This window comes from Brachyhypopomus gauderio, chromosome 9, assembly GCF_052324685.1.
Source record: "Brachyhypopomus gauderio isolate BG-103 chromosome 9, BGAUD_0.2, whole genome shotgun sequence".
NCBI classification, from domain to species: domain Eukaryota; kingdom Metazoa; phylum Chordata; class Actinopteri; order Gymnotiformes; family Hypopomidae; genus Brachyhypopomus; species Brachyhypopomus gauderio.
The window spans coordinates 25,689,398-25,833,576 of NC_135219.1; the positions used below are offsets into that span (position 1 = coordinate 25,689,398).

General features: G+C 40.6%; 3 protein-coding genes across 10 annotated transcripts; 1 reads left to right on the plus strand and 2 right to left on the minus strand.

The window, feature by feature from the left end:
• Nucleotides 1–17,077: 17,077 nt before the first annotated feature.
• Nucleotides 17,078–81,139, minus strand: ylpm1 (YLP motif containing 1). 2 transcript variants are annotated; one of them, XM_077018125.1, is made up of 21 exons: nucleotides 80,355–81,138; nucleotides 79,990–80,190; nucleotides 67,262–67,459; nucleotides 66,281–66,819; nucleotides 63,886–66,144; nucleotides 63,669–63,795; nucleotides 63,393–63,549; nucleotides 63,223–63,312; nucleotides 62,978–63,140; nucleotides 62,696–62,865; nucleotides 61,376–61,500; nucleotides 61,215–61,277; nucleotides 60,798–60,917; nucleotides 60,497–60,673; nucleotides 60,308–60,391; nucleotides 59,708–59,791; nucleotides 59,501–59,581; nucleotides 36,503–36,554; nucleotides 36,011–36,135; nucleotides 35,679–35,854; nucleotides 34,784–35,195 (listed from the first exon to the last, which is right to left on the minus strand). In XM_077018125.1, exons 1-20 carry the CDS (start codon nucleotides 80,865–80,867, stop codon nucleotides 35,708–35,710), a joined length of 5,475 nt encoding a protein of 1,824 aa, XP_076874240.1. In that variant the 5' UTR covers nucleotides 80,868–81,138; the 3' UTR covers nucleotides 34,784–35,195; nucleotides 35,679–35,707. The 2 variants fall into 2 exon arrangements, with proteins under 2 accessions (XP_076874241.1, XP_076874240.1); XM_077018126.1 differs by lacking the exons at nucleotides 34,784–35,195; nucleotides 35,679–35,854; nucleotides 36,011–36,135; nucleotides 36,503–36,554 and adding an exon at nucleotides 17,078–17,514 and having other exon boundaries at nucleotides 80,355–81,139.
• A 5,161-nt stretch (nucleotides 81,140–86,300) lies between these two features.
• kcnk5b (potassium channel, subfamily K, member 5b) lies at nucleotides 86,301–102,565 on the plus strand. The gene is made up of 5 exons (XM_077018139.1): nucleotides 86,301–86,995; nucleotides 88,168–88,279; nucleotides 88,494–88,660; nucleotides 97,584–97,752; nucleotides 100,072–102,565. Exons 1-5 carry the CDS (start codon nucleotides 86,810–86,812, stop codon nucleotides 100,806–100,808), a joined length of 1,371 nt encoding a protein of 456 aa, XP_076874254.1. The 5' UTR covers nucleotides 86,301–86,809; the 3' UTR covers nucleotides 100,809–102,565.
• Nucleotides 102,566–103,187: 622 nt separating this feature from the next.
• On the minus strand, nucleotides 103,188–115,177 carry syt14b (synaptotagmin XIVb). Of its 7 annotated transcripts, XM_077018131.1 has the most exons (11): nucleotides 114,746–115,065; nucleotides 113,513–113,560; nucleotides 110,392–110,453; nucleotides 109,537–110,240; nucleotides 109,230–109,337; nucleotides 108,392–108,594; nucleotides 107,132–107,569; nucleotides 106,413–106,593; nucleotides 106,212–106,268; nucleotides 105,608–105,720; nucleotides 104,261–104,391 (listed from the first exon to the last, which is right to left on the minus strand). In XM_077018131.1, the coding sequence occupies exons 4-11, from the start codon at nucleotides 110,207–110,209 to the stop codon at nucleotides 104,380–104,382; spliced, it is 1,785 nt and encodes a 594-aa protein (XP_076874246.1). In that variant the 5' UTR covers nucleotides 110,210–110,240; nucleotides 110,392–110,453; nucleotides 113,513–113,560; nucleotides 114,746–115,065; the 3' UTR covers nucleotides 104,261–104,379. The 7 variants fall into 7 exon arrangements, with proteins under 7 accessions (XP_076874242.1, XP_076874244.1, XP_076874247.1 ...); XM_077018127.1 differs by lacking the exon at nucleotides 105,608–105,720 and having other exon boundaries at nucleotides 103,188–104,391; nucleotides 114,746–115,067; XM_077018129.1 differs by lacking the exon at nucleotides 105,608–105,720 and having other exon boundaries at nucleotides 103,188–104,391; nucleotides 113,492–113,560; nucleotides 114,746–115,067.
• Between the last annotated feature and the right edge of the window lie 29,002 nt (nucleotides 115,178–144,179).

The window sequence follows — 144,179 nt, forward strand, 5'->3', positions numbered from 1 at the left end:
AGTATTTACACCTTAATTTCACAATTTTCTTCATATTGTCTTTCTTGTTGCATGGTGTCGAGCTTAACATGTCCACCCTATCATGGAGAAATATTTAAAAATATTATTTTTCAAAAATTTTTAATATTGTCACATTTATTTTGAGGTCACCTTCACTACTGCTAACTCTGCTAGCTGAGGGTCCCCCATGTGCTTAGCAATTGCAAATTTTAGCTGAAAATGTCCACACTATTGTTGTCCACCCTGTCATTAATACTTCCCTGATAGGGTGGACATGATGCATGACAGGGGGGACAGGTGGATAGTTTTTTGACAATAATGACAATAATAACATAATAAAATAACATTATACACACCTCTTGTTAACAATAACAATTAAAGTCAGACTGCTGGTTTAAGGGTGTCCTGCATCTGTTTTAGTTATGAGTGAAAGAGGAGCTGAAATAGCAAAATGCTACCGGGAGCGCCGTGATGCTGACCCTGACAGAAGAAGACAGTATCTTGAAAAAGAGAGGGCCAGGTGGAAGAAGGACAGAGACACTAGAAAGAAAAAGGGGATTGATGAGCTGAGTGAGCAAGAGAAGAGGGCAAAAAGAAGGAAGAGAAGAGAGGCAAAAAAAGCAGCCAGAGCAAAGTCCAGGGCCATAGTTTTGCTTTTGTCAGAGACACCACCCAGCACTCCTGAAACTCAGCCCGAGCCAGGGCCCTCCAGGTTAGAAGTTGTTAAGTTAGTAAGAGTGTGACGGGCAGGGGTGAGCAACTAAAAGGAAGCGATCACGCCAAGTCTCAGGGAAAAAGGATGGTTTAATAGAAAGTGTGCAAATCAAAAACCCGTGCAATATCTCCAAATTAAGGATATAATGACCAGCGGTCAACTGGTACAAAGACAAGACATATATAGGCAAACAAACGACCCTCAGGTGAGACGGATCACGGGCTCCGCCCACCTGAGGGACGCACATGACATCACCAAACAACAACAACAACAGCCGCTGTGGACGGAGGCAGCCGGTAGGGGGCCGCCTCACCGTGACAAAGAGATTAAGGATTTTTCATTACATCTCAAATATAATGAGAGGAAGGTGGGAGGGGAGAGTACAGAAGGGAACAGGTGCAGAGATGGAAACCTGGCTCCTTGGCCAATGCTGCGTGCGGGCAACTTGTGTGAACATTTGGGTGTAAGGCACATTAACTCTTAGTTCTCTCTAGTTTTGTGCCCCCTATGTTTTACAGCACATACACATTTAAAGCCCAATACCTCATGCTCTCACATACAGGTCATACATCCTCCAGGTATACCTCCTCCCCACCATACACATAGTTTATATTGCCCAACACGTGGTACATTTCTGCCGACATTTTCTTTCGGAAAGTTTTAGCAATTCTGCAGTTTAACCACTATAGCACTTTAAATAAAAAAAAGACTGAAAGGTAATGAAATGAGAACAGGAGAGGAGGGAGAAAGGTGTGTACAGAAAGGTAAAGTCATGATATAAAAAATGTATATGTTTAAAGAAAATCATTATAATTATCTTTTTGTTTTCCAGACAAAGACGCAGAGGGGAAAGTATGCGAAGGAGTGCAAAGAATAAACTGGAAATTAAGATTGCTGAATTGGAGGCAATCCTGTTGTGTAGGCCTACGCTAGATGTTTTTTGATGTTCTGTTTTGATGTTCTGTTGAGAAGCATATGTGTTCTGATGTTGGTGTATGAATTAACTGAGTACAGTTTATACCTAACTCATCCTTTTTAATGTTTTTCTGTACTTAATGAATTGCATTTGTCCACCCTGTCTTGTAATTTTCCACCCTATCGTGCTGGTGTCCACCCTGTCAAATTTAAGTTTAATGAAAAAAAACTAAATATGTATTGAATATAAAGTAACCCTGTGTGTGATTTCCTGATGTCCAAATGATGACCAAACAAAACCATTAAAAAGTTTTGCTAGTTACATTTGTTTTTGTCATTTTATTTTAAAAACAATGAAGACCTATGGCCATCGCTGTAGATGAGCTGTAATTTTATTCTAATTTTAGTATTTCCCAAAGAATTTTCCCATTATCTGAAATGTATTAACTAGAAGGGGACACAAGACCTTTCTGAAAAGGTATGTTTTATTATAAATAATTAATAAAAAACATATAGCTGAAGCTTACATTTGTCCCCGACAGGGTGGACATATTTTGCAATATTCCCATATTTTGACATTCTGTATTTAATTTATAAAAAGTGTTTAAGCTTGACCAATATGTATTTTTAACACTCAAGGGGCAGCTTAATAACACAATTATAAAATGAAAGGGGAAATCTTACCTTTTTCTTATCGAAATTACAATGTCTCAAAGGCACTTTATAATGATAATGTAACGGGGCTCGCGCCCCGGAGCGAGGAGACGGACACAATCGCTGAGAAGAGCGAGATTTATTGAAGGGAATACCAGAATCGTCGGCGCTGAGCCAGGCAGGGTCAATAACGGGAGGGCAGTCCGAGAAACACGCAAACACGGGCATTACAGAGACAGGGGACACGAGAACATACGAAATAAAAGCAAGAACACACTACGGCCAATACGATGCACAAATAGTCAAAACACCAGACAAAGGACAAGGGAGACTAAGGGGCTTATATACAAGGGACTGAAAACGAGGGACAGGTGTGAACGATAATACAGGGGCGTGGTAACAAACGAGGAATCACGAAGACAAACGAGCTGGGCGGGATGAACAGACACGGAACACCGACATGAGGGAACTCGGAGTGACAGCTACATGAGGGGGGAACGGTCATACGTGACAGTACTCCCCCTCAAGGCGTGCCACTCCGGGGCACGCAAGGGCAGACACGGCAGGGAATCACGGGACACAGGACAGACAGGAGGAACAGACCAGGGGAAAGCAGGGCACGGAGACCGGGGCACGGCAGGGACAGAGACTGGCCAGGAGCTGAGTCGGGGCATGGCCACACAGGCAGGGACCAGGCGAGGCACAGGAGAAGGACTGGACAGGACAGGACTGGGGACAGACACGGGAGTCGGGCCAGGAGACAGGGCAGAGGAGAACACGGAGGCAAAGACAGCGTGAACAACAGAGACAGGCACAGGCACAAGGTGGGTGACGACTTGGGGAACAGACATGGGGACGGGGACAGAGACGACACCACAGGAAACAGACACGGGAACAGGAACACAGACCTTGACAGACACAATCACGGGGACAGGGACCAAAACAAAACCAGGGATAGGACCAGGGAGCAGGGGGAACACGGGCAACGGAACATAGGAGGCACAGGGCGGAGCAGGGGGAACACGAAGTTCATGCCCAACAGGGGGCAGCACAGTATCAAGGGCAACAGGCGGGGACCGCTGGCGTGCAGCGGGGACAGGCGGGGTCCGCTGGCGGGCAGCGGGGACAGGCGGGGTCCGCTGGCGGGCAGCGGGGACAGGAGCCGGCAGGCAGGCAGCGGGGACAGGAGCCGGCAGGCAGGCAGCGGGAACAGGAGCCGGCAGGCAGGCAGCGGGAACAGGAGCCAGCAAGGACGACCCCTCCTGGGTAGCGGAGACAGGAACCGGCGTGGGTGAGACGTCCTCGGGGGGCGGAACCGCCATCGGGCTGACGTCCTCGGGGGCGGAACCGCCATACAGCTGACGTCCTCGGGGGGCGGAACCGCCATACTGACGTCCTCGGGGGGCGTGTCCGCCATACTGACGTCACCGGGGGGCGTGTCCAGGAGACAGGGCAGAGGAGAACACGGAGGCAAAGACAGCGTGAACAACAGAGATGGGCACAGGCACAAGGTGGGTGACGACTTGGGGAACAGACATGGGGACGGGGACAGAGACGACACCACAGGAAACAGACACGGGAACAGGAACACAGACCTTGACAGACACAATCACGGGGACAGGGACCAAAACAAAACCAGGGATAGGACCAGGGAGCAGGGGGAACACGGGCAACGGAACATAGGAGGCACAGGGCGGAGCAGGGGGAACACGAAGTCCATGCCCAACAGGGGGCAGCACAGTCTCAAGGGCAACAGGCGGGGACCGCTGGCGTGCAGCGGGGACAGGCGGGGTCCGCTGGCGGGCAGCGGGGACAGGCGGGGTCCGCTGGCGGGCAGCGGGGACAGGAGCCGGCAGGCAGGCAGCGGGGACAGGAGCCGGCAGGCAGGCAGCGGGAACAGGAGCCGGCAGGCAGGCAGCGGGAACAGGAGCCGGCAAGGACGACCCCTCCTGGGTCGCGGAGACAGGAACCGGCGTGGGTGAGACGTCCTCGGGGGGCGGAACCGCCATCGGGCTGACGTCCTCGGGGGGCGGAACCGCCATACAGCTGACGTCCTCGGGGGGTGGAACCGCCATACTGACGTCCTCGGGGGGCGTGTCCGCCATACTGACGTCACCGGGGGGCGTGTCCGCCATACTGACGTCACCGGGGGGCGTGTCCGCTATACTGACGTCATCCCAGGTCCTAGCCAGCCACTCCCGGGGTGCGTGGCTACTGCGTCCCCCCAAAAAATTCTTGGGGGGCCTTCGGGGAGCGGCTTCTGGGATCAGCAAAGGGAGGTTCTCTTCCACCGGGTCCGGGTCGAGCCTGGCAGAACACACAGACACAGAAGCTCCTCGGTTGCTCTCTCTGCTGCGGCTCCGCCTCCCTTGAGGCGCCGGGAGCTCGCGGTGGTCAGAGAGAGTCAACCGAGGGTTAAGCGAAAACTTGTCTGTGCGCTCAGACACACAGCGCTCAGATGGAGTCTCGTCGCGAAAGCCAGTAGAAAGAGACTGCGCTTTCTTTGGTCGGCGACGAGACTTCCTTGCACCCGCAGCGCCAGGGGTATTTCTGTCTCTGGTTTGTTCGCACTGAAATACCGGAGAGTCAAACCGGACTAAACCAGCCGACATCCATTCACAGTGTTTGAACTCACCAGAGTCTCGCTCTCTCGCTGTGTCCTTGATAGGTCTGGTGTTATGTAACGGGGCTCACGCCCCGGAGCGAGGAGACGGACACAATCGCTGAGAAGAGCGAGATTTATTGAAGGGAATACCAGAATCGTCGTCGCTGAGCCAGGCAGGGTCAATAACCCTGCCTGGCTCATAGATAATGACCCAAGCGATATGATGGCACTCGTAATAGTAATATGCATATCGAGTCATTCGCTGCTAACTGCAGTTTAACTGTAAGTGCCAAAAATGATTTGTCTACTGTGAGTGCGACCAAACGTCCGTATTTCCCGGGACGTATTTCACGTCCTGTGAGGAAATGGCCAAAAGTTTTGAGAATGATACAAATATAAATTTTTACAAAGTCTACTGCTTCGGGTTTTATAATGGCAATTTGCATATAATGCCAGATTGTTATAAAGAGAGATCAGCTTAACAGCAATTAATTGCAAAGTCAATATTTAAATTAAATCTATATTATGGAAAAAATTACCTCTTCACTTTCGACCAAATTTTGTTGAAATATTCAGTGAGTATAGGCATCAGTGGTTGTTTATATTGTAGCGTCGGTCTGTCATGATTAAGTAAGAATGACACCACTGGACACTTTAAAAGGAGGCTGGTGCTTGGCATCATTGTTTCTCTTCTGTTAACCATGGTTATCTCTAAAGAAACACGTGCAGTCATTATTGCACTGCACAAAAATGGCCTAACGGAAGAGTATCGCAACTAGAAAGATTGCACCTCAGTTAACAATCTATCACATCATCAAGAACTTCAAGGAGAGAGGTTCCATTGTTGCCAAAAAAGCTCCAGGGCGCCCAAGAAAGACCAGCAAGCGCCAGGACCATCTCTTAAAAGTGTTTTAGCTGCAGGATCGGGCTACCAGCAGTGCAGAGCTTCCTCAGGAATGGCAGCAGGCAGGTGTGAGTGCATCTGCATGCACTGTGAGGCGGAGACTTTTGGAGCAAGGCCTGGTCTCAAGAAGGGCAGCAAAGAAGCCACTTCTCTCCAGAAAAATTACAGACTGATATTCTGCAAAAAGTACAGGGAGTGGACTGCTGAGGACTGAGGTAAAGTAATTTTCTCTGATGAATCCTCTTTCCGATAGTTTGGGACATCTGGAAAACAGCTTGTTCGGAGAAGACGAGGTGAGCGCTACCACCAGTCTTGTCTCATGCCAACTGTAAAGCATCCTGAAACCATTCATGTGTGGGGTTGCTTCTCAGCCAAGGGAATCGGTTCTCTCACAGACTTGCCTAAAAACACAGCCATGAATAAAGAATGGTACCAGAATGTCCTCCGAGAGCAGTTTGGTGACCAACAATGCCTTTTCCAGCATGATGGAGCACTACAATTTGTATTAAATTCTTCCAAGGAAAGAACGAATCCTAACTCTACAAACGAACACAAGAGGCAAGATAAATTTACAACACGCCTTAGAGCAAATTACGTGAGTTTAAACTAACTCACGGCTAAACAGATGTTGCTTTACTTACAGTTTTTCTCAGTCGCTTTGGAGCATTTCTCAGATCAGAATTAGATTTCTTACTCAGTCTATTTGCACATCATCTAGTCACTTGTGCACATCAAATCGTCATTTATCACTCCTTTATACAAACAGCAAATTATGTCGAGCACTATAGCAAATGATTCTGTACTCATAGCAAATGATTCTGATTCATTTGCTATAGTGCTCGACATAATTTCAGCTGTTTACCTAATTCTCAATCGCTTTTGTCATGCAAATCATAATACATTATACTTTTCTCTACTAAACTGTCCTACCCCACCAAAACACCTAGCCATTAGTTCATTGTATACATCATTATAATCAAAATAGTTAAGCCAGTTGTCAGGACATAATAAGCCGATTTTATACACTTCTAGTGGACTTTTTTGTAAATATTGTTTGAACTGGTGATTGGTTCTCAGCTAAATCATGATTTTACGGGGAGTGATTGATACTCTCCTTCAAGCAGTTTTCTGAAACTACTCTAAGGTGCATCTCATGAACCTTCATTTGGCAAGCATATATAGACTACTGGAAGCAAAACACAGTTCTACAATTTCTAACAATGGAAGATCCACAAAGAAATGACCAGGATCAACAGCCAGAAGTAAGAAGAACATTAAGAGTGCGTGGAAGGGAAGTAAGAGCAGTAAGAGTGTGTGGAAGGGGAGTAAGAGCAGTAAGAGTGTGTGGAAGCAGTAGCGAACCGTGACCTTTAAACCTGGGCCCGCAACCCCCCCCCCCCCCCCCGAATTTTTTTTTTCCTTTCTTAATAAACTGCAATAAAGAAAAACTGAGACGACAGTACAGCTTTAAAAACGTAATAAACAATAATATCTGTACTAGATAACGTCTTAAGCAAAATAAGTTTCCAAACAAAATAAGGTTCACAGCTCCGTGGTTCTCGGAAGCGGAATATGTAAACAACGCGCACGAGGACGTCAAAGGGATGAATCGAAACTAGCTAGCGGTGGTGCTAACGACAGCTAGCGTCGCCACAGCGGGCGGAAATTATCATACAGTTAAGCCCGCCCACTAAGAGAGAAGATATGATTGGTCAATTTTGCTGTCATTTGAAACTGGTATTGCGCTGAATTATAACTGCCAGACCCTCTGTAAACGAACAGCGGGCATCACAGTCCTGATAGAGGGAGACACAGGCTCACAGGCTTCCACTTAACCCCTCACCTTCCAACACAGATTGAATAGACACGGGTGAATATTTTATTTGCTTATATTTTTGTAATTGTTTAGATGTCGAATGTCAAACTGTAAGTAGATAAAATAAAATTGGATAATTATATATATAATGCTTAAGAATATTTTAGGCCCTCTGAGAGGGCGTAGAGGGCCCTGACGGTTCCCCACTGTGTGGAAGGGGAGTAAGAGCAGTAAGAGTGTGTGGAAGGGGAGTAAGAGCAGTAAGAGTGCGTGGAAGGGGAGTAAGAGCAGTAAGAGTGCGTGGAAGGGGAGTAAGAGCAGTAAGAGTGCGTGGAAGGGGAGTAAGAGCAGTAAGAGTGTGTGGAAGGGGAGTAAGAGCAGTAAGAGTGTGTGGAAGGGGAGTAAGAGCAGTAAGAGTGCGTGGAAGGGAAGTAAGAGCAGTAAGAGTGCGTGGAAGGGGAGTAAGAGCAGTAAGAGTGCGTGGAAGGGGAGTAAGAGCAGTAAGAGTGCGTGGAAGGGGAGTAAGAGCAGTAAGAGTGTGTGGAAGGGGAGTAAGAGCAGTAAGAGTGCGTGGAAGGGGAGTAAGAGCAGTAAGAGTGTGTGGAAGGGGAGTAAGAGCAGTAAGAGTGTGTGGAAGGGGAGTAAGAGCAGTAGGAGTGTGTGGAAGGGGAGTAAGAGCAGTAAGAGTGCGTGGAAGGGGAGTAAGAGCAGTAAGAGTGCGTGGAAGGGGAGTAAGAGCAGTAGGAGTGTGTAGAAGGGGAGTAAGAGCAGTAAGAGTGTGTGGAAGGGGAGTAAGAGCAGTAAGAGTGTGTGGAAGGGGAGTAAGAGCAGTAAGAGTGTGTGGAAGGGGAGTAAGAGCAGTAGGAGTGCGTGGAAGGGGAGTAAGAGCAGTAGGAGTGTGTGGAAGGGGAGTAAGAGCAGTAAGAGTGCGTGGAAGGGAAGTAAGAGCAGTAAGAGTGCGTGGAAGGGAAGTAAGAGCAGTAAGAGTGCGTGGAAGGGGAGTAAGAGCAGTAAGAGTGCGTGGAAGGGGAGTAAGAGCAGTAAGAGTGTGTGGAAGGGGAGTAAGAGCAGTAAGAGTGTGTGGAAGGGGAGTAAGAGCAGTAAGAGTGTGTGGAAGGGGAGTAAGAGCAGTAAGAGTGTGTGGAAGGGGAGTAAGAGCAGTAAGAGTGCGTGGAAGGGGAGTAAGAGCAGTAAGAGTGCGTGGAAGGGGAGTAAGAGCAGTAGGAGTGCGTGGAAGGGGAGTAAGAGCAGTAAGAGTGCGTGGAAGGGGAGTAAGAGCAGTAAGAGTGCGTGGAAGGGGAGTAAGAGCAGTAAGAGTGCGTGGAAGGGGAGTAAGAGCAGTAAGAGTGTGTGGAAGGGGAGTAAGAGCAGTAAGAGTGTGTGGAAGGGGAGTAAGAGCAGTAAGAGTGTGTGGAAGGGGAGTAAGAGCAGTAAGAGTGCGTGGAAGGGGAGTAAGAGCAGTAAGAGTGCGTGGAAGGGGAGTAAGAGCAGTAAGAGTGTGTGGCAGGGGAGTAAGAGCAGTATGAGTGTGTGGAAGGGGAGTAAGAGCAGTATGAGTGTGTGGAAGGGGAGTAAGAGCAGTATGAGTGTGTGGAAGGGGAGTAAGAGCAGTAAGAGTGTGTAGAAGGGGAGTAAGAGCAGTAAGAGTGTGTGGAAGGGGAGTAAGAGCAGTAAGAGTGCGTGGAAGGGGAGTAAGAGCAGTAAGAGTGTGTGGAAGGGGAGTAAGGAGGTATAACAGAGGGAGAGGTAGAAGAGGCCATGGACATAGGCATGTTGCAGATGAAATAAGGGCCACACTTATAGACCATGTTGTCAATCATGGCCTAACAATGGCTGAAGCTGGACGAAGGGTGCAGCCAAATGTTGGGAGATCAACCGTGTCCTCAATAATCCAAACTTTTCGTAAAGAGAACAGGTGGGTAATCCAAATAACTCTATACTGTAATACCTTTATGTTTACAGTACACACTACCACTTCATATTACAATTTTACATATTTTCTAAAAGTATACTCAACTCAGTCGTGTGTGCCTTACTACTTGTGTACCACACAGGGGTGGCAGAGGTCCCCTTTTTATACCTCAGCAGGAGGATGCCATCTGTGAAATGGTCGTAGCTAATAATGCTGTTAGACTTAGGGAGATCCAGAGTGCCATTATAGACAACCATGACATCTTTGAAAACATACAGTCAGTAAGCATCTCAACTATTGACAGAGTGCTTAGAAAAAACCAGATGAGAATGAAACAGTTGTATCGTGTATCATTTGGAAGGAATGGTGACAGAGTGAAGCAGCTTCGCTATCAGTATGTGCAGGTAAATCATCTACGTGCATACAGTAACTACCCATTTCAGTAAATAGTTCCTTGTGTAATGATTAAGTATAGTAAATTTGACTAACATGTACTTTTGATGTGATCTTCAGTGAATTTTATTACTGTAAGATTATAACTTTATGTAATTTGTTTTTGTATCTTCTGAAATGTATAATGGAGCTGGAATGAAGTGAGCAAACTCATCGATTCATATACGTGGATGAGGCTGGCTTCAACCTGACAAAATGAATGCATGAATATTTCAATTTATATAGCGCCTTATCTTGATACCCAAGGCGCTTTACAATTGTTAACACAGCTACGTTACAGACAACCAATCACACACCGGTGAGAAGCGGCAGTCAATTGCGCACAGCATACTCTCTACCGGGATCCACAGCCCCCTGGGGGACTGAATGGGGTGCAGGAAGGGGAGAGAGGACAGACCCTAGTGACAGAGCACCATCCACCACTGGGCACACAAGCACACACACATTCATGCACACACACCCAGACAACAACTTGTTTTTTATTGAACAGAGAGAGACACAGACACACACTCAGGGAGAGACACAGACTTAGGGAGAATTTGTCTGGGACTGCCAATTTACCTAACCTCCATGTTTTTGGACTGTGGAAGGAAACCCACGCAGACACGGGGAGAACATGGAAACTCCACTCAGATAGGGACTTGAACCCAAGACCCCAGTGCTGAGAGGCAAACGTGCTAACCACCAAGCCACCATGGTGCCCCATGGTGACAAAAGGTAGAAGGCGTGGTCGAAATATTATTAGACACAGAGCCACCGTTGATGTACCTGGCCAATGAAGAGGGAACATCACTATGTGTGCAGCCATTTCAGAATTGGGTGTGCTAACTCATATTCCCACTTAAGGGCCATACAACACACAGCATCTCGTCACATTCATAGATACACCCTACAGGGATCTCATCCCAGATGGTGATATGGCTCTAAATGACCATGAAAAGGCTCCAGATTTACCTGTAACAAATTATGTGGTAATTTGGGACAATGTGAGATTCCATCATTCAAACATCATCAGGCAATGGTTTGCAACCCACAACAGGGTGCTGATGCTATTTCTCCCACCCTATTCCCCATTCCTGAACCCAATTGAGGAGTTCTTCTCCGCATGGAGGTGGAAGATTTGCGATCGGCAGCCTCATACTGGCTCTGCTGGCTGCCATGGATGCAGCATGTGATGACATCACAGCAGAAGCTTGCAGAGGCTGGATTAGACATTCCAAAAGATTCTTTCCACGCTGCATTGCAAGGGAAGATATCTGTTGTGATGTGGATGAGGATATGTGGCCCAACAGACAAGAACGTCAGGAGGTATAGAAAACAGCACTGTGATTTACACTGTACAATGCTGCTTGTTTCCTAGGTTTAAATTTCTGAACATTTTATTCTTTGTGCAAAGTAATGTTTTTCCAGACTTGTCTTTTGTTTGTTTATTTTTTGATGACATGATCCATCAATAAATTTCTTTACAAAGAATGCATCAATGGATTTCTGTCCATTTTCTTACAATCATGCTCCCATAAACAGTAATGTGTAATTTTATACTGCTAAAATTGACATACTTTATAAAGCATGTTCAATCCGTCATCAAAATAACAACATTGAGAAAATCCTTACATAGTAAACATGATTACAGGACTAATCATTTTGACTGTCTTGTTCGTAATCAATGATTGAAGAACTTTTAATTCTGATGACTCAGACATGTTTACTGATATAAATACTTACCTTTGGGGAATAAACAAAGGATTGTGTGTGAGGTACAGGCTTTAGGTGACCAACCATTGTGTGGTGCTGTTTGAACAAATTGTTTTGAGAAATGCACACACTGTGGTGCAAATGTTATTCCTGATCTGAGAAATGCTCCAAAGCGACTGAGAAAAACTGTAATATACTTATATACGTAGTTATTGGATTCCTTGATATTGAGGTTTTCGTGGAAATCCAGACACATTTCTTGTAGCGATGTTTTGGCTTCTTTCCAACTCCTAATTCCAACTTCCACTTCAACTAACTTTTCTTACTCTGTTATGGAGTTTTAGTATTGATCCAAGGGCATTGTGAGAAGGGGGGGACTAACTGTCATGAATATTCAGAGTTAAGGCATTTCCCTCCAGTTGGGAACAAAAGCAATGCAACAACTAAGATACAGAACCATGGCAAAGATAGAAAAAGTTAAATTACTTATCAACAGACATGGAAAAGTGTATACTGTTTCTACAGGTACATCACTTAGGAATAAGGAAGAGTTGGTTTGTCAGGATATATTAGTTAAGGCATTTCAATAGTATTCACACTTCCAAAGCCATCTATGACTTAACAGTCTTCCTTAACTCACCACACTGGAGCTAAGGAGGTAATCAAATTAGTAGTAACAATAACCAAATTACATTACGTTACATTATAATAATAAGAATAAAAGAGATGTGATATTAGTCTCATAAGAGAATAACATGGTAAACATGGAAAATATGATTGTACTGTTCAACATGCATGCGTACATTTACACAATTTAACAGCGAGCCAAACTCCTGTCAATGAATACACGAGTCAGGACGTAGCATCCTAGCTCCTCTGGTTTATTGTGCCGTATATTCATGTATCGAACGACTGGGAGTGAAACTATAGAAAAAATAAGAATGGCAAAGTACAGTGTTGCATAACGTCTCAACGCGATTGATCACGCTTACACACTTATTAACTTACACAAACGACACTACAAATTCTCATGAAGAATTAATAAAAAATCTGTGCAGTATTAATAAATACTTACAGGTGATGCATTCGGTGGCATAAACGAGATACTGGAAGATTTGCTATGACCATCAACAACAGGGACATTGAAAATCTTTCCCCAAACTGCATCTCTTCCCGCCTTGCAAAGGGAAGACAACCTATCAAAACCTGTCAACCTGTCTAAAAGTCCTCATGAGAGGCTCTAACCCCTAAGAACAGAACAATGATCAATAATACATATGCATTAATATGAAACATACAGTTCACATAATCATTTCAATAATGAGACAGGATTTAATCTTTATGTTCAAACATCAGTCCTGATAGCACAGTGTAGAATTGTCTAGTTAGGTTCCGGAAACTGAATATTGCTGGCTTCATGATCAGATAGTCCTGTATTCTTCAGCTATAATTTTATCCTTTTCTTTATAGAATTAATCCATGTTTGGTGTCTTCGGAAGAGTCTTGAAGGGCTGCTTCCCATAAAAGGGGTTAGAACCCAGTACCCATCCCAGAATATAGAGTTATAAGAATCATGGTTAATTCTAGAATTGTGGGATACAGTTCTGTTCGAAAATTCCAAAGGCGAAGCTGTGTGCTTAGGTAAACAAAGGAGGCCATAAATGAGGCTCTATTACTTGGTGGAGGCCATAATTCCTCAGAGTAAGTCCTGGTGAATCTGATAAGCATTGTTCACTTCATGCTACACAAATCTTAAAGGACCAGAGATGCTTAGATTCAAACTTTATGAAGAGATGCACTTCCTGTGATTGTTTCAGTAGACCGCTACGCTACACATACAAATATTAAAGTGCAATTATATTTAATACCAGTGGTGAAAGTAAACATGTTTTCAGTAACTATTTGTAAATACTTTTGTGCAGGGCCGGAGTGGGACACTTTTTCAGCCCGGGAGTTATATGCCCAAATACTGCCCAATATTATTTTTCCCTCCCAATCGGCCCAAACTAGAGACTGACATGAGCCGGCCCATCGGGAATCCTCCCGAATCTCCCGATTAGCCACTCCGGCTCTGCTTTTGTGTGCCCTCACATTTACTTGACCTACACTATATTGCCAAAAGTATTTGCTCACCTTCTTTAACTCACATATGAGCTTAAGTGACATTCCATTTCTAATTCATAGGGTTCAATATGACGTTGTTCCACCCTTTGCAGCTAGAACATTTTCAACTCTTCTGGGAAGGCTGTTCACAAGTTTTAGGAGTGCGTTTATGGGGATTTTTGACCATTCTTTCAAAGGCACATTTGTGAGGTCACACACTGATGTTGGACAAGAAGGCCTGGCTCTCAGGTGTTCTATCGGGTTGAGGTCAGGACTCTATGCAGGCCAGTCAAGTTCATCCACACCAGACTCTGCCTCCATGTCTTTATGGACCTTGCTTTGTGCAGGAAGGGGCCAGCTCCAAACTGTTGGGAGCATGGGATTGTCCAAAATGTCTCGGTATGCTGAAGCATTCAGGGTTCCTTTCACTGGAAACAATTGTCGTGGAAATTTTCTAATAAATGGATGAGGACTCAGACGTGGTTAAATGATTAATTTATTACAAAAATATAAATAGGACAAAGACAGACACAAGACAGACACAGACATGAGAGTCTCATTCAAGCATGACAACTCTGAAGACAGGGGGGCACTCCTCCTGCTTATATACAATCTTAAACACAATTCAGCAATTCTAACAGCAGGTTATCTTTAGCACAGCATGTTCCAAAACATAAGCGTCCAGCAGGCTACTTTGTCTCACATGTGTGTATCTCCTAATATGGACTTCCCTAGAGTTAGCGGAAGCAACTGATGTATCAGTTGAACACAGAGAAAGCTAAATAACCCAAGACTAGTAGCCTAGTGACTACCAGTTAACAGAGTGCTCTTACCCTCAGCACTCTCCCTGACCTGGGTCACAGTATAGCACACATGCATAATATGAACTAAACATGGTTACACTGAATCACACTACTTCATTATTGTAGTCCTTCTGCTTAGTCAGAATGGACATGTCCTAAATCATAAAGTTCATAATGATCTCTTATAATAACTAAACATGATCTAATCAATGATGATTAGTCAATAACCAATAATTTCCCACACTTTACACTTGGCACAATCCAGTCAGACAAGTACCGTTCTCCTGGCATCTACCAAACCCAGACTCATCCATCAGATTGCCAGATGGAGAAGTGTGATTCCTCACACCAGAGAACGCACCTCTACTGCACTGAGTCCAGTGGCATTGTGCTTTACACCACTGCATTCGACACTTTGCATTGTACTTGGTGATGTATGGCTTGGAAGCAGCTGCTTGACCATGGAAACCCATTCCATGAAGCTCTCTGAGCACTGTTCTTGAGCTAATCTGAAGGCCACATGAAGTTTGGATGTCTGTAGTAATTGACTCTGCAGAAAGTCGGTGACCTCTTCGCACTATGTGCTTCAGCATCTGCTGACCCGCTCCTTCAGTTTACGTGTCCTACCACTTCATGGCTGAGTTGCTGTCATTCACCAAACACTTTCATTTTCTTATAATACAGCTGATAGTTGACTGTGAAATATTTAGGAGTGAGTAAACTTCACGACTGGATTTGTTGCACAGGTGGCATCATATCACAGTTCCACACTGGAATTCAATGAGCTCCTGACACATACCCATTCTTTCACAAATGTTGTCTGCATGCCCAAGTGCTTAATTTTATAAGATGTGGCCATGGAAATAAACACCTGATTATGATAATCTGGATGTGTGAGCAAATACTTTTGACAATATTGTGTACATAACCCAAAATTTCATTTAATATAATCGAAAAAGTGATGCACAACCAAATAACCATTTTTTATGTTTATAATTCCAGTTGAACCATAATCCCATGATAGTACTGAGACTGCCCATGTAAACAGAAAAATAATGTATGAATATACAGTGAGTCCAAGAAGTATTTGATCCCTTGCTGATTTTCTTCGTTGGCCCACTAATAAAGACATGATCATTCTATACTTTTAATGGTAGATGTATTCTTACATGGAGAGACAGAATATTAAAAAGAAAATCCAGAAAATAAATCTAATTGATTTGTATTTCATGGAGTGAAATAAGTATTTGATCCTTTAGTATTCATTACCAGTTCTGGCTTTTACAGACCAGTTAGACACTCCCAATCAACTTGTTACCTGACCTGAAGCCACCTGTTCTCACTAATCACTTGTGTGAAAAACACCTGTCCACAGAATCAGACAGATCACACAGATTTCAAGTCTCCAACATGGGTAAAACCAAAGAGCTGTCACAGGACCTCAGAGTCAGAATTGTTGACCTTCACAAAGCTGGAATGGGCTACAAAAAGATTAGTAAGGTGTTGGATGTGAAAGTAACAACTATTGGTGCAATTATCAGAAAGTTTAAAGAGTATAACATGACAATCAACAGACCTCGGCCCAGGCAGCTGGGACCACAGTTTGCAATGAAACAATTGGCAACACTTTGCGCAACAAAGGATTCACATCCTGTAGTGCCCGAAAGGTACCCCTGCTGAAGAGAGCACATGTGGAGGCGCGCCTCAAGTATGCCAATGATCATTTGAAAGATGAACCAAGTTATTGGGAGAAGGTTTTGTGGTCAGACGAGACCAAAATTGAACTTTTTGGCCTCAACTCCACCCGCCATATGTGGAGGAAGAAAAATGCTGCCTATGACCCCAAGAACACTGTGCCCACCGTCAAGCATGGAGGTGGAAGCATAATGTTTTGGGGGTGTTTCTCTGACAAGGGTACAGGGCTACTACACCGCATCACTGGGAAAATGGATGGAGCCATGTACCGCACAATCCTGAGGGACAACCTCCTCCCCTCTGCCAGGGATATGAAAATGGGCCGTGGTTGGGTCTTCCAACATGATAACGACCCTAAACATACAGCAAAAGCAACAAAGGATTGGCTCAAGAAACATCACATTAAGGTCATGGAGTGGCCCAGCCAGTCGCCAGACCTCAATCCGATCGAAAATCTATGGAGGGAGCTGAAGGTCAGAGTTGCCAAGCGACAGCCCACCAACCTTCATGATTTAGAGAGGATCTGCAAAGAAGAGTGGGCCAAAATTCCCCCTGGTGTGTGTGCTAAACTTGTGGTTAACTACAACAAACGTCTCACCGCTGTGCTTGCAAACAAAGGCTTTGCCACTAAGTATTGAGTGTGTTTGGCAAGAGGGATCAAATACTTATTTTCCTCATTGAAATACAAATTAATTAAAATATATTCTTTAAAATTATATTCTGGATTTTTGTCTTGATATTCTGTCTCTCCATGTAAGAATACATCTACCATTAAAAGTATAGAATGATCATGTCTTTATTAGTGGGCCAACGAAGAAAATCAGCAAGGGATCAAATACTTCTTGGACTCACTGTATATTGTCACAAGGGGGGGAACCCATCCTCCTCTGGCTGATGCTGGTCACCATGACAACAGTAATGAAAGAGATACATAAACAAAGAAATGATGGGAATGATGAATAGTTCTCATATTTGTGTGTATTTATATACGTGCTCTCTATGTAATTCTTATTCTTAAGAGTTCTAGATTTCGTGATGGCCAGTAATGGTAGTCCAGGGCTGTGGAGATACAGCTGTAGCAGGGGAGAATTTGGGGTGATGAGAGGGGCCAAGGCAGTGGGGACATCCATAGCTGGTTAGTCAGGGCAGTGTGTTGATCCTTCATCCATAGCTGGTTAGGCAGGAGGTGGTAGGCCCAGGGTGGATATCAGGAAAGGCTCGTCTCTCCTTGTCTCAGTATTTCTCTGGTAGGATGGCAGCCAGTTTGAAAAAAAAGAGGGACAATTAGCTCTGTATGGAATTATATGTGGGACAGAAATTTTAACATTTCTGGGGTGTGGCAGCAACTCCGGCATTACATTTTTATAGCCTAGCTAAAAGGGCAGAACAAGAAGGTAACACAGACATGGAAGCATCCTGAGATGTTGGCATCCAACCACTATAACAGGGGTGTCACTCATTTTCAGCATAATTGTTGCCTACAGAGGGCCATATGTAACTTCTAAATGTAACTACTTCTTATAGATAAATAAATCTGAATTTAAGACTTATTCAATTTACAAATATTAATGTATATTTGCATAGATGTAAAAAATAGCTTGTTGCTCGTTGCCAATGTAGATTGTATTATTTGACAACCGCTACCACTTCATAATATAAAAGACATACCGGTTTTTGTCCTTGATGCACAAACATGTATTCGCTTTCTTGAAACACCCTTCTATCTGCATACATTTTTCCTCTTCCTGGACATTTTGGCATCATTGTTTGTATTTCTCAATTACACTTATTGGGAAAATTGCATCAATGTGCAAACACTGCAGTGTCGAGATGCCGTCACTTTGTGGGTAACAATTGTGGGAAATGTAGTTTTTGTTTTTTTTTAAGCTCTTGCGGGCCTTGAGTTTGACACTCCTGATTTACTGAATCCTAATTACTTTGAGCAAAGCAGCATGGTCCTGATCTACTGCTTATAGAGTTGATTATATTGGGTTACTTAGCGGTTCTAAACAGACCTTGGTAGGACATGTGATTCTTTTTCATGGTTTAGTGTTTTTAGAAGAAAGCAGTCTGGTAACATCAGAATTTAGAAAGGTTTAGACTGTCCAGTTTATCGTTTTACACTCATGCTGCTCACCTGGTTGAAATTTGGGCAAGGAGCTACCAACACCAAAGTCACTGGTTCAATTCCTAGGAGGCCTGCAACATATACTGATAAGTTAATTGCTCTGGGTTTGTTAAATACTCAAAAATACTTAAATGATCGTAAAAAGCTTCCCAAAATCACAAAAACTGGAAAGATTTGCACATTACTAGCAGAATTAGCCATCCTACTTTGATATTTTGTTATGGAAAAAATGCATTTTTAGTACATTGATTAAAATAAACCTTCGGTGAATCACTAATGTAGGTTTAGGACTAATCTTCGTCTATTAAACCTTTAGAGTTTTCATAAGAGGTTTCTGCTCTCTGTAACTGACAAAACCAAAACAATGAAAGCAGAGGTGGGGACTCGAGTCACATGACTTGGACTCGAGTCAGACTCGAGTCATTAATATTAAGACTTTTGACTTGACTTGAAAAAATATTCAGAGACTTAGACTTGACTTGGACTTTTACACCAATAACTTGGGACTTGAATTGGACTTGAACCTGTTTACTTGCAAAGACTTGATTTTTTTTACCCCAAATCTAAATTTTAAAACGCATATTAATATTTATAAAGTGCGCCCCATTAATTTCATTTCCGTCCTTCTGACGCAGACCGGTGTTACACCAGATTCTGTGACCGTCGAGTTTTGTGACCACAGGGGGCGCCATTTCACAGTTTCTGTTCAGAGGCACAAACGCTTTACGAATGCTACGTAAACTACGCTGATGCACTTTCTTTACTCGTTTTGTTGGTGTCCACGAGCCAAAATATGACAGATGTTTATTTTTACATTTTATCGTCTCTTAATTACATAAATGTACTTAAACAAGATTTACCATCCCCTCACCATTACAGCCAACAAAGAAATCATGAATGGGATGTACAGGTGAGCCTTTTTAACTGGGGTCACCAATTCTGACGGCAGCCATCAGAATATGTGACCCCACTGAATCTCCAGGTAACAATAGTAGCCTACACCGTGACCCCACAATAACAGAAAACAATGAAAAAATAACCCTAACCTTTTATTAGTCTATATTTAAACATTTTATCCAAATGTTTAGAATAACCATTCGTAATGACAGCATCTTGCTTACGATGAAGCTTGTTATTTTCGTGTAAAATGATGTAACGAAACATTCTTGTTTAAGTACATTTATGTAATTAAGAGAAGATAAAATGTAAATGATCTGTCATCTTTTGGCTGGCGGACACCAACAAAACGAGTAAAGAAACGCATCAGCGTAGCATTCGTAAAGCGCTGGTGCCTGTAAAAAAAAAAAAAGACTCGAAAGGACTTGAAATTCCAAGTTTCAGACTTGGGACTTGACTTGACTGTTGCCTGTCTTGACTCGAGACTTGACTTGAGTTGACTGTCTTTGCTTGAGACTTGACTCGGGACTTGAGGATAAAGACTTGGACTTACTTGAGACTTGCAAAACACTGACTTGGTCCCACCTCTGAATGAAAGTGCAATTACATTGTAGTGTTATATCAGACTATTATTTCATACATTCAGGTGAGGTCATCCGATTAAATAAAATCACACAATATACAACCCCTGGCAAAAAGTATGGAATCACCAGTCTGGGATGAGCACTCATTCAGACATTTTATTCTGTAGAACAAACTCAGATCAAAAATATGATGCAATAATGAGGTCATTCCAAAGTGCAACTTGTTGGTTTTCAGAAACACTAGAAGAAATAAAAAACATTGTGGAAATAAAGTAAATGTTACTTTTATTGAGCAAGCACAGGAAAAAAATATATAGAATCACTCAATACTGAGGAAAAATATGGAATCATGAAAAACAGATAAACAAAAGAACATTCAAAATTCATCACTAGTATTTAGTTGCACCACCTTTGTTTTTTTAAAGTCTCTGAGGCATGGACTTGATGAGTGACAAACAGTATTCTTCATCAATTTGGTGCCAATTCTCTTTGATAGCAGTTGCCAGATCAGCTTTGCTGGTCAGAGCCTTCTTGTGGACCATTTTTTAAATTTCCACCACAGGTTTTCAATTGGGTTGAGAACTGGACTATTTGTAGGCCATGACATCGACTGAATGTGTGTTTCTCCAAGGAATGCCTTCAATGTTTTTGCCCTATGGCACGACATTAGGGTTCCAACGGTATGAGATTTTCACGGTATGATAACCGTCTCAGAAAAAACCGCTGTATCACGGTATCACAGTTTGTTACATATATTATTAAAAGATAAACTGACCCTTAAAGAAATTACAACAAAAGTTTTTTTGTTCAATGAACTATTTATTGTAGAAACCTGGAACTATTGTATACAAATGGTCTCCTTTAAAAAAAAAAAAAAAGCTGTACACAGGGTTGCCAACTTGTCAAAATCAAGGTGTTGGTGTGTGTCAAACGATTCACTGAAGACAGTGAATGGCATGTGAAGATGTGAAGAGTTGGCAACCCTGTGTACACCTGTTTATATAAATACTGCAAAATTAGTGAAACCTAAATCATGAATTTCAGTAGGCCTACAATTATTTAAGTTTAAATTAAACTGAGCCTGGGTCAGTGTCTGATCAACAACTATTGTAAACATCTGTTTTACTGCCAAGTTGGAATATAACCAGATACTGCAGAAAGAGAGGATTTATTTCTGGCATGAAATTATTTCTGGCATATTGTAAGGCTTTCACACAAAGTCTGGCTTTAACATATGACAAACAAGCACGTCAGAATTTGAAAATGAACGCATGTAAATTAATGACATCTTTCACATCCAGTGAAAGCAAGGACCTTAAAAAGCTAGGTTTATACACTTTCGCGAGTGACCGTAGCGTGCGACTCCACACACATCATGCGAACCGCACATCTCGAGCGTTCATACTTGCCGCATCACATTCTTTGCAGTGTTGTTCGAAACGACAACACTGCAAAGTATAAAGAAACACCCCTCAAAAACAGGGGAAGGAACATTTATCTGACGAATTTTAATGTTGCTTTGTGTTTCAGGTTTGAAAAGTGCTGGAATTTAGGCTAAAATACTTGAAAATGCTTGAATGTAACTACTTCGTTTCACAACAAATAGCTGTCTGACTGAACAGTTCTCTTGTATTACAGGACGAAACATGAGAACGTGAAGACGTTAAGATTGGGCATTTTGAAAATAAACAACCATTAAATGATGTGATAAAAAAAGCTAATTATTTCGAATAATTTCGACTATATGTATATATATTTAACTAAGTTTAACGTGCTGGAAAATATTGTTTCTTACATGTAAAATATTTTTAAAGTAGAGATATTAAATATTTATTTCTGGTATTCTTGATGGGGATTAAGCCTAGTCCTGGACTGCATTGTCCTCTATATAGACCTAGATGTGGAAAACTAGCCTTTTTCTCTTCTGTCTGCTGTAGGGAATTCTGCCCCAACAGCTGGACATTTCATGATTGCAGTGGACCAGATAATTGTGAATGGCAGCGTTCCAAATTTTGGTGATGCCCTTGTACAGATGTTTGCAATGTACTACTGCCTCAACAAGTTATCCAGCAGAACTGGCAGCAATTCTTGCAGAGGTAAAACTTGCAATAACAGTGCTTGTCTTTTTTACACTGTAAAAAAAAAAGCAACTACGTTTCGTTCATCTGGTGTGAGATTTTGAGTTACTGAAACAAAGAAATGTGGATTACTTAGCATGAATAAGCAAAAACGTGTCAGGCCAACAGATTTCACTTTGTGCCTACAAAATTCTTTGAATTACCAGAACAATCAATTTGCTGTTACACAATTTGTCTGGGTTCATTAGGCTTGTGCACATGCGCACAAAGGCACAAGGAGGAACGCAGGGTTTCTCAGTCTGCACATCAAGGGCTTTTGCACAATGCTCCACATGTGGTTTCAGAAAGGTAAGTTAGACAATATTTATTTGGTTTTAATTTGTTAAATGTGGGTTGTGTTAATTGGAAATCAGTTTTTTTTTACATTGTCAAGCCTTTAGTTTGAGTTTAAGCTTCATTTAGTAGCCTACGTTATCTACTTAAAAAGGGCAAATGTAGTTAGCTAGCAAACATGGCGAGCTAGCTCTGAAACGTTTTCAAGCTTTAGATTTTGCAGTAATGGTTTGTTAGATAGTAAAAGAGAGAGACTGAGCAAATATGTTAGCCAGCTTGCTAGCTTTGCTGGTCAAGGCTAACCACCTGCCAGCTCCGTAACCGCCGACACGGTGAGCATCTTTCAAATTGTTTATGCGTCTCTGTGCTGCAGCAGTCAGTGGACTTTAGTTAAAATCATTCTCAAAATATATGATACGCAGAGTGATACTTTGAAAAGTATTAATGGGGTAAAAGGAGAGTGTGTATTGAAGAAGCACTTGGCTTTCTTCCACCCAGTTACTGGGTTCCCCCCAGATTTACTTGAAGGGACTGTACCTGTTGAACTGTCATTGTGTCTCAGAGATTTCATTTCCAAAGGCTTCATTACACTTGATAGACTTAATCACAGCATCAAGACATTTCCTTCCCAGCACTCAGACAAGGCCAACAAACCAAAGATGATTCCTAAAGCAAGTCTTGCGAAAGGATCGATTGGTGGAAACGCCCATGAAAATTTGGCTTTGTTGCGACTGCTTCTCCTGTTGATTGGTGGTTGTGTCCCAGAAAACAAGGCATCGTGGGAGATATTAATGGACTTGAAGGAAATTGTTGAGATTGCTGTGTCAAAGGAACTTACAGAGGAAGTACTGTGTTTCTTGTCTTTCAAATTATCTGACCACTGCTTACTTCTTACATCTACATTTCTTGACTTTGAATTAAGGCCAAAGCACCACATAATTGAACATTATCCACACCTTATTCGTTGTTTTGGGCCATTAGTGAATTTTTGGACTTTTAGGTTTGAATCCAAGCATAGCTTCTTCAAGAAGGTGGATACTCATAACATGAAAAATGTGCTTCTCACCACTTGGGATAAAGCACCAGCAAATGATTGCCTATCATTTAGACAGTCATGCACTTTTCAAATCAGAACTGTATGTTGAAAAAGTAAAGGTGGTTAGAAAATCTTCCTTAGAATCAACATTGAAGCTTGCTCTACAGCTAAATTTCCCAAATCTTGATGCTGTGTCTCTTTCCAAAGTTGTTCATCTGCATGGTACACAATATGCTGAGGGCATGATCGTTTCTGCTGGAAACAGGAATGGACAGCCAGAGTTTTTCAAGATAATGAGTGTTATGGTCTGTGCTGAGAAAGTGTCACTCATAACAAAAAGGCTTTCCTCCTGGTACATGGAGCATTACAGGTCATATGAAATTGTTGAAAGTGACTATGCAGAAGTGTTGGTCCTTGATCCTGATTATTTGAGTGATTCCCATCTGTTGACAGCCTACAAAGTTGGAGAAAAGGTGTTGGTGACCTTGAGGACATACCTGCTACATTGAAAAGTAAATATTGTATGTATTTTACCTTTATCTTCATATTTACCCAAGCATTTGTAACATGTAAATACAAAAACATATTTTTACTACTTACATTTTGCTAATCAGGAACTGTCCATCTTTATTGCCAGGTGTTACTACTACGTGTAGTCATCTCTTCCGGTGAAGCCAGACGTGTCCAGCTTTCCCAAGTGCCTGAATCAGTGGCTCGCCTCATTGATGCCCTCAGAGAAAAGCTGCAGCTTCAAGGTGAATTTTCTCTGCAGTTTGAGTCCCTGATTTTGGACATACTCTATGTGTGTTGTCAGATATCTCTGAGTTACCCCAGGAACGAGCAGCTCTACACATTCAAAGAAACATCTCATTACCTAATGAATAGGATACACATTCCCTTGCATCCATCAGCACTGCTAGTACAAGTTCCTCTTCCTCACTTAGCCCTCTAGCCTGTTCCAGCACATATTTACGTAGCAGATCAGAATGGCCCACTCCATTTCCCATACCAAATCTCTCATATGACATTGAACTTAAATTACGGAGAGGGAATGAGACATTTGAAAAGACAAAAAAAGGCATTGATGTGACAAGGGACATCAAAATGGAGGTTCTAGACAAGATTGCCCAGATTGTGTTTGACATAAAAGCGTACCCTGATGGTGATGAAATTGAATCCATTGCTTCTGCATTGGTACAGAAGCATCCTTGCCTAAGGGAACCTGGTAGGGGCAAGGGCTATGAAGGATGGCTACTTAGCATCAAGGACAAGCTGAACAACTATAGAGCAAAGTTGCGAAAGGCAGGCTGCACTGAAGTTAATATTAACAAAAAACGGAAAGCAGATGACAACTGGAGTAGTTACACCCTTAAAAGGGCAAAGCGTGGTGAAGTAAATCATGTCCCAGAACACGCAAGCAACCACAATGACGATTCACTTGAAGAACAAAGACTTCTCTTGGTAGAAGAACCAAGAAAGGCAAGAAAAGACATGACAGTTATAAGAGAGAAGATGCAGCTCACGTTTTCCCTATGGAGAAGAGAGCAACCGACGATGGCACAGATCCAGGAGAGATGGCCTGCGCTGTTTTTGGAGGAACAGGTGATGTCATATGTGTCAATGAAGATTTGAGTACTGAGTCGAATGAAAGGTATTTAATGAATCTTGAAAATTGCATTGTTTGTGCTCAACAGATCTGTGAAGAATTTTTCCGTGTTACCAACAAAGACTTGTTAGAAACTTTCAGAGCAGCCATTGACTTCTGCAAACAGTGCAGTTTGCTCTTCTGGAACACATATACACTCACTGAACCATTTAAATATATACACTAGCAGTTCAAACATTGAGTTCACTTGGATCAATTGCTAAAAAACATTTAGCCTACATGTTTTGTATCCAACTGTAATGATAGAATGTAATTGTAGGGACAATTAGGTGATAGTTTAGATGTCTGTTAACTTTTAGGTCAGGATTAATGACAAATAGTATTTAACTTAATATTAACTCAGCAGTACAGCAGAATTTAATTAGAATCTACAGCAATTTAATTCGGAATGAAAAACTTGATTTTCTGGAAAAAAAATACACAAGCTCTGCACCTTTAAAAAATAACCATAAATCTTTGTAAATAATATTGTCACGGTGAGGCGGACCCCTACAGGTCGCCTCCGTCCACAGCGGCTGTTGTTGTTGTTGTTTTGTTGCGTTGTGTGCGTCCCTCAGGTGGGCGGAGCCCGTGATCCATCTCACCTGAGGGTCGTATGTTTGCCTATACAGTAGTGCTCAAAATAATAGCAGTGCCCCAACAGCAGCAAGATAAATCAATGTTTTTGTAAAATTTTCAACCTCTACACCACAAGTAAGTTTTTGGAGGGTATAATAAGGGTATAGAAAACCAACAATCCCAACAGACGACCCTTGCATACTATAGATTCTGTGAAATTGAATGACTAACTGAAAAGGGTGTGTTCAAATAAATAGCAGTGGTGAGTTCAATTAGGGAGGCCGTCACTTAGAGAGGGCATTCTGGGAAAAGGGGTGTTAACAGGTGGTCCTTATTTAAGGAGCAAGGCAACTGACATGCTGGCTGTGCATTTGTCCTGAAAAAACAAAATGGGTCGTTCAAGACACTGTTCTAAAGACGAGCGTTTTTTAATCAAGAAACTAATAAAAGGGGAAAACCTATAAAGAAGTACAGAAAGTGATTGGCTGTTCAGCTAAAATGATCTCCAATGCGTTGAAATGGGAAGAAAAACCAGAAAAACACGGAAGAAAAAGAAAAACAACTCCTCAAATGGATAGGAGAATAGCCAAACTGGTAAAGGCTCAGCCAATGATCTGCTCCAAGAGGATCAAGGAAGACCTTCAGTTGACTGTGAGTACTGGTACAATCAGAAGACGTCTTGTTGAAATCAACCTACCAGCAAGAAGCACCCGCAAATTCCCACTGCTAAATAAAAGACATGTGCAGAAGCGGTTAGAATTAGCCAAAAAACACATTGAGTGGCCTGAGAAGAAATGGCGTAACATTTTGTGGACTGATGAAAGCAAGGTTCTTCTTTTTGGGTCCAAGGGTCACAGACAGTATGTCAGACGTCCTGCAAACACAGAATACAAGCCTCAGTACTCAGTGAAGACGGTTAAGCATGGTGGTGGAAGCATCATGATATGGGGATGTTTCTCCTACTACGGTGTTGGTCCTATTTATCGCATACCAGGGATCATGGATCAATTTGAGTACCTCAGGATATTGGAAGAAGTTGTGCTGCCATATGCTGAAGAGGAAATGCCTTTGACGTGGACCTTTCAACAAGATAATGACCCAAAACATACCAGCAAGTGAGCAAAAGCATGACGAACCATGGTTCCAGACAAACATGATTCAACTGATGGAGTGGCCAGCACAATCCCCGGACCTTAATCCCACAGAAAACTTGTGGGCTGACATAAAAACTGCAGTGCATGAGGCAAAACCAAGGAACGCAGGGGAATTGTGGAATATAGTACAATTGGCCTGGGCTGCAATACCTGTTGACCGTTGCCAGAAATTGGTTGACTCCATGCACCACAGATGTGAAGCAGTTATTAGAAACCGTGGTTTTGCAACATATTAGTTTAGGATACTCAGCCAAGTTGGCTTATCAAGAATCTCTTAGTTTGTGCAGTACATTTTTGAGTTTCCAAGAAAAGATGTTAACGCTGCTATTTTTTTGAACATTACGTTTCTGACTTTCTGTGAAATATCATTATTATTATTCGAGTTTTAATTACTTTTCCCAATTGTCCTGCTTTGGAATAGAATGTGCTGTGTCCCCAATGCATTTGTGTTCATTAAAGTACAATTTGTTAGAAGAATTTTGATATTTACTTATTTTTTTAAAGACACTGCTATTTTAAAGACACTGCACAACTGTATATGTCTTGTCTTTGTACCAGTTGACCGCTGGTCATTATATCCTTAATTTGGAACTATGTCACGGGTTTTTGGTTTGCGCACTTTCAATTAAATCATCCTTTTTCCCTGAGACTTGGCGTGATCTCTTCCTTTTTAGTTCGCACTCCCTGCCCGTCACAGAATGACCAGCCACTTTCGGAAGCCGCCAGTCTCTTTTTCTTTCTCCTTCGTTCATGGTCATGTCTCGTGGTAAGTGTTTGTCTGCGTGGTGTTTTATGTGAAGAGCTCCGCCGTGCTTTTGTGTTGTGTGTGTGTGGCGAGGACCAGGGCGTCTTCCTGGGAAAACTCCCTTGTGTGTTATGAGTGTGTACGGGTGAACGGACCGGCGGATCAGTGTGCGTGCTCATTGTTATATGTTAAGTGTTTTGTGTGTGTGATGCGGTTGCTGCTCGTCACGGTCGCCTCGCTCCCCGTGTGTCGTGTGTTTAATGTGGGGAGCGACTGCGATCCTGAGTGGCGCGTCACCATTGTTCATATGTAGAGCACGTTTGGGGGGGGGGAGGACCGGCTGTGGTCCCATGCCACGGGCATCGCTCCCGAGAGAGGCCCTGAGCAGTGTAGAGCGTGTGTGTTTATGTGCAGGTGTTTCTCCCTGGCGGTGTCGTGATGCTCCTGGACCTTGTGAGGGTCTCCACCTGGCAGGAGCCCACTTGTGTTGTGGGGTGACCGGAGCCTGGTCTAAAAGAGCCCCTCCCTATAGGGCTGGGGCCCCCGGATGTTTGGGGACCATGGGGGTCCAGTCTGAGAAGCTCCTGCTGAAGATGGAGATCCTCCCTCCTGCCCAGGGTGACCAGGAGGCCCTTGGGGCTGCTCCCTAGCCCGCGTCGGGGGTGCTCTGGGCCTCGGTCTCTGGCGCTCCTGGGTTGGGTGGAGGAGTCCACCTCGTAATGGGAGGCCTCGGGAGGGGCTGACTCCCCAGGAGGCTGGGGTGGCCCCTAGCAGAAGGCAGGGGTCAGCTCTGGGGGGAGGTAGGTCCAGGAGGTAACGTAGCCATGCCCCAAGGAGGTACCTGCACACACATACACCTCGGACGGATAAGGAGCCGTAGCTCCTTGTCCTCACACTATGTGGGGCTAAGCGGCCAAGTGCCGGTTAGGGCGTGAGGGCCTGGTGACCGACCGGGGCGTGGTTTTGTGTCGTTAACGGCCCAGTCGGTCCAGGGTCCCGTCCAGGGAGGGGAGCTAATCAGTGTTTTGTGTTGCAGCTCCCGGACTGCAGGAGGTGTGTCCCTGCCTTCCTGCCCTTTCATGTTGTGTGTGCAGCCGCTGTGTGCCACACACCCAGTGGAGGGGAGTGCGGCTTGGTTGGGGGGGGGGGTCTGTCACAGTACGGCAGCCCCCTACCGGTCGCCTCCGTCCACAGCGGCTGTTGTGTTGTTGTTTTGTTGTATTGTGTGCGTCCCTCAGGTGGGCGGAGCCCGTGATCCGTCTCACCTGAGGGTAGTTTGTTTGTCTATATATGTCTTGTCTTTGTACCAGTTGACCGCTGGTCATTATATCCTTAATTCGGATCGACTCACGTGTTTTTGGTTTGCGCACTTTCTTCATTAAACCATCCTTTTTCCCTGAGACTTGGCATGATCGCTTCTATTTTATTTCGCACACCCTGCCTGTCACAGATATAAACTGGACATCATAATAGTTCAACACTAGAAAAAACAATTCAAATTCTAAAAACATGTAGTTTATAATATTTAGTATTTTCAAATTCAAGGCACTCTTGTAAGGCACACAAACTATACAAAGGTTTATACAGTTATAGATAATTACAAAAAAACCTTTCAAGTATTTAATCTTATGGGTAGAGTACAACTACCACAGAACATTTTCAACATCTATATGAAGTGGTCTTGGTAATCACAAACAGGAATATCTATTTATAATAATGAAAAATGAAGGACCATATAAGACTATAACCTATGTGTTATAAGGTCAACACTGCCATCTACAGTGGATGTCTCTGTAACATCTGAATTCATGTAATAACGATGTTCTTATTCCCTAGAACAAAGTAAGATAAAGTACAAACAAAACGAGTTTTACTTACAAACAAATGTCAGGTTATAGCCCCTGACTCCTCTCTGTGTGTCTGTGTACGTGTGTGCCTATGCTTATGTGTATTCATTAGCATGTGTATGTTCATCTCTTTATTTGTATCATCTGTACCTTATTAACGTTATGTCTTGTGTTGTATTTAAGTGTGCGTGTTATCTAGTGTCCTTGTCAGATGTTTGACTGCTGTTTATGGTACTGTTTGAAATAAAAGTGCAATATAGCCTGCTCTCATCTTGGCATCATGCTTCCTTGTCCCCAACGTTACAACAAATTTAAATTATTAATAAGAGTATGAGTTTGAGAGATGTTCAAGACAACAAATGAGTTCATGTTTTAATTTTCATTTTTCAAATAAGTAATTTACTTGTCATTTAGCCAGATTTAATTAGAACAATGCTTTAATACGACATTTTAAAATACTAAAATAATTTTGGTTGTATGACGGTCCTTTTAAATCCTTGGCATGCAATAGGTTTACCTGCATCTTTATGCATTCACAAAGAAGCTTACGGGGTTGATATCTTGCTTGAATACCCTTTTCAGATGTTTGCTAAAACAAATTACAATAGACATGTTAAAGCTGTATTAGGAACAATAACAATTTATTCCCATTAGACATGGTACTCTGTTATATAGTTCATATGAAATTAGTCAGATTGTTCGATTACACTAAAAAGACTAAAGATCATACTCATGGAACCAGGACACACAATGATTTTTAGCCTGCCATTACCTTTTATATAATGACACAGTATAAACGGTACCGTCAGGCTGATATACCACAGAACACTGAGTCAGTGTGTACAAGTAATGTATGGAATTTAAAAAACCCAAATGTAACTTCCTTACCTTGACTGCAGAGGGAAACCATATGTAACTCTACCCACAGTTGACTTGCACTGTGTATGTATGAATGCCAATTCCAGTTCTGCCATAATTGGTATTTAGAAGCAAAATTAAAAAGCTACTTTAGGTAGTCTATTAAATATAACTTTTTCTGTTTTCTTTTTCTCATTCTTCTTTAAAAATGAGCTCTTCACCGCAGGCAAATGTCATCCAGCAGAAAACGGGTAAGAAGGTCCGAAAACAGCAAGAAGGGGTGAAATCTCATTAACATCTTACCTGTGCCACATAAAACACTTGGAGAAAGCCAGGGACATGTATTTTGTGAATGTACTGGCAATTTTGTTAGGATTTTTTTCTATTTATTTTACACAACCAACAAAAGAAAATGGAAAAAAGCAATAAGTTTCAAACTAAGTTTCATTTAGTGACCAGAAGCACTGTAAACACAAATTGGCCACCTTAATTGATGCAGTAGGATTATCTGAAAGCAGATTGAGTATATTTTGACAGGACTAGCCAACCCCATCCAACAGATGGGTCACGTAGGTTTGATTAAAGACATTTGGGGTCCGGGCACCTAATCTTGCAGAAACAGCATCACATCAATGTAAAATTAGGAATAATTTACCCTTCCTAACACTCTTTGGCTCATTTGAGAAGTTGTGTATGTTGTAAGCCCTTACATATAAGCTTTGATAAAAGCCAGTCCTGTTACAATCACATTCCTGGTTAAAACAACAAACTGCACAAAAAGAAAATCACAGTAATTGAACAATCTCAAGAAATAAGTCCCCAGAGTAGCACAGGGGGGGAAATGAAAGAAATGATCAACAGTATGATCTGTCCACTGTATATCTCTCCTATTCATGTATGCTAAAAAGTAGTTTGCCGGTCTGTAGTTTCTGAATAAAAGTAGCTTGCTTGACTTAGCTTTTGCTAGTTTTTACATGTATGTCTTAAAAATGCCTGGTGAACCTGCTGTCAGATAAGAAAGATTGCCTGTAAAAAAAAAAACCCTGAAAATATTTTGTAGGCTATAACCATTTAAATTACCAGCTATATATTTTATACTATCAAACGTTGCTTAAATTTTTCATTTGAGAACTGCTGTCAATAAAACTATTAACTCCATTACTACTATAATTATTAAATCCAGTATGCCAATATTGTTCAGATATGTTCTGCAATGCATCCCCTTAAAGGTGAATGCATTTAATCAGTATTTTAAATTGCTCTCTGATATCTATTTAGTTTCCACTTCAGCAATGGATAAGCTACCATTTAACTAGCTAAAGAGTGGATATCTCTAAGCAACCAAACTCTCATTAGTTAGCTTTTGATTTATGTATTTTGATTAAGTCTAAGCCTAGACAAATGATTTTACAGACATATTTTACCATTATATCAACATAAGCTATTGCTTTGAATGGGAAAATAACCTAAATGATCTAGGTTGTCATACAGTTAATTGTTAACTGGCTGTGTAGATTTGTACAAAAACTCAAGGAACTCAGTACGAAAACTCAAGGAACAGCTGACAGTAATTACAAGGAGCAGGCTTACAAAAGAGGCATGGCCAAACAGAAGCAAAAACAGACAAATATGACAAATATGGTTATTAAACCAGGTATTGGCACTTTGTGTCATTATATAAAAAGTCCTCTTACAAAATGAAATTTCCATCACCAAATTGCTTGTCGGCAGAAGGAAGCATTAAATGCTCTAAAATGTCCTGGTAGATGGCTGCGCTGACCTACACCAGCAAATGACATGGCTTCCCAAAATCATCATTGAATTGTGTGCCTCTCCATTCTTCCGCCAGACTCAAAATGCAAAATTTACTTTCATATGAAAACAAAACCTGCTGAAGACCAGCTTTCAACCAAGTCAGCGTAGCCGTCAACTAAGAAACTTTAGAGCACTGCATGCTTCCCTCTGCCGACAAGCTTTTTGGAGATGGAAATACCATTTTAATTAGTGAAACAAATTAACTTTTTGATGATATTTGAATTTGTTGAGATGCACTTGTACACGTATGTGCACATATGTTCTTTTCAATATATATCAAAAAATGGAAGTTGGTAAGCAAGTAACAAATACATAAAATAATTTAATTCCTGCAGTTTAACATTAATTTCCCTATTTTCTGAAAGAGAAATTGTTGTTCTCACCAGCATCTAATGTTCTTAGAGGTTTTGTTATTCTGAATCTAGAGAAGCATCACAGCAGCTGGCTTGTTCAAATATGTATAAATATTAACAGATAAATGAATGTTAGGGTCTCTGTGGACCCAGGTATAAAAAATCATGCATTTAGGCTTACTATTTTTGCTTGTTTCGAAAGACAAGGGAAGGATGGACAACAAATTGGTTGATAATTGATTTTAGAGTATCTTATGGCTGATTTCAAACGGGTCCACACGTACCCATTAGCACCTCAGATGGGACCGGAAAGCTAACAAAAGAGGAAGGTTAAAGCAAACTTATTAGAACTTTACCTTTAGTCAATCTGTAGATTAAAATGCATCATTATTATACGTGCTTTATTAGTCAATAAAAAAAATAATAAATAAACTGATAATTCAGTTACAGATGGGGGATTATTATAGGAACATCAAGGTTTAGTAAAACGTCATAAAGGAGTTCACTAGGTGGCTCTGACATTCGTGCTGTTAATGAATATCATGAGTTGAAGTGGGAGTGACATGGGTCTTTTTTTTTTTTTTTGAGTGGGATTTATTTAGTCAGTGAGGTTCTGTAATGCTATATATGTGGGAAAGGTATGTGCAATTTCTACAAATTTACCACACACAGCCTGGATTGAAATACTGATACATTAGCATTATGCTACAAAACATATTCCAAATTACAAGAACTCAGCACTTTCCAGATGTTACTACATTTTGCCATGAACAGTTTTGCAGAACTATTTTGTGGAAGCTCACTCATTTCTGAAGAAAAGTCAATATTAATTCATACTGTATTATGGATTCCATCAGTAAGCATTGTTACACACATACACATATTATAATTATATACTTATATTATTAAACATTTCTATATTTAATACTTCCCAGGGTTAAAATGAATTCAGTTGATAGTGACCGACAAGTTTAAGCCCTACTAAAAGTTTTATTATTATGCCCAAACAAGTTTATATGCACTCCCAATTTATCAATCTGATGAAAATCTCCATTCACATGTACGCTTCATGGTATCAAAACCAATTGTGTGCAGCACAATTTAGTGTAAATGTTACCATATTGAGAAGCGCGGTCATACACGTGTTCATATACTTGTTTGAACAGATCATTTACGTCATTGAAAGATGAATTTCTCATGCCTGCTATGATGAACTTGCTAAATGACACTGGAAATAATTAAAGGATGTACTCACAATATCCTCCTGAGAATGTAATTGGACATTATTTTGTCATTTAACCAGTTATTACAATAATTACCCATGTTCAATTGGGCTGGCCTCAATCAAATACTCTATTCTAACTGATGAGCTCTGATTAATAAGGGGTTATGATAATATATAAAAGCACAGGGAAAAAATGTGGAATCACTCGAAATCTGAGGAAAAAAATATGGAATCATTCAAATTGGAGGTAGAAAATAAGGACACCTTTCCGTAAATGGACATCTGCCTCAGATTAGGTCTGCTCGTTAGTCTGCAGTTAAAAACACCTGCAGTCATGACACCTTGGAAGGCTGCTGGATGAAGTGGAGTGGCAAGAACCATGAGAGAGAAACAAGAGAAGTGTATCTTGAAACGAGAGGATTGTGAAACTTCTTCAAGAAGGTAACACTTCACACATGGTTGCTAAAGATGTGGGCTGTTCACAGTCAGCTGTATCCAAGATATGGACCAAATACAAACAGCATGGAATGGTTGTTAAAGCCAAACGTACTGGTAGACCAAGAAAGACCTCAAAAGAGGTCTAGACAAAGACCTTAAGGCAATTTGTCTTGAAAACTGAAAAAGTACATCTAAACAGATGAAGCATAAATGGGAGGAAGCTGGAGCCAATGTATGTGACTGAACCGTAAGAAATCGGATAAAGGAAATGGGATTTCAATACAGGAAAGCTAAAAGAAAACCATCATTGACACCTAAACAGAAAAGAACAAGACTGCAATGGACTGTGGATACAACGGACTGGAGGCAATCATGGACTGTGGACGACTGGATGAAAGTTATCTTCAGTGATGAGACAAGAATCTGCAGTGGACAAGGTGATGATGCTGAAACTTTTGTTTAGTGCCGTTCCAGTGAGATTTATAAAGAGGACTGCCTGAAGAATACAACCAAATTTCCACAGTCCTTGATGATACGGGGCTGCATGTCAGGCAAAGGCACTGGGGAGATCACAAAGTTCTCCTGTTAACCTATAAGGTGTTAAATGGTCTTTCCCCACAATATCTGAGTGAACTCATTGCTTACTACAACCCGTCTCACCCTTGGTGCTCCCAAAATGCTGGATTTCTCCTAGTTCCAAAAATTTGTAAGACTACAGTTTCTTAATATTGATCATATTCGAATCGATACTTTCAAAATGATCACATAGCACATATACAATATCATGTTGACTCGTCAAACACTCAGTTGCTCCTTTTATAACAAAGATTCTTCAAAAAACATTTATTGTGAGATTTATTGGTTGTGCATATTACCTTTCAATACAGTGTTTGGGAAGAATACACATATTCTGCAGAATATTGTGTAAAAAAAAATCTGTCAACCAAATATAAAAAAACAAACAGGTTCACAACTATGATCAAATTAATAATAGACACTGGAATTCACAACAAAAAACATAAAAGAAACTAAAAAAATATTCTGGTTAAGACTAGACTTAGTCCAGGATAAAACAATTCAGGATATTTTACAAAGGTCATTGGAGATCCTAATCATGAAATTAATGTGCTCAAATGGTTTCTGGGGACTTGGAGTTTTCCTCCTGCCTTCACAAACTATGTAACACTTTGAAATATCATTGACTTGGAACCTACAACAGAAAGAAACAGAAAACCTTTAGCTCTGAAAAACAAAGCCTCAGTTTTAAAGATATAGAGGACAGCAATGACAAGTGTGTTCCAATTACAATTTTGCTGTTTATTTTAGAAACAAAAATCTGCATTAGAAACAAAAATCTCATGTAATAATGCCATTTAATTTACAACCTTTTAAACATTAATCCTATCCACTGCACCTTTAAACAAAAAAAGTAAATATGAAAAATGAGATCTTAAACCTGTATACAACTAAATGCAATGCATTAAATATATCTGAAAAAACACCATATTTGTAATTTAGTGTACTTCTGTGCCAAGGATTCATTCATATTACGTATTTTAAAGTGTTGAATATTCCCTTCTTAACATTCTAGATGGAGATGCCAGATCTTCCATTTATTTATTGTTACAGTAATAAAGTATAAAATAAACTAAAGTTAGGGAGATGGTATTAGGGTGGTGGAAAATGCACTTACCTTATCCTGTATAGCCATTATAAATACTTCTAAAAGTATTTTGTACGATTGAGAGCTCTTTGAGCCAACTGGCCACTTTCATCTGTTATTTTCTCCCAATCTGTCTGGCCCACTACAAACCCAATTGCTCGTTTTCTATCTGCATCTTTCTTCTCCTCTAGATCTGCCCAGCGCACCTAGAAGGGAAAAAGCACACATTACTGCAAAGCTGAAATGTGATTATTAAGATGAAACATGCAAACCTAAATCTAGACGACAAACAGCCTAAATCCAATTATTGAAATCAATGGAAAGCACTGAGGTACTACTACTGGTTGTTAGGTACACATTACCCTTTTTTTCCCGGGCTCTGACATGCGACTGGCATAGTCATCTGGAAGCTGAAGGAAATCTTCCATTCCCGACACATCTGTACCACGCTTTCTTTTGCCTCCACCAGCTAGACCATCCAGCTTGTCTTGATCAAAAGAAAACCGTGATGGTCATTCTCCACTATATAACACTATGCATTTGAGCTTAAAAATTATATTCATGCTATATCAATCAATCAATCAAAGTTTATTTGTATAGCGCTTTTAACTCAAGTTGTCGCAAAGCAGCTTTACAGGGTTTACAAGGTTAACAATACTATGGGTCCATGGTATACAGAACTTTGTGATTTATTTACATTATAATCTGGTATTATATTCAGGTATACAATCCTCAAGTTCTGAAACATTAACAATCGACCTTTTCTTTGAAACAGATAACACATACAAATACACACAAACCACAAAACCAGAAACCAAAACACTGAATATTAACCATGCAAACTGATTACCTACCAAGTTTTGCTTCAGAAGTGTCCATCTCCCATTTGCTTTTTGGAAGGTATCCCTGTATTACAGAGAAACACTCCAGCTGTTAAACTTCAGATGATGGGGGGGTGTGGGGGGGGGGAGCAGTAGTATGTGAAGGGGAGGGGAGGGCTTGGAGATGGGGTAATGATGGCCCTTAGATGATAATGGATTTAAAAGAAATAGTAGTAGTTAGTCAGAAATGCAACGACCAGTAGTGCAACGACCACTTGTGTGTGTAAACAAGTTTCAAAACAGCCAATAAGGATGTTATGCAATATGTCCTAGTTTGTCAGAAAAATCTATTTGAACCATCCCCTTAATTCTAGGGAGTTATATTAACTTTGCGAGGAAAAAGTCAAAAGCCTGGGTGGCTGGTCATGTTCACAAAGGGCTGGTGTAGCTGTGAGTTGTCCATTAGAGCAGTAACTTTGGCCAGAGCAGTAACACAGTTACCTCTGCAAAAAGGCAAACAAGAATAGAGAAAGAACTACACAGTATAGGCCTAAAGCATAGTATAATCCCGACAAGGAACTGGAGACACCAAATAATTTTAAAGATTTTCTGAACCAATTAACATACAAAGTGTTTTGTATAGTAATTACTATTAGGACCGGCCCGCAGGCCACAGCCGCCCGATGGTGTTTTGCACGCACAAACACTACATTCCCCACAATGCAACGGTAGCCCGCGAAGTCACTGCAGCGCACACAAGCGGCGAGGGTCTGCGCGGCGAAAATGACAATCGCAGTGGCTCTGCCCGTGCGCGAGGGCGTCGCAAGCTGTCGATTCGCAACGTCGTGCACCTCTCGAATTTTGTAACTGTGCGCACCAGTTAAACTTAATTAAGTTAAATATTTATACATATAGTCGAAATGATTCGAAATAATTCGCTAATTTATTCACAATATTTAATGGTTGTTTATTTTCAAAACGCCCAATCTTAACATCTTCACGTCCTCTCATGTTTCATCCTGGAATTTTAACGTTATACAAGAGAACTGTTCAGTCAGACAGATATTTGTTGTGAAACGAAGTAGTTACAATTTGAAGCATTTTAAAGTACTTTAGCCTAAATTCCAGCACTTTTCAAACCTTTATTACTTTATTCATTTAATGTACAGGACATGTTTTCTTTGAAGGAAATTTGTTTTTATCTGTTTGCTTGTTGAAAAATGTTTTCACTTGAAATTACTTGACAGATCCATAAGAAAATATTGCTTTATTCATTTAAGCATTAAATAATATACACTGTGTTAGGTCTTGGTTCAATAGGCTATGTGCAATCATTTCAATATGTTTTAATAAACATTGAACCAGTCCGGCCCTCGGCTTGTAACAAATTTGGTTTTTTGGCCCTTGGTGTATTTGACTTTGACATCCCTGGCTTATGGGATTCCCACTGTGGTATCCACTGAAGGTAGCATTTAGAATGTCTCATCATTGTAGTTCAAATACATCAAATTCAGTTTTAGTCAGTTTTAGTTGAAAACATCAGCACCACAGTGGCTAAATGACACATGGCTAGTAATTTGGGGAGAAAGTTTTTGTTGTTGTATTTACATTCTAGAGTGCAGTCAAGACTGAAAAGATGCTCAAATACTCAATTTGAGATCAAGGAAGTTCAGAAAAACAAGACCAAAATAGAAATATAGTTTATACTACCACATGAGTTTGGTGTATTAATTAGTAATAACTAATTAATAGCAATTTCTAATTCCCCAGCATACATTTTAGATATTTGTTTTAGTGGAAGTTTTTATTTAATCCCAGTGAACACACTGAGCTTGTGTTTGGTTTTGTTGGACTGTTCCATTTGTGTCTTTGATGTTTTTAAATACTGTATTTTTCAGGCTATAAGCCGCTACTTTTTCCCCCCACAATATGAACCATGCGGCTTATAAAGAGGTGCGGCTTTTCTGTAGATTTTTATTTCACCCATCAGGGGGCGGAGCAGAAAGTGAATTAGGTAGTACTTCAAAGTTGTAAATCAAAGAAGAAAGTGCTCAATTTCATTTAGCACATGCAAGCAGCAGGCACAACAGACAAATTTTTTTCAAACCAACACCAAATTCCGAGTCCCCTCGTTTGCACACGCATAAAGATGCTACAGATGATATTCGGAAGTTACAATGATTATAACTTAGTTAATTGAGCACTTTAGTTTTGTCCTAACTAGGGGTGCACGATATGGACTAGAATTGCGATGTGCGATAACATTGTTGGATATCGATGTGAACCACGATAAATTAAGATTAAAATACAGAAATGTATTGTCTCTGAACAGCAGCACATTAATTTGTTTTGTTTTTTTACTGTGTAATGAATCCAGAATAATTCCAAATATTTTGCAGGTTTATTTAACAATAGATTCAATCTAGGTTTCGCGAGTGACCGTAGCGCGCGACTCCGCACACCTCGCGTGAACCTCCGCGAACAGCGGAAGCATTTAATCTTGCCGTGTCACATTCTTTGCAGTGTTGTCCGAAACGATATGTAGGCCTAGTAGTATAAAAAAAACACCCCTCAAATACAGTGGAATTAACATTTACTACCTGACCAATTTTAATGTTGCTTTGTGTTTCAGGTTTGAAAAGTGCTGGAATTTAAGCTAAAGTACTTGAAAATGCTTGAAATTGTAACTACTTCGTTTTACAACAATTATCTGTCTGATTGGACAGTTCTCTTGTATTACATTCTTGTAATTCCAGGATGAAACACGAGAGAACAAGATTGGGCGTTTTGAAAATAAACAACCATTAAATAATGTGATTAAAAAAGCGAATTATTTCTAATAATTTAGAGTATATGTATAAATATTTAACTCAATTAAGTTTAACGTGCTGGGAATTATTGAAATGGACCTTGAAAGTATGTACAAGTGCTTGAATTCCACCTTGTATAGGTGTATGAACCCTGCAAATATGACTGTTCTGAGGCAATCACGCACGGGCGAAGCCACCGCGATTACGTTATTTTCGCCTCGCGGACCCTCGCGCCGCGTCAAGTGTCAAGGGCTCTTTCGATGTGTTTATCATTAAACTTCACATCGCGTTAACGATAAAAATACGATTGATCGTGCAGCCCTAGTCCTAACTATAATGCTGCGAAGTCGTGGTCAGAGGTGAACTTTGGTATCGCCAGTGTGTATTTTATTTAAAATAATGAACACCCTTGAGCCAGTGTGGCTTTGGACATAATTATCCATCACAGTAAATAGCATTATCTAAGTTCTAGCTCTTATTTAAGCAAAAAAACAAATTGACAATATAATATATATCGTCTTTATGCGCGGATAAACGAGGGGAGTCGGAATTCGACAACACCGGCTGAAAGCCAAAACTATCGCACATGAAATGCTACAGGCACCGTTCAGAAACTGATCAATTCAGTTAAATGCACAGTGAGTCCCTGCGACGGGGTTAGAGACTGAAAAGTCCATCGTAAAGCAGTTTTCGTCGTTAAGCGTGGCCCTAGATTTAGATACGCTTTGATCGTAAATACAGTATAGAAAAAACTAAAAATGTTCTCAAAATTTGTATAAATTTTGTCACGTTTTCTCCCCATCTCCTCAAGTCCCACATATCTCTCCCTCAGTGTTTTTCCATGTTCTTCATCTCATTTATCATGCCCTTCTCATTTGTATCCCTGCCTACTGATTCTCACCTGCTCCTAATTTAGTTTAGCTTGTGGATTTATACCCCACTATTCCAGTCATTAGGTGAGGGTAAATTTTGTGATAACTATGATTGTATGCTTCTCTCTTGTAAGTTAATTTGTATTTATCTTAGCTCAGGCATTACTCTGGTTCCCGTTTGTGTTGTTTTTTCACCTGTGATCAAACTCTGCCTCTGTCATCATTTTGTCTCTGTCCTAGGTCTGTTTCCCCGCAATCAGGAAATTTATATTCAAGTATTTTCTGTTTAGCACTTCTTTCCATTTCTCTCCGCAGCCTTTCACTTATTTCCCCTATTGCGATAACATGCTCTTAGTGGAGTAGTGGTGTGTGCTATACCTAGTCTATTTCATTGTGTTTTGGTCTTGCCTTACCTGTGTATTTAGTTTCCTGTGTGTTTTTTGGGTTTGTTTGCTAGTCTTGCTTTGGTGTTTCTGTTACTATTGGTGTGAAGTACTATATGTGTTCACTTTGCCTCATTCTCAAAACAAGAGTGCAGGCTACCAATACACACTGCATTCTCTCATGTCTGTGTCCACCTCCTTTGAGTACATTACATTAAATTGAGTATGCACACTAGGGGTGTATTCAACTAAGGATTTTCATAGTCGAATCTGATTCGTCAGCTTTTCCCTTTAGTCGACTAATAGTCGAATCGGGTTTATTTATTTATTTTTTTTATTTAGAGCACCTTAAACGGGATCCCGTTCTCATTCAGGACTTTTTTCCTCTTCAAAGTAAAAACCTAAAACACTCAGATAAATGAATAAACACGCTAGGTTGGCTTTATTCAGCTTTTATTTATTTACTTGTTTATTTTTTTTAATGAAATGTTAGAGAACATTAACCGTCAGTGCGCATTGCGCATATCGAACTGTCAAACAGGCACTGTGCAAAATGTCAAAAAATATTTTAAATAAAATATGCCTGCCTGAAAATAAAAAAAAAAATTGCTACATAACAGCAAAAAAGTACAAGGAAAGGTTCAAGTAACGGGGTTTAAAAGCAAACAGCATCAAAAAATGTTTATAGGCCTACTTGCCGAGACGCACCGCGACGAGACGACACGACCGAAACGACAAAGTTTTTTCACCTTACGCGTTTTAAATGGTATGCCATGTTGGTTGTTGTCGTGCGAAATGAAAGACGTTGATGACATAACTTGCACTTTACTTTGTTTGATTCATCTTTATCTTTTTCAAAATACTTTTGAAGTTTTTTAGTAGCCGTTATAATCTCGGCAGATGCTTCGTATTGTGTTGTGTGTTCAGCTCTGCTCGTTTGGATTGTGCAACTGCAGGGTGTGATTTATTAATGTGTAGTAAGGAAGATGCCTATTGTTAATGCGCAGACATCATTTTTTAAGATTTATTAACAGAAATTAGGATGATTTTATTTGACAAAAGTCTATATATAACGAAAACAAAGACATTTCATGTAACAACTAATGCTTAGCAGCATCCTTGGGCACCCCCATGCAGTTAGAATGGTACATTCGACTATGACGTTCATAGTCGACTAGGGGGTATAGTCGACTATAGTCGAATCAGCGACTATCGCAGGTCACCCCTAATGCACACTATATTAAATATAATGCCTTTTCAAATGCAACCCCTTTGTGCAGTGGCCATTTTGAGCTGATTTTTAAACAATTTGTACCAATACACTTTCACAGTACTTTAAGTTTTATACTTCTTCCCATTCCTTTTTCAAATATGTAAATTTGTTTTGTTATCTGTTTTATCATTTGTTTTGTTTTTCGTTTTCCATATTTGAAATAAACATTGAAATCTAAAATCTAATCTACTTATCTCAAGGTGTACATACAGCAAAATGGTCATTCAGGGCTCAAACTGAAGTAGACAGTTGGGCAAACAATTGATTCATATTGATCAGAGAGCCTCTAGGGATTAAAAGTGTGTAAATATACACTGGTGATGTTAAATCTGTCATGCTCTATTTTTTTCTGATTCAACAGTGTTGTTTGACAAAATAAATAATATTGAGCATATACATGGAAGAGCTCCACAGTACTGTCCACTAGGTGTCTAAGGCCTCTCCAAAGTGCTACACCCTTATCCAAATGTGCCACACCCTTGTCCAAGACGTTGGCCACTACACTATAGTATAGTGGTATATTATACTACACCAGTAGCGAACAGTGACCTTTAAACCTGGGCCCGCTACCCCATGGGCCCGCAAGGCTCCATCTTAGGACCACTATTATTTACATTACATATATGCTACGATTGGGCATATTTTCACTGCTATGTAGAAGACACACAACTTTATATATCAGCCAAACCTGGCAACAAACTCAGTTTAGGAAAAATTGAGGACTGTGTAAGAGATGTTAAATGCTTGATGTCGCAAAATTTCTTCCAACTAAATTGAAATGTATAAAAATAAATTAAATTGTGTGACCTGACCCCTCAGTCAAATTTTAGAACCCATTGTGGCCCACAAATCAAAAGGTTTGCCCACCCCTGGTGTAGTGGTTGGATGCCAATGTCTCAGAACGAATTATTTGTTACCTTCTGGTTCTGACTTTGTAGCAAGGCTGTAATAATTTATTGCCATACAGAGGTCATTTTCCATGTTTTCTTTTTCCATATTGCTGCCTGCCTACCAGAGAAATACCGAGACGAGGAGAGACAAGCCTTTTCCGAGATCAACCCTGGGCCAGCCACCTCCTACCTAACCAGCTATGATGAAGGATCAACCCACTGCTCTGACTAACCAGTTGTGGATAAAGGATAAACCCACTGCTCTGACTAACCAGTTGCGGACAAAAAATAAACCCACTGCCCTGGACCCCCTCACCACCTCGAATTCTCCCCTGCTATGGCTCCTATCTCCGCGGCTCTGGACTACTATTACCAACCATCAAGAAGTTTAGGACTGAATAGGAATACTTTTGTATATAAATACACACAAATATGAGATTTATTTATTAATCCCATCTTTTCTTTGTTTTTCTTTCTCTTTAATTGTTATGGTGACCAGTGTCTGCTAGAAGATGGGTTTACCCCATGAGGCTTGGTTTCTCTCAAGGTTTCTTCCTCATGCTCTTGGGGAGTTTTTCCTTGCCACTGTCGACCTTGGCTTGCTCACTGGGGGCTTGGACTCGGACACTTGTCCAGAAATAAATTTTGATTGATCTTAGTGCAGCTTTCGACACTTCTGTGATCCTGTGATTCACTTTCACAGATGACATCCAACTTTATACATCAGCCAGACCTGATGACAAATCCAGATTAGGGAAAATTGAGGCCTGTGTAAGAGATGGTAAATGCTGGATGTCTCAAAACTTCCTCTACCTTAATGGTGACAAAAAAGGAGGTTCTCCTTCTAGTCCCAAAGGCCGCCAAAAATCTCAGCATCATAGGCGACTGATCTTTAATTTGACAAATACATATATAGTACTACTAGGATTGCTTTTCTACATTTCTGTAACATTGCCAAGCTGCTCTCAAAATGCAGGACGTTTCTTTTCAAGCCTACAGACGGAGGCAGAGCCTTCACCTTTAAAGCCCCTCAGTTATGGAATAATATTCCAGCTCCATTTCAAGATTCTTACACAGTTACAAATTTTAAATATAGACTTAACCTATTTAGTCAAGCATTCACTTAATATACATATGAAGGTGTGGAGCTCTGGGCCCCCTCAGTCAGTCTGAGTCTTCTGGTAATCTCAGATCAGGGAATATGCAGAAATACTGGTTAGTTTTAATACCTTTAAGACCTCATCACCACTTTAAGTTGTAATCAACAAATCTTTAACTTACAAAATTATTATAATTTGATATATACACACACATACATACATACATACATACATACATATTAGTGGTGGGCCGTTAACGGCGTTCGTTAATTTGATACTCTTATCGGGCGATATAAAAATTATCGCCGTTAATCTATTCTTAAAGTTGGGTTGGGAACTGGGTCAAAATGGGTAAGCAAACTATGATGACTTTCAACTTGATAGTTTAGCTCGGCTGTATTCCTAACCAAATTACACAGTAAAGGCGAGTAAGAACGAGTTTTCAAACCTGTGAATTACAAATCGTTCGTGTGTTTACATGGATGGAGCCACGAAGTCGCCAGGTTTGCTTCATGGAAAATTCATTTTTAGGAATGTAAAGTGTTACCGGAGAGTAGCTCGGAGCGGTCGTTTTCTGCATGGTCCTAGCGCTAGATTCGTCGCTATTTAGATATTTATTTTTAACCGTTAAAACTGCAGAGGACCAAAACCGGCTTTTGAAAAAGTCCCCCCAAAATTACATCCGTGAGGTTAAATGTATTAAATGTTGGCTTACATTTCAAATATCATGTTTACAGTGTTCTCAAGTCTCACGCATTGAGCGTGTGACACGCATTTGACCATCTTCACACGCCACACTTCCGATTTCACACGCCGAAAAAAAAACAAACTAGTTTATTTACCTCTGATCCATAGCTGTCGCCCTCCACTGACGATCGATCGCGATATACAACTTACGCCCCCCCCCCCCCCCCCCCCCAACAACTCTGAAGAGCTGATCACACTATGAAATGAATTCTAAACTTGAGAGCCCTGTGTTTAGCTGAATAAACATGTTATCAACCCCTTTTAATGTACAGTATGTAGGCTTACAAATTCATGTTTAACTGAATAAACCGATGAACACGAGTAGCCTACAATTTATTGAGCATGTTTTTTTTCCTTCAAGTATCAAAGTAGAACAGCTTTCTCAAGCAGTCATTGATGCATTTTGGAAACAGGAGATGAGCCCCTGGTCTAATGCACCCTCTGTATTAAGAAACCCTATCTCAAAAACTGACTTTTAGTCATTACTTGGATAGCATGCATATGAGCCATTTTAATATAGATTAATCTAGATTAATCTAGATTAATTTCAGGATTTCAGTGAGATTAATCTAGATTAAAAAAATTCATCTATGCCCACCCCTAATATATATATTACATACATATATATATACATACAGGTCCTTCAAAAAAAAAATAGCATATTGTGATAAAGTTCATTCTTTTCCATAATGTAATGATAAAAATTAAACTTTCATATATTTTAGATTCATTGCACACCAACTGAAATATTTCAGGTCTTTTATTGTTTTAATACTGATGATTTTGGCATACAGCTCATGAAAATGCAAAATTCCTATCTCACAAAATTAGCACATCATGAAAAGGTTCTCAAAATGACCTAATAAACTAATCATCTAAATCAACAAATTAACTCTAAACACCTGCAAAAGATTCCTGAGGCTTTTAAAAACTCCCAGCCTGGTTCATTACTCAAAACCGCAACCATGGGTAAGACTGCCGACATGACTGCTGACTGACCTGACTGGGGTGCCATGTCAGCTGCTGGTGTTGGTCCACTGTGTTTTATCAAGGGCAGGGTCAATGCAGCTAGCTATCAGGAGATTTTGGATCGCTTCATGCTTCCATCTGCTGAAAAGCATTATGGAGATGAAGATTTCATTTTTCAGCATGACCTGGCACCTGCTCACAGTGCCAAAACCACTGGTAAATGGTTTACTGACCATAGTATTACTGTGCTCAATTGGCCTGCCAACTGTCCTGACCTGAACCCCATAGAGAATCTGTGGGATATTGTGAAGAGAAAGTTGAGGCGCAAGACCCAACACTCTGGATGAGCTTAAGGCCGCTATAGAAGCATCCTGGGCCTCCATAACACCTCAGTAGTGCCACAGGCTGGCTGCCTCCATGCCACACTGCAGTGAAACAGTCATTTCTGCAAAAGGATTCCCGACCAAGTATTGAGTGCATAACTGAATATAATTATTTGAAGGTTGACTTTTGTTGTATTAAAAACACTTTTCTTTTATTAGTCGGATGAAATATGCTAATTTTTGGATAATTTTTATTTCCTTTTTTGCCAAAATCATCAATATTAAACCAATAAAAGGCTTGAACTACTTCAGTTGTGTGTTATGAATCTAAAATATATGAAAGTCTAATGTTTATCAGTACATTACATAAAATAATGTACAATATGCAATTTTTTTGAGAATGACCTGTATATTTAAAAACAACCATAAAACAGAACTAAATTAAACTAGGGCTAGATATATTAAAATGTAACTTAGGTCACAACAAAAACAAGTAACTCAGCTATTCATCACCTAGCACAACTTGCTTAAACAAAATGGTGAATAATATATAAACAATTAACACAGTACTCATGACATGTTCCTCGATGTGTTTGCTTTGCATTCTAATGACTCTTTTGTTCCCATCAACACAATGAGTTTTTCTTTACACATTTGTAACATACAGATATGCTGTGCCTTTAAGAGCTATGTAATGGACAACACTTCTTTTAAGAGACAAGAGGAGATCGGTGGATAGAGTGAGAGAGAGGCTGAAGTGAACGTGTGCTCTTATCCGCTGCTAGATCGATATACATGATATCAGTAAGAATTTGACGGTGCTTATGTGATGTTTATGTATAAATTGAGCATATGTAGCAGCATGATTTGTAGCATGTTCGTTACTTCACAATAAACAAGCCCAGACAACGTCTGTGTCCGCATTGTGACTACCCCGAAGCACCCACTCACTCTGGGTGCAAAGCTTTACATCTTTCTCTCAAGATCCTGGACTCAGTTGGCCCATTAATATTATAGCGGCAATTACAATTTAAAATGTCTAGACGTTTTACAAGTGATGGCGGCAAAATATTTTTAATAGTAATGATGAGGAAAAATACATTCATGCATACTTTTTGCACACAAATTGTTTTGGCAAAGCAAAAATGCCAACAAAAATTTTGTACCTCATAAAATTGCAATTAAGATATTAAGCAATTTTAAATTCTTTTTAAGGGCCTACATTTTTCCAAAATCGATTGATTAACGTTTAATACATTTGAAGATCCCGTGGACCCTGTGAGATGTAGATGCTGTCATCCAGTCATGTCATGCATTCACTCGTTGTGATAATGACTTGGATGGAAAGCAATGGCTCAGTGAGCCCTCATAACCATGGTCACCTCCAGCTCCTTCCCTTTAGTTATGATGCTATAGATAAGACTGCTGGAGCCACATGCTAATCATTGGCATGTGTGCTATATATATACAGTGGGCAAAATAAGTATTTAGTCAGTCACCAATTGTGCAAGTTCTCCCACTTAAAAAGATGAGAGAGGCCTGTAATTGATATCATAGGTAGACCTCAACTATGAGAGACAAAATGTGAAAAAAATTTGAGAAAATCATTTTGTCTGACTTTTAAAGAATTTATTTGCAAATAATGGTGGAAAATAAGTATTTGGTCACCTACAAACAAGCAAGATTTCTGGCTGTCACAGACCTGTAACTTCTTTTTTAAGAGGCTCCTCTTTCCCCCACTCATTACCTGTATTAATGGCACCAGTTTGAAGTCATTAACAGTATAAAAGACACCTGCCCACAACCTCACAGTCACACTCCAAACTCCACTATGGTGAAGACGAAAGAGCTGTCGGAGGACACCAGAAACCGAATTGTAGGCTGGGAAGACTGAATCTGCAATAGGCAAGCAGCTTGGTGTGAAGAAATCTACTGTGGGAGCAATAATCAGAAAATGGAAGACCTACAAGACCACTACTAATCTCCCTCGATCTGGGGCTCCACGCAAGATCTCAGCCCGTGGGGTCAAAATGATCAAAAGAACGGTGAGGAAAAATCCCAGAACCACAAGGGGGGATCTAGTGAATGACCTGCAGAAAGCTGGGACCAACGTTACAAAGGCTACCATCAGCAACACACTACGACGGCAGGGACTCAGATCCTGCAGTGCCAGACGTGTCCCCCTGCTTAAGCCAGGCACATCTGAAGTTTGCTAGAGAGCATTTGGATGTTCCAGAAGAGTATTGGGAGAATGTCATATGGTCAGATGAAACCAAAGTAGAACTATTTGGTAAAAACACAACTCGTTGTGTTTGGAGGACAGTGAATGCTGAGTTGCATCCAAAGAACACCATACCAACTGTCAAGCATGGGGGTGGCAACATCATGCTTTGGGGCTGTTTCTCTGCAAAAGGACCAGGACGACTGGTCTGTGTACATGAAAGAATGAATGGGGCTATGTATTGTGAGATTTTGGGTGCAAACCTCCTTCCATCAGCAAGGGCAATGAAGATGAAACGTGAGGAGATCTGCATGGAGGACTGGGCCAACATACCAGCAACAGTGTGTGCCAACCTTGTGAAGACTTACAGAAAATGTTTGACCTCTGTCATTGCCAACAGAGGATATACAACAAAGTATTGAGATGAACTTTTGTTATTGACCAAATACTTATTTTCCACCATTATTTGCAAATAAATAATTTAAAAGTCAGACAAAATGATTTTCTCAATTTCTTTTTCACATTTCGTCTCTCATAGTTGAGGTCTACCTATGATGTCAATTACCGGCCTCTCTCATCTTTTTGAATGGGAGAACTTGCACAATTGGTGACTGACTAAATACTTATTTTCCCCACTGTATGTGTATGTATATATATATATATATATATATATATATATATATATATATATATATATATATATATATATGGATGTTTAACTTGATGTTTACATACAATGAGTGTAAGGGAATTTGTGATTTACTGTCTGTGACCCTCAGTCACAGACAGTTAGACAGCTAGAACTTTTCTTTTTCTGTCTGTCTCTGTCTGTCTCCCTGTCTCCCCCTGTACTTTTCCACTACCTCTAGATCCAGTCTACTGTGCATCCAATCATACATATATTTTATTATTCTTAACCAATTGTGTTAGACACATCTTCGTTCTGTATTTAACTACATGTATTATGATTAAACTCTGGAACTCTTTCCTGACACCCGTGTGTTGTGAATCTGTTCTACTGGTACCAGCTACAGAACTTTGAGGGCTGTACAAATAATTATAATGAAGGCTGTGATCCAAGTCTAGAGACAATTTCAAAAAATATTAACAATGAAGAAAATAAGTATTTGAACAATCTGCGACATTGCAAGTTTGCCCACCTAGAAATCATGGAGGATCTGAAATTTTCAAGGTGCATGTCCACCGTGAGAGACATAATAAAAAAAATATATATATATATCCAGAAATCACAGTATGATTTTTAAAATAGATTATTTGTGTTACTGTTGCAAATAAGTACTTGAATACCTGTGAAAATCAATGTTAATATTTGGTACACTATCCTGTGTTTCCTGTAGTTTTTCACCAGGATTGCAAACACTGCAGCAGGGATTTTGGCCCATTCCTCCACATAATCTTCTCCAGATCAGTCAGGTTTCTGGGCTGTCGCTGAGAAACACAGTTTGAGCTCCCGCCAAAGATTTTCTATAGGGTTTAGGTCTGGAGACTGGCTAGGCCACTCCAGAACCTTGATATGCTTCTTATGGAGCCACTCCATGGTTGGCTGTGTGCTTTGGATCATTGTTATGTTGCAAGACCCAGCCACGACAGCCTATTCTATTTTGGTCTCATCTGACCACAGAACTTTCTCCCATGACTCCTCTGGATCATCTAAATGGTCATGGGTGAACTAAGACGGGCCTGGATGTGTGCTGATTTAAGCAGGAGAATCTTCTGTCCCATACATGAATTTAAACTATGACGTCTTAGTGTATTACCCACAGTAACCTTGGAAACAGTGGTGCCAGCTCTCTTCAGGTCTTCATTGACCAGCTCCTCCCGTGTAGTTCTGGGCTGGTTCCTCACCTTTCTTAGGATCATTGCTACACCATGAGGTGAGATCTTACATGGAGCTCCAGTCTGAGGGAGACTGACAGTTTTTTAGCTTCTTCCATTTTCTAATAATTGCTCCATCAGTTGATCTTTTTCCACCAAGGCAATTGCCCCAAAGACCTTTCCAGCCTTGTGGAGGTCTACAATGTTGTCTCTGGTGTTTTTGGACAGGTCTTTGGTCTTAACCATGTTAGTAGTTGTAGTCTTACTGATTGTGTGGGGTGGACAGGTGTCTTTATGCAGGTAACGACCTCAAGCAGGTGCTTCTAATTTAGAATAATAAGTGGAGGGGACATGTTAGAGGCAGCCTAACAGGTCTTTGAGGGCCAGAATTTTTGCTGATTGGCAGGTGTTCTAATATTTATTTGCAGCAGTAACACACAACCCCCCCCCCCCCCCCCCCCCCCAAGATGAAAATTTCAGACCCCTCCATGATTTCTAGGTGGGAGAACTTGCAAAGTCGCAGGGAGTTCAAATACTTAATTCTCTCACTGTACTTAACCTGTATTTTGTATCCTGTACTTAACCTGTATTTTGTATCCTGTACTTAACCTGTATTTTGTATCCTGGTTACATGCTTCTACCAAGACAATTCTACAAAAGCTCCTAGAAGATTTACATATACAAGAAATACTAAGCAGCTTAATTAACTAGTGTGAAATCATTTAAAAATAGCATTTAATTTATTTCCTCTAGCCTAGACCAACAGTTGACCTCTGCGCTGCTTTGAGTACTATGTGAAGGGCTCTATATTTCTCACATGCTTTGGTAGGATTATGTGTTCCTCAGCATCAGGATGATGTTATTCATTTAAAAATGTGTTTTAGTTTACAAGAATTTATATAACTGCAAGAATGTAGTAATTTTCAGATTTTCTACATCCAACAGCCCGCCACTCCTAAACTATTTTGAGGGTCAGGATTAGGTGGAGGGTTAGGGTTAGATTTTTGGTTGAGGTTAAGGTTAGTTGGGTTGGTTTGAAGTCTGATCGCTGCTGCCTGACCCTTGACATGTTCCACTTATGAGTAAACCTGACTGCTATTGTATCCAAAGTATCCGATGACTGATTCATGATGATATATATCAAAAATTCTTTAAGGCCTGGTGCAAGAAACCGTTCAGTACAAAGATTGTTTAAGCTTAATACAGTTGGACAGGTCCTCATCTCAAAGTATCCTTAAGTCTGACTGAGAAAGGCTCCTTCACTGGATATACAGGATATACAGCTAGCTTGGAGAATAAACTGGTAATCTACTGCACTCACCTGCGAAAGCTTGGGTAAGCTCTCTTGAGCTTAAACCAGAGGGCAAATCAAGTGCTGCTTCCAGCATTAAAAAACCAAGCAGAGGACATGAAGTGGTTTGTGACATACCAATGATTCACAAATTTCAGGCAAGTTGGCCAGTACTCTTTGAAATAATGCAGGTATAGTTTGCCACATATTTGACATATGACACACATTTGGCATTTGACAAATGGCTGCTGGCTGTTTGGCAGCCCCCTGCCCAAATAGATAGGTTGCACTTTCTTAATCAAATTCACATTTGTTTGCATTCCTTGTTTTCAGATAAATGCTAAATTTAAGCATATTACCACCATGCCCCTGCCATCCAAATTTCTCCATCAGTTAGATCTGCACTCAGAGAAACACATAAATCTGTTTTTAAAAGAGCAGGACAAATAGCGTAGCAGTATCATAGCACCTATGGCTCAAGTAAGTAAAGCTGCTTTATTGATTTAAGGGCTCCAATTAAACAACTTGCTCTGCTTTTATCCACTTTGAATAATATGTTAATGTTGATTTGGGAAAAGAACATATCCTGCTTTGTGTACTCCAATGCTTATCATGCTGTGAGGACCTAGACAACCTTCAGAAAGAGTATGTGGTGAGCAGTGTTAATTTCGTTGACGAATAATTTTTGTCATAGTTTGTCAAAGAACCTTTTTGTCATGACTAAAACGAGACAATAACTAAATAAAAGCTATATAAAAGGATAAAAACGATGCCGAAACCAATGGACATTTTCATCAACGAATAAAAACGAGACCAAAATATTAGCCAGCAATGACATCCAATCAGACCTGATTTAGTTTAGTGAAAGGTAGGGATAAGTTAACAAGAGATCCAACCGTAACAACTTGAGCGTACACGGAGAGGCGGGACAAACCAGGTAACCGTCCAATTAGTACTAACGTCTTCACGTCGCACACAACCCGGGAAGTCCATATTAACCTGTGAACTGTGGTCATTCACTCAACTCGAAGTTAACTTGATAATGTCAGCAGGGAGAAAGATGAGCGACGATATATGGACACATTTCTCCTTTGAGAAAAACAAGACGGTGTGTAAATCATGTGGGACGATGATGACGGGAAAAATAAGAACAAATGAAACGACATCTGCAGGCTATGGCATTGCTGTTTTTACGGCACCCAGTTTTATATTGAATGTAATATGCATTTTTCATAAACTCCATATGCTTTTCCGGTAGAGCGGGCCTATTGGTCATCAATGTTTTGTTATTGTTATGCTCAATAAGCATAAGTTTAGGTAAATAAAGTTGTTTGGAAATCTGTTTTATGTATATTGCACTTAAACAATAATATTCTGTAACTGGTTAATAAATGTTTCATTTTGTGTAAGTGTATATAATGACCATTACAACATTTATATTTGTTTTAAATTCTAAATTCCTTTGATAATCAGTCCACTAAATTCTAATGATGGTCTACTAAAACTACAAACAGACTAAATTATGACTAAAACTAAATGATATTTTAGTCAAAAGACAGACTAAAACTTAATACAAAATTGCTGTCAAAATTAACACTGGTGGTGAGAATGATTTGAGATTTAGCATGTCCAGATTTAATCTGTTATATTTGAAAGCTCTAAATTGTCTAGTTATTGAAATGACCAATTAATCAGCCAGTCAGTCACCTATTAATACCTCCCAGGTGTTGCTGCTTGCCTAAGGTTGTACCTTTTCCAGAGGCAGATGTGCTGCTGTCCAGCTGAGCAAATGTCACAGGATTGTCTATTCTTGGAGATTAAAGTTTAATTGTAACAAATATTTTACCCATGAGTTTGCGGATTCAGAACACATTTGCTCCATTTCCTCTCTATTCAAAAAATGAGTAGCAGGCACACTGCCCTCCAAGTGCAATTCACCCCTTCAATGTGTCCCTCACATATGCACCATTCATCCATGGTCACACACCTAACCATAGGTTTACAATAGGCTTCCATTTCCAGCAAAAGGATAAGGGTACCTTAACCCAGAATTTGGCTGCTGCCCCAAATCTTCGCTACTGGGCTGGCATGCCCATGGTTAAAGGTATTGTTGTGAAAAGCTTAGTTATGAAATAGAAGCATCTAGAACAGGGGTGTACAAACTTTTCGCAGTGAGGGCTAGATTTGGTGGGGAAGGGGGGGCAGTGTATAGTATATAGCAGGGGTGCCCAACCAGTCGATCGCGGTCTACCAGTCGATTGCGGGCGGAGTTTCAGTTGTGTTACAAGGCTTAACAAGTGTTAACAAGTGTTATCATGTGCAACCATGTATTTAAGGCTCTGACAAAAAAATAAAAAAAATAAAAACTAATCAAACAATCGTTCATGAGAGGCCAGTATGTATTTTCATTAGTGGTGGGACTTTAACGCATTAATTTAGATTAATTACAGGAAAATTAACGCACTAAAAAAATTAACGCATTTAACGCATGAGACACTTTCGCACCGTGGAATGTTTCTCAGTGCACGAGTTCCAGACATACAAATTATATGGACGCACAATAAGATCATCACGATGGAGATGACTGAAGAGGCTACGCTGGTGGATGGGAAATTTAAATATAAGAAACTTCCAGATGGAAGTACAAACAAAAATAGTGTTATTTACACTTTATGTAGGAAGGAGTTCGCTTATCACAGGAGCACTTCCACCCTTCATTACCACCTCAATGCAAAACATGTTGGGGCTAACGCGCAGGTCAGTAATGATAACTTAGCTGCTAAATGTATTCCTAGTACGATAGGGTGACCAAACGGCCGTATTTGTTTTTTTTAAGTGAGGAAATGTCCTGGTTTTTAAATGACCTTCATTGGACCATTAAGACTGGATTAAACTTTCGCGAGTGGCCGTAGCGTGTGACTCCGCACGCGTTTATACATGACGCGTCATATTATTTGCAGTGTTGTTCGCTCTCTGTGGTCGAAGATAAAGGCTTACAAGAAGCGCTGCACATTGCGTCAACTGATGCAAGTTACGAACTACCGTCCAGGGGTGAGTTTCCCAAAACGTTCTTAGCGCTAAGTACTTCTTAACCTCGTACGTAAGAACGAGGTTACGAAGTACTTAGCTCTAAGAATGTTTTGGGAAACTCATCCCAGAAAGACAATGTCGAAGAAAATCCAGCAGCTGTATGATGAGGAAAGGGAAGTAAAACAGGTTATTGTGAAGAGTGCCACAAATGTGGCTCTGACTGGGGACCACTGGACCTCTGTTAGCAACAAGAGTTATCTTAGTGTGACAGCTCATATTATAGATGATGAAGATCCAGTCATTTGCTTTGACCATGCAGAAGACCATTTCTAGGCACTATGGAGATGTCTGTGGCAGAGGCCTGGGAAATTTAAGAAAAATATACCATCTAAAATGGCATTTAAAACATCTTCTGATTTACTTCAATTCTTCCAATATCCTGAGCAAAACTCCCAAAATTAAACAACATTTTTGGTCAGAATTTCCAGTGTTCTGAACTGTTTTGTCTGTGTAGTAGACTGGTGGAAAAATAAACAAGATGTTGAAGTTTATGATTATGTTCATTGATTCATTCATCATTCAAACTTAAATTAATATTTCTCATGTTAAATACTGAAATGCGATTAAAAATGCGATTAATTTCGATTAATTAAAGCTTCCGATTAATTTGATTCATTTTTTTTATCGCGTCCCACCCCTAATTTTCATAATAATTATTTACACCTTTTCTGCTTTTCTGATGAATGCTGGGTATGATTTGCCACGGTTGTTAGGTTGTAACCAGGGACTCTAAAGCACGAAGACGAAGAAGCCAGAATGGTGGCAGCTGAAGAGATAATGGCGGAAGCCAAAAAAGCTAAAAAGTATCACGTAAATTCGCCACCCCCGTCGAACACAAATTAAGTATTAATCGCCAGTGATCGCCAGTGGTTGGCACCAGAGCAAACTAGTAATTCATTGAATCATATATATGTATCAAAGGTAAATAAACTAGATTATTTTTTTCGACGTGAGAAATCGGATATGTGGCGTGAGAGCGTGTGAAGACAGTTAAATGCGTGTGTCTCACGCTCAATGCCTGAGTTGGCAACCCTGGGTATGCTAATGATTTCCCGGCAAAATCGGCTCTACGAACCGAAAAGGTAAATGAACTAAGGAGACAGCTAGCAGCAAAGCAGGCAGTGTTCACGAGACCTGTTAATAGGAGTAAAGCTGCCACTGCCACGTGCGGCCTGTTTAAGGCGGGTGCTCAGCTCCTACTGCCCGGATTATGAGAAGCTAGCTGACTCCTCCCAGTGCCAGAAGTCCCACTAAGGTAGAGAAGTGTATTTTTAATTATTCTCATCTTGAATTACACATATTCATATCTATATACTTTAAAAAAGTAGGTTCCGATTTTTATCTGTTTTCCAGTTTAATTTAAATCCATCTGCCGGTTTCCCTGCCAGTGATACTGCTCAGTGAAGTTTAACATTCTTAAATATTGGACTTATCTTCTCCTCCTTCCTGCTTTGAATTTATCTTTTCTAGAGTTATTGTGTGTGTGTGTGTGTGTGTGTGTGTGTTAATCTGTGGAATTACTTGTTTTTTTTATTTAGATTTGGGTTTTTTGACTACCCAGCCTTTTCTGGAGTTTTTTGACTGCCCTTTTCTGTAGTTTTGGTGTGAGTGTGAGTGTGTGTGGCTAAGAGAGATAGAGATGGTGTGAAGTTCTTGTGAGATTCTTGTTCTGTTTTGACAACCTAATTTTGATAGGTTTTGATCATTTCCTCATTTGTTGGATTTACTGCTTATTCTCCACGTGTGTAAATTAAAAAAACAACTACATTTGAACTGCGATTGGGGTTGCTTGTTTAAATTATCGCCCGGCCCTTGTGTTTGACTTGGTAGATCTCGGCATGCCATCAACTTCAAAAGTAGATCTTGGTTAAAAAAAAAGGTTGGGCACCCAAGGTATATAGTATAGTATACTGCCATCTTCTGGTGAAATTTAAAATAGGTTTTTTGAGTCTAAAGCCATCTATCTGGTGAAATATAAAATGCTGTGGTCAACAGAGGCTGCTAGCCTGAAAATATGAACATGAGCCGGTGAAAATTTGAATGTGGGTCGCATTTGGCAATAGTCAACAGAGGCTGCAGGCCGGTGAAAATTTGGGCTGCACTTTGGTCACCCCTGATCTTGAAGCAACTACCAACTCCACAAACAGGTAGACCACACAAACTCACAGAGATGACACATCATTCAAACACAAAGTTACTTATCTACTGTTGCAACAGTCATTAAATAGATTCAGGTCATTTTTGGAAATATCAGCATAAGAACGTGCATCAGCAGCTTCATGAAATGAGTTTTCATGGCCGAGCATTTGCACACAAAACTAGATTCACTATGAACAATGGCAAGTTTCAGCTGGAGTGGTGTAATGCACACTGCCACATTATTCTAGAGCTCTGGAAACATGTTCTCTTGAGTCATCAACCATCAGTATTTGGCAGTGTAATGGAAGAATCTGGGTTTGACAGTGCTGTGGAATTTCTGGAAATAGGCTTTTAAACAAACTCTTATGTAGGGACTTGGATATTTCCGCATGACAATGATTGAGCCGCGGCCATTTTTCTCCGGTCGCGCTGTCTAAGCGAAATCGCAAGCGCGCGGTAAAAAAAATATCGCTGTTTTCATCTGTTTGTAGGAGGTTCTTCCCAGAGTTTTTGTAATATGACATAACTGAATGTCCACTTTCTCTCATCCCATTAGAAGAATTCGCATTTCACGCTCCTGTTTCTTTTTGAGCCTGGTTGAATTTTAACTTCGCGTTTGGACCGTTCAAAAACATTGTGGGACTGTTCAAAAGATATTAATAGATACGTGCACCGTTACATTATATTCTTGTTTATTGTTTCCTGAAGTTTTATCCCAGTCTGTACAGTTTAAGGTTGTCCCAAGACAACGTGTTGGTCCGATGAACCATGATAACGGCGGCCACGGACTAGCCACATGCTAAAACTAGCCAGGGTTGCCAGATCCTACAAAAATATCCCGCACAAAGTCAGTGTAAGACCTGCCCTTCAGCAGCCTAAACTAGCCCAAAGCCCAAAATTATTGACGAGGGAGGGGGGTGGCGAGTGTTTAAAATGGAGACAATTAAGTATTATATCGCGATCGATTCTTTGTGTTGACTTGTAACTCCCGCGGTGGCCCAACTCAAAAGTAGCCCCAAAAACCGCACCCCGCCACCCCAGAATTTTTACCCGCGGCTGGATTTTCAAACAAGCCCAATTTGGCGTGAAGACCGCAAACCTGGCAACTATGGCCACATGCTAAAACTAGCGCACATTTCTTGATCACAAGATTTAGGTTAATTGCATTAAAAAAATTGGGCCGATTTAAATGTGAATATCTTTGGACTGGCTTGATCAAATTTGACACAGGGTTCCCACACCTTGGTTAACATCAAATTCAAGGACCTTTAAGTGACTTTCCAGGACCAACTTTCTCAAATTCAAGAACTGCACCTGGCAGATATTAATACAATGCAAATTCAAAAGACTAATTTCAAGCCATGCATACTGAAATTTTCTGTGCATGACATTAAGCGCTGATTCAACAAAAACTTCACACTCAACATGACTGGCAATTTAGCAATGCACCTGTGAGAAGGTGACATTCACGTAAAGCGGCTACACATACGTTAACTACATACAGGAAACACTAGGAAAAACAAATCTGGTGTGAGATGATTCTAGCATTTTCCAAGTTTTTAATCTACTTAATGAAGAATAATATGAATTTAATTCATTCATAAAGAGAAAAGAAGGCTTTTAACCACTCCACTTACTGTAGTCAATGTGGTATTTTGCTAAAAGAACGACTATATTTATGGCATCAGAGAAATCTGAACACAAGTTTTCCGCATAAAGTAAAATGGTATCAAAAGAATGAATGTTAAATTTGACATTAATCCAGTTTCTAGTGTCCATGCAACAACTCTGTGAATATTGACATGAAAAAACCAAATGATCCTGGGATTTATCTTCTGACTTACAAAAGGTGCATGACTCCACATCAAGTTTAACTCTTCTTTCAAGAAACATGGCTACAGGATATATCTTATTTTGAAATGAGTTTACTTTAGAAGATATGGGCCATTTGACAAGCCATTGTGGTTTTATAATTTGTATTATTTGTATTCTTGATATAAAATAATCTGTTATATCTTTTGTCTCATACCATCAGTGATAATCTTATGACACTAGAAGTCAACTAAGTTACAGTATTCACTTTTAACAAGGGCATCGAAATAGTCAACTCTGAATAAAAAATGACATTTTTCATTAATTGAATCAATGCTAAATGAATCACTTTGCAGACTTTCTTAAAATCTTTATTAACAACTATCATATGTTTCAACAAAGGATGAGAAATTTAAAACATCCTGACAATCTTTTTCATAGCAATCTTTTGTAAATATTGACTTCCTACCAACTGTGCCCTATTATTCCTTGACCGTGGTCTTCATCCATGTGAAATTTCAAACCCGCTAAAATATTCAAGGACCTTCAAGGAAGGCTGTCTTTTATGCCCATTTTCAAAAACTTTCCAGGGCCTTGAACTTATTTTTTCAGATTCACAACCTTTCAAGGATTTCAAGGACCCGTGGGAACCCTCTTGACAATTGAGGCATCTTTTTTTTGTTATATTGTGCTGCATCTAATAAAACTATTTTAAATGTGATTAAATAATTTTGAAAAAAATGTCCAAGTCCCTATCTTATGTGATTTATTCTACTTTATCAACTCAAAAAACTGTCAAAACCTGCTTATTTCCAGTAATTCCACAACAGTACATGCCAAGAGAATACTATACACCAGAATGCATAGGGCCAAATATTAGTAGAAAAGACAATGATTTCATGATGGTTTTAGGAATTGGGTTAAGCCAGTGAAGGGTGTTGGTTTTGCTATAGCAGACATTTAAAACAATTAGGGGTCCAATTTGGGGGCACAATTTTGGGAAGTGCCCTTTCTTGTTCAAGCCTAACTATGCATCTGTGCACCTATAGTTTTGAATGGGATGTCCAAGAAGCTCTTGTGAATATGATGGTCAGGTGTCCACATAGCTACCAATATGATGGTCTAATGAACGAGATGTTGTCCTTTCATACTATAATTTGTTCAAAATCATACTCAGGTAGGTAAAGCAACTTAGGAGCCTAGAATAAGACATTAGAGAAAGTAGTACAAGAAATGTACCCATGAAGCAAAGGCACATGCAGTAAAATATCCTACCAGTTCTAACTCTTCCTCCTCATCCTTCTTTACTTCAGCTTGAGTTTCCATTTCTGTTGGGTTGAAGTCCTCCATTTCCACCTATATAAAATAGCAGCAGCTCTCATCTTGACAATAATTATGATGGTTATTTCTGATTCTTTTAAAAATGTATTACTGTTATGCCATGCAGTAACATACGGTCATTATATAATTTGCATTATATACCTCTTCAATGGCAGCATCTTGAAGCAATGACCTAATATCTAGTCGTGCCATATGGAAAGGTGCAGGTTCCCAGCCAATTGCAAGCTGTCAAAAATAATGATATACAACAAATATACATGATCATTTAACCAATACATTTACGGCATTTAGCAGACGGTCTTATCCAGAGCGACTTACAAAGAGCTTTGCATCTGATCACAGAATTCATCCTAGGTAATAGTACAAATAGGCCAGAATTCAAAATACCCATGAGTCAGACTACTACTAAACTACAGGAGTCAATGTCATTACCTAGTGTTTTTGCTTTGTTAAGTTAAATGTAGTAGTAACTTTTAACATAGTTTCAACAAAGCCAAATACATCAGTTATCTGCTAACACAGCTGACAACTATCACACAAAGCTGCAAAGGCGTGTTAACATTTATCATTTGTGGGGTTATGTGCACACATTCCATAATTCAGAATGTTCTTGTGTGGTATTGCAAAGGAAATGTTTTTTTCTTTCAGGAATGCAGAAAGGAATTTGTCTCAATCTGATCACTCATTAAATAGCTATTAGATTGACTGTTAATGAAATTGTATGTATTTCCCAACAGAAACCTTTGTGATATCCTTCAGCTTCCGACCATGTATGTTTCTCTTGGCACACATTTGATGGTCAGCAGAGATTTCTGCTACATAGACCTGTAAAAAGTAGAGTAATCCTAACAATGCTTAAAGTCATTCTAGTAAATTAATTAAATTAAAATGGTATACACCACCCTTCAGTGTTTCATGGGATACGCTCACCTCAAATCCCTTTGTTTTGGCTGCACTCCAGAACTGGTCAAAGTATTTCACTTTGTCATTTATTGCATCCAAAATAATAAAGGGAAAAAAACCATCATCCAGGGTTTTCTTAAAAGTTTTCAGCATGCTGTTTCGATAGGTATCCTCCATTTCTGGCTCATATTCGTATTCAAGAACCTAAGGAAAATTGTTGTACTTTGTTTAATTAATACCAAAATACTATTGTAGAATTCTAATGGTAGGTTTTAAGTAGAAAGCCTTCTCAGATTATCAATACTGACTGCAAGACATGAGCTCAAACCTTCATCTTAAGACGTTTCCCAGTATCAGGGTCCCTCTCTTCTTTTTCCACTTCAGTCATGAAATAATCATCCAGACCAAGAACTCTAGGTGGGGCACCACCATATTCAACCTCCTTGTCCTGAAAGAGGGTAGAGCGATTAGCATTATTCAGAGGGATAATAAAAATCCAAAAGGCAAATAAAAAAAATCCAAAAATAAAAAACTGCTCCCCCACTCCCTTTGAACTACATTCAATTGCAAAATCCAGATAAAGTATAGTGTGACCACAGATAAAATGAGTGTCACACTCTCTCAGATGTTCTACAACCATGTGTGTCCAGTTGCTTGGTACCATCCCAAACAGGTACCATTTGTTTATCCATACAACAGCTAAGTTATCTGGTGCTTTGTATGCAGAATAAAAATATGGTCTCACACGAATTAGTTTTGCAAGATGGCTTTTTCCACTTCCTGGTAAGCCTCGCATTATCACCACAATCTGAAAGTAAACCAAGATTATGTAATTTAATAATTACATAATTATGAAAAGTTACAGTAAAAATACCAGACCAGATCAAATAAAATGTCATGTCAAACCCTGTCTGGACGATTTACTCGGCCAGGAGATTTCAATAAATCTTCTACATTTTTGATCTCTGGTTTTTTTTCCACACGTTGAGGGACAGAAGGAGGCAGCTCATCTGGATAACTTCTCTTGTCATCTAAGAAAGAAAAAAAAAAAGACACTGGCTTTATTTTTTTTAAACATCTGAGCCCAACCTAAACACATGCAAGGTCTAGCCACCTCATACTATATATAAATTGCTTGAATGATTTGGGGAGAGAAAAAAAATAAAAAATTAAATAGATGCTCCCCCACTCCCACCGAACTCCATTTAATTGCTACATTCAGATTACATCCACTGAACACAAACATCTTGGCTGATACAGACACAAATATTCCTTGTACTGATGCAGACACTCTTATGAAACACCTTTTGAGGAGGTCAAAGTGTTGAGTTGTTTTAACTGCCTTTGCATGCTTGAATAATACAAATTAATAAATCTGCCAAAATGATTCAAAGTTAAATAGCAGGCCTTATTAAATTTTTGTATTATTTAGATATCTGTCCTATCACCTTATTCACATTTGTGTAACTCTCGCAGCCACAATTTAACAAGTCTTTGTTGGACATAAACGCTCTCGATTAAGCATTTCCATGGCCCACAGCGTGTCACTACCTAGTAAGCCCATAACCAAGTCAGCTTCCAGTGCATTCCAGTGAGACCACTTTTTTTTTTTTTTTTTTTTTATTATAGACTCAAAAAACAAAGAATACACTGACTATGGCATGACTATCACAAAATGCATTTTTGTGGTTTTTTTTTTTTTTTTTTTTTTTTTTTAATTAAAAAATTATATTTTAAGGAAATTGATGTTGACTAGGGATGCACCAGATTCCAGCTCTGGCAAAGCCGGATTCCGGCTTCTTTAAGAAAATCCATCTTAAATCTGGCTCCAGCCATTTTCCAGCATGATTTGGGCCAGATACGGATTTACACTTAACCTATAAGCATGACCTATAACGACGGTAACAAACTCTGACATGATTACAAATTCTCCTTTGATAGGATTAAAATTCCCAAGATTTGTTGATTGCTTAGGCTAAAATTTTTATATAAAAAATGTTTGCACTACAATGCTACAACTAGTGCAATCAGGTGTAACTAACTGTGTTGTGTAAAATGGAAGAATATTAGTAAGAATAATGGATAATGGATTGTGAGCCTTTTAATAATAAATTATTAAATAAAATAAATACATTATTAACAGTTATTAGTTTAAGTGGTTTGATGACGTTTTGTTGAGAATGCGAACTATTTGACTTTAAAATTAAAAGGACTGCCACAACATACTTCCATAGCTGGAAGGCCCATGGTCATAGCGCTCAAGATTTCTTTCATAGGAAGCCCTATCATAGCCTGGCCTTGGGTGAAGCTCTCGATCACGGCTGGAATGAGCTTGGTGTTCTCGCAGGTCTCTCTCACGGTCCCGGAAACCTGGTCGCAAAGGACCAGGGGGTGGCCTAAAACACATTAATGCACATTAACACCCTGCATTCAGACTCTGCACAAATTCATAATGAAGGGAGATTGTCCTTATGAGAGACAGTACAGTAAAGTACAAAAGTATCCCACCTCTCATCTCTGGAGTAGCGCTCTCTTTCATATCGTTCTCGGTCATATTCAAGTGGGGGTCTCTCTCTAAGCATCTCTCTCTCCCATTCCCTTCCATACTCCCTTTGCTCCACATAGGAATCATTTCTTCGATCAAAGTATGGATCCCGACGGCCAAGACATTCTAATAAGACATAAAATGCATCTGATATCATTACACATGATCTATACACAAATTCTATCAAGCAAATAAAAAAGTAACCAACCCTTTTCATATGTTCGATCAGACGGCAGTGGATCAGGCCTCAAAACTATCCTTTCACCATATGAAATTCTTTCTACTTTGGCACCAACATCTGGAAAAAGAAAACAATTTCATGTCAAATCACATTATAAAATGTAGTAAAAATATATATATATCCATACATAAACATACCATGACCATGACCATAGTCCACTGTTTTGGCTATTACTGTGGGTTTAGGAGCTGGTGTTGAAGCTGTATGGAAGAAATTTGGTGCTGTTGGAGCCAACCCAGCCTCCAATGATGTACTAGGTACACTCTGTACAGCTTCAGACAGTAGATTGGTAGCCTTTTTGAGGGAAATGGTAAAATCAGAAGCCAGTTTACAGCCAATCATCATATAATAATATTACTCTTATTCCCAATATTGGTAATTGGTGAGGGTTCTTAAAAAATGTAAGGTCATACCTGAAGAGCACTTTTAACCTCAGGTGGAATTTCTAGGCCAAGGAGACCTGGATGAAGGTCAGGTGGTAATCCTGTAGTCTCTGATTTGGGGGCATCACCAGAAACCTTTTTGCTCTCCTGGAGTTCTCTATTTGTAAAATCAAAATGTACAGCAAATTATTTCCTCATTAAATATCATAAATATCCAAATGCAATTCCAGATCATTCCTTTATGTACCTTATCATTTTCAGCTCTTGGGCAGCTTTAAGAATGATCTCATGTTGCCTTTGAGACAATGCAAGCACAGCTTTAGCTGCACCCGGTGATGATTCATCAGGTGAAACATCTGGAAGGTTGATTTGCGGCCCAATGGTAGGAGGAAGTCCCACTGGGAGCTCGGAGTTCCTTTCATAAAGAGGTCCAGTTTCTTCCTTGATATGAGAATACACTCTCTCTGGCTGAGGTGGGGGTGCTGCTGTTGGTGGTAGTTTTTCCCAGCTAGGCTGTGATTGGAAAGGGGTTTCCTTATCTCTGTCCTGATAAGGCAGACCATCAGTATAACCAGGGCCTCTTCGTTCTTCCCTAATTCGATCCTCATCCTCATATGAGAATGGTCTTTCCCTTCCTTCCATCCACTCCTCATCTCTTTTAAGTTCTGGTGGACCATTTGGCGGAAGTAGATAAAAGTCATGATCTGGGCGCAATCTACCCCGTTCCTCACGCGAAAGGAAATAGTCCTCATCTTCCCTGTAATCACGGTGATGGTAATCAGATGGAGCTCTTATATATTCATTATTTTCATGACCATATTCATTGCTAAATTCTTGCTTAAATGCTCCCTGAGAGTTTTCGAGGGTAGGTAGTGGTCTGCGCCACCTTTCCATAGGCATTGAATGGGGTCGCATAGGTGGTCTTCTCATCTCTCTCTCCATCATTTCATGAGGAGGTAAAGGAGGATGCCTGGGTTCTCTGCTATGAGGATGAGGCCAACCTGGCTCTCTGTCCATTTCGTTATGGTATCGGGGATGGCCCATTTGGTCTCTTTCCAGTATTTCAGGAGGAGGAGGGGGCCGCCTCATTTCTCCTCCAATCATGTCATGACGTGGTGGTTGGCCCCAGGGACCTGGACCACGTCTAAACCGAGGACCAGCTGGTTCTCGGTTCATGTGAGGAGGGCCATGTGGATCACGTTCCATATCCCCTGGTGGAGGAGGACGTCGTGGGCCATGGTGCATGAAGCGGGGTTGAAAAGGAAGATGTCTATGTCCCTCGGGAGTAAAGGGTGGTCTATGGTGCAATTGAGTTCTTCTCTCTGTCCAGTATGGTTCTCCCTCTTGCCAGAACTCGGATTGTCCCTCTTGCCAGCGTTCGTCTCGACCAAGCTCCATTCGAATTCTAGGAGGAACTCGCTCTTCAGACTCATCGTAGTACTCTTCTGAAAAGTGATGTTCTTCTGGCTGCCACATGTCATGGGGTCCCTGATCATCCATCCTTCCCGGTGGTTCTTGAGAAAGATCTCTCCACCCATAGCTATCTTCCTCCTCCACATGCCCCATCTCACTTATTGGCTGGTGATCGTATGAAACATCATCTCTATTTTCATTGTGAAAATTAAGGTCAGACATAGGAGGGGGAACTAGCTGTCCGCCATATTGCCCTCGACCACGCCCACGACCTCTTCCTCGTATTTGGAAAGGCACTTGGGCCCATCCTCTCCCCCGAACTGCATGAGGTGGACCACTCTGATTAATCTCTTGGTGAACACGAGGAGGCTCCTTTGGTGTATCTGGTTTAAATGGGCCTTGTGTAGGGGCCTTAGGCTGGGACTCAGTAATGGTATTACTGGTTTTTGTTGTTTCTGAACTTGAAATCTGAAGGGTTTTATTGGCAGTGCAAAGTGTTGTTTTAGGTTGGACAGGTGATAATGTTGAAATGGGAGTTTTAGCAGGATCTTTTGTCAGGTCCTCATCCTTCACAGTTTCTGTGACAGTTTCCTCAACTTTTTTACTTTTGTCAGTCTGAGTTTGAGGAATAGGTTCACTTTGAACAAAAAAAACATCACTTGAATCAATTATGTCATCTGACATAGACTTAATATTGGGAATATTAGCTCCATGCGTTTTATTTTGAGGTGTTTTTTTGTCATTGTGGCCTGTTGCAACACACTGTGGTGGGGTATCTTCTGATGCATCTGTTTTAGATGGATGCATTTTAGTGTGATTTACAGCACTTGACTTTGTTTGTAAGCCGAGGAAAGAATGAGGGGGTGGTCCAGGAGGGGGTAGTCCTGGAGGTGGTCCAGGAGGGGGTGGTCCTGGAGGTCTTTCAAAACAAGGAGGTGGGTACAGCCTCGGGGGGGTTTCAAATCTTCCTGGAGCCCCAGGTCGAATGTGGTTCCCTCTCAACGGCCTGTTGAAACGCTGACCAGCATCAAATCTGGGACCTCCACTAAATCGTGATGGCTGTTCAAATCTACAGCCCCTGGGACCTTCAAACCTACAAATAAAAAAAAAAAAAGTCAAAGAAACTAACAATTTGTATATTGATGTTATTTCACTATGTCAGAGATACACAACTAGGGTAAACAATGTTTTTTATCTAAATAATTTTTTCAACTATGATCCTCAATTACCTTGGACCTCTTGGGACTTCAAACCTTCCATGAGGACCAGGCAGCCTTGGTACTGGCCCAGGAGGACCAACAGGTTTGTGATGTATAGAAGAGCCTTCAGGCCCTGCAGGTAGGCACGAGTCTGAATCACTTGAGCTTGGCAACTTCTGCAGGCCAACTGGTTCAGAGGGTTGGACACCCTGAGGAGGAAGGCCCGGTGAAGGATCCACATTATTTTTTGGCATAGATGGGCCTACTGGGCTGGCGACCTCTGGTCCAGGAGGCCTAGCTTGTCCATATTGTCCCATTATACTGACACTATACTGCTGCTGCATAGCTCTCAGTGTGGTCACCCTCTCTTGAAGATGCACTGATGTCGAGTTCATTTGCTCCTGCCACTGTCGCCACTGGCCTTCATACTCCTGTAGCTGGTCTTTGTGGGGATACGATTGAAACTGGTCCAACCAGAGCTTAAAGTGTCTGTCCCACTCTTGCAGCACTGAACCAAACTGTTGCTGTTGCATCTCATAGTGCTGCAACTGCATATCTATGGGCATAGTCTGAAGAGGAGTCACAAAAGAGGGGTAGAATCTGAGTAACATATATTCAGTACAATGTAGGTACAATAATTTAATGTATATCAACTTCTCTGAATATATTAATTTTATATATATTTTTTATATATTAATTTTCTCTGAATAGCAAGGTCATAGTGTTACTGAATCAGTAATGACTGATACAGTACTGAATGAGTAATGATAGACATTATACTGAATCAGCAGTGACAAGGAAATTACACTGCACTGATTAAGCATTGACTGAGCATTCAGAAGGCTCCTAAAATAATTTTAATAACCAATTGTCTTGTTAAAGTTACATTTGAAATCAAATAATAAAAGTAAACATGTAAGTAAAAATCAAGAAAAAGACTCGTGTGATGTCAAAGATCATAAAATGGTATTGAAATTCTGGCATGCTGAGCATTTATTACAGAAAGGTTACCTGGAGATGTGCTGGTTGCTGAATGACCTGTTGGTAGCGCTGGAGGACTTGCTGTAGCTGAGCGTGCTCCTGCATCAGTGCGTGGTACTGGAAGCCTGCTCTCTGCTGCTGGACATGTTGCCACTGAGCAGCGGCAGCTTGAAGCTGCTGGAGACGTACTGCCTCTGCTGGGTCCCCACAGGCTGCCATGCCAGTAGGCTAATAGTAATGCACAACAGTGTAAAGTGAAAAAAATTAAACCACCACCAATTAAGTTATTCTGTTCTAAAGTAAATAAATGTTAGTGTAACGGTACATGGTTTCACACCGACCCGTCATGGCACAGTGCTCATAGTGCTTGCAGCCACACAGAGAATACACGACACATGCATCCTATAGGGACGTGTGAATGCCAGTGAAGACAATGCAGAACTGAAGTTCAGTTTACAAGTTGCCCTAGCTGTACTCATTACAACACAATCTCAAACTATGTTCAAAATTGCCTATTTCAAATAGCCTATTATTACTGTGTACTGCACTCCGTATATACTGGATACTGTATGCTTGTGCTCATAGCAGTAATAGGCAGTACAGTATCCAGTATGGAACAAAAGCATGCCATACTACAAGGACACGTGAAAGTAGAATACTACACCTATTTATTTTCTGACAGCAAAGATTAGTGCTTCTTTCGAAGTTTCAAAATATCCAATTGTTCTTCTGTTTTGAAAAGAAATGAGGAGAGAAGGTGGAGGAGAAATGCTGTTCAGAACAGCTACAGTTATAGCTTTCATTTTGGAATAGAAGTTTAATGTTAGCTGTCTAATAACTTCGAGTAGCTGTTCTGTGCTAAGAATAGCCTAGCACACATTTTGCACCACAGGGCTAAATGCCAGTGGCCTACAAAATAACTGATTTACAGTACTTTGTAGTATTTACAGTATTTTGCAATCAACTCATTGTTATCCAACACTGAATTTAATCGTTAATGAATTTTGCCATCAAGCCTGTGAACTCTTACAAACTCTGAAATCAAGATGAATGAAACAAATAAATATTGCTTATGTACTAGATATAGTTGGTTTCAGTATTGGAAAAATACATGATAACCTTTATTCAGAACATAGGTGTTTCTAGCCCCTTTTTAGGGGCTAAATAGAGTCTAAATAGAGTCCCAGTAACCCTAAAAATAAAAGTACAAAGCTGAAAAAAGTTAACACCATAAATCATATGATTAAATATTACTTTTAACAAAAGAACTGCCTCGCAAATAGTATGATCCACTTTTTCTCACCTACTCCTGGCCTGCTCTTCCCGAAGCAGCCCTGTAAACACGCGAGCGTACACATGCTAGTAACGCAGATGATTTCTTTATCGCTCTGCACCAACATATTACAAACTTTAACAGTAGTCCATCTAGCTAGTTACCTACGTAGCCACAGCTATGACGAAGCCGCATCCTAAACTTCTTTCTGATAAATTTTACTAATACCGGATAGGTTTTACGGCTGCTACACCCACCTTGGATCGTTAAGTAGCTAGCTGTCTAATTGACCTTAAGGAGCTAGCAATTTACCTTAACTAGCAAATGTTATAGTTAGTACTCTCTACCTTTTCAAAATAAAATTAAGCTGATATGTCTGTTACAGTAGTAGTCATATTGTTCAATGCTGCATACAGGCATGAAAATGGGTCAGGGGTTAAAAAGGTGAGAAGACCGGGGAGCGGGGCATGTGACATCATGGGGATACGGCGACGGGGGCGTTGACATGTGGGGGGGGGCATTGACGTGACGTCATGGGTATACGGCAACCGGGGGGGGGTTTGGTGCTGGTGTACGGGGATACAGCGACAGGTGTATTACGGAGCCTTAAGGTGACCATGTAAAAAATATAATAACGCGTGGCCACGACTTACTAACGCGTGCAAAGTAGGGCTGTCGCGGTGTAAGAATTTCCACTGCGGTAAATTAACAGGGCTCCACACCGCGATATGCGGTATTATCGCCATTTTTGTTGTTTTCACAAACATCCTGATTTAAGTGCCATTATAAACACGTTTTTATTGCAATTGTTATTAAGAATATTATATTTTTATAACAAAGCCGACACAGTTGTAGGACAAATTAAACAGTCCTTATTGTTAAATGCAGAGCACGTAAGGCTAATGACTCGCAATAAGAATGCTCCTTTACCCTTTCATGGAAACAAAGTCCAGCTTATAGCCTACGATTGATCTGCGCTGTGCAAAGAAGGCAAAGAAAACTTGAGCACATGAGATCAGAATTCGTTTTTAAAAAAGAAGGAAAACGAAACCCTTCCTTTAGTAATAAAGTCTAGGTTTAGTCCGGCGTTATCATGTCCTTGTTACGTGCTAGGAAAACCAACATGGTCACCTTATGTGGTTTCAGAGAGGATCTAAGTGGGGTAACAATGTTTCCGGCAGCACTAAAAACTCTCTCTGGTGGTGTGCTCGTTGCACAAATACACATGTACTTGCGGGCCACTTTAGAAAGCAGAGGAAATCTAACCTGGTTGTCGCGCCACCAGGCGATGGGATCTGCGTTAGGGCTCGTGCAGGTAGCGCGAGCTCGGCATGTGCGCAAGCTCTCTTAGTTTCCCCGTTTCACAGCAACCTTTCGCGCACAGATTTTGCATATTGCCTCGCCTAAATTGTCCGGCTCTCTCTTTTCATTCGGTTGAAAGCCAAAATGCTCCCAAACTGGCGAAGTCACATTTGGTTTTGCGACCAGAGTAGCCGCAATTGTTTCCATAAAAAGGCCACTCAGAAGCAACGGATACGAACGTTTTTAAATAGTAATTAACATCCACCGCACACGCAGCGAAGTGGCTTACGTGTAAAACAAGAAGAACCTTGTGGAAAAAAAGAAAACACGAACATCGCGGTGTGACGGTTGCTTGGAATTCCCTGCGGTTGGCAGGTGAATATCGTGGTATTACAATATTGCGGTTATTGCGACAGCCCTAGTGCGAACGAGATAATTAAGTATTACTTTATATAAAGCCAGGTTTACCTTCCTTGGGCAGTCAGTTCGCGAACATCCCTGGGATCTGCTTGCTTTGCTGTGAAAAAATAAACTTTGTTGCCGCGTGTGAAAGGCGACATTAGTATCTCGGTCCCACGCGTTATTTTATTTTTTTTTACATGATGTCACCTTACGGGCTCCGTAAAATATAGTAAAATTCATTTAAAAATTTTTTTGACTGTCATGTCAATGGATTCAATGTATGCAGCCAGATCCGTAAACGCGAGAGGCCGCTTTCGCCATTCCAGATGGCTCAGTCAAAACCATTCCGTCTTAATGAACCAATAAATACATCAGTGGCGAAAATGAGTGTAAAAATACCAGGGTTCACGTGTTTTTATTTTCTAACATGGGCTAAAGCACAGGGTAGACTCAAACGACAAGAGTTTACAACTTCATCTTCAACCTTTTCAGCCCTGGCGCGAATGTCATCCTCACATGTCCCTGGATTCACCAGTTACAACTACAGACACACTAGAAAAAAAAAATCTTGATTCTTATTTTAATGTCACCGTTAACTACACGGGGCTGACGCGAACTTAATAGGCCCATCTATCTACCTATTTATCACAAGAGCTTGTGGCTAGATCTGACAGTGTTCAACGCTGTAGCGAATGGCAGTAACTTTGTTTTACCGCAAAATATGAAAACAATTGAAACCATTAATAACCCAATTAAATACACTGGGAAATGTACTATGTGGTAAATGTAGTGGTAAATGTACGATGTGGTAAATGTAGTGGTAAATGTACGATGTGGTAAATGTAGTGGTAAATGTACGCTCTTCTGCCTTGTCCTCGGTGTAGCACTAGGTCCGGCTTCTCGTCCCGCTTAGCAGTAAATGAATAACATGAATGAAGAACGTTCATATGAATGAACGCTATTTGGCCTCTATGAAGGTTCTGGGCGGAAACTGCTGGCCACTGTCATTGAAATTGCCGATTTCGGAAGTGCTCTGTTTGCTTATTACGTCAATATGATAATTAAAATATATACATATGATCTCCCGACCCCCCCCCCCCCCAACAAAAAACTCATCGGATCTACACGATTCACGATTTTTGGAATGCTGATTCTGATTCAGATGCCAAAGGGGAAACCAGAGTGACAAAGAGACTATGAAAGGTTGGAATATTGTTCAAGTCTGAAACAGAAAATTAAAAACCAAAAAATGAATAACCAAAAGAAAGATTTTGAAACAAACCATTTCCATGTGATTCATGTGTATTGATTGATATTTTTTTAAACATGACAAAATTGTGATTACAAAATGATGGTTGGTAGTGCTGGACGATATGACCAAAATTCTACATCACGGTATTTTTCACGGTATTTGAACCTTGGGTCCCCGAACCTTGGGTCCATTCTGTGTGAATTTTGTATACTGTTACACCCCTTTTTGATATGGCTTGATATCGGTATGTCTGTACTGAAATTAAGTATCACCCAAAATCAATACAGATCTGATATTCTTCCTTTACAAAACACAGTTGGTGAGAGTGCAGGGGCAAGTGTGTGAGATGTACAGTGATTCCTCCTCCATCACGGGGGAGTCTGTGAAGAATTCACATAATTCTATGGATATTTTTATATATATTTTAAACACTTAAAATATACACATTTATCGTAGTGCTTAGTTATTTTTGTCATGGTACCACAAAAGAAATTGTAGGCAGCATTTAGTTTACTGTTAGGTTCCAATAAATATACTGTTAGGTTCAAATTAAAATTCACGATCAAGTGCAGCCACGAAGGACGACCTGCGATACAGTGAGAGATCACTGTATTACTATTTCTGTTAAATTTGTACAGATGTTGATATGATATACATAAAATTATTAAAAAGCAAAAACTTTTAAATTTTAACTTTTCTTCCACTGTCATACAGCACCTCTTCTTTCGGCAATTCCCATTTAGGGGTCGCCACAGCGGATCAAACTCCTCCATCTGGCCCTGCCCTGAGTGTCCTCCACTGACACACCAGCCACTCTTATATCCTCTACCACTGCATCCATAAACCTCCTCTTAGGTCTACCTCTCCTCCTCTGGCCTGGAAGTTCCATCTTCAAGACCCTCCTACCAATATACCTCTCCTCCCTCTGTACATGTCCAAACCATCTCAATCTCGCTTCTCTAACTTTATCTCCAAAACATGCTACATGTGCTGATCCTCTAATAAACTCATTTCTGATCCTATCCTTCCTCGTCACTCCAAATGAGAATCTCAACATCTTCATCTCAGACACCTCCATCTCCCTCACCTGTCTCTTTGTCAGTGCCACTGTCTCCTGTCCATACAACATAGCAGGTCTCACTACTGTCCTATAGATCTTTCCTTTCATTCTAGCGGACATCCTTCTATCACAGATCACCCCAGACACTTTATGCCATCCACACCACCCTGCCTGCACTCTCTTCTTTACCTCCCTTTCACTTCCTCCATTACTCTGTACCCTCGACCCCAAGTAGGTAAACTCGTCAACCTTCACCAAATCAACTCCTTGTAACTGGACCTGTCCACCGTCTGCCCTCTCATTCACACACATGTACTCTGTTTTACTCCTGCTCACTTTCATTCTCCTGCTCTCCGAAGCATATCTCCATCTTTCCTAGCTCACCTCCACCTGCTTCCTACAAATCACAATGTCATCAGCAAACATCATAGTCCAAGGGGACTCCTGCCTAACCTCGTCCGTCAGTCTGTCCATGACAATTGTGAACATGAAGGGACTCAGGGCTGATCCCTGATGTAGTCCTACCCCTACTTTAAACCCATCTGTCATTCCTACCGCACATCTCACTGCTGCCACACTGTTCTCATACATATCCTGCACTGCCCTCACATACTTTTCTGCTACTCCTGAATTCCTCATACAATACCACAGCTCCTGTCTCGGTACTCTATCATAAGCTTTCTCTAAGTCAACAAACACACAATGTAACTCCTTCTATCCTTCCCTATACTTCTCCATTAACACTCTCAAAGCAAACATAGCATCTGTGGTGCACTTAGCTGGCATGAAACCATACTGCTGCTCACAGATCTCTACCTCTCCTCTAAGCCTAGCTTCCACTACTCTTTCCCAGATTTTCAGGCTGTGACTGATCAACTTTATTCCCCTGTAATTACTACAGCTCTGAACGTCACCCTTATTCTTGAAAATCAGCACCATTATGCTTCATCTCCACTCCTCAGGCATCTTCTGACCTTCCAAGATTATGTTAAATAACCCAGTCAAAAATTCCACTGCTGTCTCTCCCAAACATTTCCAGAAGTGTCAATTCCAGGTTCAGAAAGTAAACGTCCTCACCAGGAATTTGCTCAAGTTTGCTAGATTTTCTAATTAGTGCAATCCAGGTAAAATTAGTGGAATCAACACAATCCAGGAAGCCTGAGCAAAATTCTGGTGGGGACTTTTACTTTCTGAACCTGGAATTGACACCTCTGAACATTTCCATGCCTCCACAGGAATATCATCCAGTCCAACTGCCTTACCACACTTCATTCTCCGAATTGCAGCCCTTACTTCCTCCTTGCTCACCTGAGGCACTTCCTGATTCACAACCTCTACCTCTTCTAACCTTCTTTCCCTTTCATTCTCTTGATTCATCAGTTCCTCAAAATACTCCTTCCACCTTCCCAAGACACTCTCCTCACCAGACAACACATTTCCATCTTTATCCTTCATCATCCTAACCTGCTGCACATCCTGCCCATCACGGTTTCTCTGTCTGGCCAATCTGTACAGATCCTTTTCCCCTTCCTTAGTGTACAACTTCTCATACAGCACCTCTATTAGTGAGATATTTATTGCATTGATTGTAGCCTGCTTGATTCTCAGTTGTACCTTACTCACCCGTATACATAAATTCTGTCTGGGTCTCTCATCAATATGGTTGCTTCGCTCACTGAAACATACATTTGCTTGTTTTTTCCTATTTTTTACTGAATGTAACAGTATTTCCATATCAACTTAATTACGACCCTATAATTTTATTTGTAAAATTGTGGGAAATGGCTGTTCTACCCAGTACACACCACATTGAAGAAATGTAATGTATAAACACTCAAATAGAAATATTGATTACAACTAACCAGTAAAAATCTTGATTTGATCCATCTTTAAAATAGACCTTTGGGTATAGAGTGCTCAGTGTGGAGAAAGGATATTTGTAGGTATGGAGACAGATATAAGCATACAATTAGAAACACTGACAGTGCCACAGTTAGCCCAACTAGAAACATAAACAATGTATCTGACTCTTTGGGTACATAGTGCAGACTCCATTGTGCAACATAGGGTGGGTGGATTATTCTGGCTTGTTCCTGTGATGAGCATAGAGAAACATATTCTATAACTTCATCGGTACAGTGTGGCATGAGGTGAGAATTTTTAACAAAAAGAGAAATCACCATCTAGGACATAATGGTGTCAAAATTCTATTTACATCATACTGAATCATTAATATTTTGGTTAGCATGGCGGTCATTTCAAAGAAGGATGTAAAAGAAGGAGACAAAAATTGGAATTTCTTTTCGAGTCATTCTCTACAGTGTTTCTGCAAACAGCTATCTGGTTAACTATTTTGATGTTTTAAGTAGTAATTGTGATACCGGCAAACAATTATTTAGAAACAAAAGTCAGCAGAGAGTCAGAAGCTACCTGTTCCTCACTTAAAAGAATAGAAATACAACCTGAAAACTATTGCAAGGGAGTAATTTTTCCTACCTGGAAAAAAATATGGACAGCTAGCAGAGATTTCTTGCTCACAGAGATACTTGTACAACTTAAAAAAAAAACACCAACCCATTTAGCAGGTGGGGAGCGCTTTAACAGTTTCTTTATGCCATCTTCTGCTTTCCACAGCTTTGTTACAGTCAGGTTTTTGCTGCTCTCTCTTTTCCATTTACTTTAAACTTCATTTACTTTACTGTTAAACTGGTGAAGTCATTTATTTTATTTTTTTAAAGAACGGATTAATAAATAAATCTCTCTTGGTCGCATATCAGTGACCGTAAACAGTGCCGAGACCTATTTTGTCTTGCCCCTTTGTGCATGGCCATTTTGAGCCAATTTTTAAACACTTTATACTAATATATTTTAACGTTAGTTATCTCAAGGTGTACATACAGCGAAATAATTCAGGATTCAAACTGAAGTAGACATTTGGGCCAACATATTGATTCACCACCAGGCTTGTATTTCCATAATTTTGGCTCCATGAGAGCCTCTTAAAAGAGAAAAAAAAAGTTTTGATTTTGGGGATTTAAAGTGTGTAAATGTAGACTGGTGATCTGTCGTGCTCTGCTTTTTCTGATTGAACAGGGTGTTAATATAAATAAATCTGACAAAATAAATAATATTGAGCATATACATGGAAGTACTGAAGAGCTCCACAGTACTGTCCACTAGGTGTCCAAGGCCTCTCCATAGTGCCACACCCTTATCCAAGATTTTGCCCACGATATATCAAGAGCATTTTTAACTAAAACAAAATAATAACTTTGGCCATCTTACAGAACGTCCAGAAAGTTCATTACCTATAGCTTCATTAATATTTGGCCAAAAGATGATATAGCTTCCAAGAGGCTAACTAAGCTAACCATGCCTAAACGATGCTAAACGATGCTGAGGAAAATACTACAGCACTTAAATGTTCTAATACTGCTTATATTCTAATATTTAGTATGTATAATACATAGTATGTATGTATGTATGTATTCTCCTATTCACAACTGTTTATTCATACTTACAAACGCAACTGCGTCCTTCTTTGCTCTTCTTAGCCGTTCTTAGCTATCTTCCGGTTTAGCTTTCTACTCAAACAACTCGACAAACTTCAGCCAAAGTAAACATTTTCTTGTTCTATGATGTCCAAAAGTATATGCAATGAAAATATTCACCAACAAAATAATCTACAACAGCTTCAGTTTCACCAAACAGAGTCTATTGCAGGTATCACCAAATGGCGGACCGCGGTCCGCATCCGGACCCGAACGCCGTCCTGTCCGGACCCAATTACATTCCTGATTAACTGGATACGGACCCAAATGCCAAAAAAATTTTAACGGGAGACTATATTTTAAACCGGAGAATTTATTTTCAGACGAGTGTTACGTTCGCCCCCCCCCCCCCCCCCCCGCTCAACAACTTTCGTTCGCCACCACCCACCCCCCCCCCCCCAACAACTTTCGTCCGCCACCGCGGACCCGGACCTAAGGTCTGAGCTATCTGCCAAAAATGGACCGCGGACAGATTTAAATGATTACCCCTGGTCTATTGTGTTCTGGAGAGCTTATCGTAATTTATCTTAGCTTAGCATGTTTACAACCGAGCTGGCTTGTTGTGTTGTGCCTGTCATTCCCAAAGACAAACATTCACGAATCATGGCTTCGAATGAGCTATTGGCTAGAACAGCTATCAATCACTTCAAAGGCATCATCAGCTTGTCGCTTTTGCAGTTACTTGATAGCCCCCCCCTTCCCACCTCACCAGACAGAAGTGTGAAAAGCTGTCATTCAAAACCACCACCCCCTCCAGACCAATAAAAACTACGGAATTCAAAATTAAATCAATGTAGCTTTGCAATTCAAGAACAGATTACAAACACGACACTGCGTGGTCACAGATAGGTCGAGAATTGTTTGTCGTTCTCAGCAAAGGAGAGGATTACGCGTCATCAGCAAGCAGATAAAGGTATTTACTAACATTCCATACACTGTGTGTGACACTGATGCTTTGATAGTAAATGAATTTTAGGTGACATAACATGGTCATCTTACTTCATAGACTTTATAGAAGGACAATTTAAAGGGTGAGTCAAGTTGCACGTGTAAACCACATGATTCAGAACGGGATTTCTCGAGAACAGTTGCGTATAGATGGCTGAAAATCAGTACGCAGGAAGTTATACTAGTTCTAAAAAATAAATTGTGTAATGAGCTTGTGTTTTAAGAAATTGATATTATTAGTTATTTTTATGCGGAAAAACTGATCTGTACTGGCAAAGGGACCACTAGAGGGTGCAACTGCACAAAGAGGTTAAATACAATCACTAGAAGGTAGCTAACCTATTTTTACCCACACTGGATAATCAAATCTACATTATAGCAATTCAAGCCATCACTTGTGTATTCAATCAAAACAGGAATCAAATTCTACAGCTGTGTATAAACTGCACTGAAACTAATCTGGATATTTTCACACGACATGTTCATACTAATCTGAGGTAGTTATCATGCTACCTCAGTGGGGAACCGTCAGGGCCCTCTACGCCCTCTCAGAGAGCCTAAAATATTCTTAAAACAAATATATATAATTTATCCAATTTTATTTTATCTACTTACAGTTTGACAATCGACATCTAAACAATTACAAAAATATAAGCAAATAAATTATTCACCCATGTCTATTCAATCTGTGTTGGAAGGTGAGGGGTTAAGTGGAAGCCTGTGAGCCTGTGTCTCCCCCTATCAGGACTGTGATGCCCGCTGTTCGTTTACAGAGGGTCTGGCAGTTATAATTCAGCTCAATTCCAGTTTCAAATGACAGCAAAATTAACCAATCATATCTTCCCTCTTAGTGGGCGGGCTTAACTGTATGATAATTCCGCCCGCTGTGGCGACGCTAGCTGCTGCGTACCACCGCTAGCTAGTTTTTATTCAGTCCTTTGATGCCCTCGTGCACATTGTTTACATATTCCGCTTCCGAGGAACACAGAGCTATGAACCTTATTTTGCTTAAGAAGTTATCTAGTACAGATATTATTGTTTATTGCGTTTCCAAAGCTGTACTGTCGTCTCAGATGTTTTTTCTTTATTGCAGTTAATTAGGAGAGGAAACAATTTTGGAGGGGGGAGATGGGAGCGGGCCCAGGTTTAACAGTCACGGTTCGGTAACCCTCAAATGGGTGGTGAACGTAACACTCGTCTGAAAATAAATTCTCCGGTTTAAAATATAGTCTCCCGTTAAAATTTTTTTGGCATTTGGGTCCGTATCCAGTTAATCAGGAATGTGATTGGGTCCGGACAGGACGGCGTTCGGGTCCGGATCCGGACCACGGTCCGCCATTTGGTGATACCTGGTGTAGAGCCTCCTTTTGTGGCCCATACAATGTCAATTCATCTTGGGAATGACATATACAAGTCCTGCACAGTGGTCAGAGGGAATTAAGCCAATCTTTCACCAGTCTTGCTGTGTGTATTGGTGCATTGTCATCCTGACACATGGCACCGCCATCATGATACATGATATATTGACCCTGTGGAGCTCCCGATGGACAGTTTAGGTGGAAACAGGAGAGTTGAGGTGCACATTTAATTCTGCCGTGATTTGGCAGCCGTGGTTTTATGTTTTATGGATACAATGCGGGTTAGCACCCGAACATCCCTTTCAGACAGCTTCCTCTTACGTCCACAGTTAATCCTATTGGATGTGGTTTGTTCTTCTTGGTGGTGTGCTGACATTACCCTGGATAACGTGGCTCTTGATACATCACAAAGTCTTGCTATCTTGGTCACAGATGCACCAGCAAGACGTGCACCAACAATTTGTCCTCTTTTGAACTCTGGTATGTCACCCATAATGTTGTGTGCATTGCCATTTTTTGAGCAAAACTGTGCTCTTACCCTGCTAATTTAACCTTCGCTCTCTTACTGGTGCAATGTGCAATTAATGAAGATTGACCACCAGGCTGGTCCAATTTAGCCATGAAACCTCCCACACTAATATGTTTCAGTTTCATTGTCCAAGCCCTATAACTCTGTTAAACTAAACATAGAATTTCCCATTAACTACATGGTTTCAATATATAGCATTCACGAAGAAAGGTATATAAAGTGGGTATGAAATCCACAACACAGATGATAAATTATTGCTAAGGCAAAGATGTACATAGTAAATATTATGTAAGAAGCTAAGTGCATGTCCAAATTTAACAAATCGTGAAAGAAAGAACCAAAAGCCAATAATGTCAGCAAAAATATTAAGACTAAATTGTTTGTTGATATCCATACAACTTGTACAGTACCAGTTAAAAAAACTATGGGCTGAATGTATGTTTGCATAGTCTTACAGACTTTTAATAATTTTTTCTTAATTAGTTCATTCTTAAATGTGTTGAGAAATTTATAATCTTGAAAATACATTAATGAAACTGTAAAGACTATATATATTTTAATATATCTGCACAGCAAACAGTTTTCATTCATCGCTTTAAGCCCTCACCCTCATGTCTTCAGCATATTTTTTTAAGACTGATGGAAAAGCATGATAGGTTGCTGCATAACAAAGCTGGTTAAAAGAACAAGAACATGCAAAACAAATCAAAGTATGATTACACTAATCAAAGTGTCATCAAAGTAAATGGTGGTTACTCATAGAACAGCATAATTATAAAGCATAATCTAATTTTATTGTTTGTTATGTATTATTTTATGTTATGTATTATTATAAGATACTAGTTAATAAAGTGCAGGCGTCTCCAAACTTTTGATTGGTAGTATATCAAGCAGTTTTAGAAATCCATCACTTTAAAGTTTCTTTATCATCTATTCAGCATATACACAGACAATTTTTACAACTGAATGGCCATTCCTCAAACCCTAGAAAAATATACATGTGTATTTTGCAATACTTTGCAGTAAATTCACAGCCCTAATTATTACCAAAATCTTGTAAACATTCAACATTGTATCAATTACCTTAGTGTCCTCAGGTGGAGGAGGGGGAGGAGGCTCCTCTTTGGGGGGCGGTGGTGGTGGGGCACTCTTGGGTGGTTCAGCTGGAGGTGGAGGTGCAGGTGAGGCTTCTCCATCATCCGCATCCTGAACTTGCTTTGCTTTTTCATTCTTTAACTTCTGCAAATTCTGAAGGTGCTGTTTGTACCAGTAGTCCTGTTGCTCCTAGGTAAAGACAGGCTTGTGAGTACATTAAGATCCTCTCCCTCACCACCACATATTGTATATTCTATATCCATATATGATGGAAAATTACATGGAAATGTTTGTATTAAATACCCAATCCTCTTTATCGTGATAGCATAATTAATACATGTATTAATGCTTGCCTGTAAAGACATAGACGAAAGGTCGGCTTTGCCATTCGGTTCAGATTTGGCCGGATCGCCGGTGTTGTGTACATGTTCGCTGCTGTTGGTGTTGTGTGATGAGGAGGGAGGTTCAGGCGGCTGGGGCACAGGTGGAGGAACATGGCTTCCCGGACCTCTCGTGTGCGGCGGCTGATCGCTGAAGTTGCTGGTAGATACAACGTTACCAGGACCAGAAGAAAAAGCTGCACCACCTCCTTGCCAAGGTCCGGGAGGGTCTGGACACGACCCCCCGCCGAAGCCAGAGGCGTTGTGCTGCAACATGGACTGCAGCTGCCGCTGGTGGAGCTGCTGGAGCTGCTGCATCTGTTGAAGGTGCTGCTCGTGTAAACTTGAAAAATTGGAAGGTGGTGCAGGCGACGAAGTCCCGTATCCAACAAACCCTCCTGCTGGTTGTGGGCCCCTGAACTGTTGATTACGAGGCCCGAAGTGAGGCGGTTGTCCCCCGCCGTAGTTCCCCCATGAAGGATACATGCTGAAGGGCCGCGCAGCGAGGCCTAGCGACGCGCTCGCATAAAGCCGGTCGCGCTATTCGTGCCACTACAGCCAGTTAGCCAATAATGCGGGTTTAAATGAGGGTCAGCCCGTTATCACGAGTTAACTCCTACAGCTGTGAGTGGAATGCATTCTTTATGGTTTTATCTTGACACGACATTGTAAAAGCTCTTCGAAGAATACTATTAGCAACCTTGCTAGCTAGGTGCCTAACATGAACGCGCAATACAAACGTAATCACGCCTCAAAATGCGTCAGTGCGTGTTCACGTGTGGATGGCGCGTCACTGAAGAGCGACGTCCCACATGCAGTGTTCAAGTGTTCCTTCTCGACCGCGTTCACGTTGGAAATATCGGGGTTTTTTCTGAATTTATTATATATATATATATATATATATATATATATATATATATATATATATATATATATATATATATATATATATATATATGATAAATCTAAATAACATTTAAAAAGTAGGTGAAAAGGTAAACGTAGGTGAATCTGCTGCACAACTACTAGTAATAAAGCTCAAAGCTCATGGTAGCAGGTTTTCCTATAGGTCCCTACATTTTCAATCTCTAATGATGACCATACGTTATGCATGTAGTTCATAACGTAAGTATTTCCTTCGATTATGTTTCTATTATTTCGGCAAGTGGAAGCAGCCTCGTGAAACCCAAACAACTGTCGGAAAATTGCTCGCGGTTTCGAAACATTTAACACCCTTTTTCACAATAGTCAATCGTCTTTGCATAATTCTTGATGGTTGTGCTTTTAGTCGTTTTTTTAATTAAAAATATAGATCACTAAAATGAATAGGGGGAAATAATGTTTTTGAAGTTTATGAGAAAATAAGCTACTAATAGGGGAATCGGGTAATTATTAGTAATATGTTGAGTGGCTCATGGATTGAGCAGTCAATTTAAAAGCTAAATATAGGCACTGCAAGATGGGAGGGGAACACAGAAAGGAGAACAATTCAATCTTTATTTTTCAGGATTTTGTAAAAATAATTATCTCTGCAGTTCTCATTTTATTTAATACTGATATAAAATTTACAAAGCAAGCCTCACCAATTTTATACTGGGAATTTAGGATCAGATGATTGACTTGATGTATGTCAATTACAGGCTAAAAGGCAATTTCACATATTCTGATACCTCGTTTATGATCACATTTGCATATGAACCACACTAAATATAGTGTCAGTCTGTTGTTTTTGAGAATCACTACTGGGTAAGTGAAGGCCTGGCTCTCAGCCTCGCTATAATTCTCTAAAGGTGTTCTGTTGGGTTGAGGTCAGGACTCAGGTCACAGGTTGGTCAAGTTCATCTATGTTTTATGTCTTTACCCATGTCTTTATGGACCTTGATTTGTGCGCTGGTGCACAGTCCTGTTGGAAGAGGAAAGGGCCATCTCCAAATTGAGCATGGAATTGTCCAAAATGTCTTGGTATGCTGAAGCATTCAGAGTTCCTTTCACTGGAACTAAGGGGCCAAGCCTAGCTTCTGAAATACAACCCCACACCATAATCCCCCCTCCACCACACCTTACATTTGGCACAGTGCAGTCAGACAAGTACCAGATAGATAGATACATACATACATACATACATACATACATACTTTATTGATCCCGAAGGAAATTTAGTAGCAGCCAGTAGCAGTTACACCATAACAGATCACAGTAAAGGACACGCACAAACAATTTCACAATAACTTATGACATTCACAAACAATACAAAGACTAGGTGGTATAGACTGAGGTGGTATAGACTGTTGTGCAATAGTAACGACTCGTTCCTCATCTATCCCCCTCCTTCTTCCGACTCCACTGGGAGGAGTTGAAGAGTCTAATGGCTCTCGGGACAAAGAATTTCCTGAGTCAGTCTATAGAGCTGCTGGAACCTGCCACTGAACTTGCTCCTCTGGTCCATAATGATGGTGTGTAGTGGGTGACCCTCATCCTCCATGATGGAGAGCAGTTTGCGCAGTGTTCTCCTCTCCGCCACCGTAACCACAGAGTCCAGCTCCACACCAACTACAGACCCTGCCCGCCTGACCAGCTTGTCTACCAGTCTTATGGCAACCACCAAGCCCAGACTAATCCATCAGATTGCCAGATGGAGAAGTCACTCCAGAGAACTGGTCTCCACTGCTTTGAGTCCAGTGGCGGCCTGCTTTACACCGCTGCATCCAATGCTTTGCATTGCACTTGGTGATGTATGGCTTGGATGCAGCTGTTCAACCATGGAGACCCATTCCATGAAGCTCTCTGCACACTGTTCTTGAGCTAATCTGAAGGCCACATGAAGTTTGGATGTCTGTAGTGATTGACTCTTCATTCCCAAACACTTTCATTTTCTTATAATACAGCTGACAGTTGACTGTGGAATATTTAGGAGCGAGGAAATTTCACCTATTGCACAGGTGGCATCCTATCACAATTCCACGCTGGAATTCACTGAGCTCCTGAGAGCGACCCATTCTTTCACTAATGTTTGTAAAAACATGCCTAGGTGTTTAATTTTATACACCTGTGGCCATGGAAGTGACCGAGATGGACAAATGTTAATGTTACTGAGAACACAGGTTACAAACTAATTATTGTGACAACCCCATTCATGAGTCAAAGCTCAAGTGTAGTTATCCGTTATTTTTATTAAACACTCACAACTAGCAGTTTAAAGTCATTTTATTTTCTTTTGCTTCTGTAAAGTTAAAAATAATTCTGTTTGGCCAACAGCCAACATGGTTCTGAGTTCTTTAAACAAATTGGATTGACTCTTTTCATCATCCTTTGAGCTTCTCTGGTGAAGAAATGTCACAGACTGCCCATTGGAAAGGTTTAGGAATACACAAAGCACATCACTACAGATATTAATCACCTGTAAACAGGTGTTCTGGGAGGAGTAGCCTGGAGTAGCATGTGTGTCCTTGACCCTCCTCGACACATGCTTGACCTTCCTCTTCCATCTCCATTGCTGAGTCAGAGTCACTGAAGTGTTCCTCAATTTTCATATCTAATTCTGAGATGCCAGAGAGCCCCACTACAATCCTCTGAGCACTCTACCTCCTCATTGTAGGAGGGAGGTTCAAAGGTGGTTTCAGGAAAGCCTTTTAGATAGGAGTCTCAGGGCTCTTGATTCCACAATCTATGGCCCTGGTCCCCCTCAGGTAGATTCTTGAGGGTTATACTCTGAGGACCGCCCATATGTACATCCAACTCTGAGATGGAGTCTGAGAGATTAGATTTGGGGTACCAGTCAACCACCCAATTATTAGTAATACCGGTGTCTCATTTTCACTAATGCACTTTAATTCCCACATGTACTTCCAGTGATTTATGTTCAAGCTCATCTGTATATTTGCCTTCCTGCCAGACGGACTTTACTCATTGATGCTTTACTCTGATTTTTATTCTTATTGATGTTATCCAATTTTTTCGACTATATTAGTTTGTTCTTTTGTAACACTCGCCTCTTGAGTAAAGTATTTTGCCATTCTACTGAACTATGGTCTTGACCAGAGGTGGACATTCCAGGATCAGAAAGTAAAAGTTCTTGTGTGTTTCTGGTTGGGTAGGGACAGGACACGACATTGTGGTTGGGTAGGGGACAGGACACGACATTGTAGAGTTTTTAAATTCATCATTCTACATAGATTACTGGTCACATTCAATGTTAATATGTTCCCTAGAGCAGGGGTCACCAACGTGGTGCCCGCGGGCACCATGTCGCCCGCGAGGATGTTATGAGTCGCCCGCGGGCTTGTTTTAAAAACAGCTCACTATATTGCCATGCACCAAAGCGCTGCATCGTTTATGTTTTTGCTGCTATTAGCGATTGTCCGCGGTTGCTAGCGGTCTTCCCGCTTAGCAATTGACACGCGCACATGAACCCAATCCCCTCCCGCTCAACAACTTTTGTTCGCCACCCCCCCCCCCCCCCCCCCCCCCCTCAACAACTTTCTTTCTGGTAGCCCTCCGCAATAATAATAATTATGTACTGTACTGTACATAATGTACCAGTGTATGATTTCAGCCAATGTCACACAGGTTCCTGTAGAAAATATTTAGTGAATGGCCATATGAGGCCAGTGAAAATCCTGTGGTAGCACATTTAAAGTATACAGGGGAAGTTAATACTCTGTTTTCAAAATGGTTACACTATAGTTTCTCCAGCAGCCATGTTTTTCCCAGCATTTATGTGGAAGAGGGATGAAGAAAACAAGCACTCAAATGTTTGTTTGGCAAGGGTTGTTTTGACATGGTAAGGAGGAAGCTGTGATCCTTGTGGTTTTTGGACTAAAGCAGGTCATATACATTTCAAGAAGACCCCAGGGAACTGTGTTAATGTATGCAAAAGGATATAATACGCCCACAAAAAGTTGTCATCAGAATGAAGGGGACCAAAAAATATCTGGTCAACAACAATCCCACTTCACAGAAGATCTGAAGAGTTAACTGTAGGTGTTTCATTTTCAAGTAAATCTAAAACGAGATTACACAGGAAACTTTTGTGTAAGATATCACAGACATGGTTGCAACAATTTAGTTTTCTAAGTCAGTGAATTGTTATTGTTGAAAGGACAAATTGTTGAGTATTACATTTATTTAAAACATAATTTAAAAAGTCTACTGATGAAATGTCCCTTTAAAAAGTTCCATTGAAGACTTTTATATGCTGTTGCACACTATATTGTCTGTGGAGACAATATAGGCCTATTATGATTTTGTGAAATTCATGGTTGTACAACCTAGAATCTAGGGATAGTTTAACTGTAAAATCTTGGATGAATATAAAGGAAGCTTATTTAATATGCTTTAAATAGCACGTCCTGGGTCTTCCCAGGGGTCTCCTCCCATTTGGACGTCTGGAACGGCTCATATTAAAACACCTCGGCTGGCTCCTCTCCATGTAATTATTTATAACTACTGGTAAGTGCACAATTGTCCTATCTGCAATATAGTATATTGATCAGTTTTCATATCTGAATATCAAAAATAGCAAAATAGCATAACTAGAAATGAGCACAGGAGGTGACTGAGGCTGCCTTTGACTTGTTAGGAATAATTTATATTGTGAGCATGTGTCAAATTTAAAGAGTCAAGCCAAGCTTGTAAAATCGATGGTGCAAGCATGCTTTAAAGCCTTTAAACGCTACTGTCACTACAATCCTCACTGTTACACACAATAATTCCGTAGGCTGTATTCAATACAGCCATTGCATTGACTATGTATTGACCATATTGAATACTATTCAATACATATTATTCAATACAGCCTACGATACAGGCCAACAAGTTATTTCCCTTGTGTCGTGTAAAAATGATTATCTCTCTAAATTGGTCCCACGAAAACCGAGAAAGGAATCTTTGAGGCCTTTTATTTTTTCTTCCTGTGGGCGGGTTTAATGATCGGATTTTAAGCTGGCAATTTGGGCAGGATAGCTAACCGCAGGTTACCTATAGAAAGTTGTGCGTTAGTGCATTAATGATATAGAATGAGTACGGATGACAGAAAAAAATTGTTTTTTCCTTTGCAAGGGCATCTCTCAGGTGTCATCGTTTGAGAAAAACTTTATTTGTGAGCGCCGAGTAGATTATGATAATTTTAGAACGAATGGCACCAACGTAACCAAGAGGCAAACAGGAGTCATGGCATGTTGGTCGGTAGTAAGTCTTCAGATCGTTTGGAAATGTGCGTACACATACGGGTGGTTCTCAGATGTTACTTCCTTTTTTCCTCAACGCGTTGTAAACGTTATTACAACGAAAGAAGTCGGCGAGTACTAACGAAACTTAGTCGCTTAATTGTTTTTCAAGTTACAACACCAGTTGTTGAATAAAGTCACACTTTGAAATAGGTCCATACAGAATTACTAAAAAGAAGGCGCATTAAAGTAGTCTCCAACATTATGGCAGATAAAGGTCCTATTTTAACTTCGGTGATTATATTCTATATATCACTTGGCGCTGCGATATTTCAAGTCCTCGAAGAGCCGAACTGGAAATCTGCAGTTGAGAAGTATAAAAATGAAAAGGCAACTATCCTCCAGAAACATCCTTGTTTAACAAAAGAAGACTTGGACGAGATTATTGAGGTAGGCGAACTGGCTTAAGAAACATATTTAAGTGCCGATTATGAGGCAATTTGACTCAGTCGAAGTCAAGCATGGGTTTTGAGTTTCCTGGGTTGCTAAAATCGCTAGCGCTCCGTGTAGCCACAACTTTATGGACAACGAGAGCAGTCCCCCACCCGGCCAATGCCACACCAGTGCTGTGGTTTTGGAGAGATTTCATGGAACTGAAGTAGCCTATACAACGCGCGATTAAAAAAAAACATTTTCGTCCGCTATGTATATTCGAACTACTGGTTCTTTCCCTGTTCAGCGTCTCACAGGCAAATAAGTTAACGCAACAATTGGAAACAAGGGACCCGTCACACAAGTCTTACAGCTTACTACAAAACTTATATTGAAGCCATTCTTCCTTATGAGCTGTTAATACTGGAAAAGTGACCCAAGAGATGTAAAAGATGTCTAGGTTCAATTTAATTAACAACTTGCAAAGATAGTTCATAAGATGAATTGCCTGATACACTTGAATGAGCTTTGTTGTATAGACCTGTTTTCCTTAGGGAGTGGTGGTGGGCAGATGTTCAGAACAGTGAGGTAAGGTGTTAGAACTGCGTGACTGCTACTGTCTAGCTTTTATTGAAATTATTTAATTCCTGAAAACTTAAAGAATATTGCATAAAGACAGTAAACTAACTCAAATGCTACCAGAGACTAATTTGTTTTACAGTTTGGAATGACAGCAGTAGTATTAACATCAGATCCTAATTTGGAATCTCTGAGATTGGTCAGGATAGTCACGGAATACTCTAAAAGGATGATACACACCAGTAAAGAAACAATTTCACCAAGCTATTCCTCTGTTTTAAGAAAGGCCTATACTTGTTTGTTCTAAGCTATGCCACTTTTGCCCTATAGTCATGCACTTAGACAAATTATCTGCTTATGGGAGGGGTTGTGATTGGATGTGTCTAGCGTAATAGTGAAGAGGAAAACGAACAACAACAAAGTGTGTGTGCGTCACTTCCGATTTGGAATGGAGCAAATACACCCAGTGTAAAGAACCTTTACACCCCTAATATAACTCAGATAGCATATAGAGTAAGAATAAATTTAACCTAGCTCTGCTTTGATTTTGTCATCAAGTTAGGATGTTTATATTGTTTTTATTTATTAATTGGGAATCCTATTATCTCCAGGTTGTAGCTACTGCAGCAGGCCAAGGTGTGATCATCACAGGAGAAGAAAATTTTAACATCTGGACCTGGCAAAATGCTGTTATCTTTGCTGCTACCATCATCACAACCATAGGTAAACTATATATGGAAAAAATAATTTGTCAGAATTTTCATAAAATTGTTAACCCAGAGAATGCATAATAGATATTTAGTCAAGCATGACCATATAAGTCAACAGGTGGATTCAGCAAGCAGAGGTAAACTCTGATTCTCGTGTAGCAAGTTCTAGAAGGCTACCATCTTAGTTTTATTTGCCTGGATCTAAAATCATCTTCCCTGTTTTTAAGGTTATGGACATGTTGCTCCAAAAACTGCTGGTGGGCGTGGCTTTTGCATCCTCTTTGGGCTATGTGGCATCCCCCTGTGTCTCACCTGGATCAGTCAGGTGGGCACGTTCTTCGGGAGCAGAGCCAGGCGCCTCAGCCATGTGCTTCTCCACAAAGGCCTCAGCGCGGTACGATTCCTTCTCAGGTCAACATCCCACAGTCCGATTACATTATCATACCTTTATATTATTCAATACATAACATTAACAAGTTTTAAGGGGAGTATTTAAAGATCCCATAAGATTGTTAACAAAATGAAACGTGAAGAAAATACTAGTGGTGTGATGGCTGAAGTAAAAAGTTTCTCGCATACTATGGGTTAGTTCAGTCATGAGATGTTGGTGTCCTACCTGCTGTCAAGAGAGTACGTCCGTGGAGAACCTGAGGTCTTCAGATTGGTCCTGATGTCCTTGAAGCTGCCCCTGTGCAGCCACAGCCTGAGCTATTCTCTCTTTGTCTACCATCTGCCTAGGAGGCAAAGTATTCTGTGATGGTTGGTTCAGGTCACTTTGCAGACATGTGCAGACTTTTGAAAACAGGGTTTCGTAAGAACACAGACAAAAGAGGGATCAAAACCATATCAAAAGAGAGGGCATCCAAACAATCCAAAATCAGTCCAGGTCAGTATTTTCATAATGGTATCATTCAGGCAAAAAAAAAGGGCAAATCCAAAAGAAAATAGCAAACAACAAACCAGGTCAAGCCATGAATGAATGAATGTTCAACTTGTATAGCGCCTTTCTAGGTACTCAAGGTCGCTTTACAATTTTAACACAGGTACAACTCTTACACTACCATTCACACACCGGCGAGAAGCGGCAGCCAATTGCGCACAGCGTACTCTCTACCAGGATCCACAGCCCCCTGGGGGACTGAATGGGGTGCAGGAAGGGGAGAGAGGACAGACCCTAGTGGCAGAGCACCATCCACCACTGGGCATACAAGCACACACACATTCATGCACAGACATTCAGACAACTGCTTTTTATTGAACATGAAGACACACAGATACACTCACGGAGAATTTATCAGGGAATCAGGGAGGGCCAATTTACCTAACCTCCATGTCTTTGGACTGTGGGAGGAAACCGGAGACCCCGGAGGAATCCCACGCAGACACGGGGAGAACATGGAAACTCCACTCAGATAGGGACTTGAACCCAAGACCCCAGTGCTGAGAGGCAAATATGCTAACCACCAAGCCACCATGTTGCCCATAAATAAAACTGTGTTGCCATGAATGCACAGGCCATGAATATACGTAATCAGTATACGTTCTAGAAAGTCAGCAATACTTCCCAATAATTTCATGGAAATGTGTGTGTGTGTGTGTGTGTGTGTGTGTGTGTGTGTGAGAGAGAGTGTGTAAATGCTGTAAACTAAGAATGCTTTTGAAAATGGAAGTGTTAAGTTTATTTATCAATTAACAAAATGCAGTGAATGAACAGAAAAATATGTAAATCAAATCAATATTTGGTGTGCCCATCCTTTGCCTTCAAAACAGCATAAATTTTTCTAGGTACACTTGCACACAGTTTTTTTAACTCTGTTGGTAGGTTGTTCCAAACTTCTTGGAGAACTAACCACACATCTTCTGTAGATGTAGGCTCTCAAATCCTTCTGTCTCTTCATGTAATCCCAGACAGACTCGATCTTGAGATCAGGGCTCTATGGGGGCCATACCATCACTTCCAGGACCACTACTACTACCTTACGCTGAAGATATTTCTTTGACATTTGCTGTATGCTTGGGGTAATCGTCCTCCCGCAGAATACATTTTGGGCCAATCATACGCCTCCCTGATGGTATTGCATGATGGATAAGTATCTGCCTGTATTTCCCAGCATTGAGGACACCATCCTGATCAAATCTCCAACTCCATTTGCAGAAATGTAGCCCCAAAACTTGCAAGGAACCTCCACCGTGTTTCACTGTGTTCGTCATTGTTCTGCTCTCCAGGACAAACTGCCTTCTGCTACAGCCAGATGTCAAATTTTGATTCATCAGTCCAGCACCTGCTGATGCCATTTTTCTGCACCCCAGTTCCTATGTTTTTGTGCATAGTTGTGTCGCTTGGCCTTGTTTTCCATGTCGGAGGAATGTTTTTTCGGTTGCAACTCTTCCATGAAGACCACTTCTGGCCGTACTTCTGGCCAGACAGTAGATGGGTTTCTGTCACTGGTTTCTGCCAGTTCTGAGGTGATGGCATGGCTGGACATCCTCAGATTTCGAAGGGAAATAAGCTTGATGTGTCATCTGCTGCAAGTTTTCTTGGCCGACCACTGTGTCTACAATTCTCATCATTGCCCATTTACTTGTGCTTCTGCAAAAGAGCTTGAACAGCACATCATGAAATCCCAGTCTGCTTGGAAATCTTTGTCTGGGAGAAACCTTGCTGTAACTACCTTGTCTTGTTGGTGTGCTTAGTCTTGCCATGGTGTATGTATGACCAGAGACATGAAACTGTCTTCCACAACTTCAGTCTGGCAGCAGAGTTTGGCTGTTCCTCACCCAGTTTTAAGCCTCCTACACAGCTGTATCTTTTTCACTTAATGATTGTGTGTCAACCTACTTGTGAAATTGATGATCATTAGTTTTGTATAATTGGTTGATCATGCACCTTACTATATTCCTACAAAATCCCTGACTTTGTGCAGATGTACCTATAAGAATTGATGATGGTTTGAAGTTAATGGGTAGTAACAAGAAATATTGCTTTTATTTAGATTTTTCCTTTGTTCGCTCACTTTGCATTTTGTTAATTGATAAAGGAATAGATTAAATTGATAAACAACTATTATTTATATTTTTGAAAGTATTCTTACTGTATACCTGCCTGTAATGTTATATATTAGGGGTGGGACACAATTTTAAAAATTAATCGAATTAATTAGCTTTGTAATTAATTAATCGAAATTAATCGCATTTAAGAATTTAACATGAGAAATATTAATTTAAGTTTGAATGATGAATGAATCAATGAACATAATCATAAACTTCAACATCTTGTTTATTTTTCCACCAGTCTACTACACAGACCAATAGATGAGTGCAGAAAGCAGAGCAAACAGTTTGCAGAACACTGGAAATTCTGACCAAAAATGTTGTTTAATTTTGCAAGTTTTGCTCAGGATATTGGAAGAATAAGAAGAATTGAAGTAAATCAGAAGATGATTTTAGATGGTATACTTTTTCTTTAATTTCCCAGGCCTCTGCCACAGGCATAGTGCCTAGAAGTGGTCTTCTGCATGCTCAAAGCAAATGACTGGATCTTCCATTCATCATCTATAATATGAGCTGTCACACCAAGATCATTCTTGTTGCTAACAGAGGTCCAGTGATCCCCAGTCAAAGCCACATTTGTGGCGCTCTTCACAATAACCTGTTTTTACTTCCCTTTCCTCATCATACAGCTGCTGGATTTTCTTCGACATTGTCTTTCTGGACAGCAGTTTGTAACTTGCATCAATTGATGCAATTTGCAGCGCTTCTTGTAAGCCTTTATCTTCGACCACAGAGAGTGAACAACACTGTAAATAATGTGACGCGTCAAGTTTAAACGCCTCTGCTGCTCGCACGAGGTGTGCGGAGTTGCGCGCCACGGTCACTCGCGAAAGTTTAATCTAGTCTTAATGGTTCAATGAAGGTCATTTAAAAACCAGGACATTTCCTCACTTTAAAAAAAACCTGGGACGCCCGGGACAGGACGTGAAATATGGGAAATACGGACATTTGGTCACTCTATTTTTAAAGTAACGTTCCCAACACTGCTGACCTGCGCGTTAGCCCCAACATGTTTTGCGTTGAGGTGGTAACGAAGGGTGGAAGTGCTCCTGTGATAAGCGAACTCCTTCCTGCATAAAGTGCAAATAACACTATTTGTGTTTGTACTTCCATTTGGAAGTTTTTTATATTTAAATTCCACGGAAAAAAACATTCCACGGTGCAAAAGTGTCTCATGCATTAAAATGCGTTAATTCTTTTAGTTCGTTAATTTTCCTGTAATTAATTAATCGAAATGAACGTGTTAAAGTCCCACCACTAAAATATATATACAGTTGTGATCAAATTTATTCAACCCCCACTGAAATAAAGTGTTTTGGCCAGTTTGACATTGATTTTGATCATTTCAGTCATCTTATTTACAATTATATCAAAGAGGCACTTATAAATTAGACAAACATAACATAATATTTATGATGGAATAACCACAAATGTCTTTACTGTGCTCACATCATTATCAGTTTTATTCAACCCCCTAGTGACATTATTTTTTAGTACTTAGTACAACATCCTTTTCCAGTTATGACAGCTTTCAAGCGTGAAGCATAGCTTGACACAAGTGTCTTGCAGCGACCTATGGGTATCTTAGCCCATTCTTCATGGGCAAAAGCCTCCAGTTCAGTCACATTCTTAGGCTTGCGCACTGCAACTGCCTTCTTTAGGTCCCACCAGAGGTTCTCAATTGGATTTAAGTCTGGTGATTGCGATGGCCACTCTAGAATGTTCCAGCCTTTCATGTTCAACCATGCTCTAGTGCAGTGGTTCCCAAACTTTTTCTGCCGTGCCCCCCTTTAGTAGATGAGAATATTTTTGCGCCCCCCCTACACCCCCCCCCCCCCCCATATTGACTAGGGATGTGTTGAAAACTTACAAAAACAATAGGTTCACAACTTTGGTCAAACATGAAAAAAATTAACTGCAAGAAACATTTTAAATGGTTCAAGAATTCTAAAAGTAATTTAAAATAAATAAGGAGATGAAATAAGAGAAACAGCAATACATATGCGGCTAGTTTGCAAGCGCAGACATCACGCAGAGCACAAAGCATGTAACGGCCAGAAATATGTGTACTGTCTCTTTAAGGGAGCGAGTTGAGCGTGCGTATGGAATATTGTTTTTTTAGCTTTCCGCCGTAGACCGAGTCAGACCACTACTCTTTAATTTATTTCTGTAAGTAACGCATTAAATGAGCTTTGGACAACTCACCAGTTCATGTATGAACAGTGAAGTATTGCTGGAGCCCAGGTTTATTTTGGTCAACCAGCAAATAAACGGACTACCGTTTAATACCACCAGCGCGAGTATTAGGGTTGAACTAACTCCGAAAAGCAAGCAATACAAGCATATAATTAGAGTGAATAGATCTGTTTTTATGGATCGGTCACATTGTCCCCGATACCCGATCTAGAATTTTTTCAGATATTAATATCGGAATCGGTGCATCCCTAATATTGACACATGTGCACGTTTTACTTTCAAGCTCCGCGCCCCCCCTGCAATAGCTCCGCGCCCCACTTAGGGGGCGCGCCCCCCACTTTGGGAACCACTGCTCTAGTGGACTTGGATGTGTGCTTCGGATCATTGTCCTGTTGGAAGGTCCAACGTCTCCCAAGCCGCAGGTTTGTGACTGACTCCATCACATTTTCCTCCAAGATCTCCTGGTACTGAAGGGAATTCATGGTACCCTGCACACGTTGAAGCTTTCCTGTACCATTAGAAGCAAAACAGCCCCAAAGCATAATTGACCCCCCGCCATGCTTCACAGTAGGCAAGGTGTTCTTTTGTTCATAAGCCTGGTTCTTCCTTCTCCAAACATAGCGCTGGTCCATTGTCCCAAACAGTTCTAATTTAGTTTCATCTGACCACAGTACACTGTTCCAAAACCTTTGTGGCTTGTCCACATGACTTTTGGCATACTGCAGTCGACTTTTCTTGTTCTTTGGAGTCAGCAAGGGGGTGCGTCTGGGCGTTCTGGCATGGAGGTCTTCGTTATGCAGTGCGCGCCTTATTGTCTGAGCTGAAACTTCAGTGCCCACATCTGACAGGTCTTTTTTCAGTTCCTTAGCAGTCACGCGGGGATTTTTCTCCACATTACGCTTCAGGTAGCGCACAGCAGTCGCGGTCAGGATCTTCTTTCTGCCACGACCAGGTAACGTTTCCACTGTGCCCTTTAACTTGAACTTGCGAATGATACTTCCGATAGTGTCTCTTGGAATATTTAACAACTTCGCAATCTTTTTATATCCATTGCCATTCTTGTGAAGAGCAATAACCTCTTCTCTTGTCTTCTGGGACCATTCTCTTGCCTTCACCATGCTTGGAAACACACCAGTAGATGTCTAGAAGGAGCTGAGTATCACAGTCCTTTTAAATCTGCCTAATTGGTGCTTATCATGCTTGATTGCTGCTCGTTGACATCCACAGATGTTTTCAATACCTGATGGAAAACACTGGAATGAACCTCTGTTCTTAGGAGTGGTAGTCGTAAAGGGGTTGAATAATTGTGTCAATGAAGAAATCACAAAAAGGCCATTTAATACTTTATGACAAAAAAAATTGATGCTATCTTAGTTGCATTTAGTTCTTTAACAAGTCCTTGTAAGATTTCATTATGAACACCAATTACAAATGTGCACTGAATTCCATAAAACCCTTCGCAGCATTGGGGGTTGAATAAATTTGATCACAACTGTGTAATATATATATATATATATATTAGTGGTGGGCCGTTAACGGCGTTCGTTAATTTGATAATCTTATCGGGCGATATAAAAATTATCGCCGTTAATCTATTCTTAAAGTTGGGTTGGGAACTGGGTCAAAATGGGTAAGCAAACTATGATGACTTTCAACTTGATAGTTTAGCTCTGCTGTATTCCTAACCAAATTGCACAGTAGGGGCGAGAACGAGTTTTCAAACCTGTGAATTACAAATCATACGTGTGTTTACATGGATGCAGCCACAAAGTCCCCAGGTTTTCTTCATGGAAAATTCATTTTTAAGAATGTAAAGTGTTACCGGAGCGGAGCTCGGAGCGGTCGTTTTCTGCATGGTCCTAGCGCTAGAATATTTCTTTTGCAGAGGACCAAAACCAGCTTTTGAAAAAGTCCCCCCCCCAAATTACGAGGTTAAATGTACTAAATGTTGGCTTACATTTCAAATATCATGTTTAGCTGAATAAACATGTTATCAACCCCTTTTAATGTACAGTATGTAAGCTTACAAATTCATGTTTAACTGAATAAACCGTTGAACACGAGTAGCCTACATTTTATAGAGCTTTTTTATTGGAGCTGTTTTATTGAGTTTTTTTTCTTCAAGTATCAAAGTAGAACAGCTTTCATTGATGCATTTTGGAAACAGGAGATGAGCCCCTGGTCTAATGCACCCTCTGTATTAAGAAACCCTATCTCAAAAAATGACTTTTAGTCATTACTTGGGTAGCACGCATATGGGCCATTTTAATATAGACTAATCTAGATAAATTTCAAGATTTCAGTGAGATTAATCTAGATATAAAAAAAAAAAATCTATGCCCACCCCTAAAATATATATATAATATATATAATACCCCAAACTTTTGAACGGTAGTGTATATATACACACACACTACTGTTCAAAAGTTTGGGGTCACCTAGACAATTTTGTGTTTTCCCTGAAATCTCATACTTTTATTTATCAAATGAGTTGCAAAATGAATAGAAATATAGTCCAGACACTGACAAGGTAGAAATAATGTTTTTTTTTTTTTTTTTTTTTTGAAAAAATTTTCTACTTTAAACTTTCCTTTCATCAAAGAATGCTCCCTTAGCAGCAATTACAGCATTGCAGACCTTTGGTATTCTAGCTGTTAATTTGCTGAGGTAATCTGGAGAAATTTCACCCCATGCTTCCAGAAGCCGCTCCCACAAGTTTGATTGGGTTAATGGGCACTTTTTTCGTACCATACGGTCAAGCTGCTCCCACAACAGCTCAATGTGGTTGAGATCTGGTGACTGCGCCGGCCACTCCATTACCGATAAAACACCAGCTGCTTGCTTCTTCTCTAAATAGTTTGTGCATAATTTGGAGGTGTGCTTTGGGTCATTGTCCTGTTGCAGGATGAAATTGGCTCCAATCAAGCGCTGTCCACAGGGTATGACATGGTGTTGTAAAATGGAGTGATAGCCTTCCTTATTCAAAATCCCTTTTACCTTGAACAAATCTCCCACTTTACCAGCACCAAAGCAACCCCAGACCATCACATTACCTCCACCATGTTTGACAGATGGTGTCAGGCACTCTTCCAGCATCTTTTCAGTTGTTCTGCGTCTCACAAATGTTCGTCTGTGTGATCCAAACACCTCAAACTTAGAAATAATAATAATAATCAAACCTGTTGTTTGATTATTTTAAATATTATGTATCACCTTATTAGGAGAGTACTGGTGCAAAGATACAGTAACAGTGCAGAAGCTGCAGAGATCATTCGTGCTTTGCCTTCAGAGGTACATGGATTATTTGGGCAAGTGGAAGCTCTGGTTGCTTTTAGTAGTCCATGTTTCATCCTCTGAGGCAGAGGGAAATCTTTTGGTTATATCTGAATATAATCCATACATTGCATGCATAATTTATTTAAAGTTTGTGGACAACAGTATCATGTTGTATTTTGTTTATTATTTGCAATTTACCGTAATCCCCCCCCCCCCCTCCCCTCCCACCAGTCTTCTCACCTTTTTAACCCCTGACCCATTTTCATGCCTGTTTAAAGACTGGTTTAGGCCAGTGGTTAGCAACAACCAAGAGGCCACTTCAGTCGCCGCTTTAAGTCATGCTGGTATTAAAAAATATTATGTAGGTATTAAAAAGGTATTAAATTCAACTTAAGAATCTCTGTATATACCCTGATGTAGATATTGCATTAAAAACCAGACGTTTACAGCTAGAATAGTGATTGACCACATTAACAATGTATAGAATGTATTTTTGATGCATTTATTGTTAGCTAAATTGAAAAAAAAACTGCTTTTCTTTCAAAAATAAGAACATTTCTAAGTGACCCCTAACTTTTGAACGGTAGTGTATGTATGTGTGTATATATATATATGTGTGTGTGGCTAAATTGGAAATGTATGCAGGTAATACTGAGGGGCTAAATGCAGGGGACTCTGGGAATTGTAGTATTCTTGGTCATGCTGTATGACAAGTGGCTAGTCATCATTTTCTAACTTTTCTTGCCTATTGTTACTGTCTAAAACTAGGTGTTGAACTTTTTTCTGTCTTTCAGAAAAAAGTCCAGCTTATCTGCACAACTTTGTTCCTGTTATGGGGCTTGTTGTTCCACCTGGTAATCCCACCATTTATCTTCATGACTGTGGAAAAATGGACCTACCTGGAGGGCTTCTACTTCTGTTTTATCACCTTGACTACAGTTGGATTTGGGGACTATGTTGCAGGTAGTTCTGACAATGTGAATACTGGTTCCCTTGCTTCATTTAACCAAGGTGCATATAACTCTGTGTCTAATAAAATGGGTTTGGATTATTTCTCTTGCTGAATATAAAGAGATTTCTGAGCCCACTGCAATAGTGAGAACAGATGGAACATACTGATTTGGCCATACTACTCCCACTAGACTGAAATTCCAGTGGGTATATGATGATGGGTTATAACATGGACCCATCATACTGTTTTAGTGTTGTCAAAAAAATTGATATATCGATACGTATTGATACTGAACATTCTGAAACGGTACAATACTCGTTTCTCTTGAGTATCGATTCTTTTTACATAAAATGCGCTTTCGTTTGACCCACCCAAGCTGCCGTAATGCACAGGACGGTTTGTAATGCTAAAATGACAGCTAAAGCAAACGCAGTGCTGTTGGATTCGAAGCGGATACAGATGGAAAACCGAAGGACATGAACAAGCCAGTTTGCAAGCGGTGCTTTTGGAACATTTCAATTAAGGGCACTAAAGCCTGGTTGAGTGACCATAGCGCTCGACTCCGCCCACCTCGCGCGAACCTCCGCAAGCGGTGGAGGCGTTTATACTTTCCACTTTGCAGTGTTGTCCAAAACTATGTGGTAGTATAAAAGAAACACCCCTCAACAACAGGGGAATGAACACTTACCTGACTAATTTTAATACTGCTTTGTGTTTCAGTGTGTTTCAGGTTTGAAAAGTGCTGGAATTTAGGCTAAAGTACTTGAAAATGTTGAAATTGTAACTACTTTGTTTCACAACAAATATCTGTCTGAATGAACGGTTATCTTGTATTACGTTAACAAATATACGAGCCTCTTGTAATTCCAGGACGAAACATGAGAAAACGTGAAGAGATTAAGATTGGGCGTTTTGAAAATAAACCACCATTAAATAATGTGATTAAAAGCGCAATATTTCGAATCATTTCGAGTATATGTATAAATATTTAACTTAATTAAGTTTAATGTGCTTGGATATATTGGTACAATCGCTTGAACTCCACCTTATAAAGTTGTATGTGCACCTTTAAAACCCTGCAAACACGAGTTAGTTCATTGCGCTGAGGTGCGCGCAAAGTTACAAAATTCGAGAGGTGCACGACCTCGCGTGCACCGCACTTCAGCGCGATGAACAAAGTCATGTTTGCAGGGTTCATACACCTTGTGGAATTCAAACACTTGTATGTCACTTTCAAGGTCCATTTCAATATTTTCCAGCACGAGCAAAGACACTTTGTCAGACGTTCAAAAGACGTCCACTGAAAAGCCAGAATGAAAGTTTTTGCGACGTCTTTTGAACGTCTACTACTGCCGTTCAGTTGCAGTTTTTGCACGTCCACTGACATCCAATAAAGGTCCTAGTCAGACGTTCAGATAGAAAACTCGTCATAGACGTCCATGTTAAGTTAAGGTTAAGGTCCTAGTCACACTGTCAAATTTTGAACCAGTTTTGAACATCCACCAGACATGCAAAAATGGGTCTGGACTGACCGATGTGATACAGACATGATTTTAACGTCTTTCTGACGTCGCATGTTTGTTGGGATAAGTTAAATATTTATACATATACTCGAAATTATTTGCTTTTAAAAATCTCATTATTTAATGGTTGTTTATTTTCAAAACGCCCAATCTTAACGTCTTCACGTTTTCTCAGTCAGGTCCTCAGCCAGGAGACAGCAGTGTTAAGGCATATGATGACCCTGATAAGTGTCCAGGAGGCCATGTTAAAATGTTCAATTAAAATGTTGCCCAGGAAGTGTAGCAACTAAAGGCATTAGTGTCCAGAATACATTCATACAGTCACACTTCCAGTTGATGTGAACACTGATCATAAAGCCTTAATCATGAAGAGGGCTCCTGGAATTTTTTTGGAATGAGATGTATGAAAATATTTTGACTTTAATTTCTCACTTTGATGTGAGAAATTACTAATAGAGTTCAGAAAACATCAGTTTCATAATTGCAAGAGGTTTATTTCTTTAGTGGACTATAAAAGCTAACTATACTATTAAACTATGGCATTTATATCTATTGCTGTGTTAAACATAAACTAGAAATACATGCTATTAGTTATCTACTGGGAACAACACTTTATTTTAAGACCTTTATTTTAACACATTGGAAGATGCATGTTTCTTTTTTCCATTTATTAAATGTTTCCAGTATATTCTTGTGTGCTTTCAAAGAGTCCATCTCAACTCATATACTAAAAAAGTGACAATTTAGATGAATAATAATTTTGTTTTTAATATTTTTATGTATGTATGCTTATCTCACTTAATACAGGTGTCAACAAAAACGTGGAGTACCAGCCACTGTACCGGTTCTGTGTGGAGATGTGGATTTATATGGGCTTGGCTTGGCTGTCCCTATTCTTCAGCTGGAATGTACACATGGTGGTGGAGGCCCATAAGGTCCTGAAGAAACGAAGGCAGATGCATCACAAACATTTCCCATACAAACCTGCTCTGGATGAGCCCATGAAAAAAGCTCTACATCATAACTCCAGCATTGTTGATATTTTCCAGTTCATGTCTGAAAAGGGTGAAGATTACAGTGATGTTATCAGAGCAATTGGCATGGCTGAAAAGAGGAGAAAGCAGGAGGAGGAGGAACTGACCCGTTCCAAGAGCTGCAGCGACCTTCTCAAACAGCTGGTGGTGCCACTTGACCACTCCCCACGACAGAAGCGGCGGTTCAGCATTGGGGATAATGTCTACATGATTATCTCCAGGGTCAGGGGCTCTAGTGATAATGTGGAAGAGCAAAGAGCTCTTCTGGAACCCAGTGGAGACACAGAAAATGGAATGAAGACCTGTTTAGAAAAAGATGCTGAAGTATCATGGGATTCCAAAGAGTCCCATCTGTCACTGTTGGACTCCATGCAGAAGCCTAACTTTACCATCAACTCTGATGAGAACACAGAACAACAACAAGAAACAAGATTCTCAGTAGTCAGAGTTGATGAGGTTGATTTGTTAGAAAAGGGCCAAACTGAAGAACGGTCTGAACATGGAAACTGAGTCCATCTGTATGGAGAAGTTTCACCTAATTCTTAACTGCCAAATCTGTAATACTAGTCAGTGAGTTTTTACTAGGTAGATGAGCATAAAGGGCAATTTAATTGTAGTTGAATATCAATTAATGAATACTGTTATTTATGTGGCCTGGAGCCCAAAAGGGAGGTGGTCTGTGCATCTAGTGAAATGACAACTCCCTGATATGCTGGAATAAGTAGAAACAAAGAAGCAGAGATCAACAGCTGAGCAAAGTGTTGGAGGTGAATTACTCAAAAATAAGACAAAGTACTAGATAATGCTTTCAGGTTGCTAACAGTCACACTATCATGTTAAATTCAAGATGCTCAGTACTGCCCAATAGCCAAGTAGCCAAGAAATTATAAAATTATAGCTGCTATGCAGTGAGCTGAAATCTCTCAATGTCCTAACACATTTCTTGCAGCATTTTAAAAGTTTCAGAGTTGGTTAATGTGGTCAGCCTATTCAGTATACTGTATCTCTTGATAAATTGTAATGTCAAGCTGGTCTGAAAAGAAATATTGCTCAAACCATTTATAGTGCTTTTGAGGAACAGGAGTAGAATAAGCTGATGAGGTTTGTGATTCTTACATAGAAATACTGGAGTTGCATTCTTGATTTGTCCGACAGCATAACACCAAGATTCTGAGCATCACAGTGAAACTCATGACATATTCCTGTTGAATTCTGTACTGCCGAAATAGACAGGGTTCCCACGGGTCCTTGAAATCCTTGAAAGTTTGTGAATCTGAAAAAATAAGTTCAAGGCCCTGGAAAGTTTTTGAAAACAGGCATAAAAGACAGCCGTCCTTGAAGGTCCTTGAATATTTTAGAGGGTTTGAAATTTCACATGGATGAAGACCGCGGTCAAGGAATAATAGGGCACAGTTGGTAGGAAGTCAATATTTACAAAAGATTGCTATGAAAAAGATTGCCATGATGTTTTAAATTTCTCATCCTTCGTTGAAAAATATGATCTGATGTGATAGTTGTTATAAAGATTTTAAGAAAGTCTGCAAAGTGATTCCTTTAGCAGTTTTATATTCAGAGTTGACTGTTTCTACGCCCATGTTAAAAGTGAATGACTGTTGAGTTCAAGTGTAATAACAAGATTATCACTGATGGTATGAGACAAAAGATATAATAGAGATTCTTTTAAGAAACATCCTAATACAAATTATAAAACCACAAAGGCTTGTCAAATGGCCCATATATTCTGAAGTAAAAGAGACTCATTTCAAAATAATAAATAAGATATATCCTGTAGCCATGTTTCTTGAAATAAGAGTTAAACTTGATGTGGATTCATGTACCTTTTAAAGTCAGAAGATTAAGCCCAGGAGCATTTGTTTTTTCATTTCAATATTTACAAAGTTTTTGCATGGACACTAGAAACTGGATTAATCTCAAACTTCTTTCTTTTGATACCATTATACTTATGTTCGAATTTGATACCATTTAACTTCAGTTCAAATTTCTCTGATTCTATAAATGTAGTCATACTTTTAGTAAAATACCACATTCACTACAGTAAGTGGAGTGGTTAAAAGCCTGTTCTCTTTATGAATGAATATTGTTCTTTATTAAGTAGATTTAAAAACTATGCTAGAATCATCTCACATCAGATTTCTCTAGAAATCTATAGTTCTAATCTCATTATATGGCTTTGCTCCTCTGTTTTATGTATGTACTGTATGTGTATATGCATATGTGTATTATTGTTATTATTATTATTATTTGTCTACTGTCAATGTGTCATTATTTTGCCAGCACAAGTTCATTTAAAATTACATTGATTCTACAGGGCCTATGCTGACTTTTACTTGGCAAAGTTTGGTCATTCTCCTGTAGAGAAATGTGTTTGTTCAGCACCGAAAGCTAGTGTTTCCTGTAGGTAGTTGTTGATCCTTCAACAACTGTAGCCACTTTACATGAATGTCACCTTCTCACAGGTGCATAGCTAAATTGCCAGTCATGTTGAGTGTGAGTGAAGTTTTCGTAGAATCAGCACTTAATGTCATGCACAGAAAATTTCAGGATGCATGTCTTGAAATGACATTCAGTCTTTTGAATTTGCGTTGTATTAACATCGTTTTTTGATAACATATTCAGGGGTAAGAGTAGGTAAATGCTGGCAGGTACAGTCCTTGAATTTGAGGAAGTTGGTCCTGGAAAGTCATTGAAAGGTCCTTGAATTTTATGTTAACCAAGGTGTGGGAACCCTGCTTAGACCTTAACAATATGCCCCGATTTAAAATTTTGATACTACTGTAGGTTAATACTGATATCCAAAGTAAGGGAAACATTCTCATAATGAGTTAGAAGAACACAAATGCCAACATGTCCACAGATACAGAGGAACACGCCAATCTGCACTTTTATTGAAGTAGAGAAAAAATACTTTTGTCAGTAACAACAGGACAATGTACTGGTGTCAGGCAATGCAGATGTTAATTTTATAAAACATTTGTGGTTATAAAAAGTCAAATCTATTTTAAAATAAAAACCTCACTTGCTACTCTAGCTATGAATAGATAGCATCACTCTTTTTGCATAGACATGCCTGATGCAGACAGTGCACGGAGAAATGCAGATAAAATACCTCATGATTAATGTTGTGAAATTGCATACCGGATTCCATTTATACAGGAAAGAAATGCAGTTTTGATTCAGTCAAACAGCAGTCTGTAATAGCCCCATGTGTTTTGTATACATATTTTATATAAATAATATAGATACGTTATTCAACTGCAGTTGTGCTAGATAAAGTGAACAAAGTACATTAAAATAGGAAAATCAAAGAAGCAAATCAGGGTTTTTGGTCCTATACTGAGTGGTTTGTGATACAAACTTTCCTCATAATGGCTTTACATGCAATCTATATATGAATTCATAAAAACACTTAAGTCAGTTTCTCTGCTTTTTCCAAGCCAGTAGGAATTGTGAATCCATGTAACTTAGAAAAAATATTTAAGCTATTTAATCCAGTGGCAGGTTGTCATTTGAATTGCTAGTTAAGAAGCAGAACTATCATGACCATGAACCATCATGACCGTGAACATGAAATCTACGTTCACTAGGCATGATGTTGGTCAGTAGGCATTCAGGCCCTGGTTGTGTCCACTGTTGCACATTTACCCAGCAGAGTGTCACAATTGGTGATTTAGTTCCTTTTCACTACAACCATCAAATGGACGTGACTCCATGGACCTCCACTATCACAATCTACACTATTCAGAACATTGTAACTTCTAGGAGTCCAAAAGTGTGTGCCACTGGCACACCTGCTGTCCTGCAGCTTCTCTCATCTGAGTCCAGTGCTCCTCCTGCTCCTCTGTTGTACTGTTTAAGCCCAGTGAAACCCAGCCCAGCAGATCTTTCCTCCATACACTGCTGCGGCGACTGTACACGAATAGCTGTAGCGTAACCTCCGACAGCTGAAACAGTGACACCTGGAAGGCGAAAGTCTCTTTGTAGGTGGGGCTGGGCTGGCCACGGCATACGGATGTTTTGCATTTGGACATCTCTCTTCCATTTGAGTCCAACATGACCAGCTTTACGTATGTGTCTGTAAGTCAGACAGTAGAGCATTGTAGCCAGAGAGCTGCCATAAAACTGGAAATAGCTGGAGTGCTAAAAGTACAGTTTTAAAAACTGGTACCTTAAACTTGCTCATGAATTTAGCAGTACTGTAGTTTGCATAATGCATGTGAACATGGCAGCAAAAAGGAGATTAACCGAGTTACAGATAAGCAGCAGTGTTATGTATGTTATGTTTGGCAAAATATTAAACATCTGTTTAATATTTCTGACTTTTTTTTTTAAGTGCCATGACAGCTTCTAAAAATTCAAAGCCAGTTTTGGACTAATGTCTGCATTACACCTACCCTGCTCACAAAAAGTTAGGGATTTTTGGCATTTGGGTGAAATGTATTTAAAATGTAAAAAGTTAATGCTAAATTGATTATTATATGGCATTTAAGTAGAAGCATGCTATGTGAATTTCCTCATCTGAAACTATTTATTTATATGGTTGGTTTATCCTAGCAAAAAAAATCCATGTCTCAATAACGTGTGACCTTGAGCATCAATTACAGCTTGACAATGACTTCTCGTGCAGTTCACAAGTCAACCTATTGTCTGCTGAGGCATGGCATCCCACTCTTCTTGAATGGTGGCACTTGCGTCATTGAGGTTCCAGGATACAGAGTTATGAGCTTCTATAGAGCGACTCATCTCATCGGTTTTCTAAGTTTAAGTCTGGAGAATGTGCAGGGTACCCCAGTCTCCAGCAGTCATTCCCTAATGATGTGACCTCCATGAGCAGGAGTATTGTTATCCATATTTCATGTTATTTAATCCAAATGAAATTAGGCCTGTGTTGTTCATGCAGAGGCACAATGACTGGATTAATGATGTTTTTCAAGTAGTATGGGTTTATCACTGTACCAGTCACAAAGTGTAGGGCAGTTCTGTATTGATTAGACACATCTGCCCACACTGTATCACCACCACTAAAGGCTCGTCTGGTGACGAAAGTGGCTGATACATAACGCTCTCCTTGACATTCCCAACACTGCTGGCGACTATCGTTTGTACTCGACTTGTACTAGACTTAAGCAGTGAACAGCACTGAGGCCCACTGCTCTCTCACCCAGTTTAAACTCTCCCTGGCCTGGCAAGATGATGACACCTATGCCTACTGGTCTGGTCAGGTACCCTTGCAGGTCATCTAGCACACAGACCTTGGTTTCAAATGGTCTGACATGACACTTAGGTCTCACCTCTCTTAAATGGGCCTGGAGTTGTGTGGCATTTATCATCTGGTCAGTTGTGCCCAAAGGACGTCCACTTCTATGCCTGTGACTCTTCCAGTCTCTATCTCTGTTGCAACCTGCTGATGACACTGTGACACTAAGCTTAGTGGCCACTTCCGTCCATGAACATCCTATTTGAAGCCTCATAATGGCGAGATACTCTTGCTCAATTGTTAGGTGTCATGTTGGTCTCATGATGTCAAAATGTGATCAGCATGACGAGGAGGACTGTTAAATTACCTATTCTAAATTAAAGAAAATGGATCAAACACCTGTTGTGAATTTTGCCATTAAGCTCCTTGTTAGAGAACAGCAAGTTGTGTAAAAAGTACTGAAACATTAAACAGTTGGACATGTGCATTCAAAGGTTTAGAGGTTACATTAAGTTCACCTGTAAAGGTTAGAGTGCATTTTCATCCTGAAATTCTTACCCAAAAGCCAAATATCCTAACTTTTTGTGAGTAGTGCATTTCCAAATTTTACATACATGCAAGAAATTGTCAGTTTAGTAAAATGCAACACACTGGGAAATTTCCTTATGTCAGCATAAGATTAAAAAACAGTAACTTACCTCGCATGATATATAGCTGCCCCCCAGTGAACTGCTTTATACAACAAAACAAACCATCTGGGGCCCAGGCAGAGTAAAGAGAGTACAGTAAGCAGGACCAGTGAGGAAAAGAAAATTGAGTTTAAGACAAAGAAAAAAACACAACATGCTGGTATGTAGGAAACAGGTGATTATGTGGATGGGCATAGAGGCATTTCTTACTGGGTGTTTGATCAGTGGCAGAGTTTTTAAAATGACTGCCTCTGATGACCTCAGCAGAGAGCCTTCCTGTGCTGGAGTTGTAGAGAAGGCCCAGGAGGAGTTCAGGCATTGAAGATTCTCCTGTTGAGTGGTAGGAAAGAGCCCCAACACTGCGCGACACACTCACCAGCGAACCACATCCCTGTGCATACCCACAGACCAGTGGTACACTGTTGCCAGATCTCTCTTTGCACCAGATCTCATGTACAAATCTGTAATTTTATGGCTATAATTTATGTAGGGCCTTATTATTGTAATGCTACTGAATGGCAGTGTTATGAAAAATGGCATAGATAGGGTCAAACTCAACTGAGCTTTACTTTAAAACTGATGTTTTAGGCCACAGCATGTGTTTGAGGCATGTTCTCCATAAGAGAACATTTACAGAGATATTTAACATGTTGTTGGGTAGTGTTTTGACTGCAGAGATTTAAACATTAGTAATCTATCTGAGGGATAGAAAGCAGAATGTGTTGGAATCAATCAACAGAAATGTTATAGGTACCGAATCATGCAAAAAAAAAAAAAATACTTCTGAATAATGAAATCTCACTGGCCATGTGCACTTTGGTTTGTGGACGTTTACCTATCTAGAAAGATTTGCGGATGAAGATGGACAAAGGGAACAATAAGCAAGTTATAATTATGTTTTGTCAAATAGATACTGAAATAGAGCTCACAGGGACTGCTGAGCCTGGCTCCAGGGTCACAGGAAGGGCTATCTTTCCCTGGAGGTTCAGTTTTGCGAGGCAAAACACCTTCTCTCCCAGAACCTTCTCTTTCTTCATGTGCCGAACACTGTAGAGTCGGAACCGGACAGCGTAGTCTCCCAGGTCTTCACATTCCAGGCATGAAAAGCGGAATGTTTCAGTGAACACTGGGCAAGGACCCCTTTGCACCCCAGTCTTTGCACGTTGCTTCTTGGTGGGAAGTAGCACGAGATGAACCTGCCAGGAGATGTTTCCTGTGCTTTTCAGGAATGGGATATCAGTAGCTGCTGTAACAGTCACAGCCAGATACTGCTCTCTGGAGTCATACTCAAAAGCCACATCCAGTGTCCCGTACTTCCCTTGAGCCTCTGGCTCGTACATCTCTGGTACCCGTAGCACAGCATGAACCTATGGCAGGACGGGTGGTGAAGAGACAGATGGATCAAGGGTAGCACTCAAAATGGGCAGTGCAATGTTTTAAAAAGGTGAAAACTACAAATTCTTTAAGGTGCCCGTGTTGGTGAAACAATTCATGCAGCATTTGCAACCTCTCCATTGCTAACTAACTTTTTCATTATCCTTAACTGTCTTCCTAAAAGCACAGTTTATAAACAAGAGGAAGCTGAAGACTTTGCTACTGTGTCACCATACTTTCACCATACTTTCTCAGGCATATTCAGAGGTCAGAACTTACCAAACTCAGCCGGAGTGAACCAACTCCAGTCTGAGAATCCATGATATTGTCCTCCATGCTTCTTAATATCAAAACTACCAGTGCATTTTGTCATTAAACTTACAAAACACATAACAAACTGATCAGTCAACCAAAATGTAATGAAAATAGTAATTTCCAACAATCTCCAGGGGATGGCATGAATTACTTGCTCAAATAAAGTTATGACAAACTGAAAAAAAAAAAATAAAGATGGATGAGTTTGAAGAAAGTCACATTTACTGACTTAATGAAAATGACAAATTATAGTTGAAATAAATTGGCCATTCAAAACGTGAAATGTAGCAAGATATTAAAAACTTTATTTTTGGTATTCATCAAGTTCAGCAAATTGCCCTATTCCCCAACACACTAGACCTCAAAAGTCTCATTTTCCATTGTCTGAGCAGAAGTCAAGCTAAGATCAGTAGTCAGTATAGATGCGCTGGTCAGGGGGGCGGGGCCTGTGGCGTTCAGAGGAGAGTACAGCGTAGGAAACGGCGGGGGGAGGCGCTCACCTCCGGGCCTGTCATGGCTTTACTCTTGCTGGAGGTGTCCTTAGTAGGGGGACTCACTGTGTCCTCTCCCTTATTGGCCTCATTGCTGCTGCCCTCTGCTGAACCCACCCCACCCCGCGAGTCCTCTTCGGGGAAGTCCTGCTTTTGGTTGGCAAGCAGTTCCTTTACTAAACTTGACTCTGTGGTATTTTGTGTATCACTGCCTAAGCGGTAAGACAGAGAAAGTGATAATGATATGACCAGAGTCATCCATTAGGTTTAATTATACAGAACACATATTTATCAACATGATAATGAGGTGACTATTAAAGCTAATTTATGAATGCAGGACCTTGGATTTGATAACCTAAACAATGACACCTTCACTTGGTTATTTATATATTTGGAGACTTTTATTCCATAAAACTAATTAATGTATTGAATCCTTGTATGACAGAACAGAGAGAGAAGCCATAAATTATTCCAGTTTTACATTTCATAATTAAATGCAATTTATTTGGACAGTTATTGCAGTTATTAGGACAGATAAACCTGTCTGTTAAAATTACCTTAAGACTTAAAGCAACATAAAATTGTAGCTTGTACAATTTATGCAATACTTAATGTGCATTATTGCAGGAACTTCACTTTTTACAAAGTAACATTACATTAGTTTAGAAACATTTATTCCCCTGACAGATGTGTATATTTTATTAACTTATTCAGAGAGGGAATACCCTGAAACACAGGTCTGCTCCCAAGATGGAGTCTTTAAATAATTAAATACTTAAATGTAGTCTTTAAATACTTAAATACTTAAATGTAGTAATCACCGCTATAGAAGTCTCATTGTTCTGACCTTCATTTCCAGCTGAATGACTGTCGTTCTCAGCACTGACACTCTGCAGCTGGGAGGTAGTCTCCATCTCCACCTCCATCTCCACCTCCATCTCCATGCTGCCTCCATCTAGGGGCAAAAATGAAATATAGCATCTATCAGCTCCATTACAGACTGTAACACTGGTTTTAAAATAATACCACACAGTTGTGTGCTTCCACAGTAAACGTAGAAAAGCATCCTCATTATTCCATAAGCATTTTCAGTTAGATCACCTAATAGGATAGAATCGGGTTAACAGGTCCTTGGGCCTAGCACACAGCCTCACCTTTACCACTGCTGTTTGTACAGTTTTTGTTCTCCTGCTCAGTGATACAGTCTTCTGATACTGTCCTCTGTCCTGTTTGTTCCAATTCATTTGTGTTGTCGTAGTGCATCTCACCCAATGGACTCTTTGTTGTCTCTGTTAATTCATTTTCATTCGTTTCCTGAGCATATTCTGGCTTGCTCTCATCTTCACCGTAGTGCTGTTCCTTGTTTTCTTCTTGTTCTGTTGTAGCCGGGCTGTAGTTCTGGTCGTGTGGGGGTGTCTCCTCTTCCTGCACTTCCTTCTGGACTTCATTTGGATCTCTCCTTCTGCGAAACCATCCTTTAGCGGGAGCGTAACACCACTCCCACTCATCTTCGTCATTTTTCTCTTGTTTTTGTCTCTCCCTCAACTCCTCATCTTCATCGGCGTGTTTTCTGTACCACCTCTGCCCATTGTTCATGTCTGATTCTGCATTCTCCCCTGTAGGATTTTGCCCATTCCCCTCTTCTTCTGATTGCACCTTGTTAATGATGGTGTTTACCTGCACTGTTAGCTGCTCACTGACTGTGCAGGTCACATCATTCACAGCACTGGTTAGATCATCCACAGTGCTGGACACAGTGTTGGACACTGTGTCCAGGATGGAGGAGACAGAGGGGAGGCTCTGCTGAAAACTTTTGAAGAACGCCATTGCTGTCCCCTAGTTCATCTTATTTTAGTTTCTGATGAAGAAACCAGTTGTCTCATAAGTTACAATACTGCTCTTCATTGATAACATATGTATGTACACACTACTGCTGTAACATGAACACACAATATATTTAGGCATTTATTAATTATATTGATAAGTACTTCAATAATAATTACCATTACCTTGCAGTGTCTTATTATAAACTTCCAAACTTATGAGACTGTTTGTTGGCTCCACTGATAGTCTGTTGGTGAGGTAAAGAAAAAATAAAGCAATCACAGCCATGAAGACAGCGACAGAGGAGAGGGCACCAAGCAGCTCAGGGGAAACTGAGGATGATGGACAGGAGAGAGAGAGAGAGAGAGAGAGAGAGAGAGAGAGAGAGAGAGAGAGAGAGAGAGAGAGAGAGAGAAAGGGAAGAAAACAAAGAAAATATTAAGAATAAAGAATCTAAAAATATAAATGTTGTAGCAACATCAAATAATTCTACATGCCATTTTATTATAAGACCCACTGCCCAAAACTGCACAATAACTAGATTGGTTGTGTTAAGTTCTTATCATATTTCATATACACAGTGTTATCTTTGGATAGCAAGCACCAGTTAGTTTCTTTATTTTGGTAAAATGTCAAGCTGTCCACATCTAAATCATTAAATACTGAAGCAAATACCAACTAAAACCACTGAACAGAAAGAAAAATTAAAATACAAAATCCCAGATTTTTCTGTTTAATTTTTCTCTATTTTCAATTCATATACATGAATGAAGCATGACACTTTAATTCTGTTAGGATATATTAAGTAGGGAGAAAGTAAACCAAACCTCAGTGTTCAGCGTGCAGTATGACTGCTATAGCAAAATGTATCCATGCAATACTCTCCAGTCCAAAGAATTTCAGTCATTTCCCTGTCAGTTGAAGCATTGCAAATATTCCAGGTAGCCTCAGTAATTGATATACATTCGCCTTTCATGTTTTATTGTTGGTTAAGCCATACTATGTCTGCCCCTTCGAAGCAGGTTAGTTTGAGAATACCTGTACCCAGTTTGTCTCTCCTATGCTGAATAATTGACAGCTTTAGGGTAACCGGACACCGTCTATACTCAAAGGGCACAATGCAGCTGGCCTGCCCATTGTAACGTACTGCATGCTACCATGCTAATGTCGTTCACACGTCCATGATATTGACTTCTGACAGTGTTTTTATCATGAGATAAAAACATAACAAATGTTCTGGGATGAAATAGGATAGAATTAAGAGGCGAAACCAGAGGGCAAAACATTTAAATTTTCAGCATTTGACAGACACACTAATCCATACCAACTTACATGTGTTAATCAGTATGTACGTTACATGTGTTAATCAGTATGTACGTTACATGTGTTAATCAGTATGTACGTTACATGTGTTAATCAGTATGTACGTTACATGTGTTAATCAGTATGTACGTTCTATGGGAAACAAACCCATATTGCTCTACCAGGTAAGTTACAGCCTTAAGGGGCATATTTTTTTTACTGGGTAATTTATTGCACTTCATAAATCCATTAGAAAACAAATAAAATATATGTGACTATTAATCAGGTGTATCAACATGTATTATATCATTATTAGCCAGAGGTGGGGACTCGAGTCACATGACTTGGACTCGAGTCAGACTCGAGTCATTAATATTAAGACTTTTGACTTGACTTGAAAAAATATTCAGAGACTTAGACTTGACTTGGACTTTTACACCAATAACTTGGGACTTGAATTGGACTTGAACCTGTTTACTTGCAAAGACTTGATTTTTTTTACACCAAATCTAAATTTTAAAACGCATATTAATATTTATAAAGTGCGCCCCATTAATTTCATTTCCGTCCTTCTGACGCAGACCAGTCCTCTGCTTTTCCATACTCTGTACGTGTGTGTGCATGAGCTGCAGCACAACCAATCAAATGGGGGGTTGGCGAACGTAAATTTTTACCGGGCGGGGTGTAAAATGGACACAAATTAAGTATTATATCGCGATCGATCGATCGCCAGGGGTTGGTGCCAGAGCGAACTAGTAACTCATTGAATCATAGATGTGGATCAGAGGTAAATAAACTAGATTTTTTTCCGTCGTGAGAAATCGGACGTGTGGCGTGAGAGCGTGTGAAGACGGTCAAATGCGTGTGTCTCACGCTCAATGCGTGAGAGTTGGCAACCCTGGGTTCTGTATCTGAACTCGGGGAAGAGAGCCTCTCTCTGTCACCATCATAATATCCAGTTCTATCTCAGCATGGATTGTGTATTTGAAGACATCTACGTCGAGAGAAAAATATATTGACAAAAGTGGAGCGAGTTTTCAGCTATGGGGACATCATTCATCGTGCACAAATGACATACAGACTTTTGGCCAGGAAATGCAATGCAGAATAGTTTACTGAAATGTCTAAAGTTGCAGATTCCTGTTAATTGTTCAGTTCTTATATTTGTTTGTCTTGTGTCACTCACACATGTTCTCCAAGAAACCAGATAAGAGAAGAGAGGGAAAATGCTGTTATGGTTCTTTGTATTGTACTGTGAAAATATCAGCACTTTTTATTTGAACATGGAGTTCTACTTATGACTTTTTCACAGAATATTTATTTCTGGAAAATTGTAGTTTAAAGTATGAATATTTTTGCAGCTAAGTTTAACAAATTGAACTGTGCAATAAAGAGGTGTAATTTTAATTTTTTTTAATACTTCGTGTTTTCAGTTGCACATGTTTTATCAAGATTTGAGGAGAATACAGATTTTAAAAAGAATGCATGTCTATTATTTACATTTAAAATATACCTGCAACATTGGTAAAAAAAAAAAAAAAAAGACTCGAAAGGACTTGAAATTCCAAGTTTCAGACTTGGGACTTGACTTGACTGATGCCTGTCTTGACTCGAGACTTGACTTGACTTGAGTGTCTTTGCTTGAGACTTGACTCGGGACTTGAGGTATAAAGACTTGGACTTACTTGAGACTTGCAAAACACTGACTTGGTCCCACCTCTGTTATTAGCATTGTCTATTAGACCATATATCACCTTCAAAAACCTCTAATAGATTCCTCACAGGTTAATTAAATTACTCACTTCTTGTGTTATGTAACAAAGTTGTCCTCTCTAACTTATTAATGATCTTATTTTTGTCCACCAAACCTGATACATCATTTATAATTCAAAGTAAGAATTGAGGAAGGTTTTAAAAGTTCCACCCCTTTTCATTTCTAATATAACTACTAACAGATATGGGCGAATAAATGCAGCAACTCACCAGAGGGGTCTAAGCTCTTACCTCTTCTCGCACAGATGAGCTGATGAACACCACAATTCCTCAGCCCTCCTAAATGGAGATAGACTAGGCATAATATCACAATAAAACTTACACTCATTATATTACACTTTCCATGTAACCTTACACCACAGATTGTCTCTTGTTTAAAAACACAAACCATGAGATTCTAGAGTGAAGTTTGTATACAAGAGCAAAGTCTCTGTCCGGGCCTGGTGACATGTAAGCTGTGAATACACGGCTCAAGCATATGGATATGCTTACTACATAATGCTGAAAAAAAAAACATAAATGACGTCCTCCAAAAACCAAACAAGCGATTTAGCATAACAGTGTGTGTATGTATCTATGAGCATGCAGAAGGTAAAGTATGTATGCTAGGTGGGGGTGGGGAATGGGTGAAAGAAAGAGAGAGGGGAGTGAGAAATGTCTCACTATAAAATAAGACACTGGCACCTCTCTTGTGTTGCCTGCATATGTTAGTGGGTGTGCTGCCATTTATTTTGAATATTTATACAAAATATGTAATAACAGCTCTGAAATCTGTTTTTCTGTTTGCTTTTATAGTTTTCAACCACTAGAAGAACATCTCATTCATTATAAATATTTAGCCTAATTTTAAAGCCCTCACTGTGCTACATAAATGTATAATTTTTTCCATACACTAAAACAATGTGACAGCGTGAAGTAACCTATGTTTAATATGTGATGAAATTTTTCCCATAAAAATGAGTACGCTACTGGCAAATCAGAAATCAGCTCATCGACAGGAGGAATTTGTCATGAGTCGCCCTTGGATTTGCTGCAACATGAATGCAATCCCTACTCGTGACTCATCTCAGAACACGATATGATCTTATCATAAAATCTTGAATTTGGAGACCGCTCTTTTAGAAGTACTCAAATGTCAGATTTAAATCATTCATCAATGATGTTATACATCTCATCAGTCACCTTGCACTGATAAATCCAGGACGCGATTTAATTCCTGTATGTGAGCTATTCTTTGCCCACGCTATGTTGTAGCTCTCACATAGGCACCACGCTGTGTCCGCATTGGTGCGGCGGCTGTTAACGACTCACATTCGCAAACGAGTGGACCGATAGCTTATCTACGCAAAAACTACAAACAGCGAAGCTATTTTAGCAGCATCTACAGATCGACATGGACATGGAACGTGATCTCAGCGATACTGGTCGAGAGAGAGAATTGTATTTGTTACTTTGCACACTCACCCTCAATCGCCATGATGTTTCGGGTCTTTTCGGGTCGGGATAAAGTAAAGGGGACAGGATTTCCATGTTCCGGTAGGGGAGCGAAAATTAGTCAAACATACCAGGCCGCCCTCACCCCAACATCATACGTATATAGCCTACCTTATTTTCAATTTAGGCAAAGTGAGAAGTGACAAAACCAAAGCAACATTGACTCTTGAAATTGAAATTTCATTTAAATGAAATCACTTAATTTGAAATTTAATGTTTCACTCGAGCACGGGTCATATGTGACAAAAATAAAATTAAAATTAAAAAAGAAGGATTGGCTGATTTTCTTTTTCATTTTCCACTTTTTCATACATGTAAATTAACAATAGGCGGAGCTACAACTACAGAACCTCCCGTGAAATCCAGAGAGGGCAGCACACAGCAACATGACTGACGTTTTACTAGAAACGGTTAAATGAGATTATGAGGTTGGCGAATTGCCAGGACGAAGATCATATACTGCTTAGATGTGAAGTAATCTTAGACAGGCTTGGCGATATCCAAGCTTTCACCAACATGCAGGTTAATACTGTTGTATGTCGAAATTTATGTGAAGTAGTAGAACGCTTAAGGTCTGGATCGGGGACCATGGAAAACCGCCCAGTGCGAGGTCGGCCTAGGTTGGATGTTGCCGAAGAGACGACGCTGAAGCTGGTTACTTATTCGCAGCTCCTTATTCAGCGGCTGAAGTTGGTTCCTTATTCAAAAAGGGTGTGTTCACGATGCGTGTTTGCTGCGCACATTGTTTAAAAGAGCTAGATTAAACAAACGAGCATAGGAGCATACATTAAGAGGTTATTGTTTCCCATACTGATTTTGTGAATGTAGAAAAAAATATTAAAATATAATGAAAGCATTCCTTTTTGTAAAATGGTTTCTATTTCAAGTCTTTACAATTGTATGCAATTTGTACATGATTATTGAATTCGTCAGCATTTCTAACGTAAGGAAAACATATTCTTACATTTGAAAACTAAAAACACAGAAATGCTGTTGTAGAACACAAATCAATCGGAAGAAGAAATACCAGCACACAACATGGCATATTGAGCAGTGGGCATATAGGTGAACTGATTAAAAGGGGCAGTTTCAGAGGCTTATTGAAGGCCTTATTGATAGTGGAACAGAGAAATAACAAATGAATCATAAAGAACAGGTCGCTCCCTAAGAGAGGAACCTGATTTTAGCCTGACCCAACATAATTTTATACCTCAAATCTAACTGGAAACATGGCATATTGAGTAGTTAAGCGCACAGGTGAAATGGTTCAGAGGGGCAAATTTAGAGGCTTGTTGCATGCCTATAAGGTGTCGGGCCAGACAAATAACACATGCATCATACATAACAGTATGGCCCGACATCACTTTAACCCTCAGATCTAACTGGCGATATGGCATATTGTGTAATTTTGCACAAGTGAAATGAAACAGTTCAATTGCAGATGCTTGCTGCTATATGCCTCTAATGTCTCAGGCCAGGCAAGTCATATGCATCATACTTAACATGTGTATTACTGTACACATAGTACTGTTCTCTTACGGGAGCGTGATGAGTTGTTACTGTGTGGTGTTGTAATCTCTTGCAGGTGCAACCGTGATTATGGTGTCACATGGTTCTGGGCGGTGCCTGACGAGTCCACAGCTACAAAAGGCTTCCTGGAAGTACGGACGGGAGGAGAGAGTGGCAGGCTCTCCTCGTTTGTTCTCCCTGTTTTGGGATGATGATTTTGATATACATCAGCTAACCGGTGTTAAGAGTTGTTAGACTGCCCCTGTTTCTGTGTGTGGTGGACCGTGTCTTTGTTTTGCGTAGTTGTATGTTGTTTATTAGTGATGGGCAAATTAAGCCTCTTGAAGCAATGAAGCTTTCCAACCCTTTGCTTTGCAAAAAGGTTCATTACTCGAGGCTTCATTCATCACTCACTAGTGACATCTGCTGGTGAAACTGTAACAGCCTCGTCATTCAGTTGGATCATACTTTCAAAAATGTGTAAATGCAATATTGTCACAAAGTTTCCATCAAACTCATGTTTAGTAACAGGAGAATCATTTAAATCATACTTAATTGTCATGTTTTAATTATTAAAATGATTTGTAGCCAATCTAATCCTTGACCATTAGTGGCTGTGTTGGGTTTTCTTGTATGTCATGAACGTATTTGACAATGAAGATATGTTGTACTTTACTATGTTGGGAATTGAGTGATTGTTGAGTGACTGAATATTTGGAGTTAGAAACTGATTTTTTTAAAAAACAGAATGTGTTTAAAATAATTGCTTCTTTGGGCTTCTAGATCTGGTTTGGCAGTCATGAGCTGGTGGTTAGGGAAGGGAAGTGGTTAGGGAACTGAGCTTGTAATCGGAGGGTCGTGGGTTCGATCCCCAGGCCTGAGGCCATGACTGAGGTGCCCCTTAACCCTCAATTGTTCACTTATATAAAAATGAGATAAAATGTAAGTCGCTCTGGATAAGGGCGTCTGCCAAATGTAAAATGTTTTTAACATTACAAATAAGGTTTGCCTCTTCCAATGGTTTTAATCTGTTTTTGATGTGTGAATCTGATGTACATCCTGATCAAACAAAAAGAATTTAGAACGTTCCAGATTTTAAATTTAACCACCTACTACAACACGAAGCAACAGGGTTCATAGCGCTTTTATTTAGAAAAACGATACGCAAAATGAAGCAATGACGTGGCCGATGTAATGCGAGGCCTCGTTTGTTGCTGATCACGTGATTTTGCTCAATATGACACAAGCTCCGAAGCGGGGCTTCATCGGACACGCCCCTTTTTACTCGGTACACGCTTCGAAGCCTAGCTTCAGATGTCCCATCACTATTGTTTATGGTGTTTCCTTTTATTCATTGTTTTGTTGTTAGGTATGATTTATGGATGTCGCTTAGCACCAGGTAGGGTAGGCCGCTGTTTGTTTTGTAGTTTGGTTTTCTTTTCCCGTTTTCAGCGTGGCCTACCTGAAGTTAGTCGGTGCTAAGCTCATGCTTGTAACATCTTGCAGATTTACATTTACATATTGTCCGAATACATATATTTTGAATCAGATAAGTTGTTGTCGGTTCCTCTTTATTATTTCGCTCCTCCAATCACTCCATCATTTATTGTCTGTTACCGTCTGACCTAGACCGGGCGGTAACATGTGCCTATCTATTGGATAAACTAGACTTCAGTTTGTATAATAGTATTACTAATGCAATTAAAATATTATATAATGTTAATAGTGCAGTCTATTAATATTGTATTTAGAGAAATTTCAACTACATAATTGTAGGCCTTATTCATGTAGAGTCCCACAAATGAATACTCAGGCACAGAGACCAGGTGTAACGCAGCACACACTGCTGCTTTAATTATCTCTGTAGGTCAAAGCCTATTGTAAAATTTTAAAATCTAAAATATTGTTTAGGTATTCTCTTTAATAAAGTTGATTTAGACAGACAGATGTATGTCAACCTGTTCTTATGCAGCATTGGGAAATAACTGCCTGGTGGTTATGGGTCTCTATAGGTATATGGGTCTCTATATATATGTGTATATATATTAATAAATATATATATACTAGTGGTGGGCCGTTAACGGCGTTCGTTAATTTGATACTCTTATCGGGCGATATAAAAATTATCGCCGTTAATCTATTCTTAAAGTTGGGTTGGGAACTGGGTCAAAATGGGTAAGCAAACTATGATGACTTTCAACTTGATAGTTTAGTTCGGCTGTATTCCTAACCAAATTGCACAGTAGGGGCGAGAACGAGTTTTCAAACCTGTGAATTACAAATCGTACGTGTGTTTACATGGATACGGCCACGAAGTCGCCAGGTTTGCTTCATGGAAAATTCATTTTTAGGAACGTAGTGTTACCGGAGCGGAGCTCGGAGTGGTCGTTTTCTGCATGGTCCTAGCGCTAGATTCGTCGCTATTTAAATATTTCTTAACCGTTTCTTTAACCGTTAAAACTGCAGAGGACCAAAACCGGCTTTTGAAAAAGTCCCCCCCAAATTACGTCCGTGAGGTTAAATGTACTAAATGTTAGCTTACATTTCAAATATCATGTTTAGCTGAATAAACATGTTATCAACCCCTTTTAATGTAGCTACAGTATGTAGGCTTACAAATTCATGTTTAACTGAATAAACGAGTAGCCTACATTTTATTGAGCATGTTGTTTTCTTCAAGTATCAAAGTAGAACAGCTTCCTCAAGCAGTCATTAGCCCTATCCGGACGGGATTCGTTTTTCAGGGGGACGTCTGTGAAAAATATTTCACCCTTGTACTCAGTGATAAAACTCTTGCATCCGGACAGCAATTGAAAAAACAGGAGGACCCGTGAGTTTTTGGCTTTCTCGGTCACATGACATCGCCTTGTCACGTGATAGCATGTTTAATAATGTCACACTGCCAACTCTGATGATTCCTTTTTAACTTTTAACTTTACTACTGTTCAGTTCAGCATTTAAGATCTCCGTTTAAGTTAAGCTATTTTGTTAAACCAATACAGAAAACACATTATAAAAAATCGCTAATGAATGTAAATAGCTAAATAAATCCATTAAATAAAATAAAATAAATCCATTAAAAAATCCAGTAAATCCATTTTCGCTCGCCGCTGTCTTTACGTGGATCTCCGTGAAAACGCGCGCCCAACTTGTAACTACGGTGCGTGGCAGTGGACATATAGCTGTTTTATTAAACGCGAGGTGATGTCTGCATGTATAAACTCAGACATGTGGATCCGGACGGGACTAAAATTACCAGACGACCACGGAGTACAGCGAAAAACAGTAGGTAATTCCGCCTGTAATTTTCTCTGAGGACGTCTGAGAAAAACACGGACATGCTCGTTCCGGACGGGATTAAAATCACAGAGGACCCCCCGTAAAAGAGAAAATTACCCCAGGACCCCCTGAGAAACTAATCCCGTCCGGATATATCCTGGGGTAATTTTCTCTTTTACGGGGGTCCTCTGTGATTTTAATCCCGTCCGGAACGAGCATGTCCGTGTTTTTCTCAGACGTCCTCGTCGAAAATGGATTTACTGGATTTTTTAATGGATTTATTTTATTTTATTTAACGGATTTATTTAGCTATTTACATTCATTAGCGATTTTTTATAATGTGTTTTCTGTATTGGTTTAACAAAATAGCTTAACTTAAACGGAGATCTTAAATGCTGAACTGAACAGTAGTAAAGTTAAAAGTTAAAAAGGAATCATCAGAGTTGGCAGTGTGACATTATTAAACATGCTATCACGTGACAAGGCGATGTCATGTGACCGAGAAAGCCAAAAACTCACGGGTCCTCCTGTTTTTTCAATTGCTGTCCGGATGCAAGAGTTTTATCACTGAGTACAAGGGTGAAATATTTTTCACAGACGTCCCCCTGAAAAACTAATCCCGTCCGGATAGATGCATTTTGGAAACAGGAGATGAGCCCCTGGTCTAACGCACCCCCTGTATTAAGAAATCCTATCTCAAAAACTGACTTTTAGTCATTACTTTGGTAGCACGCATATGAGCCATTTTAATATAGATTACCACTTTTTTCAGTAACGAATAATATAACGAGTTACTATTTTCAGTCCGGTAATCAGAAGTTACTTATCCAAGTAACTGTGCGTTACAATTTTTATTTTCCTTAGTAAAAATATATATATTTGCTTTCTTCTTGGCTCAGTTATACTTTTGCATCTGACCGTAGCGCTCGACTCCACATGCTGCGCTCGATTCCTTTGAGAGCGCGAGCGCGTTCACGTCATTCTGTGCAGTGTTTTCTGTAACGATATGTGGTAGTGTAAAGAAATACCCCTCAAAAACAGGGGAAGGAACATTTACCTAACGAATTTTAACATTGCATTGTGTTCCAGGTTTGAAAAGTGCTGAAATTTTGGCTAACGTACTTAAAAATGCTTGAAATTGTAATTGTATTTCGTTTCACAACAAATAGCTGTCTGACTGAATAGGTCACTTGTATTACGTTTACAAATACATTTACAAATAATACCACGCAGCAACACAAACGTAATGTCAGGAGATACATTATTTAAATGTCAGGAAATACATTTACATACATGTTACTGTTAAAAATGCACTTCCAATTAAGTGAGTATTGGAAAAACTTATTTTGCTGCTGAATGTAACTATCTAATGTAGTTACTTTTAAAATAAAGTAATGTGTAACGTAACTAAGTTACTTTTTAAAGGAGTAATCAGTATAAGACATATAGGGAACAGATTTGTCAATAACAGTGCTAACTGAATTAATGAAAAACAGTGAATACAACAAATACCTTCCATCACAGGTGCTGGTGTGTTCTTCAATGTAGTCCTCTGGATACATCTCACTACACAATGGGCAAGATACCTGAGCAAAAAACTAACATTTCTGTGATCCGCATTTGCTAAGCATCTGATTGTAAGCATTTACAAGTCCAACCAATTTTGTGTTCTTCACTTCTTATTTTTGTAATGTATTTGTTATTTATTAATCAATTGTTGATCTTTAAATCAAATGGGCTAACCATAAATAGTTTACTGTGAAACAGTATCTTACGTATCCTTTTTTTCAGAGTGAAAATGTAGTAGCCCTCCCCCTACCTTAATTACAGACATTGAATTGGATTCTGGTAGATCCTCTGTACACCTTGTCTGTAAATGTAGAATATGCACTGTGAGCAAATAATAAGAAATGTATATGAGGCCAAGATGTGATGCAAATGTCACTTAAACTTTCCATTTATGTGCAAGCACTTGAAGTTTCAACTGTGAACACATATTCTGGTAACTAATAGAACAGATTATAATAAAAATATATCAAATATAAAAATATAGCTAATATCAATAAAAACTGAAATGATACTTTACAGGATTTAATGCACTGTGTGACGAGCGAAATGAAAAGGAAGCGATCACGCCAAGTCTCAGGGGAAAAGGATGGTTTAATGAAGAAGTGCGCAAACCAAAAACCCGTGAGTAGATCCGAATTAAAGATATAATGACCAGCGGTCAACTGGTACAAAGACAAGACATATATAGGCAAACAAACGACCCTCAGGTGAGACGGATCACGGGCTCCGCCCACCTGAGGGACGCACACGACGAAACAAAACAACAACAACAGCAGCCGCTGTGGACGGAGGCGACCGGTAGGGGGCCGCCTCACCGTGACACACTGCCTGTGTCTGGTGCAGACTTCTGTGCATGTAGAGCCAGTAGCTGAATAGGTATGTCCACATGATATATGGCGCACTGAGCTTTTGGTATCCTGTCAAATTTTCTAGATCAGTGGTTCTCAAACTTTTTAATAATAATAATAATAATAATAATACATTTTATTTATATTGCACTTTACATCGCAGGATCTACAGGGCTACAGGTTTAAAAGGGGAGAAACAAATACAGTATGTCATTAGTAATAAAAATAAGTAGTTTTAAAAGTTTGAGTTAAAAATAAATATTTTTTAAAAAAGGGGTGAACCATATGTTCTGTTAAAAAGAAACGTATTTAGGCCCCTTTTAAAAGAGTCAATGGTTTGTGGTGCCCTCAGGGTGTCAGGGAGGGCATTCCACAAGCGTGGGGCAACAGCAGAGAAAGCCCTATCTCCCATGGTCCTCAGTCTGGTTCTGGGTATATGGAGGAGGTTTAGATGAGTGGAGCGGGAGGAGCGGGTTGACTTTTGTGGGATGAGATGTTCTTTGAGATAAGGGGGAGCATGTCCATGGATGCATTGAAAGGTGAGGAGGGAAACCTTGTATTCAATCCTGGTGGAGACAGGAATCCAGTGGAGTGAGTGGAGGATGGGGGTGATGTGTTCCTGTTTGCGTACTCTCATCAGGATCCTAGCTGCAGAATTCTGGATGTATTGGAGCCTCTGCAGGCCCTTGCTAGGGATCCCTATGAGAAGTGAATTGCAGTAGTCCAGTCTGAAAGAGATAAACGCATGGACAATCTTTTCAGCATCTGAGAGAGAGAGAGTGGGGCAAAGTTTGGAGATGTTTCGCAGGTGATAGAAAGATGTGTTACAGAGATGGTTGATGTGGGATTTGTAAGTGAGTTGGGGATCCATTTTTATGCCAAGGTTTGTGACTACTGAAGAAAGAGTAATATTGGAGCCAGAGAAGGTGATGCTGGTTATTGGTGATGATCTGATGAGGAGTGCCGACTAGAATAACTTAGGTCTTAGAGTTGTTGAGTTGTAGGAAGTTGTGCCCCATCCAGACCCTCCAGAAAGTTGCGATGTTGCGATTTGCAACTTCAACACAACTTCAAGCAAACCCCGCGAATTCAGGGCGGCGTTGCAACTTCAGCCAATCACCGCAACTTTCCCGCAAATTTGACCAATCACTGATGTCGTCTTGATGTGACGTCGACAAACTCCCGCCTTACCTCCGTATATATGTTCAAGAGGAGCAGACTGAAAGCAGCATGAGCGACGAAAATAACGGCAAAAAGATCGGGAAAAGCAGTATCCCGGTACACTACATGAAAACGGGGATAAACTGTCCAGCTCCGACCCGCAAATTGATTATCTATGGCCCCCTGGATGATATTTAATTACTATTAGAACCGGCCCGCAGGCCACAGCCGCCCGATGGTGTTTTGCACCCACAAACACTACATTCCCCACAATGCAACGGTAGCCCGCGAAGTCACTGCAGCGCACGCAAGCGGCGAGGGTCTGAGATAAAGTTTATAAGTTTAAACTTTGAACTGAGATTAAGGTTAAAGTCAGAGATAAAATTTATTTATCTCTGATCCATATCTATGAGTTACTAGTTCGCTCTGGCGCCAACCACTGGCGATCGATGTCGATATAATACTTAATTTGTGTCCATTTTACAGGCCGCCCGGTAACAACTTACGTTCGCTAACCCCGCCCCCCCTCCCCGTCAACAATTAATGTTCGCCACCCCCCCCCCCCCCCCCCCCCCAAAAGGTTCAAATCTCACTTCAAGCGATCTTGAAAAGTTGGCAACCCTGAATAAATAGGTAAATAGATAATTAAAATGGACTACTAAATAGAGGAAACCATACAACATTTACTCCCTATTGTAATGTACTCACAAAAAAGCAAAAACACACCGCAACTTCCATCGCAATTTTTTTTAAAAACACCCGCAACATCAAACATTTTAGCCCGCAACAATCACAAAAAAGGCCCGCGAAATCCTGGGGGGACTGCCCATCCATGCCTTTATCTCCTCCAGACAAGTGGTAAGTTGTGACGGAGGTGATGGCAATAGAGAGGGAGGGGCTGCAGCTCTGGTGTTTTTTTTAGACAAAGTACCACCAATTGTCAAACTAAAATCTCCACGTACCACCACCTCCCTCCCCCCAAAAAACCCGCTGTGGGGTTAGCGAACGTAATTTTTACTGGGTGGGACAGTCAAATGCATGTGTCTCACGCTCAATGCGTGAAAGTTGGCAACCCTGCTCATTACACACATATGTTATAATGTAGTTCTCCTGTAGTTTGTGTTGGTAGTAGTTTACAGAACAAAAAGTCTTTGTGCGACTGAGTATGCCCTCATACTCATATCGCACGTAAACGAGCAAGTTTGCTAAATCTGCGACATCTATGGATTCATCTAACTGCAGTGAGAAGCATTTACTCATTTTAATTCACTCGGTCAATGTTTGTCTGACGTTGTGCGCCATTTCATCAATTCTGCGAGTGACTGTGTCGTTTGAAAGAGGCACCAGGTAAAGCTGTTTAGCGACATTTTCTCCGCACACAATACGAGTCATCTCTTTTGCCAACGGTAAACAAAGTTCCTCACCAATTGTGTGGGGCTTTGGCAATCCGCAAACTAGCATAGTAGGAGGCTTCCTGTGCCTTGGAGACTGGGGTCGCTGTATTCTTTATTGTGGATTTGCGCTGTTTCAGATCTTTTAGTTTCTGAATTTCAGGACTTGTCATAGTTCTGTTTTAATAAAAAAAATAATTTTGTGTAAACAAAAAACAAATACTGTTACGACCTATCTAGGCTCTAGGCCGTAACAGGGGTGTGAAGGGGTGGAATATGAATGAGACAGTGGTTCAAGGAAATATAAAGTATGGTGTATTTACAAAATGTTCACAAACGATATTTACAAGACAAAGTGCACACTGGTACAAACGTCAGAAGTGACCCAGGCCAAAACAACTAACAAAACCATACTAGAAATAAACAAACATAACTATACTAACATGGACGTAATTTTGATTTCAAAAGTGGGGGGGGGGACATGGATTTGTCGCTATTTAAATATTCGGTTTTAACCGTAAAAACTGGGGGGGACCAAAGCCGGCTTTTGAAAAAGTGGGGGGGACATGTCCCCCCCGTCCCCCCCAAAATTACGTCCGTGTATACTAACAGGGTGAAACAAAAGACAACACTACTCTGACTCCCTATATACAAAACAGATACAAACCCACAACCACGGGCGATTTTAGGATCTGGCCCAGCCCCCAGTGCTCACAGAGGCACAATACCAAAGTATTGCGCAGGTGCAGAGCAAGGTTTTTGCATAATATAATATTTAAAAAATGTGTTGAGCCAGGGGGTGCTGAGCAACTTCACGGTGGTGCTCTAGCACCACTAAAAATACCCTAGTCTTCCTCATGCAAAAAACTAGGGAGTTTTTCCTTGCCACTGTCGCCTTTGGCTTGCTCACTGGGGGCTAGGACTCGGCACTTGTAAAGCTGCTTTGTGACAACTGTTGTAAAAAGCGCTATATAAATAAAATTTGATTGAATTTGATTGATAATATACATATATTTATCTATATATACAACTCTATACAATTAGTATTGTAGGGGCACGCAAAATCCAAATCCAAAATACAAATCCACTAGGTCATACACAGTATATCAATAGCTCAAGTTTCACAGAATCTAACAAGTTCGGCAAGGCTGAATTGCAACCGGGGATTGTCCTGTTTCCTCCTTTTATACCAGGAAGCCAAGGGCGGAGACTTCAAGTTCCCAGGGACATCAGGGATTCCTGGAGTGGAACATGGACCGGACGCCCTGTAACAGAATTGCTTCACCCAAACACATAAAAAGACAGGGTCATAACAATACTCAAAGCATCTTTTATTTTTCGAGCTCATCTGGCGTACCACTGCGGGGTGCTCTGCGTACCACCAGTGGTACGCGTACCACAGTTTGAGAACCACTGAGTTAGATGAAAAATGTAAGGGGGAGATGTCCAGAGTTCCCTGTAAGGACGTGATGCATAGACAACCCCTTCCTCCTACAGCTTTGATAATGTATGGCCCTGAGTAGCCCTCTGCTTTTGGTGGCACAACATTCAACTTTAACTGACCTGATCCTCCTGAATGGAAAATACACAAATGAGCTCAGAAAAGTTACTGTTTCCAGAAAATGTAGTAGTGTTCCTACCAATGAACAGAATGAGAAAATAAAGAGAAGCTCAAAATTTCTTCTTAAAACATTTGAGAAGCATTGATGCCACTCAGTAAATAAATGGTGAAACACAAACATGGAGAATATAGTGCTACTGATAATGAACATATAAGCCATCATGTTGCAACCAAAAAAATTATATATTTTATAAATAATGGCTATAAGTGCGTCTCACCTAACTACTAACCACTAATGGCGTTTTTTCAGGGGACTCGTAGTCCTACACTGCAGATGTCCAGGACAGTTCGGTGATTTTGCACACACCTATTAAATATTGAACTTGGGTGATGTGTTTTGGTGTATTTGAGTAGAATATGGTGTATTTGAGTAGGCAAAGTCACCCAGCTGTGCTAAACTCTAGGTCACCACTTGATTCAATGGGTATCACTCAGAATGTGGCATAATTGTAGTCATACTTTAGACCAGTGTTAATTTTGACAGCAATTTTTGATTAGTTTTAGTTTTAGTCTTATGACTAAAATGTCTTTTAGTTTTAGTCATAATTTAGTCATTGGAGTTGTTTTTAATTTTAGTCGACTAATTATCATTAGAATTTAGTCGACTAATTATCAAGAATTTAGTTGACTAAAATATAAATGGTGTAATAGTCATTATATACACTTGCACAAAATGAAACATTTATTAACCAGTTACAGAATATTATTGTTTGTATGTGCAATATACACAAAAACCTGTTTTTATTATTATTATTTTAAATAATCTAAATATAATATGTATGGGACCTGAAATAATGACAATTACTTTTACATGAATGCATATGATATACTGCAAATATATTTTTAGTAATCTACCATTACCACCTTTTGTCCACAAATACGGGCTTGTGTTAACGGGCCGCCCAATGGAGGATGGGTTCCCTTTTGAGTCTTGGTCCTCCCGAGGTTTCTTCCTAATCCCCACCATCATAGGGAGTTTTTCCTTGCCACTGTCGCCTTTGGCTTGCTCATTAGGGATCTGGACCCATAAGATTGTAAAGCTGCTTTGTGACAACATGACATATATACTGTAAATAAATTTGACTTAGACTTTGACTTAGATAGTGATTTTCCTTGTTTTCTTGTAACACAGGCCTAGCTTTTGCATTCCAGTGAAACATAAATGGATTACCAACAGCTCCCTGCAGTGAATCCATTTTAGGGTGTTTCCAAGAGTCTGTTATCTGTAAATCTGTAATAGAACATAAACAATTATATAATATTAAAAAAGGATCATTCTTTGAACCACTGCTGTTAAAACAAATGTTTGATGACCTAGCAATATTATAACATAATAGAAGTTGACTACAAAAAAAAATATTCTTACCGTCCTTGCCAGCATTGAAGTACATAAAGAAGAAAAAATACTTTAAATATTTGTTTATCTGTAGAATTTCAAATGCTTGACCTCAGAGTGCTGTGCATCTCCTCCTGCCTGGGAAGAACAAGGTCTTTGGGGTCCTTTGGGAACATATTTGGTGTCCTCTCTACACACAGATTGTTTAAGAGGTAAAACTGAACTGGTGTTGATCTAACAGTCTTTCTTTTTGGGGGGGGCGCCAAATTTACGGGATTTAAAGAACCCAGGGAAAGATCTGAGGAATAAAATTCAAATATCAAGTTCAGATATTTGATAATATTTAGCATCAAAGACAGTTACACATCAATAATGACTTGGGCAATGTATACTGATGTGTCACACATTTTCATTTCTGTGCTACACAAGTACATAATTTAGTCACACAAAGACTGAGCTTTATTTTGTTATTAGGCTATATACAATAATAATGTTACATAAAAGAACACAGAAGCAAATTCAGAAGTAAAACTGTCAAGGCCAGGTGTTAGGAATTGTGTGGTTGTTCCCAGGTTGTCAGGGTTGGACCCAGGTGCGTTCCTCCGGCCCCCACAAGGAGGAGCCCACGAGCTAGGTCTGGGGGCAATCGGACGCAATAGGCATCAGGTGTTTGTTGCCTATTTAAAGCGAGCAACTTCAGCAGCTCATTTCACTCACAGCCCAAGCCGTTTGTTCTCTCTGCGTCTCATTCGCATTCTCTCTGGTTCTTTCTTGCTGAGTGTTCTCAGTCCCTCTCTCTTTGTCTGTCTTCTTCTGCTGTTTCGTTTTTCTTTTGTTTCAATGTTGGTTTGTCTGCCAGTGTTCTGGTTGACAGACCGACAGGTAATCCAGGTAGAAGCTCCAGGTCTTGCACCGGAGCTTCACGTTCCCTCCCTTGCCTCTTATATTACTCCTGACACGTTGAGCTGTTCTCCGTGTATTTTTGGTTTTCCTTGTCTTTCTTTTCAGCGACGCGTTGAGTATTATTCTGCGTGTTTTTCGTTTGTTATTTACTTACCTGGTTTGTCGCACGTCGAGACTTCTCCGTGTCGCTCTGCTGTTATCCCTTCGGGGTTTTTGTTTTCGTTTTCCCGCATTCGCGGAGGTTTCTGTTGGCTGTTTTTGACATTCAGTTTTAGGGGTTTGCACTTGAGTCCACATCACGTTAAAACCAGCGCGTCACCGCCGTGTTCTGAGGCGACGCGTTACACAGGTTAAATCCCTTAACACTGTCCAGGCCGAGAAAATGTTTGTTGTATAATTATATATGTAAATAATTTCACAATTGTGAACTGGGTTGAATGGTCTTATCATAATTATAAGGTGTATACATGTATGTTAACTGTATAACATTAAAGTCATTTCCTCATTTGAGAGATTCAAACCTGGTCATACTTTCAAGTCAAGTCAAGAGGTTTTATTGTCATTTCAACTACATACAGATTACACAGTGAAATGAAACAACGTTCCTCCAGGAATGTAATGCCACATTATGAGAAGTATCTCTTATCAGAGATAAGTGGTTGGGTGTGTGTGGGTGTGTGTGTGTGTATGTATGGAGGAGAAGTCCATCAGTTCAGTGTCTGGCGTTGAGTCTGATGGCTTGTGGGAGGAAGCTGTTGCAGAGTCTGGCCGTGTTGGACCGGATGCTGCGGTACCTTCTTCCCGATGGGAGGAGGGAAAACAGTGTGTGGGAGGGGTGGGTGGGGTCATCCACAATGCTGGCTGCTTTGCGGATGCAGCGGGTGGTGTAAATGTCCGTGACGGAGGGGAGAGAGACACCAATGATCCTCTCAGCTGTCCTCACTATACGCTGGAGGGTCTTGCGGTCAGAGACATTGCAGTTCCCAAACCAGGCAGTGATGCACCTGCTCACGATGCTCTCTATGGTGCCTCTGTAGAAGATGGTGAGGATGGGTGGAGGGAGGCGGGTCTTTCTCAGCTTCCGGAGGAAGTGGAGACGCTGCTGGGCTTTCTTGGCTGTAGAACTGGTGTTTAGGGTCCAGGTGAGGTTCTCTGCTAAGTGGACACCAAGGAACTTGGTGCTCTTAACGATCTCCGCAGAGGACCCATCGATGTTGAGCGGAGAGTGAGTGGGACGTGCTCTCCTGAAGTCAACAACCATTTCTTTGGTCTTCTCCACGTTCAGGGTCTCCACGGGGCCTCCCAGTCAGGAAGTCCAGGATCCAGTTACAGAGGGGTGTGTCTAAGCCCAGCAGGCTTAGTTTTCCGATGAGTTTTTGAGGGACGATAGTGTTGAATGCTGAACTGAAGTCTATGAACAGCATTCTGGCGTAGGTGTCCTTCTTCTCCAGGTGGGTGAGGGAGAGATGAAGGGTGGTGAATGAATGAATGTTTAAATTTTATATAACGCCTTTCAGGATACCCAAGGCGCTCTACAATTGTTAACACAGCTACGTCTCAGACAACGAATCACACACCGGCAAGAAGCAGCAGCCAATTGTGCACAGCATACTCTCTACCGGAAGCCACAGCCCCCTGGGGGACTGAATGGGCTGCAGGAAGGGGAGAGAGGACAGACCCTAGTAGCAGAGTACCATGCTCATCTGGCTTGGGTGTGGTCTTCCTTCCTCCGCTGAACTGCAAGTACTAGAAAAGTCAAAGGTCCGCTACTGCTGGACAGTGACATGTTGTCTCCTTGCAGACTGCTCCCGGTTGTCAGGGGCAATCTGTTCCTGTCTTTCTATTGCCTGTCTGGTGTCTCCGAACCTTCATTTAACCTGCAGAAACATCTTAAAACTGTCTCTCAAATGAATGCAAATGTTTCGACCGTAGTGATATGACATTTTACATCTGAGATAATGCCATGTAATCTCAACTTTGTTGCCATTGTCGGGGACACGGACGTAATTTTGGGGGGGGACGGGGGGGACATGTCCCCCCCACTTTTTCAAAAGCCGGCTTTGGTCCCCCCCAGTTTTTACGGTTAAAACCAAATATTTAAATAGCGACGAATCCATGTGTTACGGCCTGTCTAGGCGTGAGGACCGTAACAGTGGTGTATGTGAACAGCAGTGCGAATGTTAGTGATGATGGGACAACAGGAGTGGGTGGTTAAAGGTGTATTATACAGAAATTGTATTTACAAGATATATACATACACGTAACTGGTCTCAGCTTCAGGAGTGGCCCAGGCCAACATAACAAACAGAACTGAACTATAAAATAAACCAAACACTAATTACTCTAACAGAAAACAAACATACAGTACTACACTAACTCCCTAACAAAAAACCATACAAACAAACCCAAATCCCAAAACAAAAATGGCAGCCACTCCCTACTTACCAGAACACCAACAACACGTAGAATATTTACAAAATGTACAACCGGCAGACAATCCAACAGGGGCAAAGGCAAAAAGCATAAACAAGTTCAAAGCAGTCAAAAACCAGAGTTCTAAGATGAGGTACAAATGCAGAATACTAATTACTAACAACCAACACCACCAAGGAGCAAAAATGTCTCACTGGGAGGCACCGGGAAGGGCCTTATATAGTGCAGGGTGGAATGGAGTCTGGAGCGGAGTCTTGCATGGAACAGACAGCAAACACAATACACAAACACTTTCATAGGACATAACACCCCCCCCCATAAGTGTGAGACCTCCCACCAAATCACAGGTAACCCAACACATTCCAATTAACACCTAGAGAGGGTATCTGCCACAACATTCTCAGAGCCCCGTTTGTGTTTAATACAAATGTTAAAACCTTGGATATCAATGTCGTGTTCTAGTACGGAGGTACACGTAGGGACATCAACAAAAAGAGAAGGAAACCTAGCAATCAAAGATCTAAGATCAGACTGAGCATCCAAAGGTAAATAAGTCAGCTTCTCAGACAGGTGCTTTAATGCCTCAGAGTTAGCGACTCTAGCACTTGGAACACAGCTCCTACCCAAGTGAAGGTCATCCTGTTCAGGGGCATACTCAAGTGATGCAGATGCTACTGGCACAGGGACTGACAACTGAGCAACAGCTGTAGCACTTACAGTTGTGGGGCGATCAACATATGGCTTGAGCATGTTAATATGACAAAGACGTGACTTACGCCGACGATCAGGGGTTGTCAACACATAGTTTGTTGAGGACAGTTTCTGCTGGATCACATAGGGTCCCGAAAAGCGAGTCTGTAGGGTAGAACCTGACATGGGTAACAGAACCAGGACCTTGTCACCAACATTAAATGAACGAGCAACAGCGTTTCTGTCAAATTTCTTCTTCATAGCTTGCTGAGCTACACACAAATTCTGCTTAGCTGTTTCACGAGCTACCTTAAGGTGTTCACGTAACTTACTGACATAGAGGTCTACAGTTTCAAAGGAGCGAGTTGTAGGGGAAGCTAACCACTGCTCATAAAGCAATTTGAGTGGGCCACGGACTGAGCGTCCAAATACCAAGGCATTGGGACTGAAACCAGTGGACTCTTGCACTGTATCACGGATGGCAAACAACAGTAATGGGACACCTTCATCCCAATCGTTTCCTACTTCCAAGCAATATGATCGTAACATAGTCTTAAACGTCTGATGGAAGCGTTCGAGAGCTCCCTGGGACTCAGGATGATAAGCACTCGACACTTGGTGCTGTATATGCAGATCTGACATGACTTGAGCAAAGAGTTTTGACATGAAATTGGACCCTTGGTCCGATTGTACACATTTTGGCAAACCGAAGGTAGTACAAAATTTTACAAGGGCTTTTATTACAGATCTTGACTTCAACGAGCATAATGGAATGGCCTCAGGAAACCTTGTAGCAGCACACATTATGGTCAGAAGGTAAGTATTTCCTGAACGAGACTTCGGTAAAGGTCCAACACAGTCTATCAACAACCGTTCAAATGGATCTCCTACCACAGGTATGGGACAGAGAGGAGCAGAAGGAATGGCCTGATTTGGCTTCCCAACAAGTTGACAGGTATGGCAAGACCGACAATGACTAACATCAGATTTCATTGCTGGCCAAAAGAAATGCTGCAATAGACACTGAACTGTTTTTCGAATGCCTAAATGACCCGACAAGGGGTGGTCATGGGCTAAGGACAAAACATGCGTTCTAAATGGTTGGGGAACTACTATTTGGTGCACATCATCCCACACACCACTGGCATTTGCTGGAGACCATTTTCTCATCAGGACTCCATCTGTATAAAAATATGTCACACGAGTGTCTAGTGAGAGAGGGTTTTCCGTAACTGCATTAAAGAAAGGGACCAGGCTTGGATCAGCCCTTTGTGCTCTGATTAATGCTGTTCTAGTAACAGGAGGAGGAACACTGGACTCCTCTACTTGTGATCCCAACTCACGTTTGCTAATATCCCTTGTCACATCAGGAACAGAGCTAGGGGGCACAACAGGGTTAGGATTCATAAATGTCTCTGCCAAATCTATGTCACCGAATTTTCGTGCCTGTGCACGAGTCAAAACACATGTAGGAAACACTGCATCAAAGTCTTTATCGAGTGAAACATCCACAGGTTCATCTACCACTTCTGGTAGAGTGAACAGTGTACCACCAGCAAGATCATTGCCCAGAATAAACGACACACCTGTGACAGGCAGTTTAGAACTGACCGCAACTTTAACATAGCCAGTAAGTGCCTCAGTACTAGGCTTGTCACGATACTAAGAATTACAACTTCGATACGATACTTAAAAAAATATTGAAATTCGATACCATTTTCGATACCAAAGTCAGATACGGTGCTAATTTCCGTTTTAAAGCCTTTTTATTTTTTTTATAAACAAACAAATGAATGTTGCTTTGTGTTTGAAAATGCTTGAAATTGTAACTTCATTTCACAACAAATATCTGTCTGACTGAACAGTTCTTTTGTATTAACAAATACGAGCATCTTGTAATTCCAGGATGAAACATGAGAGAACGTGAAGACGTTACGATTGGGCGTTTTGAAAATAAACAACCATTAAATAATGTGATAAAAAGCGAATAATTTCGAGTATATGTATAAATATTTAACTTATCCCAACAAACATGCGACGTCAGAAAGACGTTAAAATCAAGTCTGTATCACGTCGGTCAGTCCAGACCCATTTTTGCATGTCTGGTGGACGTTCAAAACTGGTTCAAAATCTGACAGTGTGACTAGGACCTTAACCTTTTAACTTAACATGAACGTCTATGACGAGTTTTCTATCTGAACGTCTGACTAGGACCTTTATTGGATGTCAGGACGTGCAAAAACTGCAACTGAACGGCAGTAATAGACGTTTAAAAAAGACGTCGCTAAAACTTTCATTCTGGCTTTTCAGTGGACGTCTTTTGAACGTCTGACAAAGTGTCTTTGTTCGTGCTGGGAAATATTGAAATGGACCTTGAAAGTGACATACAAGTGTTTGAATTCCACAAGGTGTATGAACCCTGCAAACATGACTTTGTTCATCGCGCTGAAGCGCGGCACACGCGAGGTCGTGCACCTCTCGAATTTTGTAACTTCGCGCCTCAGCGCAATGAACAAAGTCATGTTTGCAGGGTTCAATTCAAGCGCTTGTACCAATATTTCCCAGCACGTTAAACTTAAGTTAAATATTTATACATATACTCGAAATTATTCGAAATATTGCGCTTTTAATCACATTATTTAATGGTTGTTTATTTTCAAAACGCCCAATCTTAACGTCTTCACGTTCTCTCGTGTTTCGTCCTGGAATTACAAGAGTTAACGTAATAACGTAACGTGCATTTTTCCTAACGTCTTCACGTTCTCTCATGTTTCATCCTGGAATTACAAGAGGCTCGTATTTGTTAATGTAATACAAGAAAAATGTCCAGTCAGACAGATATTTGTTGTGAAACGAAGTAGTTACAATTTCAACATTTTCAAGTACTTTAGCCTAAATTGCAGCACTTTTCAAACCTGAAACACACTGAAACACAAAGCAGCATTAAAATTCGTCAGGTAAGTGTTCATTCCCCTGTTTTGAGGGGTGTTTCTTTTATACTACCACATATAGTTTCGGACAACACTGCAAAGCGGAAAGTATAAAGCCTCCACCGCTCGCGGAGGTTCGCGCGAGGTGCGCGCGGAGTCGAGCGCTATGGTCACTCAACCAGGCTTTAGCGCCCTTTGTTGAAATGTTCCAAAAGCACCGCTTGCAAACGGGCTTGTTCATATCCTTCGGTTTTCCATCTGTATCTGCTTCGAATCCAACAGCACTGCGTTTGCTTTAGCTGCCATATTAGCATTACAAACTGTCCTGTGCATTACGGCAGCTTGGGTGGGTCAAAGGAAAGCGCATTTTATGTAAAAAGAATCGATACTTAAGGGAAACGAGTATTGTACCGTTTCAGAATGTTCAGTATCGATACGTATCGATATATCGATTTTTTTGACAACACTACTCAGTACATAGATATACACGATGCAGAGGAACCCTAAGTACTCCAAGTTCTATTCCTTGGACAAGCACATCACTACCACAATAAGACTACAGAGAATGGCAACACACTCTCCAAAATAAATGACTGAGCAGCCCCAGTGTCCCGTAGGATAGATATGGGCTGTTTATGTGTACAATCCTCAGTTAGTGAGGTAGTCCCAGAAAACACAAATGGTTTAAACACAGGGTCTACTGTGGCTGAAACAGTGGCTCGACATCCTAGTGTCTCCTCTGTAGTGCTGGAACTAAAAGCATTGAATTTCTTCACAGTTAGGTTTTGACGATCATTTTTACACTTCAAAGTAGGACATGCAGCAATAAGATGGCCTTGTATATGACAATAAAAACATTCCCGATTGTCTGTGGCTGAAGTGTTTTCCCGAGACTCTGAAGAAGCAACAGGTCTGGACATAACAGGTCGACTAGGGTTTACACTTCGGGGAGTCAAATGAGATACAGTTTTGTGTGTCAGCACAAATTCGTCTGCCAATGTAGCAGCAGAAGACAAATTAACTACCTTCTGTTCATTAAGGTAGACCACCAGTTTCTCAGGAAGGCAATTCTTAAACTCTTCTAGCAACACAAGCTCTTTGAGTTGATCAAGAGTTGTTACACTGCAGGCTGCACACCACTTATCAAATAGGAGAGATTTCTCTCTAGCAAACTCAACAAAGGTCTGGCTCTGGGTTTTAGCCAGACGCCTGAAGTTCTGTCGATAGGCTTCAGGTACTAACTCGTATGCTTTCAATATAGTGGATTTTACAATGTCATAATCTAAGCTCTGTTCAAGAGACAGAGAGGAACACACTTCCTGCGCTTTTCCTACAAGTTTACACTGTAGCAGCAGCGACCAAAGACTCTGTGGCCAACTAAGTGTGGTGCTTATGCGCTCAAAAATGGGGAAATAGGCATCTACCTCATTTTCCCTGAACACAGGAACTAGGCCAATATGTCTACTGACATCAAAAGCAGTACTCACGGTTGGGCTTGCTGGACTTGTAGATGTACGTGAGGAACGAGGCATAGGGACTGGTGAGCTCACGTGAGAAAGGGGAACTGGTGCTGGTGAGGATACCTTCCGAGGATGAGGTATAGGTTTCTCCAAGCCCATACTCAACCTCTTCAGGGTAATCTCTTTGTCAGCCTCCACTTGCAACCCCCTGACTCTGAGTAGCTCTGCCTCGCGTTCCTGTATCTTAATTTTCAGCTCTAGCTCCTTCAGTTTCACTGCTAGCACAGGATCCACCTCATGAGAACGGTAAACACCAGGTTCCATGCTGGGCCTAGCCATGAAGTCGGTTACAGCCTCTGCTGCTTCCAGCCCCTGGGCCAAGCTCGGTGCAACACCAGGCGATTTGTCTCGGTCTGGCAAGATCCCGTCCTTAACCAACTGTGCCTCCAAAATCCTCTTAATCTCTCTCTTGGGAGCCAAACGAGGCACATCCACACTAAAGAAATCAGCCACCAACAATAAGTCAACCTTGCGACAATCATCAAACTGTTCAAGAGTCAGATAAACAGTGAACTGGGTAAGGTCAAAGTCCGGCATTTTACACACACACACACCCCCACCCACAAAGAACAAAACCCACCAGCCAAAACCAAAAGAAGCAGCAAACAAAGCCAAAAGAAAGGAGGACGAGCCCCCAATTCTGTTACGGCCTGTCTAGGCGTGAGGACCGTAACAGTGGTGTATGTGAACAGCAGTGCGAATGTTAGTGATGATGGGACAACAGGAGTGGGTGGTTAAAGGTGTATTATACAGAAATTGTATTTACAAGATATATACATACACGTAACTGGTCTCAGCTTCAGGAGTGGCCCAGGCCAACATAACAAACAGAACTGAACTATAAAATAAACCAAACACTAAACCAAACACTAATCCTCCGCTGAACTGCAAGTACTAGAAAAGCCAAAGGTCCGCTACTGCTGGACAGTGGCATGTTGTCTCCTTGCAGACTGCTCCCGGTTGTCAGGGGCAATCTGTTCCTGTCTTTCTATTGCCTGTCTGGTGTCTCCGAACATTCATTTAACCTGCAGAAACATCTTAAAACTGTCTCTCAAATGAATGCAAATGTTTCGACCGTAGTGATATGACATTTTACATCTGAGATAATGCCATGTAATCTCAACTTTGTTGCCATTGTCGGGGGAAAATGTATATTCGGTCTCTCTGTCATCATATTCATTAGTATTCATATATGTATTGACCACTTAGTAATAAGTAGAATGGAACTCACTTTATTAGGCATATTTTAGGCCTAGTACACATTGTTCATGGTAGGCTTTACATGCTTGTAGTCTCTCTCTCTTTCTATCTCTAGTAGTAAATTGTGTGTGTGAGCACTCATGACTTGAAGGCAGATAGTCCTGAAGGTCTTGGGCCTTTAGATAAGGGTGTGCCTGACGTCAGAATGGTGGTATATCTGGCAGACTGGAGGAACAAGGAGGCCTTGGTCCAAGGACCCTGGCAGAGGAGGTATGATGGGGTGATACCTCACTCCATCACCTCACCTCATGTGATACCTCACTCCATCACCTCACCTCATGTGATATCTCACCCCATCACATCACCTCACCTCATGTGATACCTCACCCCATCACCTCACGTGTTACCTCTCTATCACCTCACCTCATGTGATACCCCATCACCTCACCTCATGTTACCTCACCCCATCATCTCACCTCATGTGATACCCCATCACCTCACCTCATGTTACCTCACCCCATCACCTCACCTCATATGATACCTCACTCCATCACCTCACCTCATGTGATACCTCACCCCATCATCTCACCTCATGTGATACCTCACCCCATCATCTCACCTCATGTGATACCCCATCACCTCATCTCATGTGTTACCTCACTCCATCACCTCATCTCATGTGTTACCTCACCCCATCACCTCACCTCATGTGTTACCTCACCCCATCACCTCACCTCATGTGACACCCCATCACCTCACCTCATGTTACCTCACCCCATCACCTCACCTCATGTGACACCCCATCACCTCACCTCATGTGTTACCTCACCCCATCACCTCACCTCATGTGTTACCTCACCCCATCACCTCACCTCATGTGATACCCCACCCCATCACCTCACCTCATTTGTTACCCCACCCCATCACCTCACCTCATGTGATACCTCACTCCATCACCTCACCTCATTTGTTACCCCACCCCATCACCTCACCTCATGTGATACCTCACCCCATCACCTTACCTCATGTGATACCTCACCCCCTCACCTCACCTCATGTGATACCTCACCCCATCACCTCACCTCATGTGATACCTCACCTCATGTGATACCTCACTCCAACACCTCACCTCATGTGGGCCAACAATGAGACCTAACATGCGTGACTCATGTCATGGAAGTATGATGTAATCATGTAGCAAAATAGTATAAGAACTATGGTCTGTTGGAGGGGGGCAGCTCTTGCAGACGCTCTTGAGTGTGTGTAACGGAGACCTCTGAATCGATCCATCTTTTATTTTTCTATCTTTGATACCATACCCAACTGCTGTTGACTGTTCTTGCTCACCATTAAGGTTCAAATTTCCAGGGGTTTCCCCTGCTAGGGCGTGCACCATAATATTGGCATATGTGGTATTACACAACATTGCAACCATCCAGGAAGAGCGACAGCCTACCATCTCAGACATGCCCACAAACAAGGAACTTTACATGCATGTGGGTGACAACAGAGATGGTGGAGTTGTCAGAAACTCCATCTGCAATCACTGCTTTTCATATTAAATCATGAACACCCCCCCCACCCTGTAACCTTTTAATATACATTACAGTCAAATTCACTGTTGTTTCATTGTTTATTTATTTCCTGTAAATAAATATATTAATGTAATTTTCTTGTCATTATTCACTGCTAAGCACATTAATATTTAAGTACACCCAAAGCATCTCAAACCACCTTTAATTTATATTCAAGCAACTCTATTTCAAGCTTCATCTTCCTGAGTTGCAGATTAATGTGCTCCATCTGAAGTTCACACTTCTCAGTTTAGTGAGGTGGACCTTGTAGATCTCCTTTAACTTAAATGAAAGAAGTCCAAACACACAGCATGTTAAGGACAAATGATTAGATCTGCAATGTCTAAATATTGCAACACACGAAGATTTACTGAACCTGTCTGCTTTCTCAGTAAATTCCCCCTCTGAGGCAGTAGAGATTGTTTCTTCATCTCCCTGTAACAGATTATTTGCTTTATAGAAAGGTATTCAGAATAAACATGTAAGATCCAAGTCCATTCAATACTTACAACAGCAGAAGGCTCAGTTAATCAGTCCAACCAGGATTTCGTGGGCCTTTTTTGTGATTGTTGCGGGCAAAAATGTTTGATGTTGCGGGTGTTTTTAAAAAAAATTGCGATGCAAGTTGCTTTTTTTGTGATTACATTGCAAAGTCCATTTTAATTATCTATTTACCTATTTATTTCAGGGTTGCCAACTTTTCAAGATCGCTTGGAGTGAGATTTGAACCTGGAGGAGGTGGCGAACATAAATTGTTACCGGGCGGGGTGTAAAATGGACACAAATTAAGTATCGCGATCGATCGATCGCCAGTGGTTGGCGCCAGAGCGAACTAGTAACTCATTGAATCATAGATCTGGATCAGAGGTAAATAAACTAGATTTTTTTTCGGCGTGAGAAATCGGATGTGTGGAGTGTGAGCGTGTGAAGACGGTCAAATGCGTGTGTCTCACGATCAATGCGTGAGAGTTGCCAACCCTGTTATTTACCCATGTATTTATTGTCCAATTATTTATTTATTTGGATCTCCCTATGGGTATTATGCTTCTTATCCTGTGTTTTACCCCTGGTTTTAACACTTCAAGCAATGATTTTATTTCTCTTACTCTATGTGGCAGGAATGATCCCTCTCAGGTTTTTGTATGCCCCGCCCCCTGAAACACAGGTCTTGGGACAGAGAATGCACAATGATTCCTCTCACTTTCTTGAAATGATCCCTCGAAGTGCATCAGCTCGGTGGCAGAAATGGACTTTCCATCTCTTAAAAGACTGAAAAATCACTTGGAGTGGATGGGCTGGTACTAGAAATGTTAAACTTGTTGGAAATGCATGTATGAACCCATCGTTGTGAAACAATAAAACACTAAAAACAAAAAAAAAAAAAAACAGTTCACCCACAATCAACTGTAAGATATTCGCAACTAGGCTACACTTAAGATCATTATATGGAGGGACAGGATTAGGAATTAGAACATCTGAGGGAAAGCACTTGAAAAATTGGGAGTCAAAGTTAGAGAAGGCAGACTGATGGTTTGGACATGTGCAGAGGAGAGACAATGAATATATATATTGGAGGATGTTGGAGATGGAGCTGGCAGGCGGGAGGCACAGAGGAAGGTGTGAGGTGGAAAAGATTGTCTTACTGTGGTGACCCCAGTGAAGGGCAAAAAACTCCCAAAATATTAATGTGACACCTGCTTCCTTTTGCATAAACAGGACACCACAGTGATTTATGGGTTTATTCTGACTGCTACCTACTAATCAGGTAGCGGTCGAAAGGGAGGGGAACAAATTATTCTGATCACGTGACAACTGAATGGAATGAACGGCAGAGGTGGGTAGGAATGCGTTACATTTACTCAAGTAGATTTTTGGACAAAAATGTACTTGTAGGAGTAGTTTTAATATGAAAGACTTTTACTTTTACTTGAGTAAATATGTGGTGAGAAAAACGCGACTTTTACTCCGTTATCGGATTTGCGCCGCGTGCTACCATTACTTTCGTTGTGTAAATAATTCGTCTTTTCAGTGAGAAGACCATTGACTGTACAGTCAATGGAGAAGACTGACCAACGTCTCGTCACCCGAGTACGAGTGACCAATCAAATGAAGCCGGTCAATCACGTGATCACATACGCAAACTTTCTCCACCGTAGCAAGAAAGTGACAGAAAAACCTCCCGAGCATCCCTGACCTCATACAGCCAATGTTTACATTACAAACGTGTAAAAGGACAGCTATATAATGCGCTGCAGGGTTGCCAAGTTTTCAAGATCACTTTTCAAGTGAGATTTAAACGGGGGTGGGGGTTTGGGTGGTGTTATGTCTTCACTAAGACAACATACAGAAAAACATTGTGCAAAGTCTGCATTCAATAATGTGACTCACACCGCATGGAGGTACATTGGAACACTACGCTTTTATTGAAACGTTCACCTGAACTAACACAATGCTAGTGCCATCTACAGGATGACTTATGTAACAACAATGTAAGTTTAACCAATACATAACATTTCCTCCCACTTTACTAGAAATGGACACAAATTTTATCTATTTTTATATATCTGACCTAATCTAGAGGTAGGGAGTAGACTGTCCCTTGCCTCAAACCAAATCGGGATTATTCTGCCCCTTTGAAGAAATGGTCCATTATCATAACTACATACAGTCCAAGGTTATTTTCCCTTTCAGTTTACTACAGATTCAAACGATCAGGTGGTTTAATAACTCGTGTAGGGCAGGGGTACTCAACTAAATTTGTCCGCGGTCCAATTTTGGCAGATAGCTGTCACCTGAGGTCCGGGGGGTGGCGAACGTAAGTTGCTGAGCTGGGGTGGTGAACGTAACACTCGTGACGGAGTGTTTTTTTCAATAGCCCTGAAATAAATACTCCGGTTTAAAATTAATTCTCCCGTCAAAATGAATAAATATGTTTTTTTTGGGTCCGTATCCAGTTAATCAGGAATGAGATTGGGTCCGGACAGGACTGCGTTCGGGTCCGGATACGGACCGCGGTCCGCCAGTTGCCGACCCCTGGTGTAGGGTAACGTCTGATATGCTCTTTTGCAAGGGAGCCATCCTGTAAGTTCAGATCAGTAGGCGTTGTCTCACTTGGCCCATCACTGGACATACATTGTTTGTCTTCAGCTGCTGGGGATGAACTTGTCTCAGCAGCCGTCTGGACTGTAGAAGGCATGATGGACATGCTATATGATACGACTGTGTCAGATTCTGTAGATTTTTCTGAAGTAATCTGTTTCTGATGATGTAGAAGTTGATCAGCATGACGTCACCAAGATTCTGTTGCACCAACATCTACCATGTATGAAACTGGTCCGCTTTGGGTGGTAATGACTCCTTTTGCCCATTTAGCTCCTCCTCTGTAATCACGAGCCAACACAACATCACCAATTGCAAACTGTCTCTGTTTGGAACGTGTGGCCCTGCGAAGGATCTGTGACTCCTGAGTATGCCTCACAGCTGACAGAACACTTGGTTTCACAGCATCCAAACGAGTGCGTAGTTGTCGACCCAGAAAAAGCATGGATGGAGACTCTTTTGTTGTTGAGTGTGGAGTATTACGGTAAGTCAATAAGAAGGTATCCAACCTTTGCTGAAGAGATATTTCAGAGTATTTTGAGGACTTCAGGGCATTTTTCAAAGTTTGCACAAACCTCTCAGCTTGCCCGTTAGTGGCTGGATGATACGGAGCTGAGCGAATGTGCTTGACATGGTTGGCTTGTAGAAATGTGGCAAATTCTTGTGCTGTGAACTGAGGTCCATTATCACTGACAAGGACTTCAGGAATTCCATAGCGACTAAAGAGATTCCGCAAAACACGAATAGTCCTGTCAGTAGTTGTGGACTCCATAATCTGCACTTCCGGCCACTTCGAATGAGCATCAACCACCACCATGAACATTTTACCCTCAGTTGGTCCTGCAAAGTCTATGTGTATCCGTTGCCATGGTTTGCTTGGCCAGACCCATGGGTGGAGAGGGGCTTGGCATGGCATTTTCAGGATCTGCTGACAAGATAGACAGCCTTTTGCTTGCTGTTCAATGTCGCTATCAAGACCAGGCCACCATACATAGCTACAAGCTATAGCTTTCATTCTCACCACGCCAGGATGGCCACTGTGCAGTTCTTCAAGGACCCTCTGTCTCAGTATAGATGGAACAATGACTCTTATGCCCCACATTAGGCATCCTTGCTGCACTGACAACTCACTACGTCTGGAGATAAATGGTGACAAATTACTGGTATTGGCATTGCTCAATCCTCTTGTTCCCTGGGTGACCAATGTCAAAACTGCAGATAAGATTGGGTCTGCCTGTGTTTCATGACGAATTTCCGTGGCACTGACTGGTAATGTTTCCATTTGCTTTAGATAGAATATGTCAACAGTGTCTTGTCTGTCTCTGTGTTCCACCTGCAAAGGTAATCTCGAGAGACCATCAGCATTGGTATGATGAGCTGCTTTTCTGTACTCAATTGTGTAGTTATGTGCAGACAAAAGTAGAGCCCACCTTTGCATGCGTGCTGCTGCCATGGAAGGCACACCTTTCTGTGCTCCAAAGATGGTAGTCAAGGGGCGATGGTCTGTGAGAAGTGTAAACCTCCGTCCATATAGATATTGGTGGAACTTTCGCACACCAAAAACAATTGCCAAAGCTTCACGCTCAATTTGTGCATAATTTTGTTCTGCTTTGCTGAGTGTTCGTGATGCAAACGCTATTGGCTTCTCTTCTCCACCTGGTAGCACATGCGAGATTACTGCCCCAATACCATAGGGTGAAGCGTCACATGCTAATCGAATGCTGTTTTGTGGATCATAATGCGTCAATACATTGTGTGACACAAGCTGCTCCTTTGCCCTCCTGAAAGCAGATTCACATTCCACAGACCAGTGCCAACGTGTCCCCTTACACAACAGGGCATTCAGAGGATTTAGGATGGTTGCAAGATTTGGTATGAAGCGTCCGTAATAATTAATCAGACCCAGGAATGATCTCAGCTGGGTGAGATTTGTTGGAGCTGGTGCTTCAATGATTGCTCGCACTTTCTCAGGAGATTTGTGTAATCCTGCAGCGTCAATTATATGACCCAAATACTCTAAAGAGTCTTTGAAAAATTCACATTTTTCCTTTTCAACTCGCAAGCCAAACTCCTCTAAGCGACCCAGAACTGCATCCAGATGTTGTAGGTGTTCAGGTTCAGTACAGCCAGTCACCAATATATCATCCAGATAGCAGTGGCAGGGGTGATAGTGGGAAAACTTCCTGAGCCTGAACTTTTTATGAGCGCGCGGGGGGGGGGGGGGGGGGTGGAGTGGACCATGTTGTACCATATTTAGAATATTTAATAATTAATCTTTAAATTAATTAATAATAAATATGTCAGGTAATCATTATCGTGAAATAAAAAACAAATTTCTATT

Bases quoted from the DNA above. Each gene is read 5' to 3' on its own strand.
- syt14b (XM_077018127.1), bottom strand. From the start codon at position 110,209: ATGGCGTTCTTCAAAAGTTTTCAGCAGAGCCTCCCCTCTGTCTCCTCC. The intron at 106,594-107,131 runs GTGAGCTCTATT...GGGTATGCACAG, and splicing joins AGCCAGGCTCAGCAGTCCCT to GGATGTGGTTCGCTGGTGAG. The intron at 106,269-106,412 runs GTAAGAAATGCC...CCTGGGCCCCAG, and splicing joins TGCCACTGATCAAACACCCA to ATGGTTTGTTTTGTTGTATA.
- kcnk5b (XM_077018139.1), top strand. From the start codon at position 86,810: ATGGCAGATAAAGGTCCTATTTTAACTTCGGTGATTATATTCTATATA. The intron at 88,280-88,493 runs GTAAACTATATA...CCTGTTTTTAAG, and splicing joins TACCATCATCACAACCATAG to GTTATGGACATGTTGCTCCA. The intron at 97,753-100,071 runs GTAGTTCTGACA...CACTTAATACAG, and splicing joins ATTTGGGGACTATGTTGCAG to GTGTCAACAAAAACGTGGAG.
- ylpm1 (XM_077018125.1), bottom strand. From the start codon at position 80,867: ATGTATCCTTCATGGGGGAACTACGGCGGGGGACAACCGCCTCACTTC. The intron at 60,918-61,214 runs GTGAGACCATAT...ACCCTCTTTCAG, and splicing joins ATCTTGCAAAACTAATTCGT to GACAAGGAGGTTGAATATGG. The intron at 60,392-60,496 runs GTGAGCGTATCC...TACTTTTTACAG, and splicing joins CCAAAACAAAGGGATTTGAG to GTCTATGTAGCAGAAATCTC.